The sequence below is a fragment of the Lissotriton helveticus genome, chromosome 1_2 (assembly GCF_964261635.1).
Source record: "Lissotriton helveticus chromosome 1_2, aLisHel1.1, whole genome shotgun sequence".
NCBI classification, from domain to species: Eukaryota; Metazoa; Chordata; class Amphibia; order Caudata; family Salamandridae; genus Lissotriton; species Lissotriton helveticus.
Window position 1 is genome coordinate 276,796,710 of NC_136058.1, and position 144,179 is coordinate 276,940,888.

Below are 144,179 nucleotides of genomic sequence, written 5' to 3' on the forward strand. Positions count from 1 at the left end.
TAGTAGTCCAGTAAATCTATTAGGTAGAGACATCCTATGTAAAATGAATTGCAGAATATATTGTTCTCCTGAAGGAGTTGAATTACAAACAATGGAAGAAGATGGTTTGTATAGAATGACAATGATGATGATGGAAGCAGAAGAAACAAAATTGTTTCCTGCATTTGAAGAAAAGGATTTACCTGAAGAGCTAAAGGAAACAGTGAAATCTGAAATATGGGATTTTACTGGGAATGAGATGGGTCTGATGAAAAACGTAGATCCTGTAAAAATTGCATTGAAACAGGGAATAGAATTTCCAAATACTCCACAGTATAAAATGAAAACAGAGACAATTGAAGGTATTACACCTATAATTGAAAAGTTAATCAAACAAGGTGTATTAAAAGAAATGAAGAGTAGCTCTTGTAATTCACCAATTATGGGAGTTAAAAAGGCTAACGGAACATTTAGGATCGTACAAGATTTGAGAAAGGTTAATCAAATTGTCATTCCATGTTGTCCTGTGGTTCCAAATCCAGCAGTAATTCTATTTCAGATTCCATATGATGCTGAATGGTATTCAGTCATTGACCTTTGCAATGCATTCTTTACTGTTCCTCTACACCCAGACAGTTATGAAATCTTTGCTTTCAGATTCCAAGGTAAGACCCTTGGATGGACAAGAATCCCTCAGGGCTATACAGAAAGTCCTTCAATCTTTAACGAACTGTTAAAAAGATCATTAGAAGATTTAGACTTACCAGGTAGGTCTACACTGGTGCAGTATATTGATGATTTGTTAATAGCTGCAAAGACAAGAGAAAATTGTGTAACAGACACAATAATTCTGTTAAATCGCCTTGCAGAAGAAGGACATAAAGTGTCCCCAGCAAAACTACAGTTTTGCAAACAGGAAGTGAAATATCTTGGTCACAGAATTGCAAAGGGAAAAAGACAAGTAACAATAGAGAGAATAAAAATGATTCAAGCAATGTTACCGCCAAGAACACAAAGACAGGTCAGAATGTTCCTGGGAATGGTAGGTTACTGTCGACAATGGATAAGTGGATTTTCAGTAATTGCGAAACCACTACAAAGACTGACCAAATCAGATGTAAAAGATCCAATTATTCTCAATGATGTTGAGATGGAATCTTTTGAAAACTTGAAAAAGAGCTTATGCCAAGCTCCTGCTTTGGGTATGCCAAATTATGAGAAAGATTTTGAACTGTATTGCAGTGAGAGAGAAGGATGTGCATTATCTGTGTTAATTCAGAGACATGGAAATTTAAAGAAACCTATTGCATACTTCTCTGCAGTTCTTGATCCAATTGCAAAAGCATTACCAGGTTGTTTGAAAGCAGTTGCAGCTACAAGTATCAGCCTCGAACAAAGTGAAGGAATCATTATGGGATTTCCTGTGAAAGTTTTTGTGCCTCATTCGGTTGAAATATTACTGACAAGAGGTAAGACTCAACATTTAACAAGTAGCAGATTGACAAAGTATGAGAAAATCATACTGGGAGCAGATAATGTTTCGATTTCAAGATGTTTGAATCTGAATCCTTCTACATTACTGCCTGATTCTGAAATTGTTGATGACATCGAGACAGAACATGAATGTTTAGATGTCATGGAATTCTGCACAAAACCAAGAAAAGACATCAAAGACAGACCTTTACCTGAATCGGATTTTGTCTACTTTGTAGATGGCTCATGCTTAAGATCCGAAGGTGGTGTCTTGAAAGCTTCATACTCAGTTTGTACAGTCGAAGATGTTGAAGAAGCATCATGTCTTGAAGGAGTTCGTTCAGCACAAGTGGCTGAATTGATTGCTTTAATTCGTGCATGTGAAATATCAAAGGATATTAGAGTTACCATCATTACTGATAGTCAGTATGGATACGGAGTTGTGCATGATTATGGACAACTCTGGTCACAGAGAGGATACATGACATCAACAGGATCACCAATTAAAAATGCAGTTTTCATTAGAAGATTAATTGAAGCAATACAATTGCCAAAAGAAATTGCCATAGTCAAGTGTGCAGCGCACACTAGAGGAACTGATTATATTTCCAAGGGAAATGCCTTCGCAGACGAAACAGCAAAGTACTGCGCAAGGAAAAATTATTCTTACAATCGGAATAGAAGTACAGAAACTGATTCAAATTCATTAATGCTAACAACTGTTGTAGAAACATGGAATGAGATTAGAGATTTACAAAACGAAGCAGAAGATGAAGAAAAAGACCTATGGTTAAGATCAGATTGTAGACCACGTGATGAAGATGGAGTGTGGGTTTACAAAGATGGCAGAATAGTTTTACCAAATTGTTTGATTTCTGACATGGCCAGATTATATCATGGTCCTGCACATTTAGGAAGAGATTCAATGGTCAGACTTTTTAGAGAAACATGGTTCAATACCAAATTTAGAACCATTGCAGAATCTTTTTGTCAAAGGTGTTTGTCATGCCAACAAATGAATCCAAACAGAAAATCAGTGGTGGGGACAGGAATAATTGGTCGAGAGGGTGGTCCCTTTACCAGGTTACAAATAGATTTCATTGAAATGCCCTTACACAACTGTTTGAAATATGTACTTGTAATTGTATGCTTATTCTCAAGGTGGGTAGAGGCTTTTCCTACACGACATTGTGATTCAATTACAGTAGCAAAACTAATGCTCAGAGAAATCATCCCAAGGTACGGTTTTCCAGTCACTATTGAGAGTGATGGAGGAAGCCATTTTGATAACAAACTATTGAAGTTAATTTGCGAAGCTATGAGCATTGAGCAGAAAATACACTGTGCATACAGACCAGAGGCATCAGGTGTAGTTGAACAAATAAATGGAACTATCAAAAACAGAATTGGAAAAATGTGTCTAGAGACAGGAGTTAAGTGGACTGATGCTCTTCCACTTGTTTTGATGTCATTAAGAAGTACACCAGATAAAAAGACAGGTCTGAGTCCTCATGAAATTTTAATGGGAAGAGTTATGAGGCAAGCTTTTGTACCTGTAGGTAAACTGTTGAGCATAAATGACAGTGCAATTTTGGATTACTGTAAAAGGTTATCTGATATGGTAACTTCTGTGTCTAATCAGGTGGGAACTGAAGCTCAATCAAATGACAAAGTTTTGACACATGATCTGAGACCTGGAGACTGGGTCAGAACGAAAGTACATCGGAGGAGGAATTGTCTATCTCCTAGATGGCAGAAACCTAGGCAGGTAATCTTGATCACTACTAATGCTGTAAAGTGCAGAGGATTGAAACGCTGGATTCATCCAAGTCATACTATTCCAATACCAACTCCTGAGAATTCTGATGTTGAAAGTGATACCACAGATGATTCTGATTCTGAAGCAGAAGACAGAACAGAAGGTGAAGTAATTCCAGATTTTGAAGATCGACAAGAAAGTCGACATCTGGAAACTGTGCCAGTGAATGGAAATCTGACAAGAAAAGACTTAGAAATAATTGAAATAGATTCTGAAGGTGAAGAGAATCTGTTAAAAGGAAAGATAACTGAGGATTCGGTTGTCTATATTGAAGACAAAGAAGCTGAACCAAAAGAAGTTTCAGACCAGGAGAGTATCGAAAGGCAGAGAACAAGCTCTGAAGTAAGGAACAAAAATCCGAAATCTGGGAAGCTAGAGGTAATTGAGGAAGAGGAGGAGAACGAATTACCGAGTACCAGTGATGGAAGAAAAAGTGAAGTTCCTGAAGGAGTGAAATTGCCGTATAGAGAAGTTCCTGAATCAATTGAAATTTCAGACTACGAAACTGAAGAAAGTGAGGAGGAAGGTGGAAGTGAAAACGGAAAGAAAAGGACTTGGAAGTCAGAATCGAATAATTCTGAACCAAAGAAAAAGTACGTGAGAAAAGCAGACTTCTGGCCTGGTGGAAGATTGAGAGTGAGATTAATCAAAAAGCCAATAGAACAAGTTGAAAAAATAAGTAGTCAAAAGAGTCCTGGAAAAGAAGTTGGAGTTGGAAGAAAAATAGAAGTGATATCGAGAAAAGGGAAGAGAATAATTAAACCAAACCAGAAATACAAGTCTCCTGAGTGGACTTACTTGGTAATTCCACCTGTTATTGACATATATGATAGTAGTGAAGAAGAAAACGAAATCCAAGAAATTAGTGACAATGATTAAAGTACAGAATTATTAATTTGGCAAAAGGCTGAAGAAATCCTGTTAGTTGACACAAGGTCGAAGAAAAACTGTTTAGTAGAAGAAAACTTATGTATGACATAAGGTCGAAGAAATCTTGTTTAGGGTTATAAAAGAAAAATATATTTTAAAAGGGGGGTGTATATAAATTTTAAAATTTATTTTTATTTTTGAGGCTAAAACTAACCTAAAAATGCCTTACATTAAGGAGAGCACTTCAAAATGCTCTGTTTTTAAAAGATGCTGTAAGATGACTCTGGTATGTCTGCTCATTTTAGTTCTGCTCTGGTTAGTACTAGCTGTGATTATACCTTTAGAAATGAATAGAGAATTACACAATGTTAACATAACAAACAAAGCTCTGGTTAGCCAAAATAAACATAGTGCATCTGCAAAAGTAATTGATCATCAGCCTAACGTTCATCAAGATAAATCAATAGGTGATTTTTCAAGCAATACATTCACAAAGCTTTTGAGTGAATATGTAAAGGTAATGGATGCAAAGGATTGTTATGTATGTGTTAAATTACCCGCTTCTGTTTCTGAGGGAGTAACATATAATATGCTTCCTCTCACTTATGCTGTTACATGTAGTGTATTAACTAGTTTATTTTATCAAACTGGTCGTTTAGAATATTACTATTCAAATTATGATGAAATTTTTGCTAATGTTAAGATTGATAATGCTTTAAATAAACATAAGAAAGCAAAACAAATGAGAGAATATTTCCTTGTTACTAACGAACTCACTTATGAGTATGCTTATAAGAATAATCTAACATGTAAATTAAGTGCTGAAGGAAAGAAATTTCTGAATATGGTTGAGGAGAGAAGAGCAATTTATAAGAGAAATGAATTAGTCAAGCAGACTAAGTCATCCTTCTGGCAAAAAGAGGATGAGAAATTAAATGGCAAAATGCTTGAGAATATTGCAATTCACATAGACAAACCTGTTAGTGGAAAGCTTTGCATTAGAAGAGATAACACACTTTTTGATAATTATTTTGTAGGTGCAAGCAACTGTGAAGATACTTATCTGATAATGGGAGGTTGGGGATTTAAAGGTGGAAAAGATCCTATCTTTCCTGGAATTTATTTTGTTTGTGGTGACAAAGCCTACTACAACCTTCCAGACCATTGGTATGGAACTTGTTATGTGGGAATTGTTTTTCCTAAAGTGTTTCATATTGACAGAGATTCAGAAGGATTATTTAAAATTCATAATTATGTAAATAGAGCTAAAAGAGAAACTTTTACCGAAGTTCTGGGAGATATTTTCCAAGCTGTAATACCTTTTGTTGGTATAACCCTAAATGCAGGGAGAATCAGAAAATTGTCCACCATAGTTGATAGATTATCAACTGACACTGCTGATGGATTTCAATTAGTGAATGTTGAAGTTATAGCAATTAGATCTATGGTAATTCAAGATCGTCTTGCTTTAGACATACTCCTAGCAAAAGAGGGAGGAGTCTGTGGCATTTTACATGTCCAACATTGCTGTACATATATACCGGATGAAAGTAAGAATATTGAAATGTATATTAAGAATATTACACAAATGCATTCAGAAATAATTCCTTTAGAAGAAGATGATTTTACTGGGAAACTTTCAAAAAGGTTTCAAGCAATTAAAAACTGGTTTCATAATATCGGAAGTTCAATTCTTGGCAAGATTCTGGCACCTTTGATTATAATAGTATTCATTTTTATTTTGACTAAAGTAGGTTGTTTGTTGCATAAAAGAAAGAAGCATTTGAGAGAAAAGAAAAGAATCTATAAACTCAGAAAAGAAGAGGAAAGGGAGATTGAGTTGCAGGAGTTACATAGAGAGCGTCATGTTAATTGCAAAGATTATGCTGAAACAGACTTTTAGGTTTACTAATACAAATGAATTTGAATCGATTTCTTAAAATTTAATTTACAAAAATTTTGAGTGCTGGTGTGGTGATTTGTTAATCACCAGATGAGGGAGTTGATGGAGCGAGATAGAAAACAAAATTTTGTTTAAACTCGCAAAGTCACATTTCCATAACATGAATAAAATTATTAATGATTTGTGATATGTCGTACTAATACAACCTAGATTAAACTTTACACGTGGGGGGACTAACATGTGTGCTCATAAACGTGCATAATTGTTGCATCTTTTTGTTCGTGCAAAATAATAAAATAATTTATTGTTTTCGTTTTTGTCATTACTAACTGCTGCAAACTTAAATAAGCATGTGCTTGTTTTGCTTTTCCTTGTCTGTGTAATGTCATTTCTACTATTCTAGGTGCATATGGGTCTCATAAATAAACGGAGACTGGTAAAAATAAATGCTGCTTAATTGTTTGCAATGGCTAGGTAACATTTTGATTAATCGGGTGGGTTAATTAATTAGTAAAACATGGGGTGGATACAGAAATTACTTTATTTCTTACATTAATACTTTTCTTGTGTTTGTTTTATACTAGAAATCATAAGTTGCCTACTTTTGAGGCCTAACTATTTGAGCCGCAAAATAAAAGCTGATCCATAATTCTGCAGAAAGTCACGAGACGCCCATTCTGAATCAAAACGTTTATTGAAGCTGCATTCACAAAGCAAAAGCTGATGAGCTGACATCATTCTGTCGGACATGGCCAAGGTCGAAAGTGAACTTTTGTCAGTCTTTAACTTGGCATCCGCGGAAGTCGCGCTGTAAGACTATGGAAGCTGCGAAGATGGCTTTATACAAAGTTGCAATCGCAGGAAGCCTCTGGCTTCACGTGGAAGAGACAATGGTCTTTGTAAGACATGATTTTGTGGAACTTTTTAAGAATCGGGTGACATGTCACTTGTCACTCTCAGCCAATGGGACGTCGAGTATTTCTGAAAACTTTCCTTTGCTAGTTTAGTTAGCGTAGAAAGGTATAAAAAGTCATGCCCTTAGGGTTGGGCTGGCTGCTGCTTTCTGACTTTCCGATGAGGGTGATGTGCTGCTGGACTTTGCGTGGAGCACGTAAGAATCCTCAAAGATCTTTACTTTAATTTCTGTCTATTTAGCTCAGTTAGGGAAATAGGTTTTAGAAATGCTAAACTTTATATAATTTCTTTTAAACTGATTCAATTGCTTAAATTGTAATTTTCCATATTTCATACCATCATGCTTGCTTTATTGCAAATAAATTTCATTTATAAAACTTACAACATATATACCATAATTTAGAAAATAAAATCTTACTTTTGACAAACAAGCTGGTCTTGGTTATTCAGAAGTGTAGGTTACTATTAGCTAGATCACGTCGCCTATGGTGGTCGTTTAAATGGTTGGGTTTTATTCTAATGACAATATTCTTTCTGCAAATGTATAAATGTGTATATATTGTGTAGATAATGTGTATATAGATTTATTCTGACCACCTGATTCAGTAGGCCCAAAATATATCAAGTTCATAAATGGGTCCATATTTAGTATAGAATTTTGTTTATAGGTTATGAAGTTGGGTAGCGTTGTTTATGATATATTTTCTATAGCCCGCTGGATCACCAGCAGGAGAACCAATCCAACCATGCGACACCAGGCGAGGAGCCACAGGCATGTTCAGGGCCCTTACATCTCCCCGCATTGTCCGGCCGGGAATTGCCTACCTTCGGTAGGCTAACAATGCGGGCAGTCCATCCATCTAAACCCTTGGAGGGGAACCAGTGTGGTCATATAGGCCAGGCAGCATCTTCAGCGGGCATTTGGAGCTCCACGGGTCATGGCTAGAAGCAGCTGACTGCAGCCCTCATCTTGGCTTTGCTGCCCTGTCGGCCTGGGCAGCCTCTGTCTCTCGAAGCCTCTAGGTATGGAGCCACTGCAACACTTCTCCAGCCTGGGGTCATCACAGCAGATCTGGCGGCAGGATGACAGAGTATGGGTGAGGAGGTCAGGAGCAGTCTCAGGCTGTGACCACCATCTCGGCTGGTGGTGCCACTCTCCCATACATTTTTACTTTATTTATTAAATATTACACACTAGAGACCATAAAAAATTAGACAGCACTTGTTCATTTAGCTATTGAGTGTAATGGAAATCTTTCTTATGTTATGTTTTGTTATGTTATGTTATGTTATGTTATGTTATAAAGAACTTTATAACGCGCTCTGTTACTAGCAAGTATCCTGGCGCGAAGGGAAAATGTGGCATGAGAAGCGAGGAGGGGAAGGCAATTTACACGTTCACATTAAACAGATAGGTTTTAAGCCCTGTCTTGAAGCTGGAGATGGTCTGGGCTGCCCTAAGGTGGGGGGGAGAGCGTTCCAGGCTCTAGCGGTCCTGACCGAAATAGACTGCCCCCCCCAGCCTGGTGTACTTAAATCCGGGCACAACCATTTTACACTGATTAGCAGAACAAAGGCAGCGGTTGGGGACATGCAAAGAGAACCGTTTCCACAGGTATACAGGCCCAAGCTGATGGATAGCTCGGAAAGAAAGAACCAGTCCTTTAAACATGATCCGTGTGCCACCGGAAGCCAGTGGAGGCTGCGCAGGTGAGGGCGCACGCTCGACCTCCTAGGCAGATTGAACAGGAGTCTTGCAGCCGCGTTTTGAATCACCTGAAGCCGTTGGATCAAGTAAGAAGGTAGACCGCTAAACAGGGCATTCGCATAATCAAGCCTGGAGAGATTAAGAGCGCTTGACACAGTCTCTTTGGCCTCTCGCGGGAGGAGGGGGAAAACCTGCGCAAGGCTTTAAGAGTGCCGATACACACGCCCGTAAGCCTTTTAATGTGGTCCTCAAACTTCAGGTCGCTCCCAAACCAGACCCCCAGGTTCTTAGCTGGGCCACCCATAGATTTGGGGCAAGGCATGTCTCGTGGCCGGTAAACAGTCATAATATCGATTCCAAAATATAGAATGGACATAATATCGAAGTAAAAATATAGAATGGGAGCAGCTCGTATATCCTGTTCTCAATCCTGAATTAGCACCAGTCTCCCGGGTTTGTGAAGTGTTCCTGCTTCTAAAGGTGTAATCCCGAGCTTTTTATCTTGTTGGATGCCAAAGATACGCCGTGTTCCCATTCTCGGCCTAACATCGTGTGGAAGCCGGAGCCTCGATTTCTAGCCTATCCGGGTTGGAGTTGATCAACAACGGCCGCTGGACCTGGACTGGGCCCGGTCCCCCGGAGTGCATCGTTAACTGTTCGTTTGATGCTGACTTTGTGAGCGGTCTACACCGTGGAGACAACAGCGTACCGCACCGGTTGCCGTGTTCGGAGGTCCGACGCCCGGAGACCCTGCCCCTTCCCGGGGTTGACGGGCCGGGGCCCTCGCTGCCGGGGAAGGTGTCGATCTGGCACGACGGAGAGCGCCCATTATTGTCATCGGATTTGCGTGGCCTGTTACCCCGGAGAAGCCGGCCTCCGGGATTCAAATCCTGCTCTGCCTCTTCGTGAGAGGAGATGGGGCGGACGGAAAGTACGCCATCGCTACAGGCCGCCATTGAGGCGCTCCATTCACAATCCACCGTTGTATTCCGGGCACTGATCGTGCAAGTGGACAGTATCTTGGGACCGGCACACAGCTCTCCGTTTAGTCCTAATGCATCTGTGGTACCAGCGGTGCAATGTACGTCTGAGATCGAGGTCCCCGGGCAGAACCTGGATTCAATGTGCTTTGTCGGCCCCCAATTCACACTCAGTGAGCCCGTGATTGTCGCTATCGTTCCCTGCTCGATCCTGCTGCCGCCCCGTACAGATATGGACAGTCTTCTGTGCTGTGACAAATTCCAAGGTGACTGTTGGGGGGATTTGCTATTTCTGGACACATTCCCTCAATCGTTTTGTGGCTATCGTGACTTTCTATCCTTTCGTCGATCCTGCAACACTGATGTGGACTTTAATGAACGTTCCGCCTTTTCCTTTGTGATGGTGGTTCGAGTGAAAGAGACTCTCCCGAAATACCGTACTGGTCAGGGTTGAACTTGAGGGCTTGGACTTGATAATATGGCTTGACTCAATGCCGGGATTGCCACATGTAATGTGCTGGGAGTTGGGTGGTGCTTTGTTGTACTCCCCCGATTGGTTTGTATATTTTGTTAAATGTTGGTTTGATTATATCTCGGGGTGGTCACTGCTGGCGGGGGGTACGGGAGACCGGGGGTGTGTTTGCTTTTACGACATTCCCTCCTCCATCTTTTCCCTTCCTTGGGGTTAGTTTAGTGGGCGACAGGCACGCTGCTAGTGGGTTAGGTCGTAGCCATCCGCAGGGGTGCAGGGTGGGGGGTTGAGGGGGGGTTTGTTATTTTTCCTTTCTTTTGTTCTATGACCTTTCTTTTTCCCTTTTCCCTTCTTCACAAGAGATGTGGCGTATTCTCCTGATTTTTATTCATCATATTTGGGCATCGAGTGTCTGGTCTTCATATCCTGTATTCTGGGTGGGCGGGACTCGCTGAGGTTTGCTTAGGTTAACTGTAACGTATTGTTTCACCTCTGCCCTACGCTGCTGTTGATGTCTTTCAGATGCCTATAATTGTTGTGTATTTTCTTAATTGATTTGCCCGTCCACCATTACGATATGTTCCTCCGAATGATGCCCGATATGTATATTTTTACTCTTGTGTTATAATTAATAAAAATATATATAAAAAAAAAATATAGAATGGACAAAATATCAAATGGACACAATATAGTGGTTAAAAATATCGAATTTAAGGTAAGTAATATCAATTTTCAAAATATAGAAGTCAAAATATCGAAGTATACAATATAGGCATTAAATATATCGATTTTTTAATAATATCAATTTTTTTAAAGTGTTTTGTATGTTAGTATATGTGTGAAAAGTGTATATTAATTTTTGTAATGTATGTTTAATGTATTTTAAGTAATGAATTTTATGTTATTTAATTTTTGCGTAATTTAATTCTGTAGCGGTTTGTGGGTTTATAGCGGAATAGGGTGGGAAGTAATTTAATTATATTAAATTAAAAAAATAATTTTTAGCAATTATTATAAATTTTTATTTAAATTTTGCTTTTTAGTTCTGTAGCGGGTTGTGGGTTTATAGGGGAATAGGGTGGGAAGTAATTTAATTGTAATTAATTAATATTTTTATTTATTTATTGGTATTCATTTTGAATTTATTGTTATTTTTTAATTGGTAATTAATTTTTAATAATTGCCAATTAATTTGTATTAATTGATTAATTTTTAATTATGTCAATTTTCTAAATTTATTTTCTGTAGCGGGTTGTGGGTTTATAGGGGAATAGGGTGGGAAGTAATTTAATTGTAATTAAGTAAATAATTTTTTTCATTTATTGGTATTAATTTTAAATTTATTGTTAATTAATTTTTAATTGGTAAATAATTTCTATTAATTGGCAATTACTTTTTATCAATTGGTAATTATTTTGTATTAATTAAATATTTGATAATTATGATAATTGTATTAATGTATTTTCTGTAGTGGGATGTGGGTTTATAGGGGAATAGGGTGGGAAGTAATGTAATTGTAATTAATTACATATTAAAAATACTTTTTGTGTATTGATAATTAATTTATTGTTCGTTTTTAATTGGTATTAATTTTTATTATTAATTAGTTTTTGTTATTGAAAATGTATTAGTTGTTAAATAATTATGAATATGTTATTAATTTTTAATAACTAATATGTAGTTGTATTTCTAATTAATCATTACATAATATTAAATTGGTTATTATTTCAATTATTATTTTATTGGTATTGATATTTAATTTATTTTTAATAATATATTAAATCATTACGTTCCCTACTGTTGCACTCTCTGGAGTGGGAATAGTATTTTTTACCCCTACGCTATCCAACGCTTTCTCTACTGTTGCACTCTCTGGAGTGGGAATAGTAATTTTTACCCCTACGCTATCCAAAGCTTTCCCTACTGTTGCACTATCTGGAGTGGGAATAGTAATTTTCACACTCCCGCTATCCAACGCTTTCCCTACTGTTGCACTCTCTGGAGTAGGAATAGTATTTTTTACCCCTACGCTATCCAACGCTTTCCCTACTGTTGCACTCTCTGGAGTTGGAATAGTAATTTTTACCCCTACACTATCCAATGCTTTCCCTACTGTTGTACTCTCTGGAGTGGAAATTGTAATTTTTACCCTTCCAATATCCAACGCTTTCCCTACTGTTGTACTCTCTGGAGTGGGAATAGTAATTTTTACCCCTACGCTATCCAACGCTTTCCCTACTGTTGCACGCTCTGGAGTTGGAATAGTAAGTTTTACCCTCCCACTATCCAACGCTTTCCCTACTGTTGCACTCTCTGGAGTGGGAATAGTAATTTTTACCCTTATTATATTCAACGCTTTCCCTACTGTTGCACTCACTAGAGTGGGAATAGTATTTTTTACCCCTACGCTATCCAACGCTTTCCCTACTGTTGCACTCTCTGGAGTGGGAATAGTAATGTTTACCCCTACGCTATCCAACGCTTCCCTACTGTTGCACTCTCTGGAGTGGGAATAGTATTTTTTACCCCTACGCTAGCCAACGCTTTCCGTACTGTTGCACTCACTGGAGTCGGAATAGTATTTTTTACCCTCCCGCTATCCAACGCTTTCCCTACTGTTGCACTCTCTGGAGTGGGAATAGTAATTGTTACCCTTACGCTATCCAACGCTTTCCCTACTGTTGCACTTACTGGAGTGTGAATAGTATTTTTTACCCCTACGCTATCCAACGCTTTCCCTACTGTTGCACTCTCTGGAGTGGGAATAGTAATTTTTGCCCCTACGCTATCCAACGCTTTCCCTACTGTTGCACTCTCTGGAGTGGGAATATTATTTTTTACCCCTACGCTATCCAACGCTTTCCCTACTGTTGCACTCACTGGAGTGGTAATATTAAATGTTACCCTCCTGCTATCCTACGGTAAAATATTGTAAATTTTTTATTAATAACTTAAATTAATTATATCTTAATTTTAAGGTTATTTGAGTATTTTTAAGTATGTTTTAGTTGATTATATTTATTATTTCATTATTTTTAAATTACTTTTAAGACATTAAAAAAATTCGATATTTTGACTGACTATATTTTTCACAGACTATATTTTGGATTCGATATTTTTGTACTTACCTGTTTGAAGATAGGAATTCGATATTTCGGCATTCTATATTTTGGTGACTATATTTTGGTAAGTCTATATTTTGTCATTCTATATTATGTCAGTGATCCCTCGTGGCCATAGAAGGTCTCTAAAGTTATCAGGAAAGGATCCATAAAAAAGGACCTGTGGTACTTGTACAGAAGCAAAATATGATGAATGGAAAAAAAACGGTGAAGGAGTAATGAAAGGGAGAATTTAAGAGGACCCTCTGCTTCCTTCTGCCCCTTTGCTTGTTTGTTACTTGTGTTTGCAGACAGTGAGCACCAGCACTCATTTTTGGGGAAAGGGTCTTATTGTTTCATCATTGAGACCTTGACCAAGAACAAGCGAGAGAAAGGCAGAAAGGAGACAGAAGGACAAGAAGGATAGGAAACTGGTGAGGGAGCAAGCAGAGATGACAAAGAACCTGCAAGAGTGAGGTAAAGAGACTGAGGGGTATATTCACAAGAATGTGTGCTAAAAATCACAAAAAAATGCCAACGCACTTTTATACATCGCGGCCTATCATGGGAAAATAACCCTGTTAACATGGAATTCACAAGATGGCTGCACCATGCGATAGTCTTCCCAAAATATGGCCAATGTCCACAATACAACCACCTCGTTGGAGATAAAAACACAAACCCCAACGCGAAAAAACATGCGGTGGGCCAAAGTGCGATGAGGAAATCAGCGATAAGCAGTGCAAGGCCTGTAATACACACATGGCAGGCAGTAAAAATCACTATAAAAGTAGAAAAAACACACAAACACAAACTGATGAACACCCAAGCACCATGGAGGCAGCCAGAGCAGGCGCAGAGGACGAGCGCAACCCCACAAGCACCCCGAATGGCCAGCCTGGGACCTTGGGGATAGGGAAGGCAAGAACATGAAGAAGAGGAAGACTAAGTTCAGTCCCCAGGAAAACAGGATCCTGATCACAGAGGTGATGGAACACTATCAACAACTGTTCCTCACCTCCATCATGTCATTGGGCACCAAAAATGGGATATGGTGGGACATCGTGGACAAGGTGAATGCCGTTGGGGAGCACAAGAGGTCAATGGATGAGGCCAAGAGGCGATGGATTGACAACAAGCAAAAGACCAAGGAAAAACTCGCAGCCAGCCAGAAGTCAGCAGTGCAGACTGGAGGTGGGAGCGCAGCGCCACAGCTCGTCCTGGATGACATGGAGAAGCTGGTGTCGACAGTCATCAGTGTGGAGACTGTGGACGGAGTCGGGGGAACGGACACTGCTCGACAGGACACAACACAACCGCAACAGGTTAAGTGACCACCAGGTACTGGGGGGACTGGTGGAGAGGCCCACAATGGCACACATGCACAATCAAGCAGAGCACAGTGCACACCCACAATGACCCTGGGTCATGGCCCTGATCTACACACTGTCACAATGTACAATGCCATGGTGTCTGTATGTCAACATGGTCCAAGCGGCTACATGTAAGAAACGGGCTCTATATATACTGCACCAAAGTGAGGTACAGTGTGTATAGAGTCCAAGGGTCTCCAGAGGTTTGGCAGAGGTTAAAGTTAGATAGCACCTTACTCTCTAAAGTGGTAGCTTGGTCCAGCAGTAAGGCAGTATCAGAGGACAGTGTTAAGCATTTGATGTACACACTGAGTCAGCAAATTAATTTACACACTCAAGAACTGAACTCTAGGTCAATCGTTGTTGTTTGAAAATATACTGTTGTCTTATTTCTAGAACCAAGCAAGCCTGGTACAGGTAAGCATAGAAGTACTTTGCAGTAGTAAATTACTTTGTGTGAACACAGTTCTAAATTGCAATATAACGTGTTTTGATTTTGTTTACAGTTCAAGTAAGCAGTTTGCAACACTTAGCAGGGATAGTACATTCGATTGAATGGTCTTTTTGAGTAAAATGCAGTTAATTACTTTTCGGATTACTTTTACTGACACAGTGCTGGATCCTAGATTCAGCACCGGGGCATTTCCTGAAAACAGTTAAGTAAATGCGTTTTAGTTAGATGTACGATTTTTAAAGAATATTATTGTAGTTCAAAAGTTGACACTTAGAAACTTTTTCACATAGAATCACCAATGTTATCCTATGGGACGAAATTCAATTTGCAGGTAAGTTACTTTAACGTCACTTTTGTTACTCAGTGCTGGATACCTAGATTCAGCACTGGGACATTTCTTGAAAACAGTTGAGAAAATGCATTTTGGTTATTCGAGTGTTTTTTAAGGAATATTCTTAATTTTCAAAAGTCGACACTTCGAAACTTTTTTTGGGGAGAAACAGTGTCAATGTTATTCTATGAGGAAAAAGAGGTTATCGGTTTCCAGGTAGGTAATTTGTCTTTAGAATTAGGGTGCTAGGGTTAGACTCAGGGGTCTCCCAGGGTCAGTGATGCGCTGTTGTTGCACCCTCAGCGGCACTCGGACGGCCGGGTGCAGAGTCTTGAGGCCCAATGTTATCCTATGGAGGATAGGGGGACTCCGGTTGGTGGCTGCTGGCAAGCAGGCCACGATGATGTGGGAGCCAAACTCCTAGAGTTAAACTCAGGGCAAGTTGGGGAGCAAGTTAGCACAAAAGGGGCACCCTCAGCGGCACTAGGCTGGCCAGGTGCAGGATGCTGGCTCTGGGACGAGGATCTTCCAGGAGTGACAACCACTTTAAGGGGTAAGTAGGGATGTTGAGGGTTGGTTAGGCACAGCTGGGTTGGGCACACAAGGCCGTGGGGTATCAGGTAAAGGGGTGCTTTGAGACATTTGATTTTCGTACCCGCTCTGGTCGCGGTTGGGGGGATCTGCTGGATTGAGGCTGCAGGCGTCGTCTGGAGGCTTGAGGCAGGTCCGGGGTTGGATCTTGGGTCAGGATCGCTGGGGGGACCTCCTGATTGTATTTTTCCACTCAAACTCGAGCCGGGTTTGGTGGGTGCAGAGTGAGCTGGATTTGCAGTTCCTGGCTGGCACCAGAAGCTGCAGTTCAAATACGTCCGGTGTTCACGGGAGAAACAGCTTGGAAAGTGAAGGTAGGTAGGTCCTCTGGGGTTTTTGAGGTTGCTGGCAACTGTACACGCTTTGGTTTTGCAGGCAAAGAACAACAATGGGTCTTGGCTCCAATCAGTAAGGCTGAGCCCTTAAACGACAAAACAATACAATTGCCACTACTGATCCTCTTTTATGAACAATCAACTGCAGTGCAAGAGAAAATCTATGGCAACCTGGAAAATGAATTTCACTTTTCTTTTTATTCTTAAACAGAGTTTCTTTTTTTTCTTTTTTTCAAGACAACATCTCTTTTTGATTTTTGGAGACAATATCAAAACATTCAAATACGAAAAATATATATAAGATTTACCACTCAATATTCATTCCATACATCATTGACCACAACCTCTCCCTAACCATTCCTCTTTCAATCAATATTCACCACTTACAAACCACACATCCTGGTATTATACTGTCCTTTATAATCTTTAAACCAAGGGGCACGGCCAAACATCTAACTTATTGAGCAATTCCTTAGTGCACCATTATCCACAAAATGCAACTATCTCCAGAATTCACTAGTCATCAATAGTGCACATTTCGGAAAAAACATTCAATGATTGTTTGGCAAAACAATGCAAGGTTGACGCGTTTCGAACACCCTATTTTTTGAAGGGGTTCTCCTCAGGACCACAATAGCTTTTCTTATTTAAAATACAACCAACCAATTTCTTGCTGACTGCATTCCAGGTTTGTAGGATTGTGGTGGCCAAATTGTGTTGTCTCCGCTGTATTTCAATTTTTCTCTGGATTTTTCTCTGGAGTGACTTTTGAGTCTACCCACTGGAGACCTCTCCCCCGATCGCTACTTTTTAATCCATCTTCATTTGCCGCATTACGTCTTTTCAGGTATGTAGAAAGATCAGGCGTTTGTGTTTTCTTTGCTTCCTTTTTTTTGGTTGTTCCGCAGCTTCTGAAAAACGTTTGAGTTTCTTCTTTTGAGCAGATCTCCGTGTCTATTTCATTTCTGCTTGTTCTCAATGGCCAAATCTCGAGTCAGGATCGCCGGGGGGACCTCTTGATGGTATTTTTTCACTCAAGCTCAGGTCGGGTTCGGCCGGTGCAGAGTGGGCTGGATTTGCGGTTCCTGACTGGCACGAGAAGCTGCAGTTAAAACACGTCCGGTGTTCACGGAAGAAACAGCTTGGAAAGTGAAGGCAGGCAGGTCCTCCGGGGTTTTTGAGGTTGCTGGCCGCTGGACACGCCGGGGTTTTGCAGGAGCAGGTTCGAGGGGAGACAGGCCTGTAGGGCTGGGGCCAAGTCAGTGGGCGTCGTCCTCATGTTAGCGCTGCACAGCTTCTCATCCTTCTTCTCTTCTTTTTTTTAAAGATTGCTGGATCTGAGGAAGGAAGGTTTAGGGTGCCCCTAAATACTAAATTTAGGGGCGTTACAGGTAGGTAAAGAAAAGGGACCAATGGGTCCCTTCCCTGGGGTGGGTACACCCCCTATTATGCCACTCTCCAGTGGGAGGGGGACAGGAGCCTGTCCTTGGTTGGCTGGGTCCCCCCATCCTCAAGATGGCAGGGACTCGAGGTTGTGCTTCACCTCACCTACCCCACCTTAGGGGTGGAGTTGACAGAGGTGGGCACACCTCACTTCCTCACTTGTTTTTCCCGCCAGTTCTCCCACCCAAGTGGGTGGTAGAACCAGTGGGGACCAGTTGCTGAAAGCAGCAAATGGTTTGGAGAGGCTCACAAAGGCAGCATGCCTTTGAAGCCTCTCCTTCGTGAACCCAGCCCATCCTGGGGGAGGAGGCTTGGCACCCCGTCCCAGGATGTGCATTGTTTACAGGCTCCTGAGAGCAGCAAGCTCTTGACACAGGGGTCCAGAAACATGTCTGGCGGTGGCAGCCTAGGCAGCCACTCAGTCAGGTCATTGGAGGTTGGTCGAGTTTCAAGGGGCATCTCTAAGATGCCCTCTGTGGTGAATTTTATATTACATCCCACACTGGCATCAGTGTGGGTTTAATGTGCTGAGAGGTTTGATACCAAACTTCCCAGTCTTCAGTGTAGCCATTATGGTGCTGTGGAGTTCGTAATGACAAACTCCCAGCACCATATACTCTTAATGGCAGCACTGCACTTATAGTGCCTAGGAATGGACCTAGGTACTGTAGGGGTAAAGGGCTCATGCACCTGTACCCTCACTACTGGCATAGGGCACCCAGCTAGAGGGGAGACTGGTGTATGCCAGGGCAGTGGTTTGTGGGCATGGCACACAGGGATGTGTGCCATGTCGACTCCTCACTTTGTTCTGCACCAAGACACGCAGCCTGCAAAGGCAATGTGTGAATGTCAGGGTACAGGGCCTCTAAGGGTGGCACAATAAGTGCTGCAGCCCTTAAGGGCCTTCTCTGGTCACAGTGCCCTGGGTACCTGTGGTACCATTTATCAGGGGCTAACATGTGGCCAGAGATGCCAATTCGGTTTAGGCTTCAATGCAGTTTTAGGGAAGGAACAGAGGCCCTGGGCACTTGATTAGCAGGACCCCAGGGCACACTCAGTCAAAGAACACCAGCAATTCAGCACAAAGTGGGGGCATACCATGCAAGAAAGAGGGCACTTTCTCACACTACACACATGTGGACACATTGTAATACGCCATCTCCCCTTCACATTGCAGAGGCACCGTCAACACCTCCTGCACAGCAGTCCCACCCACTCTTCACCGATGACAAGGAGGACAACCCCAGCATCGACACCCAAGCCCTCCAACACATCATGGACATCATGTGCAACTCACCTCCAGGATTTTTTTGAGAATGTTTCACCTCCTCAAAACACAGATCATGAAGATCAATTGAGAGGATTACGAACGAGAAGTACTTTTATGGCACCAATCAGTCATAAATCCTTTGACATTTTTGAGAACTTGGTTAAGAACGACATCAGTGGCATCAACTTTACCAGAAAGACAAAACATCAGAACTTAACTAAAAAGGAATACTCATTGCTCAACAATTTAGCCAACAGAATTGACATTACATATCAAACTGCTGACAAAGGGGGTGCGTTAGTCCTCATGGACACCACATTTTATGAGGATCAAGTTCGAGAGCATTTGTCAGATAAGAACACCTATGATCTCATCCATTGCAATCCTACCAGTCAGTACGGTGAAGTACTTATGAACATCCTCACTATGGCTATGGAAAATGGAACTATAATTGCCAAAACTAAGAATTTTCTCACTCCAGTTAACCCCAGCACACCAAGCATGTATATGCTGCCGAAGGTCCACAAGAGCATCACCCAACCTCCATTCAGACCCATAGTGTCCACACGTGGCAGCATTCATGAGAAGACTGGCAAATTCATTGATAGGTATCTTCAACCGTTGATCCAACAATCCCGTACATACATAAGGGACACTACACATTTTTTGCAAAAAATCAATGACATCAGATTTGAGGAAGATGAGACTATATGGCTATGCTCTATAGACGTCAAATCTCTATACACAAGCATCCCTCATGATCTTGGAATGGAAGCAATTGAGAATATTCTACTCAACTCTGACCTATCGCATGACATGCAGATATTTTTGATGCAACTGATGCATTTCACTTTTTATCAGAGTTATTTCTCTTGGGACGATTAATTCTATGCACAGTTGTCCGGGACTTCCATGGGCAATTGTGCTGCACCTGTCTATGCTAATGCATTTATGATATACTTTGAGGAAAACCACATCTTGAATCAGACACCTTGGACTACGCATGCCATGACATTCTTGCGATACATAGACGACATTTTCGTTTTATGGAGAGGAGACCATGACTCTCTGGACAAAGCTGTAGCAGAGTTGAATCACATCAATGACAGAATACAATTTACCTCAGAAATTAACCAGCAATCCATTACATTTTTGGATGTGAGAGTGACAAGATTCCAGGACCATTTAGAGACTGATCTGTTCAGGAAGAACACTGACAAAAATAACACTCTTCACTACAGTTCCTATCATCAAAGATCGCTAAAAAATCATTTACCGTTTTCACAACTACTCCGTGTCAAACGGATTGCATCTGACACTACCAGATATGAAGAACAAGCATCCAACATGTTGGCACGCTTTGTGAAAAGAGGATACCCTCAGACCATTTTGTCTCACGCCAAAGAACGTTGCGACAAAATTGAACGACAAGATGCATTGGTGATACAACCTCATGACAAGATGAAAAGACCTGTTGTCGTATCCAAATACTCTGAGGCCTCAAGGGCATACAAAACTGCAATTTTGAAACATTGGCCAATCATTAGTCGAGAACAAGATTTCAATGGGATCTTTTCTGAACAACCTTTGTTTGCTTATAAGAGAGGCAACAATCTCAAAGAACTCATCAAGAATCCGAAACCGACATCTACTGTCAAATATAAAGGGAATCAACCGTGCCTCAATTGTCAGAATTGCAACAATATGATTAAAGGTCCTGTGATCAAACATCCGATGAAGGGCACTGACGTCAAATTGAAATTGAATGCTACATGTGACACTGAAAATGTTGTGTACATTATCAAATGCCCGTGTGGGTTGATATATACTGGCAAAACCACACGCAAATTGAAAGTAAGAATAAATGAACATAAAAGCAATATAAGAACTGCTAATATGAAATCCAACTTGGCTCTACACTTCAGAGACTGCAGACATAACATCAGTCAGCTTAGGTTCGCTGCTGTGGAAGTGGTCAGAAAGCGAGACGACAGAGACAATAACAATTTTCTACTGCAGCGTGAAAATCGTTGGATTAAATTTCTTCAGTCTATGAAACCATCCGGTCTTAATGATCGGATGGAATTTCAATGTTACCTGTAGAGTTGCTATTTTGACCTGCACTGTTTCTATACATGTTTTGTTGCTGACCTTGATGTCTTATTGTATCTGTCTATCGTTTTACCTCATCTCTCATTTTCATTACTTTATACCTTATTTCTTGTTACATGTTACACTTTATTTTTGGTTCAATCATACTCTTTGATTTAATACCTCGTTCTGTTATAATTTTATGTGTTTTTGTTTGTGACACCGATTCATGTACATTGGCTTTTGTTTGCTAGTTTTTGTCATTACTCCAATATGGCCGCCATACCCGCAGTCCTCTTTCTATACGCACTGTCTTCTCCTAACCTACTTCCGTATGTATTGAACGCCGGGTTCACACTCTATGGCGAAGGGCGCATTCAGCAGGACACGCGATCTTGCTTCACTTTCTCCGTAAGTTTTCACTAACCGCGCTACGCGCTCCATGTGACTTTCCTATTAACGGCGTTATATGGGCAGATAATGGGTCTTTGACTAATAGTGCACGGAGATTAATCGCACTTTCGTATTACCTTGTTCCCGCAACTCTTGGTTGATCTTGGTCGGTTTATACTTCTGCAGTCACGTTAGCATGTTCGTTTCAGTTTCAATACACAACCGCTGATCTTTTGGGTAACACATATTTCGGGTGTTTTTAAATTTTTCACGTGAGGCTCACATTTTGTTATTTTTCATTAGAAATTTTTATAATCAAGGCAGTATATTTGTGTTTATTGTTACTCGGTGGATCACACTTAGATAGTATCATTACTGTTCTTTTAGGATTCCCCTGATGAAGGACCAGGTGTCCGAAATGCATTGGGAAAGGGAAATGAAATCGTCATACATACAATGAACGTGGATTGTCATGTGAAATGAATTTCATGATTATTGAAGAAAGACTCATGTGAATTAAACATGATGAAGATGAATACAAATTTGGTTTAATAAATTTTTTGCGATTGTTGAAGAACTTACCAAAGAAACTCGTTTGTTTCATTAAGGTTGTGCTCGAAGAGTTGACACCTATCCTAGGTGTCACTAACCATTAGTGATTTCCACACCTTCTTTGTCAGGGGGTGATATCTTTGAAGCACACCACAACCAGTTGACCTTATGCACAGAGAGGAGTGCGTGACCCATACCTTTGTACACAGGGATGTGTGCCATGTCGACTCCTCACTTTGTTCTGCACCAAGACACGCAGCCTGCAAAGGCAGTGTGTGAATGTCAGGGTACAGGGCCTCTAAGGGTGGCACAATAAGTGCTGCAGCCCTTAAGGGCCTTCTCTGGTCACAGTGCCCTGGGTACCTGTGGTACCATTTATCAGGGGCTAACATGTGGCCAGAGATGCCAATTCGGTTTAGGCTTCAATGCAGTTTTAGGGAAGGAACAGAGGCCCTGGGCACTTGATTAGCAGGACCCCAGGGCACACTCAGTCAAAGAACACCAGCAATTCAGCACAAAGTGGGGGCATACCATGCAAGAAAGAGGGCACTTTCTCACACTACACACATGTGGACACATTGTAATACGCCATCTCCCCTTCACATTGCAGAGGCACCGTCAACACCTCCTGCACAGCAGTCCCACCCACTCTTCACCGATGACAAGGAGGACAACCCCAGCATCGACACCCAAGCCCTCCAACACATCATGGACATCATGTGCAACTCACCTCCAGGATCAGGGCTGCCCAGCTGCATCGAGGAGACCCCACACACTACCCAAACCACCCAGCAGGAGGCACCCATAGCCCCTGCAGTCTCCCAAAGACCCCCAGGAACAGACCATGGCCTTCCAACGCCGTGTGCTGGAGGGCCTAGGGAGATGGCTGAGAGGTGTGGGTGGGGTTGGACCTCATGGCTACCAACCTGGATGCCATCCATGGGTGTCTAAGTCCCATCAGGGACCAGCTCCAGTCCCTAATGAACACCCACGGCCCGCTCCATGGTCTCCAATGAGCCCTGACTAATATCGCTGGAGTCACGATGCGGAGAGAAGAACATCTGTCCGCTCAGACAGGCTCCAGCAATTCCAGCCGTGAGGTGGCAGACATGCGGAGGCTCATGGAGGACATGGTGCGGATGGAGGCGGAAAGGATGGCAGCCACTGCTGCACATTAGTGAAATGTAGCTGGGATCTACCATGCCCTACAGATCCCCATCATGGCTAAGCATGAGCGTAAAATCCGTTCCGCTCGCGGATTTTTGGCAAATTCGCAATCCGCGAACTCTCGCGAACTTGCCGAAAATTAGTAAAATCCTTGCGAAGCGGATTTTTTGCTTGGTCGCACTTGCCAACTAGAATACTATACAATTTCGCGGGAGTAAACACTTGCGAACACGTAGATGCGGCGGGCAGTGACAATCTCGCAATTGCGAGATTGCAAAATTTGCAATTTGGCACAAGAAATCCACCAGCAGGCAGCATAAACCTTGAAAATTATGATTTTTATCAGAATAACTCCTCAGGTTGACATTTGCCTGCACTTTTTCTTTGCAAGGAGTCCATTTTGGGGGGGGGGGTTGGGAGGAAGGAAGTGCCCGACAGTCTCCAACTTCCTGTTCCTGTCCAGCAGGCTCCTCCCAGTGCTTTCTTCATGTGCTGGTCGCTTTGATTTGGATCTTGACCTGGAAGGATTACTTTTTGTGGATGCTGCTGGATATTTGGTTTTTTGCAAAACTGAAAGCACTCAGCAGGTGCAAAAATTCAATCTTATCATTAGTAACCATTCCCTGTAGTGCTTCCTGAGGGGCCCCTTCAGAGTTCATTTGCCTACTTGCAACTATTCTATCACCCTGCTCTGACCCTCACAGCAGGCTCAGAGAATAGCTACAAGTATACAACAAAGGTCCTGTTAAAAAAATTACACTGCAACAGAAAGCAATTACAGACAAAACTGAAAGCACTCAGCAGGTGCAAAAGTTCAATCTTATCATTAGTAACCATTCCCTGTTGTGCTTCCTGAGGGGCCCCTTCAGAGTTCAGTTGCCTACTTGCAACTATTCTATGACCCTGCTCTGACCCTCACAGCAGGCTCAGAGAATAGCTACAAGTAGGCCACAAAGGTCCTGTGAAAAAAAATTGCACTGCAACAGAAAGCAAATTACACATAAGGAAGCAGGTGCCAGCCAGACTGGAAGTTTAAATTCAGTGACACATTAATCAACCCCAAATTAATTCATGTCAGTTGAAGCAGGGCAGGTGTGCTTGCTTTTTTTCACCCCCATAATCTACAGTGATAAACCAACCAGAGGGTGGCAGTGATGTACCAGAGCGTGGCATGGGTGTACCAGAGGGTGGCAGTGGTGAAACAGAGGGTGCTGTGAACCTGTGATGATGAACCAGACGTAGAAACAACATAGTTGCGGCCGTTGCGAGCTGACAAGTAAGTTCGCAATTGCGAACTGGTACACAACCCTCGCGAACTGGCAGAAACCCTTGCAAACACAAAAAAAAATCTGCAAATTCGCAAAAGTTTGCGGATTTTGCGGATTGCGAATCCGTAAATACGCAAGTTCGCAGATTGCCAATGCGCAAAATCCGCCCATGCTTAATCATGGCATTGCTGCCACAAGGTGTTGCACTGATGAATGCTGCTGCCCCCACACCATCCACATCTCCACCCCCTAGTGTGTCAGTGCCTCACAGTGCAGCAGGCGTATCCACTCTGGTAACTGATGTGTCACTGCCACACAGTCCAGCAGACAAACCTCATCCTGCTCCTGATGTGTCAGTGGCACACAGTGCCGCAGCCGGTACTGCAACACCAACAGGTGGGGCAGAGCACACATCCGAGGACAGGACCCCCGATACACCCCGCTGCACTCACCTTGGACTGCGACATGGACTTCCATATCCTGTTTGATGAACAATGACACGGCGACCAGACTGCGGACTGTACCCTTCATCTCCGCGGGCCCATATTGTGTAGTGTGCTTGGCATGGCCCTGTACCGCTCTAGCTGCAAAGCTCCACTGGATGTGCAATAAACACCCAGTAGCGCACTGCTGTTCCTGTCTGTCATCATTCATGTATGAATGTGTGGATGAATGTAGGGACAGTGATTTCCCTTACGTCAATGATGCTCATCTAGTGGGATGCCAGTCACAGTGTGCTACATTGCCTATTGTGTTCCAGGTGCCCTGTACACTGCAACGGGGACACACGCATTAGTCACTTAGTTGTCCGGAAATGGACTGAACCACGCCCAGAGCCCCATAGTTGCAAGCCCTGTGCTGGTACGGCGTATGCCAGGCCAGACCACTCCGCTTATGCTCCGAGGTGGGGCCCACATAGCTACCTGTCACAGGCATACTCGCTGGTGCTGTGCAGGTCACTGGTCTAGTTGTTAGCATGTCACAGCCACTCCCTGAGGGCAGGTTTGCACACACACCACACCCATCCGGCACAGGCGTCACGGGCCATGTGACCCCGCACATATAAGGGGCTGACAGCGCCACATTCCCCTCTGCCGTTGGTGACTGGATGACAAAAGCTCCATGTTTCTCAATCATAAAGGGCCCATGAGTTATTGCGCACAGGGTTAGTGGCATCCAAAGCCTTGCAGCCGTCACGGGCCTACCACTACGTGGTGCTGATTTGTGTTGCACAGGGTTAGTGGCACCTGAAGCCTTGCGGCCATCACAGGCCTACCCCCATGTCGCGCTGACTTGTGTTGCACAGGGTTAGTGGCACCGAACTAGCTGAGTGGGTGTGCAGCCTACGATGATGATGTGTGCACTGATGTGGTCTCTGCCATTGATGACTCAGGACTCAGCGTCATGTGTGGGACCTGCTGGGCCGCGGGGCGGGCCCGCATGATGTGGACTATGACATGGTGGCAGGACCGGGGCCTGGAGCTTGCACCGGCACGTGGTGTGCCTACTAGTTGACATACCTGCGGAGGCAGGTGAACAGTGGGGCCTGTGTGCGCCGGGGCAGCAGTGTCTCTCTCTCTCTCTCCCTTCCTTTCCTTCTCTCTCTCTCACTCTCTCTCCCTTCCCTCACTCTCTCTCTCTCTCTCCCTCTTCCTTCCTTTCCTTCACTCGCTTTCTCTCTCTGGCTCACTTTCCTTCTCTGTTTCTCTGTGTCTTGCTCCTTTGATGTGTGCATGACACACGTCCTGATTTTGTGCTTTATTTTCCAGGCTGTGACTTCGAGGTTGTCCCTGATGGACCCGACAGGAGTCTTCCACATTGTTGTTTTGTATTGTGTTTCAATAAAGTTTTTGGTTATTACTTCAGTGCTGTGTGCTGTTTCTCGTTCTTCGGGTCACACATGTGTGTATTTATTTTGGCAATGTGCGTCATCATGCGATTTTTGTGGATCTCATGTCGTGCACGGTATGTGTATGTCCGCGGAGGGCTGGGGTTGGTGGCAGGGGATGTTGTGGCATTCATGGGTATCGGAGCTGCATGATCATTGACTTGTCTTCAGGTGTGGCTCTTGGCTGGGCTCCCTTTTATGCTGCAGGTAGTCGTATTGCTTAGCTCCAGCAAAAGGCAGGTGTTAATTCCCTGGTGCTATCGCTGCTTATCGCATGTTTTTGTTGTACTTCGCAGATCTGGCAGTTTGTTGTGAAAGTGATGTTGTGGTTTTTCGTGTGTTTTTGCACAGAAACGCCTACTCTGGATCTCATATGGTGGTGTCTACCGTGAAGATACATTTTGGGGCTGTTATTGCGGGAATACATGTGATGTCTGCAGTTTGAACCAGCTTGTGTTAAATCTATCTCCACTTTTGATGCATTAAGGTGTGGATAAGTCAGAGCTAAGTCCTTGTGAATATCCCCCTGAAAGTGTAGGGTGTTGGAAGAAAGAGGCATGAGCATCACTCCTCAGCACCAGCGGCAGGCTCCTAAGAAACGTTTGCAAGGGAAGCTCTGTGCCAAACCCTCTGTTTTCCGTACAAGAACAACAATTATATGTTTGGATGAAAAACATTAAGGAAGCAATAAAGTTCTCAGACAATATTTCCAGGATCAGAAAACAATGGCTGGTGGTGACATGCCTTCCAGAGTGCAGACAGAGTAACAATTACACTATAATTCAAAAGGGAGTGCCACAATAGAATGCGTGGCTGAGCAGCAAGGCTGAAAGAGGCAACCTTCCCCTGCCTGTGGTGCAGGTGAGACTTGGTGCATGTTACAGAGACACATCTCGAGCTCTACGTTCTGATGCATTGGAGTATGGGATTGATGTATGCATTGATGTATGGGATTGGAAAGTGTTTCCCAACTGTGCAACTTGTTGAAGTATAAGGCAGTGGCGGGTGACATCTATAGGGTGGGGGGGTTACACACGTTCAAATAATATAAAACAATTAAATAAAACTTACTGAACTCAGCAAAGTCCTCACTCCGGACCTTGTCTTTCGCTGACACAGGAACCGGATGCTGGAACTCCCTTAGCCAATCCTGGCGCTGCTCTCACCAGCATGAGAGCAGGGCTAGGATTGGTGGGAGCGGACTCATTCGGTGCTCCACAGCACTATGTAGCCTTTGGCTTGATCTAACCCAGCTGTCTTAAGACTGCCGGGCTAGAGATGTTGAAAGTGCACATGTGTGGATGGCCATCGCAAGACGCTCTGCCAAAAAGGCATGAATAATTTAAACAGTGCAATACCAGCCCACCCTTCCCCTGATGCTGTCACTCAGCAGTGGCCGCAAACCCATTCTGATGCTCGGCTCAGGGGTGAAAAATAAAATGGTAATTAACTACCAATATTTTTTCATCTCTGGGGTTTTAGGGGGATTTTTAAGTGGGTCGATGCTCCTCCGCTCAAATGGAGGAGCCTCTCCTGCGTAAGGTTAAAACGAACTCCTCAAGTTTCATTTCTGTTATTGGTTTAAAAAGCATTGCCTACTAAAACGATCGAGAAAGGTATAGGAACAAATTGAAATGTAGAGTTTTATGGGCTCACCCCCCCGCGCCAATAGTTCATTCGAACGAGGTATAAGAATTGGGAGTCTTCCATAGTGCATTTCAATGAGGTTTAAGATACTCAAGACTTTCCCACTAGTATATTCCACTGAGATGAAGGATCAAAGAACTTTCCTAGACGTGCATTTCAATGAGGTATAGAGTAAAAGTGTGTTCCCCACTGGTGCATTTCCATGAAAAGATGCATTTTCGTGAAATCCACAGTATAATAAAGACTGGTGAATTTCACTATTACTTTGTTTTTCACATAGTGTTTCACACCAGCAGTAAATGACTGGCCTTGCCAGACTCCAGTTTCTTGGCACTGAATTTTCATTGTCCATCGAAGGATTTGAGATTGAGGTAGCCGTGCACGGATGGACCTATTGGCCTTCACATAACAGGTCTCACAAGTGAACCACAGCTTCAGAAAACCCTCTCCATTCGTGCTAGTAGTGCATTTCACTAAAGTACAGAATCAAGAGCGCGTTGCACCTTAGTAAAATCCAACGAGGTATAGGATTAGAAGGCATTTGTCACTCTTACATTTAAGTGAGGTACTCTGAGCGCCTTCTCTAGTTTCATTTTGGTGAAGTAGAACATTATAGTCTTTCTCACCAGCTCTTTTCAGTGACATACAGTCTTCGAGAATTTTCAGTGTTCCACACTAGTGCATTTCAGTCCACTAAGGGATTCAAACGCGTTTCTCACTGATGCATTTGCGTGAGGTATGGGATCAGAAATCCTTCTGTACTAGTGCATTTCTGGGTTGTATAGGACCCCAGAGTCCCTAGAGCGCACTACAGTGAAAAATAGGATCAGAGATTAGAGTGTATTTCAGTGAAAATGGGAGTTTTCCCAGTATTTCAGTGAGCCATAGTATTAAAGAACCTTCTCAGTAGGGCACTTCATTGATTGTATGATGCCTTCACCACCAGTGCATTCTATCAATAAATAGTCTTTTATGTTATGTTTGATTGCACTTTTCCAACATTTCTATGTAACAAGTGTTAACAGAGCCTGAATTGAGGGTACTCAATTTACTGATTTTGCAAAGATGAAACGCTGAGTTTGTCATGCAGGACTTTGAATTCTTGATCCGCGAATCACGGATCCTGGCATTAAAGTAGAGAACTCGAGGGCCTTCCCTACTAGTGCATTTCTGTGAGGTATAGGAGTGGAAACCTTCTCCATTTGTGCTAACAAGTGCAGATTGCATCAGAGAGCCTTCCCCACTCGCTGTTTCACAGAGGTACAGCATTAGAGAGCCTTCACCACTCACTCATTTCAGTGAGGTACAGCATCAGAGAGCCTTCCCCACTCACTCATTTCAGCGAGGTACACCATCAGCGAGCCTTCACCATTCATTCATTTCAGTGAGGTACACCATCAGAGAGCCTTCCCCACTCACTCATTTCAGCGAGGTACACCATCAGAGAGCCTTCCCCACTCACTCATTTCAGAGAGGTACACCATCAGAGAGCCTTCGTTTCAGTGAGGTACAGCATCAGAGAGAGTTCTCCATTCATTCATTTCAGTGAGGTACAGCATCAGAGAGCCTTCCCCATTCATTCATTTCAGTGAGGTACAGCATCAAAGAGCCTTCCCAATGCATTCATTTCAGTGAGGTACAGCATCACAGAGCCTTCCCCACTCACTCATTTCAGTGAGGTACACCATCAGAGAGCCTTCCCCACTCACTCATTTCAGAACAGTACACCATCAGAGAGCCTTCCCCATTCATTCATTTCAGTGAGGTACACCATCAGAGAGCCTTCCCCATTCATTCATTTCAGTGAGGTACACTATCACAGAGCCTTCCCCACTCACTCATTTCAGTGAGGTACAGCATCAGAGAGCCTTCCCCACTCACTTATTTCAGAGAGGTACACCGTCAGTGAGCCTTTCCCATTCATTCATTTCAGTGAGGTACAGCATCAGGGAGCCTTCCCCATTCATTCATTTCAGCGAGGTACAGCATCAGAGAGCCTTCCCCATGCATTCATTTCAGTGAGGTACAGCATCAGAGAGTCTTCCCCATTCATTCATTTCAGCGAGGTACAGCATCAGAGAGCCTTCCCTATGCATTAATGTCAGTGAGGTACAGCATCACAGAGCCTTCCCCATTCATTCATTTCAGTGAGGTACAGCATCAGAGAGCCTTCTCCATTCATTCATTTCAGCGAGGTACACCATCAGAGAGCCTTCCACATTCATTCATTTCAGTGAGGTACAGCATCAGAGAGCCTTCCCATTCCTTAATTTCAGTGAGGTACAGCATCTGAGAGTCTTCCCCATTCATTCATTTCAGTGAGGTACAGCATCAGAGAGCCTTCCCCATGCATTCATGTCAGTGAGGTACAGCATCAGAGAGCCTTCCCCATTCATTCATTTCAGTGAGGTACACCATCAGAGAGACTTCCCCAGTCACTCCTTTCAGCGAGGTACAGCATCAGAGAGCCTTCCCCACTCACTTATTTCAGAGAGGTACACCATCAGAGAGCCTTCCCCATTCATTCATTTAAGTGAGGTACAGCATCAGAGAGCCTTCCCCATTCATTCATTTCAGTGAGGTACACCATCAGAGAGCCTTCCCCATTCGTTCATTTCAGTGAGGTACAGCATCGGAGAGCCTTCACCATTCATTCATTTCGGCGAGGTACACCATCAGAGAGCCTTCCCCATTCATTCATTTCAGTGAGGTACAGCATCAGAGAGCCTTCCCCATTCATTCATTTAGGCGAGGTACACCATCAGAGAGCCTTCCCCATTCATTCATTTCAGCGAGGTACAGCATCAGAGAGCCTTCACCATTCATTCATTTCAGTGAGGTGCAGCATCAGAGCGCCTTCACCACTCACTCATTTCAGTGAGGTACAGCATCAGAGAGCCTTCCCCATTCATTCATTTCAGTGAGGTACATCATCAGAGAGCCTTCCACATGCATTCATTTCAGTGAGGTACAGCATCAGAGAGCCTTCCCCATGCATTCATTTCAGTGAGGTACAGCATCAGAGAGCCTTCCCCGTTCATTCATTTCAGTGAGGTACACCATCAGAGAGCCTTCCCCATTCATTCATTTCAGTGAGGTACAGCATCAGAGAGCCTTCACCATTCATTCATTTCAGCGAGGTACACCATCAGAGAGCCTTTCCCATTCATTCATTTCAGCGAGGTACACCATCAGAGAACCTTCCCCATTCATTTCAGCGAGCTACAGCATCAGAGAGCCTTCGCCATTCATTCATTTCAGCGAGGTACAGCATCAGAGAGCCTTCCCCATTCATTCATTTCAGCGAGGTACAGCATCAGAGAGCCTTCACCACTCACTCATTTCAGCGAGGTACACCATCAGAGAGCCTTCACCACTCACTCATTTCAGCGAGGTACAGCATCAGAGATCCTTCCCCATTCATTAATTTCAGTGAGGTACATCATCAGAGAGCCTTCCCCATGCATTCATTTCAGTGAGGTACAGCATCAGAGAGCCTTCCCCATGCATTCATTTCAGAGTGGTACAACATCAGAGAGCCTTCCCCATGCATTCATTTCAGTGAGGTACACCATCAGAGAGCCTTCCCCATTCATTCATTTCAGTGAGGTACAGCATCAGAGAGCCTTCCCCATTCCTTCATTTCAGCGAGGCACAGCATCAGAGAGCCTTCCCCATGCATTCAATTCAGTGAGGTACAACATCAGAGAGTCTTCCCCATTCATTCATTTCAGCAAGGTACAGCATCAGAGAGCCTTCCCCATGCATTCATGTGAGTGAGGTACAGCATCACAGAGCCTTCCCCATTTATTCATTTCAGTGAGGTACAGCATCAGGGAGTCTTCTCCATTCATTCATTTCAGCGAGGTACACCATCAGAGAGCCTTCCCCATTCATTCATTTCAGTGAGGTACATCATCAGAGAGCCTTCCCCATTCATTCATTTCAGTGAGGTACAGCATCAGAGAGTCTTCCCCATTCATTCATTTCAGTGAGGTACAGCATCAGAGAGCCTTCCCCATGCATTCATGTCAGTGAGGTACAGCATCACGGAGCCTTCCCCATTCATTCATTTCAGCGAGGTACAGCATCAGAGAGCCTTCCCCATGCATTCATGTCAGTGAGGTACAGCATCACAGAGCCTTCCCCATGCATTCATGTCAGTGAGTTACAGCATCAGAGAGCCTTCCCCATGCATTCATTTTAGTGAGGTACAGCATCAGAGAGCCTTCCCCATTCATTCATTTCAGTGAGGTACAGCATCAGAGAGCCTTCCCCATTCATTCATTTCAGTGAAGTACAGCATCAGAGAGTCATCCCCATTCATTAATTTCGGTGAGGTACAGCATCAGAGAGTCTTTCCCATTCATTCATTTCAGCGAGGTATACCATCAGAGAGCCTTCCCCACTCACTCATTTCAGTGAGGTACAGCATCCCAGAGCCTTCCCCACTCACTTATTTCAGAGAAGTACACCATCAGAGAGCCTTCCCCATTCATTCATTTCAGTGAGGTACACCATCAGAGAGCCTTCCCCATTCATTCATTTCAGTGAGGTACAGCATCAGAGAGCCTTCACCATTCATTCATTTCGGCGAGGTACACCATCAGAGAGCCTTCCCCATTCATTCATTTCAGTGCGGTACAGCTTCAGAGAGCCTTCCCCATGAATTCATTTTGGCGAGGTACACCATCAGAGAGCCTTCCCCATGCATTCATTTCAGTGAGGTACAGCATCAGAGAGCCTTCCCCATGCATTCATTTCAGTGAGGTACAGCATCAGAGAGCCTTCCCCATTCATTCATTTCAGTGAGGTACACCATCAGAGAGACTTCCCCAGTCACTCCTTTCAGCGAGGTACAGCATCGGAGAGCCTTCACCATTCATTCATTTCAGTGAGGTACAGCATCAGAGAGCCTTCCCCATTCATTCATTTCAGTGAGGTACACCATCAGAGAGACTTCCCCAGTCACTCCTTTCAGCGAGGTACAGCATCGGAGAGCCTTCACCATTCATTCATTTCAGTGAGGTACAGCATCAGAGAGCCTGCCCCATGCATTCATTTCAGTGAGGTACAGCATCAGAGAGCCTGCCCCATGCATTCATTTCAGTGAGGTACAGCATCAGAGAGACTTCCCCCCTCACTCATTTCAGTGGGGTACAGCTTCAGAGTCACTTCCTCACTCACTCATTACAGCGAGGTAAAGCATTATGGAGACTTCCACATTAGGTAAATGTAGTGTGAAATGGTATTAGGAAGTTCCACACTCGTGTATTTAGGTGGGATATTCGATGACAGCATATAGGTGAGAGGTATAACTCTGAAGAGTCTTCCCCACGAGCTAATATCGGTAATAAATAAACAAAGAAAACTTTCCCACTGTTGCATTTTGGTACGGTGAAAGAAGGGTCACTGGAATAATGCAACTCTGCATCTTTTTTCGAATCATTATAGATTTGCTGCATTTGCCACATAATCCATCATCTGCTGCATAATCTGCAGATTTTAAAAACAAAAGCGATTCTAGCTCAAATCGGTGAAAAGTTACTACATTTGTGGTGACATGCTGACGCGCTTTGTAAGGCCCAACTAGGGGAGAGGTGTGGCGCCGCGGCCAGGGCGACTGACGCTGGAATCTGGGGATCAGGGTTCGATCCCCGGCTCCGGCGGCAGGTTAGGCGGCAGGTTAGCCCAGCACCATGTGACTCTGGGCAATAGCTCGCTTAATCTTCCCGACGGCCCCCAGCGCCTAGAGACCCTTACGGGTGATTGTGCGCTTTACAAATGTGGATTATTATTATTATTATTATTAACGCAAAGATTACCAGGTCATCGTTCAGTTGCTTATTTCTGTATTTGGTTGTGAAACTGGTACTAGAGGTAAAATCTTTGCACAGACAGTATTACTATGTGTACAAATGACAAAATAATCCAGTAATTTAATGACAAAATGTGCTGCATTATGCCACTTGATTTGCTTTCTTGCTGCATTGTTTAGTCAACGCTGCAGCATTATTTGATGCTCCCCTTCCAGTGGTCATTGGTCAAGGACAAAAGGGTGTCCCCAATTAGTGCATTTCTGTGACTTGTCCGATTGCAGATTGCTTCTCCTAGTTTATATAAGTGAGATTGTAGAACTTCCTCACTGATACATTTAAATGAGTTGCAGGGAAACAGATTGTACCACTCTTGACATTTCAATCAGGTATGGTTAAGAGAGCATTCATCCACTGATGCATTGCACTGGGATATATGATCGGAAAGTCTCACAAGTGCTTATCAGTGAGGTACTGGATCAGAAAGATTTGCCTCCTAAAGCACTTCAGTGAAGCTCAAGATACAAAACCTTTTCACTAGTAAATTTCAGTGGAGATATAGCATTAGAGAATTTTCCCCACTAGTGCATAGTTAGTATATCATAAAATTAGAGATTTGTTTGTCACTAGCTCGTTTTAGTGATATATATATAGAGCAGGAAGGACCTTTCATAGGGAACATTTCAGTGGGGTATGGGATTGGAAAGCCGTCACCACTAGTACATTTCAGTAGGAATTTGTTTTTTATATATAGTGCTTCGTAGCAAACTTGTATCATTCATACGTATTACCAGAACCAAATGTAATGGCCGTCAGTTTAACGACTTTGGAAGGATTGAAGGATGAGTTGGCCATGATGGGATTTCAACTCTTGGCCAGCACATCACAGATCTCACGGGCATGTAATGCAGTTAGTGAGGTGCAGAATTAGAGTACTTTCCCATTTGTGCATCATTGAAGTATAAAGTTAGACTTTCATATTAGTAACATCCATAAAGCTATACTTTTAGAAAGACTTGGGTTTGGTCACGGTGTAAGAGCCCATTTAGCCGTTCAGAGACAGGGACTGCAACTGCTAAATGGTTTTTACAAATGTACTAAACCCATCTTGCGATTCGGTAACAGATTAAAGAATCAGTAAAGGGTGAAGACTGAGGGCCCGATTCACAGAACTAACTTAAGACAAAATCCTAAACTTACTACTTTTGGTATTCACAGAAGTTAGGATTTTGTCTTAAGACAGACTTAAGACCGACTTAAGACAAACTTAAGTTAGGATTCTGTCTTAAGTCTGTCTTAAGTCTGTCTTAAGTCTGTTTTAAGACAAAATCCAAACTTCTGTGAATACTAAAAGTAGTAAGTTTAGGATTTTGTCTTAAATTAGTTCTGTGAATCAGGCCCATACTCTCTAGCAATTTGGAAGAGGCATATCTAGTGTGTCCCTTCCAAATTACAAATGAGAATGCTGTGTATCGATGATTTGCAACCTCATTTTCAGTTGCAAACATTGATAGGTTACAGACTCCTCCAAGGAGAGGGTAACCGGTTAACAAAGGGAAATGGGTCCACATGGTACCCCTCAAGCTTTGTAAATGAAAAAGAAATGTGTCCAGAGGAGCAATGCAAACACTTAAACTTGTATTTTATTTTTTAAATGGGCTGCATTGAAAAAATATATACTGTATTAAAATGTGATCCCTTTGATCGCATCCAATCGTTATGAGTCGCAGTTTGCGACCTCTTTATGAATATTGATGAGATAGGTCAGAATACGACTCACTAAAAAGTTGGCATTTTGTGAACAAACCTATTAGTAGATAAGTCCATTCTCAAATTTCATCACTGGTCGAAAAAATACTAGTCACAATTTGTGACCAGTAGGGTTTGGTACATGGCTCAATATCAGTCGTGGAGTCAGAGAGGCACGTGATGGAAGGCTTTAGAAACTGGAATCATTTAATGAGGTATGGACCTGGGCGTCTTTACCGACTGCAGATCAGTGAGACATTGGATTGGAGAATCTTCATTATTATTATGCCCTCAAAATTTCCAAAGTAGAGAAATGAGGTACATTGGCGAAGCTGCATAGTGTTAACTTCTAGAAATTAAAGACGTGGGGCATATTAGCAAGGGCGGTATTGCAGCTTTAGCGGCACATTTTGCCGATAAAGCGACAATTTTTTTATCGCCCAATCACCAAGCTGCCGCTAACAGCAGTTAGCGACAGCTTCCAGGCGATAGCGACTGGTTTGGGGCCCGCTTTGCATGTCAGCAGCATGCGACTGAAAGCAGTCGCTAACACAGCTATCGCCTATTAGCGATACCCGTGACGCGATAAAAAAACACGCGCTAACCGCAATTAGCGCCAGGATTTTACACCTGGTAAAAACCTGACTTAGCCATAATAGTCAATGGGAGGTGGATTCTATGGCTAAGTCCCCACCTGCCTATTAGCGAGATTTTCCTTAGCAATAGGATTTTTATCGCTGGAAATCTCAGTGTGGAGATAAACGTAGGTAATACTGCGTTATCTCTGCGATAAAATCCAGCGATAGGAGGAGATAAAAAAATCGCGCTTAGCGTGGTTTGCGATAATTTTCGCAAGTTGTTGCTAATATGCCCCATACTCCTTTAGGGAATAGTGAGCATAATTTAAAAGTTTTTGGACAATAAAAATGACGAGGAAGGGAGGACTGCTCTGAAAATATTTCTCCGACAATACCATTCAGAGACAGAAAGTAAACCTCACCTTATCTTTTTGGAAGAACATTTGCAAAAAAGTAATTGTGTTTTTTCCAGCTCTTCCTCTAGGTCACCAATGGACGAGCCCACAGATGCTCAAATTCGTCGATCTTGAGTTTTCTACCAATGCTATGGTACTACCCATGACATTACATGTGACCTCCACAAATTCCCCCTTTGATGACTTTTTGCTACACTCTAATGTGAAGTAGTATCATTATAGTGTTTCTCTTATATGACTCTAAATGTAATATTTATTTTATTTATTTAGCATTTGTATCATGCTCTTTCATACTCTTTAGATTCAGAGTATGAATACTAATAATAGGAATTATGAGAATTACAATAATTGTAGTTCTACTTTTATAAATGATTTATTAATAATTTAAGTAAGCAGCTAAAAGCCACCTAAACAATGGAGACAGAGGGGCTGACTCATGCTCAGTTACAAGAGCTGCTGAAAGGATGAAGCAGTTACTCATCTTCATCCTGAGTCACTTCAGTAAATCACTTACTGAAGAACTGGGCGCGTGTATGATCACCTCCCCCTACACTGACGTGTCACAGCACTGGGTGCCACCGCACCGCTGATAGACGCAACCATCAGTTCACCCACCAGGCAGAGAAGGGATGCCATAGACTATGTATGATGAGTTCAACCTGTTTATTGATGATGTCACTGGTGATGTCATATGTGATGCAATAGTATAGATGATTCTACTGGTAATGTAAATTGTGGGGCAACAATGGTGTAATCAATTACGTTGTTTGCATTATATTTAACATGAAATGTCATGTTTGTTCGCTGCCTCCAAAAGCTGGCTCACACTTACGAGCCAGGAACTTGGGGTCAGCTTCCTCTCTGATAATCCAACAGTGCTCCCTAAAGGGGCTGTTAGATGGTGAAAGGCTCTTAAGAGTCCAGGCAGTGGCGGCTGTTCCAATTTTAGGGTGGTGAGGCAAAGCGGGGGGCAGGGGTGAAGGGAAGAAAATATTTTTTTTTATAGATTACCTGCTCCTGCACCCGCCGACTCAGTGCTCCTCTTCCGAGGCTGGTTACGCTGCACAGTCTCCCAAGAAGCTGAGTTGGAGAAACATTAGTGCGCATGTCTTCTTGGCCAGCCTGAGATATCCGGCCAAACAAACATTTGCACTTACAAGTGCCCCACACTTCTGTAGCGTGACACTTGGCAGGATAGCCCCGCCCCAGCCCTAACCTCAGCTGGGAGTGATCAAATATAAAATTATAATGAAGTGGTTTTATTATCATTTTATTTTTCAGTGGGGCAACATTCCTCCGCCATAACTGAGGAGACGTCGCTGAGTCCAGGGGCAGAAACTCGGGAAACACCCTGGGTCAACCTTCCTGAACATTCAATTCAGGAAGCTCCTGGAGCTGTGAATATTTACATAGAGCAGTCTGCTAAAACCATCCATGAATGTCAATTCACCAAAGTGCCTGGCGTAGAGGAAGTGACATCACATGTCCTTTGACCTTCAATGTCACTCACATACACACACTGCCTCGCATAAACACACACCCACAAAACACCCACACAACATACATTTGAAAGCATCTTTTTTTACTTACTTCAGCTGCCAGGCAAGGTAATTCTCCAGCTAACTGTACTCCATTTGTATTACTCTAATAGTGAATAATGAAACATTGTTTACTATTAGTGTAATAGAAACACTGAGAGAAAACAAAGAGAGTAGAGCCCCAACCAACATCCATAAGGACGAGCTGCCACTGTGTTCCTGGCACTGATTGTGCCACCTCTGAGGCCAGGAGTCACAAAGGCAGTGGCAGGTGTCGCACGGGGCAAGCCAGGGGTCACAGCTGCGATCGCTGGCAACCCCTAAATTACGTCCATGGAACCATCTACACCAGCTACATAGACATGTTTAACTTGTACCACCTTCACATGTAGGAGCGAATGACAAATACGGAAGTAGGTCCTTCTCGTACACCTGGCCCGACTCTAACCCCCTGAATACAGATTGTTGTCTCAGAGCAGTGCAGTGATTTGTGTCTGTGCTAATAAAGTCTGTAAGAATAAATATTAAGCTGTTATATGGTGTGGACATAATCTGCAAATCTACTTCGATAGGTAACATAAGCACGCAAAAAATAGAAAACATTTAATCCACGAGCATTGAAAAAGGCACCAGAAGCCTCTGCGGAGCTGTGTCACAATTGTCACAAAGTTTGTCAAACAAATGACTGACGAAGCTAATGTGCTGTGGATCATAGGCTTGCCTTGAGCATACTCTACACTGAGAAAATATTGGAAATATTGGTCACCCCATAACATTTTGCACACCTTGGAAAAAATGTAGTACTCAGTGGCTACTTGTCACATTTCAGACCTTTCAGGTTTCAGGTAAATAGAGGTTTGCTATCCTTAACTACACATGTATGTAGATTGAGAATACAAAATATGTGTATGTTCAAGGTACATACATGTAGAATTAGGAAGGGCAAGTGTTTTGTTACATAAGTAAACTAGCCAATATTTTGGTACAATAGATTTCATGATTTTGCTTAGAAATATGTCAAAACCAGACTTTGCCTACATATATTAGTATATACAGAAAGTGCAAAAACGAGTATTAATAAATTTGGGGCCAAATGTACGACCAAGAATTTGCGCATCGCAAATTGCGACTCTTTTGCGAGTCACATTTTGCAAGGCGCAATTTCCAATGTACAACATTGTATTTCACACTGTTTGCGATTCCCAATGGGGTTGCAAGTTGCGAGGCTCATTAATATTAATGAGCCTCTAGCAATTTGCGAGCCCATTGGGAATGACAGCCCTCCCAGGGATGGTGGGACTGCTTTTTAATAAAGCAGCTTTTTTTTTTAATGCAGCCCGTTTTCCTTAAAGGAAAACCGAATGCATTTCAAAAAGAAAAATGAAATCTTTCAGTTTAATTTTTTTTTAAGGGCAGGCAGTGGTCTCGGGGACCCCTTTCCCTTTGGGAGTGGTTTACCACCTACTTGCAGTAGGTGGTAAACTGCAAGTGTTTTGCGGCCGCAAATGCGGTTGCAAAACACTAGTACATAGCATGCTGACTCGCTACTAGGAAGGGACGTCCTTGACTAATAGCGAGAATTACAAATGCTATTTTGTAAGTCAGGGACTCGCAAAATAGCATTTGTACATGCTATTGCCCTTTTGTTGCGGTTCTCCCGTTTGCAGCCACAAAAAAGGGTCATACATCTGGCCCATAAAGCATTATAAATGGGTAGGTTCAATTAAAATCCAGCAAGTACAATAGGTATTACAATGATTCCATCGTGCGCAAGCTCTGGTTGCTTGGAAACTGACAATCACTGAGGTGGTATGAAGAAAGTCATGACAGCACATGGCTGAGTTTGTTGCAGGAGTGTCTATGGAGGTTTGCAACTGTCTTGCAAGGACTCTTACAGGCAGATGTTCAACCGTTTTTTGTGGTCGCAAATGGGAAGTAGCCCCGTTTACGACCGCAAAAACCTATTAGTGACTCACAAAATATGGTTTGCGACTCGCAATTAGGAAGGGGCGTGACAAGGGCATCCCTTCCTAATAGCGAGTGCAAATGGTCTGTACGATTGTTTTGCGACCGCATTTGCGGATGCACAACACTCGCAGTTTATCACCCTTTTTAAAAGGGTGGTAAAACATTTGCAAACGGGAATGGGTCCCCAGGTGACCACTTCCTGCCTTTAAAAAATGAAACTGAAAAGTTTCATTTTTCTTTTTGAAATGCATCCCTTTTTCCTTTAAGGAAAACGGGATGCATTTTTTTAAAAACTGCTTTGTTGAAAAAGCAGTCACAGACATGGTGCTCTGCAGACCCCAGCAGGTCACCATCTCTGTGAGTGCAGTCTATTACCATTGGGGTCGCAAATTGCACTTGCCTCATGAATATTGATGAGGCATATAATTTGTAACCCCATTGGGAATTGCAAACAGTTGCAAATTGCGAGTCGCAAAATGCATGCTTCGTACATCTGGCCCTTACAACTTTATTCCATACATTGATACGCCATCTTTGACCACTTCTGTGGTCAGTGCCGTGTTCAATTTTGTGAAAGGAAGAGTTCCTGCAATCATCAGCATGCTGCCTCGGGGGCAGAGAAAAACTCAGAAAATTCCTCAATTGAATGTGACTAATTTTCTAAATCATTGAAACTATTTTCTGCGAGTTTTTTACTATTGTTCTGATGATGACCATCTACTAACTTCGGGCCGAAACTCTATCGATGTTAAGAGACCATCGGACTCACTTGGAATTATTTTCCCCACTGTGTTATAACTAAGGACACTGAATGTACGAACAGCTCTGTCTGAACTTGATTAATTGTCCATTGCCATAATCCTGTATTATACACACCTATATGTTCTTCCTGATGGTACTCACTGTGTGATCAATTTTGATCAGTGAGAACGATTATTTTTTTTGCATTCTTGCGTTTTTGTAGTTACAACAACATGCACAGTTATATGAATATCATCTGATTATACTTATTTCTGAATCTCCGAATTCATTTTTTGTTGAATGAAGTGCATATTTCCGTCTAATTTAGAATGTCCACCAGAAACCTTTGTTTCCAGATGTTAGCTTTAGTGACATCTTTGCTTCTATGAATAATCAATGCTTTGCATCTCAAATACTCTTTCTCATTCCTTATGTACGTTGTTTCAGAATCTCTTCTTCACTTGCAGTTTTCCCTATGCCCCTAGTTTCCATTGGTGGTAAAGGCTGGAACTATCCCAATCAGCAGAGTGTTTAGCCAGAGCTTCTTCGGACAGGGTTTATGTCTAGCACAAGATTCTGTATATAGTTTGGTTTTGTCTTCTGGAAATAAGCTTGAATAGCTGCAGGTCTGGTCTGCTTGGACAAGCTTTCTTATCGGGAGTGGATTGTGAGGTAGCAGTGTGTCTAGTTGATAAGGGCAGGTGCCCTCATCAGCAAGCTGTTGTGTCATAGGGAGTGATAACTCCTCTCTTATGCCTTCTTTCTTCAACCTCTTTGAGGCACCACACAAACTCCTTGTCCTCAAATAAGTGGGATGGAATACTGTGGTTTCTCAGAGGTTATGCCCAAATGCTCCTCCTTTTCTACTTCTACCCTTCTCTTCCCCTTGCACTTCTCTCTAAAACAGATTTCATGGTTCAGCTAACTTTAGTCTGCCTGGTGATGAGCTCAAATCTAAGCATTTGCCATCTACTGTGTGTGTCACTTCTGTTGGAGCATTCAGAGAAACCTTAGGCAGTGTTTGGACCAAACTAGATACATTCTGACTATTGTAAATCTTTATTTAGGTTATGTCATTTTGTATGAGTTGGGTAAAAATATTTTTCTGAGTACCGTTGTCTTTACTGTCATTAAGAACATTACCTCTGTACCCTCATGTAACCCCATAACTGCTGGTAGTTCCCCATTACCCATTCCCCTCACCACACCCCTTCGGTTGAGCTCTAATTTGGCTATTTGTTGTAATAGGGGTTTAGGGCTCCATTACCATTTTTTCGACATAAGGTATCCGTTACAAACTTGTGCACTTTTTTCGAACATCCCTGGGAGTCTAAAAGTACCCAGGGTTTGTGAATTCTCCTGGAGGGGTTGGTGAAAACAGGCAAAATATAGCTAAAATTTGAGTTTTGTGCGGAAATAGATAAAACGTTAGATAGAAAGAGGGGCCCCTTCTGAACCAAAGGGGATTAGGGCACTAGTACAGTGAAAAACAGTAGGAAATCCCTTGGATAACACTACGATCATATAAACTTTACTTCAGCAGACTCATCATTCACCTATATCACCCCACTCACTCGATGTATCCGCTCATTGCAAGATTAAGCCACATATATAAAGGAAAAAATACCCCACTACTGGATAAAAAGCATATTATATAAATGTATTTTGCCTAATACAAAATCTTCTCAAGATAAAAACACAACGAAATCCTATCCGTTATTGCACAATATTAAAAATTACAATTCATAAAAAAACATCAAACAGTATGCATGAAAAGATAGAGAGAATGAAAAAACAAAAGTTAGACCAGACAATTTTGTCTTAACTAGCTACACATCCGTTTTGGTATTCTCACAAGGACATGGGCTAAAGCATTCTTTATGGGTCGTCCATCTTTTTCAAGACTGTATAAATATACACTCTGTTTGATAATTTGTTTTTCATGCGATAACCTCTAATGTAAAGAGTGTATGTTGTAGATATTAGTATGTCAGGAATAGAACAATAATGATTTTTATCTCATTGTAGGTTATCGCATGAACAACAAATGATCAAACAGAGTGTATATTTATACAGTCTTGAAAAAGATGGACCCATAAAGTTTTCTCCATCGAAACGGGTCGACGCCACACCTGTGTACACAATCTGAATTGGGAACAGTGGTGTCTAATTAGCAAAGTACAGAATGCTTTCGTTGTGTTTTTATCTTGAGAAGATTTTTTATTAGGCAAAATAAATTGATATCATATGCTTTTTATCCAGTGGTGCAGTATTTTTTCCTTTATATAGGTGGCTTAATCTTGCAATGAGCGGATACATCGAGTGAGTCGGGTGATATAGGTGAATGATGAGTCTGCTGAAGTAAAGTTTATATGATCGTATTGTTATCCAGGGATTTCCTACTTTTTTTCACTGAAATAGATAAAAAACATTCTCTGGGTAAAAGTGTATGTTTTCCCCCCGAAAAATGGCATCAACAAACAGTATACGGTGATAAAGTCACCAGCTTACCAGCGTTTAGTAAACTATTTTTTTACCAGAGTTTTGGCATTTTTCAAAGAGGTAGCCCATTTTTCCAGTTTTTTCCAGTTTGTGGTGAAAACCAGTTTTAAACACATGGGTGATCCATAAACACTCTAGGTTTCCAAAAAGAAGCTCAAACTTCACATTTATCAAATGGTCATATGTTTAAATCCCTCAAAGGTTTTCCCAAAGGAATTAACTGTTGAAATAAAGAAATACTGAAAACGAGTAGGAAAACCCAGCCATTTGTGACAAAGTATTTTGTTGCAAAGTCATCCTATGCCCTGGGCACCTCTATTTGTTTGCTGACTAGTAATGGTGGTAACTGACTCTGACTGTCCCTGTGATCTGCCTAACCAGGCCCAGGGCCAGTCCTATGCTGAAAACACAATTAGAATATAGTGAAAACAACTACATACACTAGGGTACACTATGGATTATTTATTTATTTATTTATTTTGAATATTTGTATAGCGCAACTGATACCTTGCAGGCTTCCTGGCGCTGAAGAATACTCTGTTGACGGTTGACCGGGAAAGCAGTCAGACGGGCATTTATTGGGGGAAGAGCCAGGTCTTAATACGTCTCCTGAATGGCAGAAGCTGAGAAATCTGACGTATGTCGGTGGGCAGGCTGTTCCACAGCTTGGCCGCTGCAACCCTGAAGGATCTGCCCCCTGTTCTGGTTTTATTGAATCTGGGTACCTTTACCAGACAGGCCGAGGATGAGCGTAAATCTCTGGCAGGAGTGTACCACCGAAACAGGGCTTGCAGAGGTTTGGGTCCAAGTCCATGCAGAGCCTTAAAGACAATGCAGAGGGACTTGAAGGCCACACGTTGTTTTAAGGGAAGCCAATGTAGCTCAGCCAGAGCTGCTGTGGCCGAAGCCCTCCTCGTCCAGCCAAGAGCAAGCTTGGCGGCGGCAGATTGAATTCGCTGTAGTCGATCCATCAATGTGACTGGAGACTCCAGGAGCAGGGCGTTACAATAGTCGAGGCGACTAAGTATCGTACCCCTGACTATTGACGCCCGAGCTTGTGCCGGGAGAAGTGGCATGATTTTTCGGAATGAGCGGAGCAGGGCTGTGCAGGTCCCCACGATTTTCGTCACCTGTGTTTCCAAACTTAATTTATTGTCAAGCATGGCTCCCAGGTTGCGTACCGAGGCAACCGGCAGAGGTTTGTCTCTGATCTCTGGGGGCCAGAATTCATTCGGAAACTGGCGGGGTATCTTGGTGCCTGAACAGAACAGGACCTCCGTTTTAGAGGAATTGAACTGGAGGGAGTTTCTGTGTAGCCATCCAGCCGTCTCTCTTAGGCAGTCATGGAAGGTGGACAAAGGGATGGCATCCTCACCTTCCCAGGAGAGGATGAGCTGCGTATCATCAGCGTAATTTATTGTTTTGATCCCAAAGGATTTGATTAGCTTGACTAGCGGGATGAGGTACACATTGAAAAGGATGGGGCTGATGGAGGAGCCCTGAGGGACTCCCTGGGGTACTGGTGCAAAGGTAGATTGAAATGGGGGAAGGGAGACAGCCTGTCTTCTGTCCCGAAGGTAGGAATGAAGCCAGAGCAATGCAGTGCCCTCCACTCCCACTTCACCAAGTCTCTGCAGCAGCGTGCCGTGGTTAACCGTATCGAATGCGGCAGACAGGTCCAGCAGTATCAGCGCCACTGGCTGGCCCCTGTCTGCACGCATGCGAAGATCCTCCATAGCTGTCAAGACTGCTGTTTCGGTGCCGTGGGCAGGACGGAACCCGAACTGGTGGTCGTCAAGAAGTGTGTTCTGTTCTAGGTGGGCGGACAGGCACGAACTGACCCATCGTTCGGCGACCTTCGCTGGGAAAGGCAGCAGGGAGATGGGTCGGTAGTTTGAAAGGCCGTCTGGGCTTAGGGAGGGTTTCTTCAAGAGAGGAGTGATTAGAGCCTGCTTCCACGGTGTTGGAACAAAGCCACTGTGCAAAGACTGGTTGCATATAAGGCGCATGGTGCCAAAAAGTTCATTTCCAAAATTTTTCCAAACTTTTGGAGGCAGGGGATCGAGTGGAGAACCCGAGGTGATACCGAGCGCCAGTCTGTCAAACTCGGAGGCCGGGATTGGGGGAAATTCCCGTAGTCTAGACAAAAGGACCAAGCCCGAAGACGACAAGTTTTGAGAGCTGGTGACCAGTCCCTGCGTGTTGGAAGTTCCCGAAGAGGGAGGTGTTTTCAGGTTATGAATAATGGTGTTTATTTTGTTAATGAAAAACACTGCCAGATTGTCGCAGAGAGCTTGGGTGGGAGGTTGTGTAGAGATGACACACACAGGATTAGTTAAGTTTTTGAGTATCTGAAAGATACTTTTTGAGCTGTTGGTGGCATTGGTGATAATGGAGCAGTAGTGTTTAGCCTTGTTTTGGGCAATGGCAGTTTTGTACTCCCGGAGATTTACTTTCCAGAGAGTTTTGTGGGTTTCAGAATAACCCTGCCTCCATTTTCTCTCTGCTTGTCTGCATGCTAGTTTGAGAGCTCTTAAAGAGTCGTCGAACCATGGGGCCGCTACTCGTCTCTGTGGTTTACCCTTTTTTTGAGGGACGAGGCGTTCCGAAATATCGGAAATCCTTGTGCAGAGGGATTGATAGTTAGCCTCTACTGGTTGAGTAGTGGAAAAACTGTCTTCCACTTCAAATACTGGGCCGATCAGTCTAAGTTTGTCCAGAGCCTTCCAGTCTCTGTACGGGGGTACAGGGCCGTGGCAGGGTGCCGGTCTGCAAGACCTGCTGCCTGCTATGTAAAATTTGATGAGTGCATGGTCGGTCCAGCACATTGGCAAAATGTCGCTCAGAAGTGCTAACTGGGGGGAGGCAAAGATTAAATCGAGCTGATGCCCCGCTGCGTGTGTGGGTTTGTTCACTAGCTGGGCGAGTCCCATTCCTTCACAGGAAAGTAGGAGATTGTTGAGGGCAGAATCTAAGCTGCCGTTGGGCCAAAGGTTGAAATCGCCCAAGACAATCAGGTTGTTATGAGAGGTAGCCATATTGGTAAGGGTGGTGAGGAGCGACTGCTGCTGAGTGGAATTGAAAGCTCCCGGCGGGCGGTAGCAAATCACCGCCGTAAAGGTCGTTCCAAGATGGCAGTCGATAGAGAGGCCAAGTATTTCGGTCCCGACCACTGGGTCCATAACAATGGTCTTTACTGACCAAGAAGCTCGATAGATTAAACCGACACCACCGCCCCGACCCTTAGGTCGAGGAAGATGCAGGATTTTAAAGTCTTGTGGGCAGGCCCAATCCAGTACGATATTACAGTCAGAGTGGGTACCCCCTATAATTGGCATGACCTCCCCAATAGGGCCTAGCACTTAATAGGGCAGGGGATTACAACTGCTTTTAAGTAGCCCTTTCTGCACATGCATGTGTGCACTGGTGAAGCCTGAGGTCAGTTTAAAAGGAGCCCTCTGTTGCAGGGCTGCTTTTAACATGTAAATTGTGCCCAAACTCTACTTTGGTGTTTGGGGCACTTAAAAGTTGATAAATTACAATAATGTGGCATATTAGGTACCCCCAGAATCTCCACTAGGTGTCCCAGGTGTGGAGGGTCAGGTACCTATAAGGAGAACCCTTATAAAATAATTTTTGAATGCACTGTGGATAGAGAAATCGCACATTTCACTTCCCACATTGTAGTAAAGTGCTTCCCCAAAATTGACTTTTGTGCTAGGAGCACTGTGGAGTAAGGATCTACATTTTTTTGTATATTCAGAACTCCTAAAGTCTCTCCTAGGTGTCCTAGGGCTGTGGGGGGTCCTGCAGATATAGGCAGGGTCCTTACAAAATATGTTTTATAAGCCCTTGTATTGGAGAAAGAACCCAGTTCATTTTCCCAATTGTAGATCCCCATCCAAATAGGTTAACATAGCACTCACTTATTATTTAATAACTAACGCTAGGCTTTACAGGAAAATATCATCCAAGGGCTTAGGAGAATGGTATTGATAAATCCATCAATATGCTGTTGTTGAATTCATCTTGAAATATACAGAAAAGTAGTCATAAGACTTTCTTGTCTGTAAGCCAAAATTCAGCCTTCCAGTGATCTGTCCTGATTGGCCAGAGTTAAGTGGATTAGCCAGGCTGCTTTGATGAAGTGATAAGTAGCACCTGGAGTGAATAGCTATTCTCAGGGGAGCAGGTTCTGCTGCATATGGATTCCAGAACAAGGGAGAGGGGGGATAAACCATGAGCTTCCCAGATGGACAAGCAGAGAAAGCCAGGTCCATCTATGCCCACCCCCTCCGAACGCAGCCAGATGACAGGCATAAGGAAGGAATGAGAAGCTGCCAGGGGAGAGAGACTATGGAAATGAGCCATCCTGGAGGTTGATTTAGCTAGCACTTTCCTCTCTGCTGAGACGTCAGCCATATTGAATGTTGTAGAAATAGTGCTTTCTAAGAGACCATTGTGCCACAGTTTGAAGGTAATGGTCATGCTCTGGGGTGTTGCTCTGCACATCATTGGATTTTACCCCAGAGAACACTGAGTAAGTATCTGAGAGGGGCAGAGCCTCTCAGATCTGCTGCTTGAAACCAAAGAAGAAGAATGGTCCATGCTGGAAGTTGGATTCACACCAACCAGGCCCTGCATTCTGACTGACTGCACCTACTGCATTATCTGGAACTGCAGCCCTGTGGGTCTTACTTGCTTCAAAAGAACTAGAGAGTGGACTCCCTGAAAGCTACAGGTTAACAGAGCTCAGTTGGATCATCACCACCAAGAATCCCCAAACTGGAGTGACGCCAGTGGATTTGTAAGGGTTTTGTTCAAGTGGATTGTGAGAATTAAAGTCTCAAACTTTCAAGGACCATCTTGAAACTTTCAGACCCTTGGAGAAAGGTTTGGACACTTTGGGTCCCTCAAAGGAAGGAGTTTCAGATGTTTGGAAAACTTTCAAACAACTTTGAAAAAAAAGCTCCATCAGTGGACCGACTCGACCTAGCCAGCCAATCAGGCGACCCTCAACCGTGAGCTGGCCTGCCCTCCAGGTTCGTCCTGTCCAAAAGCTCCAGAGGTCATACTTTCAGGGGCAGATTTATGATGACTGGCGCATCCTCAGGGATGCGCCAGTCATCCTGCGCCGCTGCTCCGCCACCAATGGTGCGCCGCATTTATAATGCGGCGCACCATGGGGCAAAAACGGCACAGATGCGTGACGCATCTGTGCCGTAAAGGTGGCGCATTGCTGGAGCTGCGTCGCAAGCGCGACGCAGCTCCAGCAAGGCTCGGGGGTGCCCCATCTTAACAAGGCTGCGTCAAGACCTACGCCTGCTTCAAGCAGGCGCAGGCTTTTGACGCAGCATTGGCCTGAAAGTGACTGAGTGAAATCTTATAGATTTCACTCAGCCACTTTTGCGAGGCGCACCTGCCCCGGAATGCCCACCCTGCGCCGGAACGCCCACAAGCGGCGCAGGGCTTTACAACGTGACGCATCTGCCTAGATGCGTCTCGTTGTAAATCGTTCGTAGGGATGCGCCACGTTTACGCCGCCTTGCGTGACGCAACAGCGGCGTAAACGTGGCGCAAGGGCCTCATAAATCTGCCCCTCAGAGTTTAACCGGGAGCTGGTTGAAATCCAAGCCAGTGAACCCTCACTGAATGCAGCTTGGTGAAGAGCATCAAGGGACCCCTGACGAAAAAGCTCCGTAAAAGTTTCTAAGTTTAAAGGTAGAAGAGGTGACTGGGACCAAATGCGAGAGTGAAGCCGCCCAACTTCAACCGCAAGCTGGTCTGGATCTCTGGTTCGTCCTGCTGGAAAGCTCTGGAGGTCTGACTTCATAGGTTTGACCGGGAGTTAATCGCCAGACATGCCGGCCAACCCTCACAGAATCCGGACAGGTGGAGAGCTGCGAGGGATCCTGGCAGAAAAAGCTCCAAAAAAGTTTGTAAATCAGAAGTTAAAAACTTTGACCGAGGCCTACCACGAGGGATAGACTTGCAGGGCTCCATCAAGGTCAGCCTGAAACTTTTACTTTGTCCCAGTCTAGGGCACCAGATGTCCAAATAGGCGCTATAAGTTTATATGTGCTATATAATACTAAACCTTTAGAAAGTCATATCTTCGGTTGCCTACATTATAATTTTTTTGTTTTGGTGTCATTTTAGAGATAAGAATATTTCCTATTTGTATAAATTGGTGCTGGATTTTTATTGTCTGTTGTGTCTTCATTATTTACTAAATTAGTTTTTTAAAATGCTTTACATACCTGTCCCTGAAGTTAAGCCTGCCTGCTCACAGCCAAGCTACCAGCGGTTAAGCATGGGAATACTTATCTGAGACCTACTCTGAGCTCTAATAGCCATATTGCCAGAGGTAGATGTATATTTACCGGTTCAGTGACTAAATATCGAGGGACAGAATATCGACTGTCCAGAATATCGATTCAAATATATCAAGGGACAGAATATAGAATCCCTATCTACAAACAGGTAAGTACTAAAATATCGAGTACAAAATATCAATTGTTAAAATATAGTTAACTAAAATATCGATTTTTTTTATGTATTAAAAACAATATAAAAGTAATTAAATAATAAACACAATTAAATAAAACATAGTTAAAATAATGTAAAAAAGCTTAAAATGTAAACATAATAAATGTAATGTAAAAAAACATACTTTTTTAAAACATATATATTTACTTAATAATATTATAAAATAATTATTAATCTTAATTATAAAATATTTAAAACATTATTAAAAATACATTTACATATATATATATATATATATATATATATATATATATATATATATATATATATATATATATATGTATGAGTCACAAAGGTGCTCGAAGGCTGGGTAATGGCGGCGCACTTACTGGCGGTGCGTAGCTCTGCGGCAGGACCAAGCCGCTACACATTACAACACTTTCTCCCACTTCAAGGAAACGATGAGCCGCACACGCAACACGGTGCTTTCAAAGCATTTATTCGAGCAATTTTGGGCGATCCTGACACGTTTTATTCCATCTTGGAACTTCTTCTGAGGTGAGCCCTGGCAAAAAGAAACTGATTGTGAGTCCCCACAGGTGCAGATCTTTAACCATTCTCGGCCCTCTAGTGGGCATCAACATGATACTATTTCACAGTGCATGATGGTATATGTGGTTTTCACAATTCAGTCCAAACATTACGAACCCTCCAGTGGGCTGCCTTTTTCAATTTTAATGTCTCGATGGAGATAGTCTCCAATTCCGTGTTGCTGCGCACTGCAGACCCACTTTCAAGGCTGCTGCAGAACCATGCCAAATTTCAGTATCTGGCAGCGTCCGTTACCCAAGGTCCGATATTCACGAGTCACAAAGGTGGTCCAAGGCTGGGTAATGGCGGCGCACTTACTGGCGGTGCGTAGCTCTGCGGCAGGACCAAGCCGCTACACATTACAACACTTTATCCCACTTCAAGGAAACGATGAGCCGCACACGCAACACGGTGCTTTCAAAGCATTTATTCGAGCAATTTTGGGCGATCCTGACACGTTTTATTCCATCTTGGAACTTCTTCGGAGGTGAGCCCTGGCAAAAAGAAACTGATTGTGAGTCCCCACAGGTGCAGATCTTTAACCATTCTCGGCCCTCTAGTGGGCATCAACATGATAATATTTCACAGTGCATGATGGTATATGTGGTTTTCACAATTCAGTCCAAACATTACGAACCCTCCAGTGGGCTGCCTTTTTCAATTTTAATGTCTCGATGGAGATAGTCTCCAATTCCGTGTTGCTGCGCACTGCAGACCCACTTTCAAGGCTGCTGCAGAACCATGCCAAATTTCAGTATCTGGCAGCGTCCGTTACCCAAGGTTCGATATTCACGAGTCACAAAGGTGGTCCAAGGCTGGGTAATGGCGGCACACTTACTGGCGGTGCGTAGCTCTGAGGCAGGACCAAGCCGCTACACATTACAACACTTTCTCCCACTTCAAGGAAACGATGAGCCGCACACACAACACGGTGCTTTCAAAGCATTTATTCAAGCAATTTTGGGTGATCCTGACACGTTTCATTCCATCTTGGAACTTCTTCTGAGGTGAGCCCTGGCAAAAAGAAACTGATTGTGAGTCCCCACAGGTGCAGATCTTTAACCATTCTCGGCCCTCTAGTGGGCATCAACATGATAATATTTCACAGTGCATGATGGTATATGTGGTTTTCACAATTCAGTCCAAACATTACGAACCCTCCAGTGGGCTGCCTTTTTCAATTTTAATGTCTCGATGGAGATAGTCTCCAATTCCGTGTTGCTGCGCACTGCAGACCCACTTTCAAGGCTGCTGCAGAACCATGCCAAATTTCAGTATCTGGCAGCGTCCGTTACCCAAGGTTCGATATTCACGAGTCACAAAGGTGGTCCAAGGCTGGGTAATGGCTGTGCACTTACTGGCGGTGCGTAGCTCTGCGGCAGGACCAAGCCGCTACACATTACAACACTTTATCCCACTTCAAGGAAACGATGAGCCGCACACGCAACACGGTGCTTTCAAAGCATTTATTCGAGCAATTTTGGGTGATGCTGACACGTTTCATTTCCTCTTGGAACTTCTTCTGAGGTGAGCCCTGGCAAAAAGAAACTGATTGTGAGTCCCCACAGGTGCAGATCTTTAACCATTCTCGGCCCTCTAGTGGGCATCAACATGATAATATTTCACAGTGCATGATGGTATATGTGGTTTTCACAATTCAGTCCAAACATTACGAACCCTCCAGTGGGCTGCCTTTTACAATTTTAATGTCTCGATGGAGATACAGCCTGATTCATGATTCTCCCGTTTTGCGAGCCCCTAATAGCGAATCATAAGGGATCGCTATTAAGGACTTGCAAAACGGGATTCATGTAGGAATTGCAAAAAATATTGCGATTCCTACATGTTCCTTATTTGCGATTAGCAAATTGCTAATCGCAAAGAAGGAATAACTCCCCATGCATTCCTATGGGCCTACAGGCCCATAGGAATGCATGGGGAGTTATACCTTATTTGCGATTAGCAATTAGCTAATCGCAAATAAGGATGCGAATTCAAGGGTGCAGGGGTGTCCAAAGGACACCCTGTAGCACCCCTGAAATGTAATCTACATTGGTGTTGCGCACACACATGTCCAAAGGACATGTGTGTGTGTAACATGCAACTTAGAAAAATGCATTTAAATGCATTTTTCTAAGTTTTTGCTTTTTACCGAGAGGTCTGACCTCTTGGTAAATAGCGGCCCAAAATTGAAATTTCGCAATTTTAAAATGATTCATGAATTGCATTTAAGGTATCTCAAATAGAGATTCCTTAAATGCAATTCTTCGCAAATGTGCGAATTCTTTAATAGCGAATTTTGCATTTGGGATGATGAATCCCAAATGCAAAAATTGCACTCGCAAAAGGCAAGATTCTGAGAATCTTGCCCTTTGCGAGTGCAATTTAGCTTGATGAATCAGGCTGATAGTCTCCAATTCCGTGTTGCTGCGCACTGCAGACCCACTTTCAAGGCTGCTGAGGAACCATGCCAAATTTCAGTATCTGGCAGCGTCTGTTACCCAAGGTTCGATATTTACGAGTCACGAAGGTGGTCCAAGGCTGGGTAATGGCGGCACACATACTGGCGGTGCGTACCTCTGCGGCAGGACCAAGCCACTACACATTACAACACTTTCTCCCACTTCAAGGAAACGATGAGCCGCACACACAACACGGTGCTTTCAAAGCATTTATTCGAGCAATTTTGGGAGATCCTGACACGTTTCATTCCATCTTGGAACTTCTTCTGAGGTGAGCCATTACCTTTGTGACTCGTGAGACACTGATACAGATATTTACATATTTAAACATTACTCGCTAATACATGTATTCACTAAGATACACTTAATAAGTCAGTTATGCAATCATTTTTACGAAAAAAACATCCATTGGGACATTTATTTATCTATTTATTCTTCCATCGACCTTGTGATACACATATAGAAAACATATTTAAATTTCTGAAAAAAAACATTCACTGGATGATGTCATCAGTGATGTCATCAGGGATGTCATTTGAGATGTAATGAGTGATGTCATGAGTGATGTCACTGACCATGTCATGAGTGATCTTATATGTGACGTCATCAGCAGTGCATTGTGGGCACGCGAGTTATAGTTAGCTGAACTAACTATAACGGGAGAATTTCAAAGGTTTTGTATGAGTGAAATGTCCAGCTAACTATAACATGTATGAAACCTATGGTTATTTCAGTGAATTTCCAAGGTTTTTTAAATGCTAATTCCTAAGTATAACGTGTGTCAAACCTATGGTTTTTTCAGTGAATTTGCAAGGTTTTTTAAATGCTAATTCCTAACTATAACATGGCTGAAACCTATGTTTTTTTCAGTGAATTTATATATGCACTGGAAAACTAAACAAACACTTCCTTTACAGAGAAATGGAAAGTTTGCATCTCTGCAACCTCTCTAATTTTTCACCTTAGTCATCTTCCACTCAATCAACACAACAACCACAAATACACAGACCTACTTGCTACCATTCTTCGCTGAGCTTATCAATTATTCTTCTTTAATTCAAATTCAAAGTGCAGGCCATTTATTCAGCCTTCTTGGTAACTACTACCCATGAATAGCAGTGGTTAATTTGCACACTTCCGTCCTTTCTTGCGTCTTTTCTACCCCACACTGGGGCAGGTTTACAAGCCCCTTGCGCCACTTTTCCATCATTTTTCCCACGAGCTTGTAAATCTGCCGAACTGTGTGTACTTTATGCACTAGCTTTCTTCCTTAGATGTAGTATTAGTTTCTCTTGCTCCCACTGCTGAATCAAACACCCTATCTGTGTAATGACCTGGAAATTCAAAGATCCACTTCACTGACAATGCAGTGGGTAGTTTGCGTCTCTCCAGCCTTTCTTATTTTTCACGTTTTTCATCTTCCACTCAATCTACACATCATCCACACATACACACATCTAATTACTGCATTCCTTAGCTGTGACTATAAACTATTCTTCTATTTTATATTCATATTCAAAGTGCAAGCCCTTTATCGAGCCTTTTTGTTGTAACTACTGTTCCAGGAATTCTGCTCCTACACAGAACTAGGCATCAAGACTTAGGACCTCAGTGAATTACGGTGTACCAAAACCCACCTTACTACACACACCCCCTACCAGATTAGCAATCAGTCACTCATTGGTTCCTCGCCCTAGACCAAAAACACCAATAACTAGTCAACCCAGAACATGCGAATTAAATTACATGAAGTAAACTGGATAACAAGAGCACTCTTTCATTATAGTCTTACACCAGTCGAAAACAAGATGTAAATAAAGACATGTGCAACCTTGAAATGTTTATTTCTAACGCCATAATCTCATGCACAGTACCTTAGATAATACAACCAAACATATTATCAGAAACAAGGTTGTCAGCATTGTTACTATTCTATCAAATACAAACGGAAAAATCATCCTATAATGTTAAAGGTAAACACATTTAAAATATACCTACATTTCACCCTCCCTACCTAACAGAAGTGTGGCTCACTGGTTAGAGAAGGCAGACCTGGAAGCAGAGGTCAGCCCGGGACCAGGGTTCAATTCCCGGCTCGGCGGGGTCTTGAGTCCTAAAATGTCCATGGACTCGACAATTCTCGCTCCGGTGCATACTCGATTCACGGGTTCACACTCTGCGACTCTGGGCAATAGCTTGCTTAATCTCCACAACGGCCCCTCGCGGCGGGATGCCTGGCTTTCACCTTGCGGATACCCTGCCGGGGTTATCTCACAGGGGAATACCAGGACGGGTTCCCTAAGCAATCGCTTAGAAACCGCTTGGTGATTTGCGCTATATAAATTCTTGTACATACATACATACATACAGATTAGTTTATAACTACAGAAAGTCTCATAGGATTACATGGGCAGACCCATACCTCTGGTAGTCAGCAGTAGTGCATCACATTCAGTGCTTCAGAAACTGTCAAGATACGAATGTTCTCCAACTGTGTGTAACTTTGCCTCCACAATGCATTATGAAACGCGCAAGTATCAGAGGTGGCCACAGCTGCATATGTGTTATGGCTCGAACTTGCGAGGATCATTCTGAATAAAAGACACAGTATCCATGCTCACACTATACACACTATACACACAATATCACAAGTACGTGTCGTGTGCAAAGCAGAGCAGGAAAGCAAAAATAGCGTGTAAGCTTCTAATAAACCCATGCTAACTTAACAGGGTGTGAGTGCAAGGCTCATCACCACGGCACCCTTCCTTGATCGAAGCACGTGATATAAACGTGGGCGAATTAGAAAAGCAGAGTCCAACCCTAAAAAGCAGAGTCAAGTTCACATTTCCAAAAAAAAGTTATTCGCTCTTTGATAGAAAGCAGTAGCTAAATAATAAAGAATACGTAGAGTCTTAATCCAACAGCGTGTAAGCACAGTGGGCCCGATTCACAGAATGAACTTAAGACTCAATCCTAAATTTACTACTATTTTGGTATTCACAGAATGAACTTACTACTTTTGGTATTCACAGAAGTTAGGATTTTGTCTTAAATTTGTCTTAAATGTGTCTTAAGACAGACTTAAGACAGATTTAAGACAGAGTTAAGACAAAATCCTAACTTCTGTGAATACCAAAAGTAGTAAATTCATCCTGTGAATACCAAAATAGTAGTAAGTTTAGGATTGAGTTTAAGTTCATTCTGTGAATCGGGCCCTAAATGTAGCAACAGCCTCCAAGAGGAAGTCTCATCTGAAAACATTTCAGCCATCCAATTCAATAGTGGGAATGAACATACATGTTCCTCAACAACCGGAGCCTCTATCACCATCAGAGGAAAACTCGGGTCATCTTCACTGTAACTCCATGCCAAAAAGTCAGGCGCCGCTGCAAAAACATTCCAACGTCCCATTATTCCATTTATCGCTGCTAAGGCCATAATCCCGCCGCCAGAACAGAGCAATTCATGAGCAACTAATCCGCGGTGGGAGACACCGTACTGCAGAGACACAAATCCAGGGCCCAGTCGAAATCGCAGCTCAGGCAATAGAAGACAGGTTGAACGCATGTGAAAAAGGAAAATCGAAACGATAATCCATAAACTGCACTCAATGTAGCCAGAGGCAGCGCTCCGTAATAACTAAGCATACGGTTGCGGACCAGCAACATCAGGGACATATTCTCGTCTGCTGCAAGATGTGCATCTATATTTAAGTAAACAAATTAATACAAGCACACCGGCAACTAATGTGAGCATTAAGGAGAATCCACCAAAGATGCTGGAAAAAATCGAATGAAAAAACACCGACAAGACACCAAATATACTTTCTACAGAAGTCACAAGGCCACTGCTTCTAACTTTAAAAAAGTAAGGTAACCCCGTAGTCAAGGACACATTAAAGATACTCTAAATTAACTCCCCAGAATTCAAGAGCACGTCTGTATTTAATAAATCATGCACTTCTGTGCGGGTGTTTGCTACATGAAGGACAAATGTTTCTGTAGCAGATATAACAGCGACCTCTTTTTGAGACAATAGCGCTCTTATACGACTCATTTGGTTGACTCTGCTTTCAAGGTCGAAATCGACAGCCAGATGGAAACATGCAGAGGAGTTAACACAACTTTTTTTTAATCAAACCACACGCTCAGTTACCGTAATCATGTAAGCCATGCCTGCTAACATTGCACAACAATCTCCATTATTCCAAAGTAAATAACTCCCGTTTCCAGTAAACTGAACGTTGTTATGATAGCAGGTGTCGGGCTACCTTTCCAAACCCAGTCCAAATTAGGCGCATCTTGTTTACAAGAGCCATGCAATTGTATGTGTCTACAAATTAAGGAGTGATCTGCTGCTATTGTGCAATCCTCGCCATTCAGATAGACTTCTTTTCCCTCCCTCAGGCACCTATATGTCAATGGTAATAACCAAGCTTCATGGACATAAGAGCTGCCTAAACATCCATATCTGCCTATAGCATAGTATTTCGTGTAAACCTCAAACTTAAACAGGTTAAAAAATAAAGTTATGATACTGTGGATAAGCCACACACCTGAATTGGATCTCCAATGAGTGACCACTTCTAACCATTCTCATAGTGCGCCCTGTGCTCTGATTTGACAGTGAGAGAGTGATCGCACCATAGTTTATACTGCTAATCATTCTCAGCATACGCTACGAATACTCTTTGACATTACGCGTCGCATCAAAGCTTCCGTGTGACGTCATGTAAGGTGCCCCGTACGCGAAACAAGCAAATGTTTTTAATTGTTTAAAAACATATATTCATGTATTTAATGAACATACTAACAAAATACTTGATCTAGGATAATTATGAAATAATTTATTTTTTTACTTTTAAAAATCTATATTACTTATTGAGTGGAGCTGAGTGGCCCTCCGCCTGCTGCCCTAGACTCCACAACGCCCAGACCCAGTTCATAAGCACGCGTGATCATCACCACAAAACCATTAGCACACATATCGCTTTACCACACATGCTTTTACAACTAGTATGCATTTACCACGCATAATAAACGCATAATCTTAATAAAGTTTTTTTGTTGACGAACACGCGTTGAAATGGCTGTGGCTTACATCCTTCAAATTAGTATCTAGATATACGTGTGACCAAGTCTGATAAGATCGGAGGCCAAGGACAAACACCGTGGTGTCTGTGGCAGGAAATCTCATCGATAACAGAGAAAATATGCGCAGGGTAAAATGAAAGTAACAGGTATAATAAAAATAATGAAGGAAAACTACTAAAATGGCGGTTGAACAGAGTATGTAATCAACGTTTGGCGCCTCGACACTTATTATTATTATTATTATTAGGGAGTTTTGTAAAGCGCCTGGTTTACGCCCAAGGCGTGTCCCCGCGCTGTGGTGGGTAGGGTGACCGTATAGCAGCCCAACAGTAGTTAGCGTCTGAAGAGATGAGTCTTAAGTTTTCGCCTAAACAGGGTTTCCGAAAACTCCATGCGTAGTTCCATCGGCAGATCATTCCACCGCTTAGCGGCCAGGACACTACATTTCAAATAAATATACATACAATATGTTTATTAATATATTACAAAAGTATAGCACCGGATGACACACACGACCCGGGAAAAGAAAGCGGCAAATTTAATACCTAAAATCGGGAGAGGTTTGCTTGGCGAACTTGAAGAAAAAGAAAAAAAAGTGCACTTGCAAACAAGGCTGCGCATGCGTAGAGAGGACAACTGATGCAGGGAAAAAAACCTGAAAGTTTTACATACTGTCATAGAAATATAGCTCTAAACATTTCCCCCAGCATTTGCCCCCCGAGACCTAATGAATAAAACTGACTTCTAGTTTTTTTTCCCTTTTCCACTGCGTACAAGTACCATACGCCGCTTTTTTGTTTTAAAAAAAATAAAAATTGACCCTAAAAATCCATGTACGACCCCCTGAGCCAGCCTAAAAGGTCAGAATATTTCTACCCTGCCCCCTTTCCTTATTTCTCAACTTTGTTTTACTGTTTTCTTGTGACTCGGTTCTACCGAGGCACAAGATGGCCACCAACACTTCCTGGTTTCAAGTGTTGACAGACAGTTAACAGCCAATCAGCATGCAGCTCGCGCTCGTAATTGAACTGATCTCCGTCCACGTGTAGAACTCTGTCTCTAGATATCGCTATGATTTTACTTGTAATTTTCTCAAAAACTACGAAACAGATATACACCATTTAACAAACAGCACAATCTGCGAACTGAACTCTACCTCTCTGCCAAATTTGGTGTAATTCCGTTCAGCCGTTCGGGCTGTAGCCCTGGCTAAAGGTCCCTATGGAAAATTGCATGTGGAAAGCACATTTTGGGACCCCCCTTTTTTCTCGACCCCCACTTGACGAATCACCCCAAAACTTTCAGGGAAGTAGCGGAACCGAGCAGGCCATTTTCTTGGAGAAATTCGCAAAGATTCGTCCACCGGCGCTAAAGTTATTCCAAATAGAATGTTGTGGATTTCCTATGGAAAGTAGGTCCTAACTATAACTACCTACTGGCCACCGCCAGTAGGTAATATATATATATATATATATAGGCATTTTGAACTTAAATTTCACAAAAACTACTGAACGGATATACTCCAAATCACAAAAAGCAAGCTTTCTGAACTAAGATCAGGCTTTCTGCCAAATTTTGGGTTATTCCATTCAGCGGTTTTGCCTGTAGCTGTATCTAATTTTTCTATGGAAAACTGCATGCCAAAAATGCATTTTGAGGCCCATCCCCTTTTTTCTTGGTTCCCGCTTGATGGGTCACACCAAAACTTCCCTGGAAGAAGCTGAAGTAAATAAGACTTTTTTTTGGAAAGTTTCATGAAGATTCGTCAAATGGTACCAAAGCTATTAGTAAACCAAAAAATCTTTTTCCTATGGAAATGTGGTCCTAACTATGATTACCCGCTGGCACAGTAAACAACAACACAGTTTCACTTTGAGTAGTCATCCCCTACAGTAGGAAATCCCACCCTAGAGGGACAGGGCATTAGGCATCAGTGAATGTTTTACCTTATGTCACTTAAGTGGCAGGAGGTAAACTCCGTAGATGCCAACATTGTACAGTGTCAGCACATTTCCCTGCTGCTGAAAGCCTCAACTTGGGGCTTTCGGCTGCAGGTAATAGAGAGGAGCGCGTCACTGCTAAGGCAACTCTAAGCAGTAGCCGAGGGGCACACTGGCGGGCTCAGGTGGCAGCAGGGAATTTCCAGCCATTACAAACTGGCATTTAAAAAATGTGCAGGGCTTTATAATTCACTTAACTTTTAACTACCATTTATTTTATTCAGGAGGTCATTCCATCCTATACCATGAGGAAGGTAACAAACAGGGAAGGCACTCTTTACAGTGGAGAAGAATTGTAATGAAAGTGGAGCGCACTCAGTTCCATTTAAGGCTTCATTGAGACTATGCCCCTCACCTACTGGCCTCGCACTGGTGCAGGCTTGTTGTAGAATTTACCAGTTTCCAAATGAACATGTCGCTTTCGCCTATAGCATTGTTCTTTTTCCCATTATTTGGACAGGCTCCTTTGGCAGCGGGCGTCTACTGTTACAACATGTGTTTTGAGGTCGGATAATAATTATCTACCAGAACTTGGCGTCATCCTCTTAATGTCTGGCAAGAATGCTGGCCAGACCAATATGAGCTGGCTTCTCACACCAGAGGTGACGCCATGTGTACTAACACTTCCTATTGTACTTGTTGAGTTTGTTGCCACAGGAAGCTTGCAAAGCTCTTCCACGCCCCTGTCGTGCCCCTGACCCCATCCCATGGGCCCAACCAGCATCTTGAAACATCAAAGGCCTTCACAGGTAGCCTTGAAATCCCAGGGAGAGATCCTTCCGTCCTAACCTAGTATGTGTCATAACTGCTTGACTCAGTTTCATTGGTGCTCGAAGCAGGCAAGTCTCCTCGCGTGACTTTCATTGGCTAGAAGGAAGCCAAAGGCCGTGGGCTGCACGTGCCTCGGCAGCCAGAGGTAAAACACCCTGGCGCCATCGCAGGGACGACCACGTTAGTAGTTTGGCAGCACCTAAAACCTGCGTAATCAGCCGGTGGTGTGAGTCAGCCCATTCAAGGGCCAAGCCCCTCAGGAACCAGGACAAAGGACCAGGCAGGAGGGTTTTTAGAGAGCAACGCCCTTGAAGACATTAAAACATATTATTGCTCAGCCGTGTGGCACCGTGGCGTCTTTATGAGTTTTGGTTCTTCTCAACAAAACGCACAAAATGGACGGACTTGTGGATGAATCACACGCCCTGAGCTCCTTTCGCGAGCAGGGTGTGGCGTGGTGCCCGCGCAGGTGGATATGCAGCTTACTCTGGCAAACACCTCACGTGCCCTCGAGCAGCAGCGGCACGGCTGGTTTCGTTCGACACGAGCCTGACAGTCTGCCTTCTCAGCCAATCACAGCTAGCTTTGCAAGGCTCCACTCGCCCCTCAGCAAGGCCGCACATGTGAACATTTGCGTGAGAATATGCATTTTGCAAGTGGGGAAAGGCATTATGGGATTCTTAAGTATGGATATGTGTTCGTTTTAAAGATTTCATGTTGGAAATTCGGAAGTGCTGCTTATATTTTATTTGTACGCCAGATTCTGACTTGTTTTCTGGAATATAATTTGTCTGTAACCCACTCTCTGTTGTAGTGCATCATTCATGCAGGAGTGTAGAGGAAAGAGTGAGTGTGTGCCCTATTCGTGAAACCACTAGGGTTTGTGTCTAACAATAATTTGGAGGTTTTGTCCACCTCACTGGTCACATAAATGCTGCAAGAAAACTGCTTAGCATACGCATTGTCCCACTTCGACCTGCCAGCGCTGTCAGGCAGCTATAGGGCTGGGTAAAGTTACCAACAAGTGCATTGTCATACTATAAGTTAGAACTAACGTTTTATTACCAAAGACTACCAGAACAAATTGCAGTGCATACAGTCAGAACTTTACTGTCAGCACACAGCAAAAATCACATTCTGGCTTCACCCCACAACAGATACTGCTGGAATGCCCAGCATATGCACATTTGAGAAGATTCAATTGTCTCCACGTACTAAGATTTACCACCTACATGCTCTTTTATATCCAGACCAGAAACTCTGATGCACTGGGGTACAGACCATTTAAATATCTCCCCTTTAGAAAGCTATTCACAGGAATGAACATTCTGGCCAAAACGTTACCCACAACACCCCTCTGCAAACAGAAAGTCATATTAGTGGCATATGTTTCATCCCTGGAACTGCAACAGAACACAGTATATAACTTTAAAAAGGCACAAACCATCTATCTATCTATACTAATATAATAAAGAGAGAGCCCAGACCTTTGAGGCGGGTAATCTCAGGAACCACAGCACCAATCACAACACCCAATGCAGCGTTGGAAAGGGCAGTTGCAGCAGATGGACATAGGCTATACAAGTGGCCACCATATACATTACAAAGGTAAAACAACCTTAGGGATAAAGTAGTCCCTTGGGGGCGTGGGCATTGTGCTGTCAGCGATAGGGCGCGGCAAACAAACCTTCACAGGACTCCCTTGTGGGCGTGGGCGCTGTGAGAGGGGCATGGACAAACAGCAAACACCAATAGGCGCGTCATTCACAGGGCGCGGGCGCGCCATTCCCCGTCATTACTGGTAAAAGCGAAAACGGCATTGTAAACAAAAACCTTCACATTACTCCGTTGTGGGCCTGGCCGTTGTCAGAGGTGCGTGGCAAAACCTGAATGGGCGCCGCATTCACGGGGCGCGCCTCCTGGATATTGTCAGAGGGGCGTGGCCAATCACCAATGGGCAAGGCTTCACGGCCCGCGGCATTGCTACGGTGCTCACGCGGGGGCTCAAGCCACTCAGCCTAACAGCGGGGATCACAAAGCTTTGCATACTGCTCCGGTGCTCAGACGGGGGCTGAAGCACCAACTTCAATAAACAGGTACATAAAGACGTGTAATCTCAATGATAAATAACGCTCCGAAATAATCTTACATTTTGTGATACTTACCTAATGTTGCTAACCTCATGGTTTACTTTTTTCCAATGACTACAATGAAAAGGCTTTCAGAGGCACAGTTGCTCACACTTTCATTATAAATCACGTATGTCACAGGGAGCGGATTGTAAGTGATGTGCCACACATTCTATTTCTGCCCCGGACAACGTCAGGACGGGCTGCTAGTTCAGTAATATTGTGGGTAAATTCATCAAAGCACGAAAAATCACTAACCCACAAATGTGCTGTTCTCTGCTATTGACATGTTAGAGTTAATCTGCTTTAAAAACACACCAATATAATATTCAGAAATAGCTATTAAACGTTCACAGCATATATGTTAATGAACAGTGCTACACTGTTTGCAACTTTGGTGACACCCTTATCATTTTCTTTATTTATTTGCCGCACTCATTCACTACAAACAACCATGACTGAAGGTCAGGTAATACAACCTATACTTTTAGTCTGACTTTGTATGACTCCACTGCTGGACAGAGGCTGGGTTGTTACTTGCACTGTACCTTACGATAAACATTGGTGCATGACACTTTTAATCTTTTCATTTGGCTCTAGGATTCCATGCAAAGTCAGGCCCTGCTACATTGTGTGCCTTTGGTTGGTGTGGCTTTTTCATTTAATCTTATGGATATTTATACCGTTCCGACCCAATTACAGACAATTTGCATAAGTAGTTTGATCCTATGAGATGCAAATGCATTTAACACTATGCATCAACTTTTAGAACAAAAAAATGTTTGTGCACAAAAGTTGGTCAGCAATCTTTGGTGACTCTGTGTCTCAGACTCCAAAATGGGGGCCCCCTTTCTAATGTCTTTGATAGGCCTAGTCAAGCAAAGAGAAAAGTAAAATAAAAATAAAATGATTTTCACATACTGGGTCTTCCAGTTCTTGACTGGCAATCGCGAGGAAGCCTTCACCGGTCTATGGATTGACTACTGTAACAGTCTTTCAGTGTATTTTTCGAAGACAGCTTGTCAAAAATTGCAGCAGGATCAGAATTCTGCAGTGTCAGATGGTGATGTGCAAAAATGTTATACTGCTTCACACCTGTGCACATTTCTCAAAAAGCTCCCTGTGCCAGTTTAAAGATTCCTTCTGCAGCTTAGCGGCTCTTAACCTTTTGGCATTTGTGGACCTGCACTGAATCACTACTAGGATCCAGGGATCCTGTCCTGAGCAATTTCTACGATTTGAACCTCAAAACAATACGCAATTAAAGAATCAAGTATACAACAAATACACAAATAATACAATTTGTAATTTATTTTAAGAAAAATATCCCAAAATTTTATTGGAAAGGTTGAAGCTTTTCAGCAGAGCTTTTCAGACTTTAGCATATCACTTGGTCTTTTTAGCCCAGAATACATGCTCTCTTTTCGTCGACACAAAACAATGTTTTAATTGAGGCCGGCAAACATCCATTCTAGATATTGTTTGTTGTGGTGCCGCTGCTCGCACTAATCAATCAACGCATTCTAACTTAATTTTTAGCCTCCAGTTTCAAATTCCTTCAAATTTACAGAACTTTTTAAATTAAAAAGTTTACATTTTGCATTTTTCTGAATATGTACTTTATTAGTCTGCTAGTATTATTTAATTTTCTGGATAGCCACAGACCTCTGAGTAGGTGTTGCATACTCCCAGGTAAGAAGCACTGCTTAGATATTTTTCAGACATCTAGCATCCATATGTCTGTTCCAAGATGATAATGATAATGGAATACTGCAAACAGACTTCTTGGCACTATTTTCAAGGTCACCAGGAAACCTGTGCAGTACAAGTTGGGCATCAACTCCAAGCAGTTGTTATTTCATAAATAGGTCCCAGGTACTCTCAATGTGTGTACCACTTGCTGGGCTTTCTTAAATCTAGCCATAGACCTTATGAGTTGGCAGGAGGGCAACACAATCCTAGTTTGAATGCAATCTGAAGAGTTTTGAAGACAAAATGGTCCAGAAACGTGAATGGCTCAATGGACAATCCAGAGAATTCTAAACCAGATCCTTTATCGGACAGGTAACGAGTGAAGGAAGTGGTGGGCCTCTCTAACTTGTATGTATTGACTAATTGGTTGACCCAAAAAAATGTATAACATTTTGAACTTGTTAGCTATTTAAATTATAAAAAGGTAGAGGAAAATACATACTCTTTCTGTAGTATAAGTTTGTCAACCAGGGAGTTTATTGATTTAGGAAGAAAAAGAAGCATTTTACAGATTGTTCTAAAATGAAAAAATCAAGATGGAGTTTCCCCCTGAATTTCATATCCAAACAAAAAATATGTTTCTGCACTGTACGGACAGGAGGAGAGTCAGGGGTCATCAGGCTACAAGAGACCATATTGATTACACAATTCTAAAGATCGATACTTAGTTTTTTCCACATTTACCTTCAGAAAAGTTTTCCATCATATAGAGTTATATGTGTATTTGTAAAGCACACTTTCACCAGCAAGGTTTTCCTGTTGCAAAGGCGCACTGCTTGTTGCCACTCTTTCAGTCAATTAAAGGTAATATTATATTTGTAAGTACATTTTAAGATCAACCAAGCATCATTAGCAAAAATAAGCTAGGAGAAGACAAAATATCTTAGCAGGGATCCACCGAGTACTAAGTGGCATTAAATAATATAGTGAACAATTCGGACCCATGAGAGACTCCAGAGCCAAATTAGTGAAAGGGTGGAGAGTAGAGTGTGGGTTCTTTCAAACCAAAAACTTAATCCACGTAATGGTACACCCTATTGACACCTCTGCGATACTGTCAGCATATAACTTATGGTAGACCCTGTCCAAGGCATAAAAGGGCCCATGATCAACCAAAACTTACTTCCTGTAGTTTTGTACAGTCTTCGAGGTTGGTTCATAACTTTGGAGTAGCATGAGGAATCAGAAAAAAACAGCCAAAGTGTTGAGAGGAGAACAAGCGGTGGATCTCAACAGTTATTTATTTATTTATTTATTTATTTATAAAGAGATCCAAGTAGAACTTCTTGCTTGAAAAAAGAGAAGTTGGAGGAGCGAGGGGGTGAGATCCCCAGGTGGTCTGCATTTATCTCTTTATGTGCATGGAAGGGACGTGGTCAAGCCTGAGCGTGGATCGATCGATGTAAGTATTGCTAAGCTTCTTGGCATGATAGTGACTGTGGCCTGCTGCAGGTGTTTACACTAGAAACAATACTATTAAATATTCAGGGCCTCATTTATGAGGCTGTGCGTCACTTTTACGCCGCCGGTGCGTCACTTTTTGTGACGCACCAGAGGCGTAAAAAATGCGCCTTGTTGCGCCATATTTACAAAGTGACGCATCTAGGTAGATGCGTCACTTTGTAAATCCCAGCGCCACATTATACCTGCGCCAGGTATAATATAGGCAGGGGGGGCGTTCCCCCGCAAAAAGCCTCGTAGTAGTGACGCAGTGAAATCTATGAGATTTCACTGCGTCACTTCTAGGATGCCGTTGCGTAAAAATCTTGCACCTGCCTCACAGCAAGCGTAAGACTGATGCAGGTCCTTTCACATGGAGCTTGCCCCATGTGAAAGGACACATTGCTGGAGTTGCGTCACTTTTGTGACACACTCCTGCAATGCGTCACTTTTGCGCCATACAAATACGTCAGAAATACTGACGTATCTGTAACTCCTTGCGCCATGATGCGTCATACTGTAAATATGATGCATCATTGGTCTCGCAAGGAGGGCGCAGTAAAAAGTGATACATCGCTGTTTTCACGCAGCGATGCGTCACTTTTCATAAATGAGGCCCTAAATATTTTTTGCGACCCAGTTTGTCAACCTTGGAATGATGAATGGATGAGTTGGCTCACCTCAGATTTGAGCCTTGACCAGCAGGTGACACATAGATATTGGGAAAGAGCATTTCATTTGCTGTAAGTTCATGCCTGAGAGACAACGATCAATAAAGCAATTAAAATATAACATGTCAAAAGTCAGGCAAAGGCGCCATGCTTAAGGCAGGAAGGGGCAGATTTATGAGGCCCTTGCGCCACGTTTACGCCGCCGTTGCGTCACGCAAGGTGGCGTAAACATGGCGCATCCCTACGAACGATTTACAACGTGACGCATCTAGGCAGATGCGTAAAGCCCTGCGCCGCTTGTGGGCGTTCCGGCGCAGGGTGGGCGTTCCGGGGCAGGTGCGCCTCGCAAAAGTGGCTGAGTGAAATCTATGAGATTTCACTCAGTCACTTTCAGGCCAATGCTGCGTCAAAAGCCTGCGCCTGCTTGAAGCAGGCGTAGGTCTTGACGCAGCATTGTTAAGATGGGGCACCCCCGAGCCTTGCTGGAGCTGCGTCTCGCTTGCCACGCAACTCCAGCAATGCGCCACCTTAACGGCACAGATGCGTCACGCATCTGTGCCGTTTTTGCCCCATGGTGCGCCGCATTATAAATGCGGCGCACCATGGGTGGCGGAGCTGTGGCGCACTGTGGCGCACATTAACTGGCGCATCCCTGGGGATGCGCCAGTTAACATAAATCTGCCCCGAAATGTTTCAATTACCCGCCGATGTAGAACAAGATGGCTTCCTATTGGAGCAGTAGCTTTGTCCAACCAAACCAGCTGCACGCCTGCCTATTAACTTGTGAGGGACCCTATGGCCAAATCCACTGGAATTATGCGACTGTGCGGCCGTGGCTATTTCCCATAACTATGGTTCTGCCGCATTTCCCACATAATCCATCACCTGATACATAATTCGTAGATTTTAACAAAAAATTTATGTTTATTGCGCAAACGGCTCAAAAGTTACTAAACATGCGGTAACACATGTTGCTGCACAGTGAAAGTCCCTCTGCAAAGGTTAACTGGTAAACTTTCTGTTGCTTATTTATATGTTACTGGTACTAATGAGGTGCAACTGGTGCCCAGACAGTATTAACAAGTGTTAGCATGACAAAATATTGAAACAATACTATCATTATGCCGCATAATTTGCCTTTTCTTGCCACATAATTTTGTCAACTCTGCCCTCAGGGGAGGGCCATAATTTGGCCCTCCCCTGCCGCATATTTCCAGTGTCCCTGCCTTTGACCCTGCGCGTCATTTGTGAATATTTCTACGGCATGTTTTACGTCTTTTGCACGGTGCAGAGGCCGCGGTGCTCACCACCACTGTTCTCTTTGTCACAAAGCGTTGTTGGGTATCACTTTTGACATGTTGAAGTACAATGATCGTTTAAAAGACTGCCCAATGCAACAGTTCACCGAACACAAATGCTGCAGAGTCGTCATGTTTCAGCTTAACACACGCTAATAGGAGTGAACATGTCTGGTATCTTCATCAAAAGCCTTGGGCGCTTTGTTCTCAGGCGTCATCAAGCAAATAATAAAATACTAATAATAAAAATAAAAGAAGAAAAATGACTTAGTACAGGGGCCAGAAATCCTCAGCAGTTGCCAGGTGCTGCTCAGAGGATGCGCCTCTTAATCTAACCAGAGGGGCTGCTCCTTTGTCTCCTCGGTAGACGGCAGATGAAGGTCAGAGTCTGAAGTGTCTAGGAGGCAGCAGGAACAGAGCGCAAAAACAATGGAAGGAGAATGAAAGGTATTGCCGAGTCCCTGGAACACTCCACGATGAGCCAGACGTGCAGCGCTTGGGTCCAACTCACCACGGGGCATATTACCAAGGGCAGGCAATACAATTAGCGCCGCTTTAGCGTCCGTTTTTCGGGCGCAAAGCGGCGATAATTATATCGCATTATTTATAAGGACACGCTAGCGTGTGTTTCCTTGGCTTAGCTCCCGTTTTTCACACGCCTCGCATAGATAATGAGATGCAAAGTAGGCGTGGCTGTGAAAACAACATCGGAAAATGTTGTGAAGGCAGCTTAGCAATATTAACAACGAGGCTTAGCAATAATTTAAATCGTGCTAACTCTGCCTTAACTCAGGAATTTAACATCTGTTAAATTCCTGACTAAGGTTTACCTAACATGGGAGGTCGATTGTGGGGCTAAGGCCACAGGGCCTATCAACAAGCTTATCTCCGATGTTCCATGGAAAACTCCCTATCGCTGGAATATTTATTTCCATAGCGCTAAGCGTTGATAATACAGTGCTAGCTTGGCGATATATTCCAGCGATAGCTGGCGATAATTAAAAGCGCGCTAAGCGCGCTCAGCGATAATTATCGCTGGGGCTTGATAATATGCCCCTAAGGCATTTATCCGTAGGTGAAGAAATAGTACAGGAGTACTACTCACATACTCATAAATGCTTGTATACTTTTAATTCCCTGTTAGAATAAATGCAAAGCAGGTGCAGTGGTTTTTAGCTCTACTAATTGTACATGGATCTCCCCAGTTTTCCAATTTTAAATGTCTTGGAGCTAATTTACCTGGATATTCAAGAGCATGAGAATTAGTACTACCGGAGTACTGCTTCAAATACTGCTCACGCCTCTGTGAATTGACCCCTGTGTGATCTTGGCATCTTCTTTATGTTGCTTTAACTATAACATTTTGCCAGGTTATGTTTTTTTGATTCTTTACTTTGGTTCTCATAGAAAGCTATGTTTCCCCCTAGCTTTGATGCAGAAATGATGGCTATTACGGAAGTTTCTGGATGTAAACTCTAAAAAGCCCTGAGCACGTGGTGCTGTTTCTTAGTGCCACACACCTGGCTTCAAGCTGCATCAAAGCCTAGCCCACACTGTGTGCAGGTTTCCCAGATCCTGGCTCCAACAATGCACCAAGTGATTCATGCAGGGCTGGGCCACTATCTCTAAAGGTGGAGCACGCCTGCCTTACCACAGTGCCCGTGTACTCGTGTGCATAATTACCTGTCACACTTTCTACCTCACCTGGGAGCCCATTTAAACTTCCTGCACAAAGCGCAAATAGGTCTTGCACACGTGTGTTCTAAAAAGACTGAATGACTCAGAAAAACAAAATGGCCGCTGCATCTCCACTGTAAGTCACAGGTACAGGAACCCATATTGTTTTTCAACAACAGATATACATTTAAAGCCATGCTATTTGCAGACAGCTTATTATAGTTTACAGTGCACTACTTCTGCTAAAAACATCATCCCAATTATATTACCATACAATATTTTATCAGCCGCGGCCGTCAGTGGGACTACCTGCAGTTAAAAGCAGACAGTGAAACTTGTGTGCGTGCAAGGTCGAGTTGTTAATGTGTTTCCAGTTGCAGGTGCAAGGACACATGTCTCGTTAGGCAGAATAACCCTTTTGTTTTAGGAGTGAGGATGGTAGGAATTCAGATAGTATGTTTTAAGCGAAGATGGTGTCTGGAACTCAAGGTCGACCCAACGGTTCTTGGGTGAAGTCAGAGTTTCAGTGGAAAAATCCAGAAGGAGGACCTGCCTGAAGGGGTGTGTGTAGGGCGTGCCCTACTGTTTTGGGATTTGGTATTAGGGACAGTGCCCAGAGGGAAGAGATTCAGAGTAGGAGCAGAAGGGAGCTAGGAGGGAAGCAAGAAAGAGCATCTTAGAATGAGCTCTGTAACTTTGGCTACTTACCTTTGCAAAGTGAGTGTACTTCAGAGGAAGTCTTCACTACTGACAACTTTTACTCTTTCCTGGGAATGATGCTATGTAGTAATGCCACTTTAGTGTTAGTGTAGGGACAGATTAATAATTTTTCTTTCTTTAGGTCAATGTAGTCATCTCATCAAGTAGGTACTGTCATTGTCTGTCTTATGCTTTTGGAGATCACTTTGATCCTTATATTGAGTCGTCAGAGGCTCTTGCGTAGGATTATGTTTGTATTAGTGCCTGTTTTCCTTCTTAACCCCTTGCTGTTTGTATATCCAAGTGTTTTTGGCTTTGTAATAAATCTTTAAACTCATTTCGGTAGTCAGTAGTTTTTTGAAGTAAATTGATTAGGTCGATGTTAAATTATCTTTAGAAAGAGTTTCTCCCCTCTAATCTTCTTAGCAGACAAGATTGAAAATTCAGATAAGAGTCCGGCGTCATCACTCTTTAACCAGTTTAAAAGTCTTCACAGTGTCACAACATGAAAGGTTTCACTGAAGTCTCCATAGTCCACATTGATCTGTTCACCTCATCACAGGCATCAATTTGATTCTTGCGACATGGCTTTCTGAAGAGAAGAGTCGTGGTCCAGGAGCTGGTATAAGGTGAGTTTATTTAGAAAGCTCAGCAGTACAAGTACCAACCATCCTGCCTCAGCAACCGCCAGGATCAGAATGGAGAACATGGAACCATTCAGGTAAGAGAACAAAGAATACATGCTGGCATAACATTCTAAGCTTGGAAAACAGTAATAACATTAAGATGAGAGGCACAACATATCTCCTCCCTTTAAAGAGAAAAAAAAACACCCAAAAAAAAAAAAAAACAAGTGAGGAAGGAAAGAGAAAGAACAACAAAAAACGGGGGAGAAGAGAAATTTAGAAGAACAAACAATAAAATTAATATCTGACAAATTCATCAAATTTTTTAGGAACTCGAAGAGTTCTTCCATAGTAAGTGCGACCCAAACTAGAGGGCGCTCCATGTGAAGATCCAGGAACAGAAGGAAACTTCTTAGTACAAGTGGGTGTAACAGGGAAAGAGTCTGGCAACTGACAAGTTCCTTGAGAAGAACCTGAAGCAACATGAGAACTCCCGAGAAGAGAGTCACTCTTCAAAGACATTTCATTGGATGATTTCTCAACCTTTTTCCCATCAGAAACTTTTTTCTTGGCGTACAAGGCAATTCTGCGGAAATTCCAATTTTGTCCGTTTTCTAGCATAACGTGCCATTTGTGTACTTCCTTAACCCTCATAGGATCGGAAAACTTATTCATGCCAAACTCCCTACGTCCCAACTTGATTTTGACCAAATCGCCCACTTCAACTCTATCCACCTTTCCAGGAACTACCTTAGAAGCAACATTACCTTCCCACAGCCATTGTGGGACTAACTTAGTTCTGGGAGTTCTCCCACGCATGCATTCAAACGGGACCAAATCAGTCACTCCATGGGCTGTGGTATTGTAAGACCACACCATATCTTCTACTGCCCTACGCACATCTTTCTGTCCTTGCACCGACAACTGTATTGTACCCTTAATCAAACGATTCATCCGTTCCACCAAACCGTTACCCTGGGGGTTGTAAAGAGAAGTGCAAATGTGTAGAATTCCATGATTGGCTAAGAAAGAATGCATAGAGGACGACGTGAGTTGGGTGCCATTATCTGTAACAAGGATTTTCTGAAAACTTTCTTTAAGAAATAGAGACCTTAGCTGCTTAATAACAGCATCAGTGGTGATATTCCTCATAAACTCTACACACAACCACCTAGAGGCTACATCGACAAGAACTAAAGCAAACCTACAATCAGCAGGTAAGGAATCCATGGGACCAATAAAATCTAAACATAACTTATCCCAAGGCAAAACGCAAGAGCTGACTATGGAGCCCTGTGGAGGAGAGAAGATCTTCAACCTCTTTTCACTCTCTTTACATAGAAGACAAGACTCAACCCACCTACGCACATCATCGTCAACTCCCGGCCACCAAAAGTTTTTTTTAATTCTCTTAAGGGTCATGTTTTGCCCAAGATGTCCCTCATGAGCTAAACAAAAAACTTTCCTCCTTAGAGAAGATGGTGGTACAAATCTCTCACCGCGCAACACCAAATCATCGGAACCACCCAAACTCAATTCTTCTTGTAATTTGACAAAGGGATGCAGAGAAGGTTTAACATTCCCTTCCCTTCTCCACCCCAAACGAATAGCATCCACTAACTCACCAAAATCAGCATCCTCTAAGACGGCTTGATGCCATTCTTCTTTAGAAATAGAGTGAAACTCAGAAGAACAAACATCCTCAAAGGCAGCAATTAAACAGACACTCTCATCCTCCAAATCCTCACCAACATACTCTGAAAAAACAGGAAGACGTGACAAGCAGTCCGCTTGTGTATTCCTCCAACCTGAAATGTGCTCTAATTTATAAGTATAGTCTTGTAATTTGGCAGCAAACTTCATCAGGCGGGGAGAACCATTATTGGCCCCGCCCGGTGACAGAATTTTGAGAAGGGGCTTATGGTCAGTTCTCAGACAAAACACCATACCCCACAGGTAGGTACGAAAGTGCGAAACGCCCCATACAGCAGCTAGAGCCTCACGCTCGATGACAGCGTAGTTACGCTCAGAAGAATTGAGGCAGCGAGAAGCAAACGCTACAGTTTTCTCACTTCCTCCACACCTCTGAGACAACACAGCGCCAATACCGTATGCACTTGCATCAACTGTAACATAAGTATCCCTACCAGGTTCAAAAGTTGTCAAAATGCCAGCATTAATAATATCACTTTTAACCAGTTCAAAAGCTTGAGACTGTAATGTTCCCCACTCGAAGTGCACACCTTTCCTAAGTAATGTTCGTAACGGTTCAGTCTTATGTGAGAAGTTAGGAACAAATTTGGAGTAGTACTCTACTAAACCTAGAAACGACTTGAGTTGGTCTTTGTCAGTGGGTATAGGAGCACACTTGATAGCTTTTAGAAGATCTTCCTTTGGCTTAATACCATTCTGAGAAATAGTGTACCCCAAATAGTCGATTTCGGTTAACAAAAACTGACATTTGTCTTTTCTCAAAGTAAGACCAGCAGTTGTTAGAATTTGTAAAACTTTTGACAAATTAGAATTGTGCTCAAGCTCATCTATACCTGTAATCAAGATGTCATCTTGGAAGAAGTGGACATGCTTTAAGTCTTTGAAAAGGGAATGCATCATGCGTTGAAAAACGCATGCCGCAGAGGCAAGGCCAAAAGGTAACCTTTTAAATTGGAACACCCCTTCAATGGTAACAAAAGCGGTAAACTTTTTTGAGTCAGGGTGTAATACAACTTGATGATAAGCGGACCTTAGGTCCAGTTTACTAAAGAATTTAACCTTGTCCATTAACAAAACCATTTCAGAAATGTTGGGCAAAGGAAATTTGTCCACAATAATGTTCTGGTTAAGAGAACGAAGGTCAACACAAAAACGGAGTTTACCGTCCTTTTTCTGTGTGACTACAACTGGCGAAAGCCATTCCGAAGCTTCCACCGGTTCAATTATGTCCTGCTTTTGCATGTCATCAAGCATTCCCTTTACCTCCTCCCTAACTGCAATGGGGATTCTTCTTAAAGCATGTCTAACTGGGGAAGCATTTTCCTTAACCTTAATTTCATGTAAGTAACCTTTCAATTTACCCAAAGTAGGACGGAAAACATCAGAGAATTTTGAAAGGACATTTTCAACATTGTAAAAATCATTGACTGCAAGTACCACATCATCAGATCTTGGGTCAAGAACAATATGTAAGTCATACTGTTGTAACCATCCAAGAATTGCTGGGCCTTCTTCGGAAACGAAAACTTTGCCCAAAGCAGATCTGCCTTTAAATTGAAAAGAAGTATCCATGACTCCCTTCAATTTAATTAGTTTTCCTGTATAACCTTTCGGCATGAAATCACTGTGTAATAGTGGTACAGATGGCCAATGCTCCTTATACATGCTATAAGGTATAATGGAAAACATTGAGCCTGGATCAACCATGAGGGTAACGGGAATATCATTGAGAATAAAAGAAGCTTTTGGCTTTTGCAAGACAAAATGAGTATTGTCATCATCAGCATCACCGTCCACACATAAGAACATTTCTTGAGAGGAGGCATCATCTTCAACAAAATTAACTCTATTAAATGCAGGAGATTTGCATACTTTGCTAATGTGACCACGCTTACCACATTTACGGCAGTTTTTGTCTCTGGCAAAACAACCTTGAAAATCAGCAGCATGAGACATATCTCCACAATGAAAACATCCCACAAATTTCACTTTCCCACCAGGATTATTATAAACAGACCTAGACTTGGAAAGAAAAGTTTTAGGTTTAGTGTTCAATTTATCAATATTGGAAGGTAGTTCTTTATCAGATTTGGAGACTTGGACAATGTTGACAGTTTCTTCTTTCTTTATCTCAAGAAGACGCATCTCGTCCATGCATTTGTCAGATTCCTCGACGACTTTAGCAATTGTGATGGCTTCTAACAATGTAGGGTTTTTAGCTGCCCATAGTTTTTTTTTTACATTGTACTATCAGTTGGTCTCGAATCATTTGGTCTGCCATAGCTCCAAAGTCACATTTCAGAGATAATTCCCTTAATCGAGCAACCATTTGATCAACTGTTTCTTTGCCTTTTTGGGGAGCAGTATAAAATTTGTGCCTTTGCATGACGATATTAATTTGTTTTCCAAAGTATTTTTCTAATCTCATTTTTGCTTCATTGTAGGGGTTATCAATAGGCTCCCCGTCATCATTTAAGAGTTCTGGCAGAAATTTGAAGACATGTTGTCCTGCTTTTCCTAAGGAATTCAATAAGATGGCTTTCTTTCTGGTCGCAGGAAATCTAAGGCCATCTATGGCCTCAAGATAATTTTCGAAAAACCCTAGCCATTCTTCCCATTCTGTGGTGGGAATCTCTCCTTCAATGAGAAAGGCCGGTGGAGGAGAAATCGTATGGTTGGCAGTGGTAGCCATGTAAGTTGTATCTGTGTAAATTTATTATTTTTAATTTCGCGGATTAAAGCTGAGGCAGGTGAACAGGAACGTAATGTATAATACTTGTTTTGGTAAACTGTGGTAAAGAAATATTTGGTACTATAAAGTTGTTTTGCCGGTTGAAAATAAACGTGGTTGGCAAAACGGCAATGATAACGATGTAGTTTTCATGCGTGGTTGGCAAAAAGTAAAATTTGTTCTCAAAATGGCCGCCAGACGTATTGCGTGATGACGTCAGCGCGCATACAGCGTCTCTTAGTAATGGAGAGACGCGCAGAAGAGTTCTCGCGCTGGTACGAAGGAATGACGCTTGAGAATGTTCTTATCGCTCGCGCTGTCTTGCGCTGTGTGCTCGAGCGCACAGTGACGCCAAAACCTCCAAACCAACCCAAAATTAAGAAAACAGTACCTTGGGTTGCCGGTTTCAGGAAACACTGGAGCGGTAAGCGCTGTGAGGGGAAAGCGCTTAGCGAGAGTCTACAGGAAGCGCCAACCAGCAGAAGTAATGAAGCGTATGGAAACAGCTCTTCGGGAACAGCAGAGACTCCTCGAAGACGTGGAAGACCGAATCGTCGCCAAAATGAAGAGAAGAGTCGTGGTCCAGGAGCTGGTATAAGGTGAGTTTATTTAGAAAGCTCAGCAGTACAAGTACCAACCATCCTGCCTCAGCAACCGCCAGGATCAGAATGGAGAACATGGAACCATTCAGGTAAGAGAACAAAGAATACATGCTGGCATAACATTCTAAGCTTGGAAAACAGTAATAACATTAAGATGAGAGGCACAACACTTTCCCATTGTGACAGAATGCTGCATCTCTTTGCCTCTCCTTCGGAAGTACTCGCCTGTACCTGCCTACTTCCTCCTACATTTCTGGTGTGGAATGGGATCCATGGGCTTTGGTCAACACCTTCTTCTGGGTGGCTGGTGGTGTGGTGGGAGTCCATTGTTGGTAGTGCCTGCATCCGACGCTGATGGTGGCAGAAAGATGACTTATGCTATTGCTGGTGTGATGTGGTGGTGTCCCGCTTGTGAGGTATCACTGTCTCCTCAGGCATATTAGTGCGGGTGACATTCTATTCTTCACATGCCCGAAGATTAAACACGTTTGGGCGGTGTAGGTACTTCACATGTGTCTGGTTTGTAAACATCATAAGGCCAAAACACTTTCTATTTTAAGTTTGTTTTTCATGTTGTATACTACACATCTCAAACGCACACTTGTGTGTTGACACAGTAATTGAATTGGTTTGGTGTCCTGCAGACGTGACACATCTTTGTGTGCATTTGCATAGGGCAATGACATAGCTCATAAGTTGACACAGGTCCGACAAGAGTTTACATTTTGGAAGAAATGTTTTTCTTTTTTTCTGAGGATATTCAAGAAATGTTTATTTATTTCACATAACAGTTTTTTATGTGAATGTGCAAAATGAATGCTGTATTCCTAGCTACAGTTAAATGGATGTGCACTCCAATATTTAAGAATAAGCAAAGAAAGATTTGTATTAATTGGGTAGGTTGCAAATTGCGACTCACTCTGATTGGAGGTTATTACCGGGAGGGTAGCTTGTTGGAGTCAGCAGACCACCATGCCTGTGAGTGCTTTTAAATGAGGTAAAACGTTATTTTTTTTAAAAATTGGATTAACAGTTGAAGGTGGTTCCATGGGCCACTGCTTACTCTTCAACAAACTTTGGAAACAATGTTTAGTCGCATGGTTGGCGGGGAGCCAGGTACACATGGGCAACATGCAAAGGCTGACTCTGTCTGGACCACATGCTTGGAGCACTGACAAGCTGACTAGTTAATGGAGGACTGTGCACTCCCTCCGGGGTCTGAACGATCCTCTCTGTGGTTCAGAGCTGATAGGTCCTCCCCGCACGGTCTCCGCGGTGAGCGTGGGCTCCACGGTGTCTGCGTCAGGGTGACGGTGCTGTTCTTGGCTGGGTTCTGCTCTTGTGTCACTAGCATCCCTTCTAATACTTGATATTGTCTCCTCTCAGGGACGAAAACCACTTTAGCATCTAAGCTTTGGTGTGGCAGTCAATGCAAATGTATTCTTCAAGCCTCCATTTTGATTCATACAATAGGCATTCATGGCAGCCTTCACACAAATGTGATCTTTTATGACATTCTCCATCAGTACAGGTTCCTGTTCAAGGGACCTTTTGGTTTTTTTTCCTTTCTGCACATAAAATTATTATTTTTTTAAATTCAGTTTTTTTGCAACTTCTATGTGTGCTGCATTAAGCAGCACAAAAAGAAGTTACAAAATGGCATTTCAAGTATATTTATGTGCAGGAAGGAGGACCTTCCTGCACATCAATAATCTTCCCCTCAACACAGGCACCCTTGCGCTACGATGCAATGGTGCCTGCGTTGGTGCTAGGCAGATAAATATATTGCCAGCGCAGGGGGAAATGCAGTGCTTCACCATATTCTTGTAAATATGATGCAGCCCTATGTTTCTAAAGTGACAGAGCGTTCCGTTAGCCTTCTAGGCTAAACGCCACGCTCTGCCACTTTCTTTGTAAATATGCCCCTTAGTGTGCATGAATCTAACGAGGAACCTGCACTGTTCAGTCTGTACAGCTTTAGATCAAAGGCTAAATTAAAGTCAGATCCCACTATTGGGTCTCTTTTCATAGGCAGGGCAAGGGTCGACAAAAAGACAAAGGAAAAGTAATCTGTCCCTGGTTGGAGCAGTAACGTAGACCAGTTGGTACACATTTTTGAATGGCTTTTGACCTAGCTTAGCAGCTGTTAGTAACTAGGGGCCAGATGTACGCGGATGTACAAAGCTTTTTTCAGCTCACAAATGGCCCGATTCGCAGAATCGGGCCATTTGCGACCGGAAAGAAGTACTTTTAAATGTACAAAGCCCTATTTGTGATAACCTATAACCAAATTGCAAATTGCTTTGTGATTCAGCATTAGGAAGGGGCGTGTTAAGGGCGTCCATCTCTAATACCGAATCGTAAGGGTATGTATGAATGGTTTGTGACCGGAATGCAGACGCCAAAATCTGCATTTTACCACCAACATCAAGTTGGTGGTAATCCAGTTGCAAATGGGAAGTGGTCCTCAGGGGACCCCTTTGTGAATGCAGGCGAAAACATTTTTTAAGAGCTGGCACTGGTCCCACGGATTGCATTTCCCAAAAAAGTTGCTTTATTTAAAAGCATATTCAAAGAAGGTGGGTGACCCAATAAACCCTTGCGAGCTTGGGCTTATTTAAAAGCAAACACATACATGGTGGTCTGCAGACCCTAGCAGGCCTCCTTCCCTGAGTGTTTTGCGATTCACAATGGATCATAAACTGCAAACTACCTCATGAATATTAATGAGATAGGTAAATTGCGACCCACTGGGAATCGCTAACAGTGTTAAGCACACTGTTGTACATCACTGTTTGCAATTTCCTACTAGCGATTCGCTATTAATTAATCACAAACCATAGATTTCGTACATCTGGCCCTAGATTTCTTGATGGTTTTAATGTTATTCAGCGATTTTGACTGGGTCTATTTGTGTAGAAAGCTGTCATTGATCTTTCAGGGGCTGCCGCATGGTGTGGCAAGGTTCACAGTCCTCTGTTGCCGAAAATCATTCCTGAAGACGCCTACATCACCAGAAGAAGCTTTTAACCCTAAAAGAGCTGTGCTCTTTGCTTTCCTGGAGGAAAATTCACTTTTCATTGGATACACCTTTCCTTTTCTGCAGCAGAACCATTCAATCATCATCCATGGCACCAAGGAAGTAATACAGGGGCATATTATCAAGAATGTCGATAATGTGCTTGATAATATGTCCTTGTGAATTCCCATAGCAGCCCAGGTTCTGGTGTTAACCTGGGCTGCTATGGGAATGCACAAGGGCATATTATCAAGCCAATTATCGCCGTTTTAGCGGCAGTTTCCTGCCGCTAAAGCGGCGATAAATTTATCGCAGTTCTTGATAATATGACCCTCAGTTTTAGTTAAAAAGTATTTTTCAGTGGAACTTTCCATTACCTTAGCCCATGTGTTTGACTCTTTTTCAAAAGTTCCCATGTCTCTAGCCAGGCCAAGCCTTGCTCAGTATATGGCTACTTTAGAATGAGCTTTGGTACCTTTGAATTTGCATGAGTAACTGAGGGGCATATTACCAACAACTAGCGAAATTTATCACTAAATGCGCTTAGCGACTTTTTTTTATCGCTGCCTATCGCTGGATATTTTAGCGGAGAAAACATGTTATTAGCAACGTTTTTCTCCATTGCGCTAAAATATCCAGAGATAGCTGCGTAATGCGAGAATATCACTGAGAATATAGCGATATTCTCGCATTAGCGACGAAATGCTCTTAGCCATGTTATCCACCTCCCATTGGATAACATGGCTAAGAACTGGTCAGAGCAGGCGTTAGTTTTTGGCGATAGCGGGAATATTTCCATCGCTACGCCAGCCTTGTGAATAGGCGATAGCGACGTTTTCGACTGCTTTCAGTCGCTAACGGTTTGGGTACGCCCACTTTGCATGTCATTAGCGATAAATATTGCTGACATGCAAAGCGGGCCCCAAACCGCTCGCTATGCCTTCAAGCTGTCGCTAACTGCTGTTAGCGACAGCTTGATAATGGGGTGATAGAATTTTCGCTGCTTAGCGGCCGAAAACGGACGCAAAACCGGCAAAAAGTGCCTATCACCCCCCTTGATAATAAGCCCCTGAGTTCCTGGGGTACTGTATATAGTTCTCTCTCACTCCTTTACCTGAACAGGACGCCAAAAACACAAGAGAGGGAGCTTTGATACGTGTAAGGATGTCCTAAGAGTTCGCAAGTGAAATTCAACACATGACATAAAATGTACACACACACGCACGAGAACAACATGCAAAGCACATTTGTTTGCATGCATGCTGTGTAAGCCTTTCTTTGTATTTTTGGTTAGCAATGAAAAGGTAAAAAATTACAATTTTCAGTTCTTGTGTGGTCCACTGGACCTAACCATGGCTTTTCTCATAGTCTCGCCATTTAGGAAAGTTGAACCAAACACTGCTCAGAGAAGGATCTCCTTGTTGGGAACTCTGAAAATTTCAGGGCAAACATTTGCTAATAGCGATCAACCAGTCTGTGTAGAGTCACTTTCACTTTCAGACCAGTCCCCCAGAAAAATGGTGACTGCATTGCGGCCCTTGTCTCTGGCAGGCATGTTGATCGTAAGGTAGAGCCCATCGCTTGTCGCACTGTGAACTTCTTGACCTGGAGGTACTTGTGTTCTGTGCATTCTTCATGCACTACAACCTCTGAGTTGCAAAGAGGCATTAAGAAGACTTTGGTGGGAAGGCATCAGTAAATGGAAATTTTGAAATAATCAGCAATTTCACTTGCCCCGCCCGCGTGCAAGGACTCTGGCCAAGAATTTTGAGCTGAAAGCGAAATGGAGGTTCCCAAGCAGCAGGTGTTGCAGCCACACTGCCAGGTAAACTGGATGGACTGATTCACAGTGACAGATCCATTTCCCTTCATAGGAGCCACATTCCCCAGGGCTGTTGGTGTGGAAGGAGGTGTTTCAATGCACGCTCTACTTCATGCAGCTAAAGGTCAAAGGGGAATATTACCAACAAATAGCGATATTTATCGCTAAGTAGGGTTAGCAGCAATTTTGTTATCCCCGTGCATCCCAGGATTTTATCGCTGAGATAACGTGCTATTAGCAACGTTTATCTCAAAAGCGTTAAAATCCCCGGCGATAGCGGCAAAATCCGTGAATATCGCTGAGAATACAGCGATATTCATGCATTATCCCAAACAGGGTCTTAGCCATTATATCCACCTCCCATTGGATATAATGGCTAAGAAACCGGTCCTAGGATGCTTGATTCCGGTCCAGGAAAGACATGGCTTGGCAGTTCGGTCTGGACTGTTCCCATGAGGCACAGAGTCAAGACTGATTTGCATATGGCCATGTCTGAACTGGGGTGGCTTGGTGAGCAAAATAACGATGGATTAACCCCAGATCTGTGACTGGGGGTGAATGCTTTGCCATTGTGCAACATTCCGTCCATCATCTTGTGTATTTTGGTGTTCACCCTATGTGGGAAGGGTATACCCAAACGTGGGTCCCGTGCTCACTAAGCCACGGGAGTCAAGCTATCCTGGCTGAAGACGGCTGACAGCCAGAAACCGGTCCTAGGATGCTTGATTCCGGTCCAGGAAAGGCATGGCTTGGCAGTTCGGTCTGGACTGTTCCCATGAGGCACAGGGTCAAGACTGATTTGCATATGGCCATGTCTGAACTAGGGTGGTTTGGTGAGCAAAATAACGAAGGATTAAACCCAGATCTGTGACTGGGGGTGAATGTTTTGCCATTGCGTAACATTCCGTCCATCATCTTGTGTATTTTAAGAACTAGTCTGTGCAGGTTTTAGTTTTTGGAGATATTCGCGCTTAGAGCGTATATTTCCATCGCTACGCCTGTGTTGGTAATAGGTGATAGCGATGTTAGCAACTGCCTTCAATCGCTAACAGGTTGGGTACGCCCACTTTGCATGTCATTAGCGATAAATATCGCTGACATGCAAAGCGGGCCCCAAACCGCTCGCTATCGCCTACAAGCTGTCGCTAACTGCTGTTAGCGACAGCTTGCTAATAGGGCGATAGTATTATCGCCGCTAAAGCGGCAAAAATTGCCTATCGCCCCCCTTGATAATATGCCCCAAAGTCCCCAGGGCAGGAGATAGACAATCCCTGCCAAGAACCTTCACCATGCTGGGCCTTAAGCAAAATCTGAAAGGGAAAGCCAGGGTAAGCAGAGGATTTATTGGGTAAAGAGATGGGAGTTCTTAGATGAGGCGCTAACGTTGGTACAAAGAAACAAGGCTGCTAGCCCTGACTCGCACTCAGCCAACATTGTGGGATTTTTTCTTGCAAAGCAATTAACCCAAGAGGATGTATGAGTTAATAGCTTCTGGTCAGAAAAAAATACTTTTTAAGAATTACTTAGCAGTGAAATTTGGTAATATAGTGCCACCTTAAAAAATGTGCGTTTACACAATATCCAAGTGCACTGAAATAGTGCCCCCAAAGACCAGTGAACAAACTGCCCTAGTATGCATATAATGGGCTTAATATTCCAAGCTGTCAAGTCTGAATGGTGTGAAGGTCTCCCTAGTTTCCTTCTTGATTGCAAGAAGAAAGGACAGGTCCTCCTAGCAGCCACTGTGATATTCTAAACAGCATTGCAATATACATCTGAAAGGTGCCAAGACTCTCCTGAGGAGGGTCTCGGGTTGACAATGATGGATAATACAGGAGTTAAAAAGGCACCAAAAAGCATCAGGAATCAGGGTTGAAAAAACCCAGCATACACCTTCTAGAAACAAACAGATCCTAAACGGAATCCTGCAGCAGAGAAAGAAAAATACCAGGGATCAAAAAGTTGCTTAGTGGGCAATGAATGCATTGTAATACATCTATCTGAAGGCAATGTCTCCTAATATAACATCCAAGCAGGAAATGACATCACAGGAAAAGAGAATAGCACTATTGTGGATTGTGAACCTCAGGCAACAACCACTAGAACAGCAACCACCTTGGATCGGCTTATATTTACGGCTGTATACTCGGGAAACAATCCTTTGACCAAGCGTTGATCATTCTTTTATTGCAACCATTGTTGCGCATGGATATGATTCCAGTGGATAATTATAACGACGTATCCCTTATTCCATTGCAGCTGTATCATACGTGTCCTAATGCCGACCATGAACATGGCCGTATATCAAACTGCACGGCTATTAAAATATTTTTATTAGAATTTAGGTGCATTCTACATACCTCCAACATGTGAATTTAAGTGATATTTGTTAAACAACTGGTTTAAAAATATCCAAGTGTTGATATTTATGATCATTTTGAACAAGTTCACAAGGATGTTATTCAGTCCAAGCACTATATATTTGTTCCCAATATCTAATAATCGTCAATGTTCGAATGAGAAGTGAGACATACGTTACATAAGCAGGAAAGAGACATCCACTAAAGTTGACTTTGGAGTGTCTCCTAAGACAGCAGGGCACCACTGATCAGTTGGAAGTGTACTTATGATGCTAAGGAGATGTCTGGTCTAGAAGGAGGCTATTTGTGGCCCATCACAGATGGGGTTTGGGGGATGGGTCTGCATGCATATGAAGTCACTATGTACCCTTGAAGCACATCTTTATTATAAGGCCCTTTGTCAACCCGCGGTCAATACCAGGAAGGGTCAAAATATGGATGTCCAAGTGCCCCACCTCTCAAGGTGTGGAGAAGGTGGTACAAAGAGATGGCCCATAAAAGGATGTGGGTAGTGTGAGTTATGAAACAATATATACACTAACCTGGAAAGAGGCACAATGACAGACTTTTTGGAAATTGTCATTAAAACCTGTTGCCAAATATTTTGAGAAGCATGAAGAGTTGACAGCTCAGTGCCAGGATCTGGAGTTTGCCAAGAACTGGTAGATTTTGGGATCGACCCAAATTTAGGCTGCGAAAAGGACGAGCGGGGAAGATGAGTTCCAGTGCACACCGAACAACGAGATGTTCTGTTTTGCTGATGAAGGGCAGGCTTTGGACTGGTCGTGGACAATTTGAGTCTAGAGGGAAGAAGGTGGGCTTCATGGCTGCTGGGACTGTAGGCAATATCTATCCAAACTTTTGTAAAAATGCGATTCCTCTTTTCTGAAACACAAGCCATAAACCATATACCAACAGCTGTGTGTACGAAAATGCTCAGGTCTGCAGAGAGGATACAGGACAGGGCCTGGGCATGAGATTCTGTGGAAAGTATTTAATTGTCCAGCTCCTATTTACCACTTCATTCAAAGTGTCTGTATACTTCTAAGCTATCCCAAATTTTGCATATTTCCTGACATTGTGTGGTAATTCAAAGCCCCTCTGATCCCCTAACACGGGTTAGGCAGGAGGTCGTGAGACATGAGTCCCTCACCAACCTCCTTTGAGCCACAGCTTTTGGAAAGCCCACCACCAGCAGACAACAGTCTGCAAACTGTGGGCCTTATTCCCAAAAGTATACTTAAACTTTTCTGTAAGTTGACGATTGTTTGCTATTCATAAATGAATTTTGTAGTAGTACCTTTACAAGTGCTCATAAAAAATCTCTCTTTTTGGGTGCAGACACTCTGCACTTTTAAATATTCCACTTGTAAATCTCTTTGCGAATATCAAACAATCGTAAACTTACACAAAAGTATACGTTTATCTTTGTAAATCAGGCTCAAAGTATCCCAATAGCACCAAGTGTTCCAGAAATGAGAAATGCTGCCTTATACAATGGTAAACCCTGTGCAATATATTACCTTGTTCTTTAGTCCACCTGAGATGACAGTGTGAGGGATGAGAGCGTCTGGATATTCCATTGGTCTATACTGTTCTTAGTGGCTCTTGGTCATTTTGCCAGTGTCTGAGTTTGAAATCCCTCAGTTTTCTTCTCAATGATCTCCAATGCCCACATCTGCAGGAAAACCACACGTTCTTACTAGATATTCTGTAGCTGGTACAAATGCTTCAAGTTTATTGGAGTTTACAGCATGGTGTGATTAGTTCTTCGGAAAACTTTGATGGGTAATAAGGTCAATCAATGTAGCAAATCAGCACTCCTTTTATAGTTGTGACCTAAAAGTTGATTTAGGTCATGCACTTAAGTAAAATGTGTGCTGTCGAGTGTGTATGTTGTTAGGAATTATAGTTAACATTTACGGATTCTTCAAATCAGAAGTCACCTTTTAAATTCTGAATGTTTGTGTGGCTGCTCTCTCCCACCAAGAAGCTGTGTGACAAAGGGCAGCTGATCCAGGTATACAGAAGCCATGCAGCGAGTTGTTATGGTTTCATGGTCTTCTGGTAGCAGATCAATATGGCAGCTGTGACTCCAGTGACAGGTAGAGGATAGGTACATCCAATTGCTGCTACAGTTTATAAAATCCCCATAATTATTGATGGGAAAGTATTTGCATGGGACATCTTTGCCAACGGATCTTGCATCAGTAAAAACAGTATACACTATCGGGAACTGGGCAAAAGTCCAGGATCCAAGGGCGTGGGTCTAAGTTCTTCCAGGCTCTAAGATTAGAAACTAACTAGGCCAAGCTGGAAGGAAACTCTTTGAATTTTGTTTTGGTCCCAGGAGTCTGAGTCAGAAAGGCGAGCGCATACTGCCTGGATCTTGAATTTCAATCAGTGCGGGGGCTGACCCACGTGAGCAGGCCTCAAAGACCAGTTCACCTTGATGGCCTTCACGTCTTGACTTGTCCATGGCAGGTTTCCCATAACCTACTCCAAAACAACAAGGCTGTTGAAATTGTGTCAGTGAAAGATTTTATGTTTTTCCAGTTATGCAGCAGGGAAGGAAAAATAAAAAAGAAGTTGAATCCTTAGAACGGAAGCCGCATGGGAACAAATCTCCCTAGTGCTTGTTTCATAAAACACGCCATGTTTACAATGGCTGCTGATGCTTCCGGATATATCTCCTTCACAACTTTCACACCCATATTATCATCTACTAAAACCTAAGAATTTAGACTCAGACTTGAATTCATCAAATATCAAGAACTTGTGTCAAGTTTAATGCATGCTATAGAGGTTTGGATCCATAGTATCCCGTCCCCTTCCCATACGTCCAGTGTCAATGAGTTGTCCCCTAAGAAGGACTGTTTTCACAGTGCTTTCTCTGTAGTCACTCAGTAGTTTGTACTCAGTGGTTGAGAGGTGAGCCCTATGATCAATGATCCTCTCATAGAGCAGAACATCCTTCTATGGGTCTTCGTCTAAAGGTGAGCGCCGACACAATAGTATCCATCAGAAGCTTCTGGAGTTGGCGGTGATCTCCTACAAGAAAAAATTGGGCACTCTCCCTCCTGCAGTTAATGGTGACTTTCTACTTATCACCGACCCTGTTTAACATTTACGTGACTCCGCTGGCAAGACTGATCAAAGCACATGGTTTTGCTTTGATCTTGTATGCTGATGATAGGCAGATAGTGATATCTATATCTTCAAATGTAGAAACAGTGGCGAAAAGGTTTCACAACTGTACGATACACATCATTGAATGGATGCATTTAAATTTTCTTAAACTGAATACCGAAAAAACAGATGTGGTGAAATTCGAAAAAGGTCCATCCACTTGGAATCAGTCATGGTGGCCAGCGGATGCTGGGCGATGCCCTGAAGCCACCGGGAAGACAAGAAACCTAGGAATTCTGTTTGATGATCAGTTGAACTTTTCTGGCCAGTGTAATTCCCTGACCTCATAACGTTTTTTCCTCCTAAATTTTGGGCGTAAAGTTTTACCCTTCATTCCTCAAGACCTTCGCAAAACAGTGGTAGTAGCACTGATTCTTTCAAGAATCGACTATTGCAACGTGCTATTTTTAGGCATTGACTAAGGTCAGATGCTAAAATTCCAAGCCCTGCAAAATGCCGCAGCTCTGGTGCTATAAACATCCCAAAATACCATACCGTCTCTAACAGTCTCAGGGAGCATCACTGGCTCCCGGTTCAGAAGCGCGTCGAATTCAAAGCGCTATGCTTTGTGCACAAGGCACTTTACGGAGGGGGTTCTCTGGACCTTCAGGAACACTTTTGCTGGCCTATCCAGTGTTAAGAACTTAGGTCAGCGAATAAAGGACTAGTCCAGGTCCCACAAATCCATAGAGTTAGATGGGGGGGGGAAGAACCCTTTCTTATGAGGCAGCCAAACTTTGGAACGCAATGCCGGTCGCAATTAGGCTACAACCTAACAGAGCTCTGTTTAGGAGAATGCTTAAAACCTGGCTGGTTCCAATTAAACCCACTTAATCATGCTCTCTCCATACCAGTTACCACAACTCATTACAGCTCAGCGCCAAGACACCTCGGCAGTAGTTGCGCTCTATAAATGTCTCACTTACTTACTTACTTACCAGTAATAATTGAATAAATGATGATGTTGTTACAGCAATAGGTGGTGATCTCTTTCAGGCTCAAGTGGCAATTTTCATCCATCAAGGTACGGTGATGCAACAAAAAGCAGGATTCTCCTTCCAGCAATATGCAGTTGTTTTTTTTCCAGATTAATGTTTGAGAGTTTATTCCGGCTGTGATGATGTAGGACCTTCCGAGTGTTATCAATGGTCGAAATGCATGGGTTCCAGTTACCAGGATACTGAGCACTTAGGCCCTGATTGTGGTTGGCCTAGAAAATGGGGAAATATTTATTGCACCCAATAAATTCCAACATCTCAAGGATCAGAATTGATTGATTGTGATAAATGGCACCCATTTACATACGATTAATGCCTGATAAATGGGCCGTGACGTGAATTTTGGTGCTAAATGGGCATTTTACTCCATGCTAATTTCGGCAGGTTGGGCTGCTAAAATTTACTTACGGTTAATTTCGGCTGCCTCTGATGTCCTCATTGCACAACCTATCATTAAGAAGATCTAAAAGAAAATGACTGTGTATCTCTAAATCTATGACTAATAACTACAGACACACTCATGGAATCATGGAGAGAATCCTTTAAAAAGGGGGTTAACATTGGCTCAGGCAGCAAACTATAAACTATATCCAATGTCAGATGGGTAAAATGTCACCAAATCAACTTTGCAAACCAAGACAGCTCTTGTTCCCGAGTGCAGGGCCCATGCTAATCTCACAAACCTTTGCACTGCCCTGTGCCCAGTGAGACCTAGAGGGTAACTTAATGGCTCTCTTCTGAAAGCCAGCCCACCACTGATTTGTGCCTTTACCCATGCTTTTACCCATACAAATGATAAAGGGTATTGTGGGCTGACAAATAGGGAATCCTTGCATCAATAGGGGGCCACTCAGTCTACAGGGGAGGGTGCTCACCAAAAGGCACCACAAACTCTAGGGTCACCTCCACTGTCTCTGGGGAGGCGTGTAGAGAGGATGGCAAGAAGGTCTGGGCAGTTCCTTTGACCTCAGTGGCGAGTTCCTCATCTCAGGAAGTACTTACAAACATCCATTTCAGTAAAGCACTTTGACTTACTGGATTGGAACAGCATTCCACCATCAATAATGTCAGCTGCGGGGTTGCTGGCTTACCCTGGAACCTGGAGGGTGAGATGTGCATTGCAGAATCCACAGCCCAGATTTTCCAGTTGGGTCATGTTGCTGTAGTGCAGATAGGCCACAGAAATTTGAGAAGCTTCCTCAGGTGCAGTTTATAGACATATTTCCATGTCTACTTCCTGTACTTTTCTGAGGGAAGCTCCTAGGTAGAATTGTTTGTGTATTCCCCTAGACACCGAAGCAGATTGAATGAAGGTGAATAGGTGGGCAGGGTGAGTTTTAGTCACACAGCATCAAATGGTTCCTGGCACTCAGCACTGTGTTTTGAGGTGCACATCCCTACAACATTCAGCATCTCACATGCTGGGTCCACATTATATGTGGTCACAGGACCTTACATATGTCCTTGAAATACTTTGCCCCATGGATATAGTCTTTTTGTACTCCTAAAACCTTTAAGTATACTTCCACCAACTAGTGACCTCCTTGCAAGGTGGAGGGTAGGCTGCCCCCAAATATTTTCAGGGGGTTCATTTTTGGCTTCTCCCGCATCAGGACAGTAGTTTTAGTATCTGCTAAGGAGAACTGGAGTTGGGCCTGAGTGCTCCTTTATATTGAGGGGCACTGAAACACAGGACAACATAATTAAAATTGAAGAAATAAACAAATATCAGGATGGGACAGCTGATTCAAACAGATGGGAACCACCACTTTTCTATGAGTTCTTCTTTACGCCCTCACTTGGGCACTCTGCAGTTAAGCCATGGAGCTTATTTTGAAGATAATTGTTGTACAAGATGAAAAGTAAGGGGACCTCAACACATCCACGCCTCACTCCTTTCTGATGGCAAATGGTTAAGTTATCACTCCCTGGCACACATACCACACTCTGTCCTGTGAGTCTTCATGAACTCTTACCATTATCTCAAAAGTTGGTTTTCCACTCCCACTTCCGCTAAGGTAGGCAACAGTTTCATGCGGTTAACAAAATGGAGCACAGGTGTAAAGTCCATACAGGACAGACAAAATCTACCCCTCTTATTCTATACATATTTTGCAGCTATCAAATACAGATTTAGGCATTTTTGGATGGTTGCCAACCCTTCTATAAGTCCACACTGAACATTTACTAATAGGTCAGGGGTTTTTCAAGTTATGAGCCTACCCTACAGGATCTTCCCAAAGAGATGATTGTTACCAATCAATTAGTGCCCAAATTTATCAAAGGCTTGCATTGCCCTTGTGTCATGCAGAGTAACACAAAGGAAATCAAATTCTCAAGTCAGATTTAGCAAGCCACACAAGGCCACCTTGTGTGGCCCTGTGTGCCTTGCTAAATTCAGAGTAACACAAGGCAGAGAATGTCACTGCCTTGCATTACTCTACTCCGGGAAGTCATTACATGGATTGAAGAGTCGTGTTCGCAGGCATCCACCCATGGCTTTTAGTACATTCTCCGATTTATCATGAAAAGTAAACCTAGGACTGCTTAACAATTGTACGCCTTCCAGATAGAAGAGCAAGGAGGAGTAATATCTTTGTTTCTCCTTGTTACTTCCTCCTTCTACACATGCTGCATTCTATAGCATTCGTAGAAAGAGGAATACTCTTCTAAGGATTGTTTTTGTGCAGGAAGACGTCCCTCCTTGAGCAAAAACAATCATACCTGCAATGCAGGCACTCTGGAACAATAGTGCAGGGATGCCTGCATTGGCACTAGGCAAAAGAGTGAGAGAGCAGGGAACATTATAGGATCCAATATCAAAACATTCCTCAAGGGGCAGGCTCTCCTGGCTCAGCTGAGAGCTAATTCTATAGTATTCACTGCACTCTAGAATTTCACCCCATAATGCTTTGCTGGGCCTTTGGTTGGCATTGTATTTTTGGAGCCATGGTGGTGGAACCACCCCTGAGAATGCAATCATTTTGGATCAATACCAACAGGAGGCTTTGGCGTCAGATATTCTTTATGGACCATTTCGCTAGCAGCCCAGTTACACTAAGATGTTATAAGATGGCTGCAAGTGGAGAACAGCTGGTTAATAAAAGTGCCAGGACCATTGAATACAGTCCAAAATCGATTTCTGTGCCAAATGTGGGAGGGACTACATCTGAAAGCCTTCCTTTAACCAACTACTTGTCCCTTGAAGAGGCAACCATCTCATCCTAGTCCAAAATGGTCCACCCAAAAGACTACGAAACCCTCCCTACTAATCTTTGAAAGAACCCTCGGTGTTCAGGTAAAATGGTGGACAAGCATAAGGAAGGCCTTCTGACTGGGCCCAAATCCCCTGGCCTTGATTCCCTGCTTCCAGGGTAATATTTGAGAAACAAGGGGCCTCATTTCTGAGAAATGACGCATCGCTGTGTGAAAGCAGCGATGCGTCACTTCTCAGTGCGCCCTCCTTGCGACATACCTGATGCTTCATATTTATTGTATGACGCATCATGTCGCAAGGAGTTACAGATACGTCAGTATTTCTGACGTATCTGTAAGCGCAAAAGTGACGCATTGCTGGAGTGTGTCACAAAAGTGACGCAACTCCAGAAATGCGGCCTTTCACATGGGGCAAGCCCCATGTGAAAGGGCCTGCGTCAGTCTTACGCCTGCTGTGAGGCAGGCGCAAGATTTTGACGCAACAGCGTCCTAGAAGTGACGCAGTGAAATCTCATAGATTTCACTGCGTCACTTCTACGAGGCTTTTTGCGGTAGAACGTCCCCCCTGCATACATTATACCTGACGCAGGGATAATGTAGCGCAGGGGTTTACAAAGTGACGCATCTGCTTAGATGCGTCACTTTGTAAATAGTGCGCAACAGGAGGCATGTTTTACGCTGCTGATGCGTCACAAAAAGTGACGCATCGGAAGCGCAAAACTGACGCAAGGCCTCATAAATGAGGCCCACGGTATTTTTTGCTTGCCACATATAGCATGCCACGTGGAACCCTTTTGTAGATCATCTGAAACAGTAAAGGAAAATAGAAGCTATGTGTAGAGATGCTGCTCAGCCTGTCACTGACTTGTTTACTCCTCAGAAGGTGAAGAGCAGAGGGGTAGTGCAGGGTGCATATTGTCCAACATCCTAACTCATTTGTCAGGTTAGGTGGCAAATTGTCCCACATTTTTCAGGATTCTTCTCACTTATATCAGTCTATGTCAGAGCTTGGTGTCCCAGGATATTTCTCTAACATGAGCAGATTGATAATAATAGCAAATTAAGGATTAGAAGTTTGTTTTTATGTTATTGTTCAAAGGAGAGGGCAGAACAATCTCAATACCTGCCGAGCGTAGCCTCGTATAGTTCCTCATCACTTCCTTTAGTATAGAACCATAAATGGTTCACTAGTGAACTTAAAATTCAAAAATTCTTGCTTTGTCAGTTAGAGAGGCAATGGAGGAATTGTTATGCCAATGAAGATAGACAGCTTTACTTGTCAGCCCGCAGGGACTATGAGAAAGCATTATTGACTGCTAAGGCCTCATATTTCTCTACTAGGATCCTTACCGCTCCTAACAAATCTAGAGAAATGTTTAGGATTGTAAATGACCTTAACAGCGATGACAGAATCTCTTCCTGTCAATCCCCCACTCAAACGCTGTGCAACTCACTGAACAATTTCTTTGTGGAAAAAATTGAAATCATCAGGGCCAGCATTCCCATCACTGCTCATGTGAAGTCTCTAGATAACAATCCTAATAACGCATCCACTATGAATCACTTCATAGCTATATGTCCTGACATCTTATCTGAGTTAATGTCCCGAGTCAAGTCGGGCTCTCCCAAGGACTGCTGCCCTCCCTCCGTCCTGAGGGATATTTTCTCGGTCCTACCTCACAGTATTCTTCCTTACCTTAATGAATCCCTTAGCAAGGGGGTAGTACCTAGAGCCTTCCAAAATGCTACATTAGTCCCTCTTCTAAAGAAACCAGGAGCAGATCCTTCAAATTCCTCAAATTACCGCCCTATTTCCCTCCTTCCCTTTCTTGCAAAAATCCTGGAGGCCCACGTGGCTAGGTGCCTCTCCAATTTCATTGAAAAATCTGACTATGTTGAGCCTAATCAAGCCGGATTCCGGCCTGCTCACGCTACGGAGTCTGTTATTCTAGCAGTGATGGACACTTTGAGGGCCAATGCTGACATGGGGACCCCGCAGGCACTTGTTCTTCTGGACTTGTCGGCCACGTTCGACATGGTCGACCATAACATCTTCCTGTACCGTGTCGAACAAGCTGATATTCGGGGCGCCGCCTTTCAGTGGATTAAGTCCTTTCTCACTGGCAGAACCCAAGCGGTGCGTCTTGGGAACTACACAGCCTCTAATTTGTCCACCTCCTGTGGGGTTCCACAGGGTTCATTCCTGTCCCCACTATTGTTCAATCTCTATATTAGGCCTCTGATTCACTCACTTAAAGCCATGAGAACCACTCTTTTCAATTATGCTGACCATCTCCAGCTTGTTTTTCCTCTGGATTCTCCCAATGCAGCTGCCGAATTCCAATCCACAATGCTTCATATTCAGCACTGGAAGGATCTGAATCAATTGAAGCTCAACCCAGGCAAGATGGAACTGGTGCTGCCTGGGAAGAGCTCCATTTATTGGGGATCTCACTTCTGGCCAGGCGATTTAGGCCTACCTCCGTCCCTTCTCTATCAGTGAAAAGTCTTTGGGTAATCATAGACTCCGATCTATCATTTAGAGGGCACGTGGGCGCTGTGGTCTCCACAAGTCTTTTTCAGTTACGTAAAATAGGGAAAATCGCGCACCTGCTGTCCCACTCAGCTCTGGTCCAGGTGGTAATAGCCCTGGTGCTCTCACGCCTTGATTTTTCTAATTCTCTTTACACTGGCCTCTCTCAGGGCTTGCTTAACCGCCTCCAAATGATCCAGAATCAGGCGGCGAGATTGATTTACAAACAGCCGAGATAGCAATCGGCCAGGCCCTAGGGGCCCAACTCACAGAACTAACTTAAGACAAAATCCTAAACTTACTACTTTTGGTATTCACAGAAGTTAGGATTTTGTCTTAAGTTTGTCTTAAGACAGACTTAAGACAGACTGAAGTTAGGATTTTGTCTTAAGTCTGTCTTAAGTCTGTCTTAAGACAAACTTAAGACAAAATCCTAACTTCTGTGAATACCAAAAGTAGTAAGTTTAGGATTTTGTCTTAAGTTAGTTCTGTGAATCAGGCCCCTTCTGTCTAAACTACATTGGCTGCCCATTGCACAACGCACCGCTTTTAAGACAGGTTGTATAGTTTTCAAAACATTGCACTGTAATAGCACTAAATTTCTTAATAGCCTGATCACCAAACATGTCCCTATACGCAACCTTCGATCTGCTCACCGTCATCTCCTTACTATTCCCACCATCAAACTAAAAAGGCTCTCCTATTTGGCACCTAGGCTCTGGAACTCATTTCCTCTCCCAATCAGGAACTGTGACAACTTACTGGGGTTTAGAAGGACCTTGAAAACATGGCTCTTCGGCCAACTCTGCTAATCTGGATCCTCGCATTAACACTCATACGATTAGCGCCATGAAACCTCTGGTGACCGTGCGCTTGATAAATTCTTATTAACATAACATACTTGGCTACCTCAAGTAATTCACAACATAACTTTTATTTGACTTGCTTTCACCTTAGCACTTAGCAGTTTCTGGTAGCCTTCCCCTATTAGGAAGGCTGGTTTGCAAGCCTGCCAAAATGTGCCCTTGACAAATCATCTCAGCAATGTACTATTCATCTTACAGTATTTTGCACTTTATATTGTACTTTACGAGAAGGTATTTTATTCCCAATCATGCGGGCATCCACCATTAGATGTTACAAGCAAGGCATGATATATTTACAACATCTTGAGATACAAGAAATAAGATGCGCAGTATTAAACTTCATACGCACAGTTTTAGCAGTGAGGAAAAGTTATGCATTAGTACCATATTAATATTTGCATGTCTTATTTTACTCTTTTTAATATCATTGACCTAATTTTAAATATTTTTTCTGTGCTATTAATAGTGGACGAATTGGTTTTTTATGGATAAGTTGAATGTATTCTGATCTGAAATTTTGTGTTTTTAATGTAACTTTTGTGGGATTTTTCCAAATAAAGTTGATTGACTGACTGACAAACACCTCTCACTCTTTCAACCCTCTATGAGCTGTAAAAGAGGCACCTGTCGGTGGCTGTAAGGGAGAAGCTGCAGCACAAGAGCATTCCTGCACATTGCAGCTTCAGGAGCACTTTCAGCAAGAGATGCAGATACAGCCACCAGCCCATAGACAGTGCTAAAGGAGTGAAGGAAAACTGGAGGTGGGTGAACCGACAATTACCAGGCAGAGCCCAGGGCTTGCTGAGACAAGTGTCTGGCCCAGCCTCTAAGAGCCCTGCATAAGCAGAACCACAGAGAGATTTGGAATATAAATCACGCAGCACGCATTATGTAAAAATATGATAACGTCTCTTCAATATTCAAGAAAGTGTAATTCTCTAGCATTTCAAAGTTCATTAGATAGTGCCTCTGCATTGAGAGTTATTTATTAAAGGTTCTTAAGCCTGCACTTTGACATATTTCCGACCAACTCCACCCACCTTGAGGATAGTGCCATTAGTCAACCAAGAGGTAAGTCAGTTGTGGTGTGTCCTATGCGTGAACACTTATACGAAGAGCAACAATATAGCCCGATAAATCAAATACTTGGGGGTAGATTTATGTCGGACTTGCGCCACGTTTACGCCGCCGTTGCGTCACGCAACGGCGCGGAAATGTGGCGCATCCCTGCGACCTATGTACAACGTGACGCATCTAGGCAGATGCGTCACGTTGTAAAGCCCTGCGCCACATGAAACCTGCGTCAGGTTTCATGTGGGCGTTCTGTCGCAGGGTGGGCGTTCCCTCGTAGGAAAGCCCCGTAAAACTGACGCAGTGAAATCTACAAGATTTCACGGAGTCAGTTTTACGACGCTGCTGGGTCAAATCCTTACGCTTGAAACAGGCGTAAGGAGTGACGCACCACGTTATGTGTGGGTGGCCTCTGTACATTGCAGGAATTGCGTCGCACTTGCGACGCTACTCCAGCAATGCGCCACCCGTACACCACAAGATGCGTCACGCATCTGCCCTTCCTTGCACCATGGTGCGCCGCATTGTAAATGCGGCGCATCTGTGGTGCCGCAAGGAGGGAATTGCGTGACGCATCAGTTCTGGCGCATCCCTGCTGATTTGCAGAGATGCGCCAGAACTCATAAATAAGCCCCATGTTGTTTTGGTGTAACGTATATCATCAACTCAGGTATTTGAAGGTTCTCTCACATGCAAGGATGAAGAAAAAGCAGGCTCATTGAAATAAATATTTGCCTAGGATCACACAGTTTGATCACATGGGTTACTGGCGATTGATCCAAGTTTACTTGTTTCACATTGTGCAGTTCAGACACTAGATCAGTATTTCTTTCTCTCTCCTTTTTGTACGACAATGGTTGATTCTTTGTCTTTAATTATTGATGTGTGTGGCAAGATCATGGGGGGCAGACAGAAGCCATATTAAATCTTTGCTCATTTTGGGCTCAGGGTGAGCCAGAGCTGGACATCTGGCCTGAGCTTTCATTGGCACTCACAGCTCTAATTAAACTATGCCAGGGGCCTGTCCTGAGAGTACACCCTTGGTGTTCATTTCTTCCATTGAGTGCCATTTAAAGTGCTGACACAGTGACAGATCAGTGGACAGAGGCAGAAGGAGAGTATGATTTGCACAGAATAAAACAAGTGGCTGAAGTAGAAGACCTGAGACTGCAGCAGACTGCCACTTGAGCAATTGCTGTACATTTACCACAATACTGGATTTTGGTGCATACACCATGAGACTTGACACTTCTCAGCCTCTCGCCTCCAGGAAATTGCCAGTCCATTTTTTTGACCACATGTTTACTAGCAGATTGATTCTAAATAACCCCAGCCTTGTAAAAAATAATAATCCACATTTGTAAAGCGCACAATCACCCGCAAGGGTCTCTAGGCGCTGGGGGCCGTCGGGAAGATTAAGCAAGCTATTGCCCAGAGTCACATGGTGCTGGGCTAATCTGCCACCGGATCCGGGGATCGAACCCTGATCCCCAGATTCCAGCGTCACTCGCCCTGGCTGCGGCGCAACACCTCTCCCTAATAGGGCAGTGGGGTCAAAAAGTGGCTGCTCAAAGGCACATAATTTAGGCAAATGGGAGGCTGAGATAAAAAACCATGGAGCATATTTACTAGAAACTTGTGGAGCATGGTGTTACACCAAAATTGGAACCACCACACTCTGTCAGTTTCAAAATGCAGGGTTGCGCTGTATTTACAAGAATGTGGTGCACCGCTGCATTTCCCATAGCACTGGCACCAAAAAAGCTGCCTAGCGCACGCGTAGGCACCCATGCACCATGTTGCAAGGGTGCCTGCGCTGCAGGGGCAGTTGTTTATGTGCAGGAAGGCACACCACAACTGGGGTAGCAGTGATTCTGGTGGCAGGGCCAAGGGGCTACCCTTCCCAGGGTAATGCCACTGGGCCCGATTCACAGAATGATCTTAAGACTCAATCCTAAACTTACTACTATTTTAGTATTCACAGAATGCACTACTTTTGGTATTCACAGAAGGAATTTACTACTTTTAGTATTCACAGAAGTTAGGATTTTGTCTTAAGTCTGTTTTAAGACAAAATCCTAAACTTCTGTGAATACCAAAAGTAGTAATTTCATTCTGTGAATACCATAACTAGTAAGTTCATTCTGTGAATACCAAAATAGTAGTAAGTTTAGGATTGAGTCTTAAGTTCATTCTGTGAATCGAGCCCACTGTGTATAAGCCCTGCTGAGCCACGTAATACAATGTTATTTCAAATACATTTAGCGGGAAAGATGACTTGAGATGTCAAATATACTATTTTTGTGGGTAAGACATACCCTCTGATCCAGGTCCTATGGCTGTAGCTGGGTACTGAGCATTATGCATGTGGTAGATACCGATATTTCCCATTCTTTCCCTACTCATGGAAGTGTCTGATCAAATAGCAAGGCACAGGGGAAGGTGAAGAAATGTATCAGGGATACACAGGTTGTGTTAGACAAAACATCCATCTTCTGTGGGTGAGTCAGCAGTCATAAAAGTAAAGTACGCAAAACAACATCAAGCCAAGTGTATTGGTTCACTTCAAACAATTAAGACATAATGTTAGCCAACTAAAATTCCAGGTGCTGGAAATAGTGAATCAATTGGTAGGTACAGACACCAGAAAAATTATTGCTGCAAAGAGAAATCATCTGTCTGAACCTGCTTGAAACTATTCAACTAAATCGCATCAGACAAACTACAATATTGGTTGTTAATCTTGTATTTTACTTTTGTATTTGCTCCCCTTATGTCATTAAGTTTCATCGCCTAGCCCATTCTTCGCTTACCCCAGGTTTATAAATGGTCTTTTGTGTGTGCACTATTAGATTCAATGCATTTGTATATTCCCCTTTTGACTCATGTACTGATCAGTTACCTTCCTTTACCTCAAACTGTAAAGCGCTCTGATATCCTTCGGGATCAAGTTTGCGCTATATAAAACTTTATAAATAAATAAATTGGTCTTTCAATGCTTAAGACAATATCATTCGATTTGGATTCCGTAGTCATTCTTTTTCTAAGCTAGTCGCTCAAACAATGGAATAGTGAGGGTCAGGAGGTGGAAATGGGCTAGAGCTCAAATACAGTATGAATAGAAACCGCACCCCATAACCACCATCTCCAGCCAAGTTATTTATTTTAAGATGGCCTGATGTAGAGGAGAGGGATTCAGACTGAAACATCAAAAATGAGCTGCACCACTCATGGTCCCCCAGGCCCCAAACAAATGTCTTCTGATGTTTCTGCACAAGTTGTCTGTTACTCAGTGTCTTGTGAAGCGATAAAAGGAAAGTGGGCCTCCTATTATCAGAGGGGGGTAGACATACATGTTTCATGTATGTCACATGGCAAGCCCTCCTTGCCTTCATCCAGTTCATCCAGCCTTCAATGAAGCAATTGTGCACCTGGGCCTGCTGTCAGAAACATACAACTGAGAAAGAACATTGTAATGGCTTCAAACCCATGACCTGTTGGAGGCCACGTTGCGTCACCTTGAGACCATTTTCTGAGAGTACTCGGGGCAACAGAGTTGCCCCTGCTCTGGCTGACTGACTTCCATATCCACGATTTGAGTAGGGAAGGGGAACATTTCTTTGGAGGGATGGTCCTGTGTCAGCTATCACTATATATGAGGGCAGACCCCCAGATTCATCAAGAACACATTTTGCTTTTCATTATTAGCGAAAAATACCGATTCGCTATTAAGGAATAGCAAAATGCTATTCATCAAGAAATCACTTCAAAAATAGCGATTTCTAATAATTCCTTAATTGCGACTCGCAAATTGCGAGTCGCAATTAAGGAATATCTCCCCATTCATTCCTAGGGGCCTAGAGGCCCATAGGAATGAATGGGAAGACAATCTCAATTTGCTAATCGCAATTCGCGATTCGCAAATTGAGATTGCGATTTCAAGGGTGCAGGGGTGTCCAAAGGACACCCTGTTGCACCCCTGAAATTGATGTGTTCACATATGTTGCGCACACACATGCCCTTAGGGCATATGTGTGCGCAACATGAAACTTTGAAAAATGCAAATACCAAAATAGTAGTAAGTTTAGGATTGATTCTTAAGTTCATTCTGTGAATCGGGCCCTTTATCATTATCCGATTTTTCAAGGTAATGGCCCGCTTTTCCTTAAAATGGAGGCTGCCACAAATTTTCTTGGTGCTTTCCAACATTAGCCCGTAAATTACAGTTGCATCATCAACCAACTGATGGAGGTTTCCATGACCACAGGTGGCAAGGTTCATAGGCATCCATCTACAAACAAAGATATCAATTCATCACTTTATTGACTGCTGAACCCCTAATGCCTTGTCACCACTACATTAAAACTACCATCGATGGATTACATTATTATATCATCATTGGTGTTGAGATACTGTCTCTCAAATATTCCATCTCGGCACCCTCCAGCAAGCACATTTTCCTTGTATAGTAGCGAAATTTCACACTGACAGAGAAACATGAGGAAAACTGGTTAAGACATGCACCAAATTATTTACATTAGAAACACACAGACCCACGCGTCACTGTATCATCCTGCTGATATGGTTGGTCTTCGGGTGTGCACTGTACTAGTATAACTCAACATTACTTAACTCAGTTTCTTGGTGGTTGTATCTCAGAATAATGTTTCTGAAATATCATCTAACATAAATACCATCTGCTAAAAATCATTTGCAAAAGTATACTCTTGTTATGTACAGATTTTCCATGATCAACTCTATATTTGTGTAGACCATATTTATTGTAGGATATTTATGGCAGGCGATATTCTGACTGTGATATTCTGGTAACTCACCTTTCTTGTTTTTCTGTTCCAGATCATGGATTCATCCACGCCTTGATAGGCAGTTCTGCCGGCTGCTCCCACTCACAATGCAGAACATTGTCCCGCTGGAGACTTAGGGCCCAATTCACAGAATGAGCTTAAGACTCAATCCTAAACTTACTATTATTTTGGTATTCACAGAATGCACTTACTACTTTTGGTATTCACAGAAGTTAGGATTTTGTCTTAAGTCTGTCTTAAGTCTGTCTTAAGTCTGACTTAAGACAAACTTAAGACAAAATCCTAACTTCTGTGAATACCAAAAGTAGTAAATTCATTCTGTTAATACCAAAATAGTAGTAAGTTTAGGATTGAGTCTTAAGTTCATTCTGTGAATCGGGCCCTTACTTGCTTCCTGGTGGACCGCTCCCAAGTCCTGCTTTTGATATGTTATGCTATGTTAATGTAATTTTTACAGCGCACAAATACCCTCGGGTGCCTTGGCGCTTCCCGAATAACATACTGTACTGGGTACTACTGTTGCTGAAAGAGCCAAGTCTTCAACTGTTTCCTAAATTCCAAATGGGGAGTGAATTTTCTAAGATGTAACTCTTGTTTCTAAATTTGGTTAGAAACAGCTAACATCCCAGCCCTGGAGCCACTACAATAGAGTCCAAGAGGGGGTAAGATCTGACCTCTTAATGAGTGCCTTAATCAGCTCTGATGGGATTTGACAATTCTTGAATGGTTAGACAAGGCATTGTCCAATGCTAAACAGTGACAAACAAAACAGGAAGTGGGCTAATCTTCTCCATGAGTCCAGAGGGATGTTCCAAAAAGGGAAACACATCTACATTTCTTTCTCAGAGGAATGTGATGAGAAAGGGGGATGAGATGTATGTACTCATACAATCTATATTGTGCACACCTTGCAAACAAAAACAATGTGGTGTTTGTATGTAGAAGATCTATTTTTGTGCAATCTGACAAGAAATTGGGAGTCAATGTAGGTATGCATGTATGTGGAAGATCTATATCATACAAATCAGATGACACAGAGGGATGCAATAAATGTTTTAGATCTACAAAGTGGAAAGCTGATGAGAAAGAAAGGGATGAGGATGAATGTGTGTATGTTATGTATGTAGTGCAATCCTGACAAGAAAGAGGGATGCTATGTATTCATAAGATCTATATAGTGCAAAGCTGATGAGAAAGAGGGACGCTATGCTATGTATATGAAAATTATAGTGCAAACCGAGCTAGAAAAAGGGATGAGTATGTATGTATGCATAATATCTATATAGTGCAGACCTGGTGCGAAAGTTCAAAGCAATACATGGACGTATTCAAAAGGTCTATAGTGTAAATCTGCTGAGAAAGAGGGACGATATATATACATATTCAACTTAAAAAAACAAGGTTAATTCTTAGTTATAAGCAGGAAAACCTAATTTCCCTATACAGACCAAGTTTAAACTACACAAACTTTAAAAATGCTAAAGTTGTAGTTATAACTTTCTTTTACAATTCATCCTTCACCTTCAAATTATTATAAGTAGCGGACATCATTACACACTCTTTTCAGCTCGCTAACCAAACAACACTAACTATAACTCACCAATCTACCATGCGCCGTGGTAGTGGCATACATTGCAGTGGGGTCCAATCAAATCGAATAGAATGAAGTGGTTTAGAGTGTGGAGTGCCATACACTAAAGTGGCGTGGAATGCAGTATGTTACGGTACAGTGAATGGAATTGCATAGAGTGGAGTAGCATACAGTGGAATAGCTTAGAGTGGAATAGCATATACTGGAGTAGGATTTAGCAAAGTGACATACACTGGAGTGGTGTACACTGAAGATGCATAGTTTGGAGTTGCATACAGTGTAATAGCGTAGAATGGACTGATGGAGAGTGGAGTTGTGTACAGTATATTAGCGTAGAGTGGTGTGGCTTAGAGCAGAGTGTTGTACAGTGGAGTGGCGTAGAGTGTAATAGTGTATAATGGAGTGGCGTACAGTAGAGTGGCGTATAAAGGAGAGGTGTAGACTAGAGTGGCGTCCAGTAGCTTAGGGCTGAGTGTAATAGTACACTGGCATGGGGTCCAATCGAATAGCGTAGAATGAAGTGTAGTAGAGTGGGGTGCCATACACTGGAGTGGCATAGAGTGGAGTGGAGTGGCGTGCAGTGAAGTGGCCTACAGTGAAATAGAATACAGTGAAGTGCTGTAGAGGTGAGTAGCATACACATGGAATCAAGTAGAGTGGAGTGGCGCACAGTAGCATGATGTAGAGTGGAATATCGTATGGCGGAGTAGCATCCAGTGGAGTGGCACACAGTGGAATGATGTAGACTGGAGTGGCGTACAGTGGTGTTGTTCACAATGTGTAGTGGAGAGGCATAGAGTGGAGTGGCATAGAATAGAATAGCGTATAGTGGAGTGGCTTCAGTGGCATGGCATATGGATGCACATGAAATTTAGTAGCAATGTAGATTACGGTGTGCACAATAAGGCAAAATATCAAATTGTGCTGACTTGCATTTCTCCAGATTTGTCATTCAAACAGGCCACACATGGTGGCCTTTCATTTCTTTTCAAATCTAACTTAAGTATTGCATTGCCCATGTGACACCATGGTGATACAAGGGTACTGCAATCCAATAATACAGCTAGGACTTAGTCATAGTTTGGACCATAGCATACCGTTATAACTAGCAGTATACCATGGTACATGGCGTTGACAAGCCAGTTTATGCATGAATGAATGAAATAACATTTATATTGCGCATGGCTACCCAGAAGCATCCCAGCGCTGAAACTGTAACTAAAGCAGACGAGTACCTAAGGGAATAGCCAGGATTTTACCTGTTTCCGGAACGTGAGATGATTTGATTGGGTAATGACTGTTGCCAATCCGACACCGGTGGACATATTTTAGCAGTTTAATCATTGATAAAGGCATCACGCAGAAACATGTGTGAGATGACTGCGTTTAATAAATATGGGTTTAAACCCCGTGAGTGCATCATATCCTTTTGGATGGAGCTGAGATGTTAGAAGGGAGAACCCACCCCTATCATGATGCACCCATCCTAGGAGTTCAAAAAGCGGTTATGGTGGGACTTGGAGCTGTAGATTTAACAAACTGCATGAACCTTCGCTGATGTGACGGCCCTGCTGACGACAAAGGGAACGAGCTATACAAGACAGAGGACGCCGAGCCATATGACTGACGCCTGCAGGCAAGTCACCTGTTACATTCAGGGGCTGGCAAGGGGCCCAACTGGTGTTATGAGAACTTTGGCCTCCAATGTGGGGACTGCATTAAGGAAACAGCCAGCGGAGTGTCTAAGTCCTTCGCAGTGTTACAGTAATCAGCCCATCGGGGCTTAATAACATTTGCCATCACTGAGGAATTTTGATTTATGGGATCGCCGGTACAAGGCGGAGGCGAGGACACAACACAGCTGAGGAATAGCAGCAATAAGAACTACAGCCATCCTATTGGCTGTGAGCCCGGTAATGATAGGTGATGACACGGCTCATAAGCCAATCCAACACCGGAGGACATATTTTAGCAGTTTAATAATTGAAAAAGGCATCACGCCAAAACATGTCTGAGATGACTGCGTTTAATAAATATTGGTTTAAACCCAGTGAGTGCATCATATCCTTTTGGATGGAGCTGACATATATATCACACCATTTTAGCTAGGTGTGCACTATATACATATTATACATACATCCACATCCCTCTCTCTTGTCAGGTTATATATACACACATATACACACACACACACTCACACACATACATAAATATACATCTATATATATATATATATATATATATATATATATATATATATATATATATATATATATATATATCAATCCACACGTTTCCAGGTTCCTTTTGGAAAACATCCCATGTCGGTTGGTACAAAAAAAACGGCTAGAACCACTTGCCGATTTAATATTATTCGGGTTCCTTTCCTCAAAAAATGCACACTCAGAGGTTAGGTAAAGTTTGTCAAAACTTTAATACCGCAACACTGCTACGCGTTTCGACACCGTGGTGTCTTGATCACGCCATGTTCTGCAGTACAAACCACCGTGTATACATAGAATTGACATAAACACAGACATGGATAAGGGGTTGTATTCCCCTTCACTTTTTTGGCCGCCATTTTACAGTGGTTAGGTATTCATATGTATATCATGCTGACAGTGTTTAAATAAACATTTGTAAGACCCATTTGCACGGAACATTTATAAGCAACATTTTTGTTTATGTTTAAATGCCTCTGTAAACGTAATTCCGTATATTACATTTCCTTGCGATTGTCTAGACCGTATGTATCTGATTTTCTACGAGGCCGCCATTTTGGAATGGTTAAATATACATATTCATACCATGTTGACAGTGTTTAAGCAAACCTTTGTTAGACTATTATTGCATGGAACATTTGAAACAACATTTTTGTTTATGTTTTAAATGCCATTGTTACCATAATTCCGTGTATTACACATCCTTGCAATAGTCTAGACGGTAGGTTTCTCCGAGGGCGTACGGATGTCATAAACTCTTATTGATAAAGCATCACAATACTATCCTCCCATCGATAACATTACTAGGCCCACAAACATGAATTCAGCTGTGGTCTATCCACCAACACCGCATATCTTATCATCTGCTTAATCATCCATCAAGCATTTCTGCATACTATATGCTCATATATTCTGCTCTCGGACTAGTGCCGAATTAACTAGATTCACCTATCAGCTTGGTCTATTAGCTAATTAGCTGACATTAAATTAAAAGGGAATCAATTTCATCCAAGGTGGATTCATCTATCCCCCACCACACAGTTCATAACAGTCAATTATAAAGTTGAATAATGAAAAAACAAAACTAAAGAGAAAAGTGCAAAAATGTGCTCAAGTTCATTTAACCAGTGAATGTGATTCCAATTGAAGCACAGGAAGAACGTGAACCACTCTCTGTTGCTTAAAATTGATAATGTGGAAAGTCCTCCTGTCTGTCTGTAAAATTAATCATAAGAAAAAAATATTACCATTTTGTTAAAAAACCTTATACTTCTATAGCTGTATTCAATACATCTTACTTTTTTATATACAATTCAACTTGCACGTTTACATATCTTCAACATCTACTCTACTATCTTAGATTTCATGATAGGATTGATGCAGATTGTAATGGATGCTCAATTTAATCAGGGTGTAAATGTGTTGCTAGCTCCTCATCAAGGTTGTGTCCCCCTGGGAATATTGTCTCCAGTTCTATTATCCATTTGGATTCCCTCTTTCTAAGCAATAACTCTCTATTGCCTCCTCTCTTGTTGGCCATTATGTGTTCTATTGCATAGAAACTTAGTAAAGAGTTATTTGACCCGTGTCTTTCTTGGAAATGTCTCGCAATGGGATACTGATAGTCTAGATTTGTGATGGCCCTTAGGTGTTCCTGTACGCGTTTTTTCACCATACATGTTGTACTCCCTACGTATCTTAACTTGCAGGGGCATTCAAGGATGTAAATGGCGTAGGTGGTACTGCAGGTTAAGAATTGGCCAATACTTTTGTTCTTGTTAGTCCCTGGTACTGCAAACTCTCTCACCATTTTGCTCGTGGTACAGGCTCTACAGTGGCCACATGGATAAAATCCTTTCAAATTGTGAGTGGTCCCTGCCCTGTTCTCCGAGATGTCACTTCTCACCAACATATCGCGTAAGCTTCTACCCCTGCGATATGTTATCGATGGTTTCTCTCCTACCATCTTGCCTATGACAGTATCAGTTTGTAGTATTTTCCAATTTCTTCTCGAAATTTGTTGTACTCGCCCTGATTTGTTGTTATATGTGGTGATCAATCCGGTTGCCATTGTTTTCTCATTATCCTTCTTCTTGGCCTCTAGAGTGGTACTTCTAAGTGTCTCAGCTACCTTTGTACTGGCTTTCGTTAGTACCCATTCAGGGTACCCTCTTTCCCTGAATCTTTCTACCATTCGAATCTGTTCCAACTCATAGAGTTCCTGTGTGCTACAATTCCTTCTTGCCCTCAGTAGCTCCCCATACGGAATGCTCCATTTGAGCACTTGAGGGGGAGCACTGAGGGAATGTAGGAGGCTATTTCCGGCAGTTTCTTTTCTATGGAAGCTAGTTACCAATCCCCCATCTTGTACGATCACAGTGGTATCTAAAAACTCCACACTTGTTTTACTTATTGTTGAGGTAAGTTAGATATTATAGCAGTTTATCCATGAATTTCTTAGCTTCTTGCTCTGAGCCATTCTATGTACCTAAGCCAGACCCTGACATGGTCAAAGTCTGCGCTAAGGTTACAGTTGTCCTTCAGTTCCTCCTCCCACTTCCCGAGGAATAGGTTTGCAAAACTAGGTGCAAATGAGGAACCCATTGCGGTCCACATACTCCTTGGTTGTGGTCAATTATAGTGTACAATGCACTCACATCTGCTGTAATAAGAATACAATTGTCTGTCCAATCTATGGATTCTACTTTATTCAAAAAATCTTTTGTATCCCTAATATGTGATGGTAGGGAAGTAACATAGTCTTTTAAGAAATGATCTATGTACTTCAGCATGTTTTCGTTCACACTCCCAATTGAGGACACTATAGGTCTACCTGGTGGGTTCGTGGGGTCTTTATGTATCTTGGGGAGGAGATAAAAGATAGCCAATTTCGGGTAATCTTTTTTGAGGAAGCAGAATTCCGGCCAAGTCAGGAGACCTTCCTCCTGCCATTCTGAAAGTTTTTCCCATGTGTTCGTAATACTCCTGTTGTATTCACGTGTGTTACTCTTACAATAAAAATCATTATTGTTAACTTGAAATAAGGCCTCCTGTATGTATAGGCTCCTCCCGCACAGGACAATATTACCTCCTTTATCAGAAGGTCTGATATATACGTTCTTATCCTCTGCAAGTGAGATGATAAAATCTCTCTCTCCTTTTGTGAGATTAAAGTTAGTCTTTTCTCTAGTATTTCTTTGGTATTTGTATTGTCTGAGTTGTTTCACTACAACATCATGAAAAGTGTCTAGTGAGTCATGTGGCATCACTGGGCAAAAGATGGATTGTGGTTTGAAATGTGTACATGCCGCCTGACTAATGTTGGGGTCTTCCTGAGTACCTATTTCCATCATTTCTGATAAGTTGGGGGGGGGTAATCTCCTGTCTCTTCCAACCCTTGTGATAACACTTCTCCCCCATATAACTCACTATTAGTTGCTTGTATATTCCCATGTGCAGGATCTATTTAAGTCCTATTCCTATTATGTAAGGAATGCCACTTTTTTTATTTTAATTTACGAATAAATTTAAAAATGTCTATTTGTGTGTTGGTAAAATTAAACAGTTCTGTAGGACAAAAAGTTAGGCCCAGGCATAATGTTCTTTTTTCGTTGTCTGTTAAAGTTCTAGAGGACAGCTTAATGACTGTTCTGTTTACCATTGCTGGATTCATTATTGCTTTCTCCTGTTGAAGCCTCCACGTTTGGTTCCCACTGGCTTGCTTTTTATTGCGCCTCTGTCTGAACTTGAGTCGTCTGCGTTTCGACCGGCCCTGCCTCTTGTTCTGCCTCCGGCCCGATGTTCTCCGCGTGCCCTCCTCGGTGTTGTTTGTGCTGCTTGGGCTTGGTCTTTGATTCTTCTTTACCTCAGCACCCGAAACTCATCTAAAAAATTAGCCTGTTTCGTTATCATTTCCACACTTGAGGACATACTAGTTGTCGATACCGATGCTTCGGTTTCCGCATCACTCACTTCCACAGTGTTTTCCTGCTGGTTTTGTTTCCCCAGATCGTCTCTTTGGGGTGTTAACATTGGTGTATTCCCTTGATTGTACATGTAATCGTATTTGGGGCTATAAGTTAGAATTCTCCCACATTCATAGTCTCCACAGTCTCTCTGGAGTTTACGCTGTTTGCGAAATTTGATGTCATCCTCAAATCATTTCAACCGTGCTTTCAAATCCTCTTTGAATCTATTAATTTCATCCAGTTCCGTGGATTTTTGTAAATCATCCTCCATCTCTTTAATTTCTTTTAAGATTTGCTCGCGGTCTTCCCAAGCGTATTCTATTAGGATATTTAACATTGTTCTGGAACTATTGGCCGAATTCGTGGCCCAATCCTCCAACATCTGTGGGTTCAATGATTCATGGGACGGTGTTATATAGATTCGTAGTCCCCTTGGGATCATGCCCTTGTCCACATAGTCCTGGAGGGATGTGGCTTCCCACCATTTGGAACATTCCTGTTTTCGCATTTTTTCATATTCTCTCAATTTGGCGTGTAAAGCATTTCCTACTGGTTTCGATGGTACTGGTTTTGTGTTCGTTCCCTTGCCCTGGGGCACGAGCAAACAACATTTGAGCCTCCTTTCGTCTGTCATCTTCACTTTCCATTTTAATCGTGTTCGTGCAACAAGTCTATTTTTTTCCTTTTTAGGTCTCGTCTAGACGAAAGCAAAGCTAAGCTTTGCTGTCTGGCGAGACAACTTATGTAGTTACTTTTCGGGGAATGTGGACAGCAGAGTTCCACGCGCTTTCCCTTGCCGAGATTGAACCTCGGGAGCGCGCACGTCGCCGTGCCTCATAAAGCCTCACTCACGCATGCGCACATACACAGCCATACACACACTGCATACACACACGCACCCCCCCTTAAACAGACACACGCGCACACAGACAGACACACGCTCGCACACACACACTCAGACACACACCTCTCCTCTCCCTCAACACACTCACCTGTTCTGGCGGTGCTCGGCGGGGGTTCTGGCTCACGGGCGGCGGTAGCGCTTTGCGGGGCTCTCTCACCACATGAGAGCCCTGCCTTCCCCATGCGCCCGGCCGCTCTTCACCCGGTCCCCCATCTCGGGACCGGGACTCAATCAGGAGCCTTCGTGGCTCCTCGGGCAGCTCTCTCTCGCTCTCGCCGCGATGGGGCGGGACTTCCGGTTGGGGCCGCGATGTGATTGGCCGGGTGCCGAACCGCTTCCGGGTCGTCGCAGGCAGCGCGGCGGCCCGGCGGGGATTTTTTCAAAATGTAGTCTTCTCACAGGAATGTCCGGGGGTGGGGGCGGACTGTGGGCTTGCTATGCCATTACTGGGTGTGACAGTGCAAACATCAAGAAGCGAAACCTGAATAGATCTGTTAGTGTTCACCCAGAGGCGCTCAGATATATGGAAAATATGTGACGGTTCATGTTTTCTCTACCTACTGAACCATCAAGATGTACTTCTTAGGCTCAGAACATGTTTTGACTTAAACTCGAGTTTGCATTCAAAAGAAGATCACAGTTAGGGTGCAAACCGCGGGTATTTGCTCCTGCGATTCGGAGCAGATGGTATCAGTCGAAGAGCGCATTTGCACACCTTGTAATGGAGTATAACATACGGTGTGAAACTAGGAATCGGGAGCAAATTGCACAACTCTTTTATGCCTGCCACGCGAACACGAAGTGGATGCACAATTGGCACACAGATTTTGCCTCTCCATCCTGGTCAAGCCCTATAGCTGTAGATTACATTAGCTTTTTGCGCACAAACATTGCTCACTTGTAGCACAATTCCGATCGGATTTCCTAGAGATGAATTGCCTTATTTACAGTTTGTCAGACACGGTACTCAGGGTATACAAATGTGGTAGCGCACTCTGTCCACTAAACTGTTGGTCCGCTCACTCTATTATGAGTCCAGCAAACTGGCATGTTTATGCTGGTAGAACCTCCGCTGGCTCCGATGCTGGAAACCAGGTGCAGTGACATAATATCGAGAACATAAATATCGTACAACACTATCCTCTAAAGCTGGATATGGGCAGGAAATCTATTGCTGACAAGGCAAAGTTACGCCCACTGCTATTTTGCAGGCGGATAATGTCTACATCAGAAGTGCCTTCTTATGCCAATGCCCTAATGGGAGTTAGCATTCTGGACAGGTCCAATAAGATAGCTTGGATAAGTATTGTGAATAGACTGCTGTCTGATATTGGGCTGTGGGAAATCTGGGATTACACGGTTTCTGCTTCTTTCCCCTCTAAAGATCTTGTGAAAATATGGCACTGGGTGTCACGGTTTTCCCCGGCCGCTGGTAGACACTGCCTGTCTATCCAGGATCGGCGGTACGGGGAAGCCGCTTGCCTAGAACTACATCCCCCAGCAATCCTTGCGGATCGCACAGTGCGTGACAATGCGTGACCCACGAACAGCACAAGACGCGGCAGCAATGGAGCCGCGGTGCAGATTATTCTTGTTTCTTGACCGGCAGGCTCCGTAGGTGTTTCAAGGCTCTTATTTGGTGTCCGGTAAGAGTGCACATGCACTACCTTTTGTGCAATTACTGAGTACAAGCGGGACGTGCTACCTAACGATTCCGATTGGTACTCTCTTGGGTGTTTTAACTGCAAGCCAGGCTATCCTCCACTGTTCCACGGAGGACTTTGTGGTGGCCTGGGGATTTTGTTATTTATTACTCTCTGTTGGTTGACACCCAATTCCGGTTTCTTGCAGAGTAAAGCGTGTCTGTTGATAATACTTGGCAAAGGTACCTAAGGAGTGTGATCACAACTTTTCGTACTGTTGCTTCATCACATTGCCATTGGGGTCCGAGCTCCTTTGTTGGCGAGGTCTGTTTTCTAAGGCCTCTTGCAGAGGAGTTTCTTTTCTTCATTACTGGATAAGTCTATGTGTGTATAAGGACACATTTGCGGTCCTTATTCGGATGACAAACTGTGGAGTCACATTGGGCTGCTATTATGGAGCAATAATACCGTTTTCTTTTGGATATTGTCTATTCTGCTGTTTTCTAAACGAACAAAGAACAAGAGGTTATTTTTCTTGACTATTCACAATTAGAAACCACCTTTTTGTTGTTTTATGCCTATAGGAGAGAGGTTAAAGAGGGCACGCTGCCGAGCAGGTCTAGGCACCAGACTCTCCTTCCCTTCGCTTCGGTATGTGCCATTGAGATAAGGAAAACAAATGTATATGTTTGAACTACCTGTAACTAAGTAACATGCTATCTTCCTTTCGTTTGTTTACCAGAGCATATGGATGTGAGCGTGCCACTGCCCTCTACCCTCTTCTCTGATTTAGGCTCCACTTATTTTCATTTTCAGGTGAGGGACAAGAAATAGGTATTTCAAAGGGGGGGGTACTTACGACAATGGGTTATGTATAGTTATTGATCTGTTGTGCTTAGACTCTGTTTGTTTCTCTTCCTTAGATCTCCCTCCCTGCTGTCCCCTACCTTTCCTTTCCCCCGCTTGATTACCCCAAAAGTCTGTGTGTTGTCCTAAGCCAGACTTGGGGTTATCTAGAGGTGGGCCCCTTTATAGCATCAATACAACTCTGGGGAAACTGCGGAGGAGCATGACAGAATAATCGGCCCACGATTCTATTCCTCCTGGTTGTATTGACATTAAGGATGGCCTCCTTAGATGACGTAATGGCTGCATTGGTCTTAGTGCAGTCAGAATGTAAATGACAATGCCATTTATTTATCTGTTTTCCAAACCAACACATAAATAAAAATGTTGTCATTCATAATGCCAATAGCTCTAACTTTTGCAAAGGCGAGACCGTTGCATTGTAAATGCTTGTTTCTATATGTTACCCATTTTTATAATGTTCTTGTTTTTTTCGTATTGAATGTACTTTTCCTGTTTCACTTGTTTTTCAAAATGTATTGCGGTTATACATAGGACGTCTCTTCAATGGCCTTTACTTGTCGCCGTGTCCTATTCCAGTTCAAATGTGAGTTTTGTGCTGCTTTCCTTCACCTCCCCGCCCGTAATGGGCAGTTCCCGATGCCGTTCACTTTGTGTTTTCAGAAATCGAGAGAAAAAGCTTTATAGTCATACGGGTCATATCTCGTAGGTAATCCCCCACTTCCACGTGAGTACATCAGACTCTTTTCCCACAACAGCTTACACTTCTGCCCCCCGCATAGGAATCACGTTCAACCCGCAATCACTGCGTGTTGGGAAAAATCGAACGAGCTGGAATTGTATTGTAATACACGGAATTATGGTAACAATGGCATTTAAAACATAAACAAAAATTTTGTTTCAAATGTTCCATGCAATAATAGTCTAACAAAGGTTTGCTTACACACTGTCAGCATGGTATGAATATGTATATTTAACCATTCCAAAATGGCGGCCTCGTAGAAAATCAGATACATACGGTCTAGACAATTGCAGGGAAATGTAATATACGGAATTACGTTTACAGAGGCATTTAAACATAAAAAAAAATGTTGCTTATAAATGTTCCGTGCAAATGGGTCTTACAAATGTTTATTTAAACACTGTCAGCATGATATACATATGAATACCTAACCACTGTAAAATGGCGGCCAAAAAAGTGAAGGGGAATACAACCCCTTTTCCATGTCTGTGTTTATGTCAATTCTATGTATACACGGTGGTTTGTACTGCAGAACATGGTGTGATCAAGACACCACGGTGTCAAAACGCGTAGCAGTGTTGCGGTATTAAAGTTTTGGCAAACTTTACCTAACCTCTGAGTGTGCATTTTTTGAGGAAAGGAAACCGAATAATATATATATATATATAGATAGATAGATATAGATATATATCTATATATGTATATGTGTATATATATATGACAACCCCATGGAGCGTAATATATATATATATATATATATATATGTGTGTGTGTGTGTGTGTATGTATGTGTGTATATATAACCTGAGAAGAGAGAGGGATGTGGATGTATCTATAATATGTATATAGTGTACACCTAGCTAAAATGAACCATGCTGCTGTTTTTTGGTGCTGTAGAGTGTACCCGGACGGAGGCTAGGGGACAGGCTGTCAGATAAGGGGACAGGGAAGAGGACATAGTTCAGAAGGGGTTACCCTGAGGTGTTGAGGTTACTTTGAAAAGCATGGGATCTGGAGGGATTGGTAAATGCTAATGAGTGCAACCTTCTCAAGGCGAATATTTACATCTTAGTTGGTCCGAGTTCCCAGTCTGTAATATAATGTGATCTTTTTTATTAATTTCATCAATGACACCAAGAAGTGAAAACCTTAATGAGCATGTATAATCCTCCAAGTACTGCTGAAATGCATTGCCTCGCTTCCCTCAGCTGGCACCAGCTTCTTCAATACTTAACAGTATCAGTTCCAGTGCTTGCAACATGATCACCCACACGCATTCACTATACTCACCAAGAGGCTCTCTGACCAAATAATGGTGACATGAATTTACACAACTCTGTTTTGTTCTGTTGCTCATGGATGTCTGCTGGTGCCTGTATCATGCCTAAGCCACACCAATCAGGTACTTCACTTAGCACACGAAACAATTTGCACCTGCCTCACGCCACCATTATTTATGTATGGACAGGGTGTGGTGTAGTGATTCAGATACTGGGCCTGATTCACAAACTGCATTTTATTGTACACCACTACTACTCTTGCACTACTAAATGCTAATCACCAATCTGCAGCCAAAGACCTCCACGTATGCCTCTCCTAACTTTTCCATGCTGTGGTCTCCACTATGGTGGCAGAAATCTCTGCACACATAGGTATACCTTTGGTCGGTATTGTGGGAGAGAGAAGGGGCACTAGCTGGAAAATGGGGAATACTTACTACTAAATAGAAGCGGGCTTAGGGAAATTTAAGGAGAGGGTATAGGAAGGGGCATGCTAATAGAAACACACACCAACAAACAGTAAGACCATTACAATTCACAAACTACACTCCGGAAGTTACTACAGATCTGAAAGTGTTGCAACAGGCTCAAATGTACCTTAGCCCAGACATAGTGTAAGTCAGGCACCCAAATGGCCATGCACAGGTACTGCAACATACTCCCACAGAAAACAGTGGAAGCAGGGTAAGAAAATAACACCCCATAGCAACTAACATATGATGTATGACGTTACAACGCATGCTTTTACCACGCATGCTGTTACAACGCTGTTTTTACAACGCAAACCTTTACAACGCATAGCGCTTTGGGGTGCTGGATAGTGAATAGTTTAATTTACTATTCCAACTCCAGTCCCCGTGGACACTAGGGAAGGTGTTGGATAGTAAATTAAATCTATTCCCTATCCTAGAGCGCCCCCCAGCGCAATGCGTTGTAATGGTTTTTGTTGTAAAACCTGCGTTGCAAAAGCACTGCGTTGTAAAAGTTTCGTTGTAAAGGATGTTTCCCCTAACATATATGTATATATGTTTATGTTGGGGTCTGTTAAATAGTCTATATACTTAATTATTTATTGGATTCCATTAATACGCTGGATAATAAAAATAAATGTAACTTCTACACTTTTATTAAAAATGTAAAATAATGTAAGCCGATTTAACACATACATTTAGCAACATTTACTGCATATTAAATATAAATAAATGTTAGTGAGAATGTTTTTTTAAATATTGTTTAAAAATTATAAATTATTTTATATAAGTTAATTATTCAATGCCCATTTAATTTGGTGAGTTAATATCGAGTAACAGTTTGTTGATTACATGAATTTGCATTTATATTGCACTTTAAAATAATTCTTTTACTTTTTGGAAAGAATAATTCATTTTCATCATGTTTCATTATTCTTTCCCATATGGAGATCTCTGTTACTGTGACGGAAATCTCCACCTACATGAGCAAAGCTTCTTGAGGTAACTTTACACTCCTAGATCATGTTCAGGAGGCTCCACTACACGCTATTAGAGCATGGAAATATGTAACTCTACACTTAGATGTAATTCTACACTTTGAAATGGTAAATAGCAAAAATATGTCGAGTTACACCTAGGTATAGTAAAAAATACATGTGAGTAAATATGGAAGTGTATGAATACCTTTGTGTATCAGGTCCAAAGTTTTTTATTGAGGAGCTTCAGAACTTAGTGCAGGCTTCTAATTCCTTTTGACACATAGTCTGATTTTTTGATTTTTAGAAACATTTCTGATTCATACTTAATGAATTTTTGAAGGTCTTTAATAAAAGTCAACATCTTCTTAATAGATTGTTTATTCTGGCCGCAGGTGCCACATGGACTAGGAAACAAATTGTGTGAGCTCCTGCAGAACCTTGATTTTGGACATGACCCCTTTCAGGGGATTTCCCTAAAACATTTTGCTTTTTGCTGATTCTCTTTTTGTAGCCTTAAGACTCTGGGCACTCTACCATTATAAGGCAATGTGAAAGTGCAAATGCCCTTCCTACTCATGCTAGGAAGTGGTGCTTACTAATCCTGGGCAGGTAACTCCGCTCCGCCAGCGGAGTTTGCGGAGATTTGCCTACTCTACGCTCCGTGGCAAATGCAGAACTCTGCCTCTGTGGCAAAGCGGAGTTAGCCGCTCCCTCCCCCCTTCCAAATACTTTAAAAATAATAAAAAGAAGGCACTTACCTGTGTTTCTGCCACCTCCCCTGCCCAGCCGTTCTCCTTCCTGCTCCTCTCGCGTCCTTTTTCATTAAAAAAACACTATGTTGTACATCTTGCGAGTGCGCATGCCTTTAAGTTTGACTCTAGTCCACACTGAAGGCTGGGGGAGCCATCTCTGTATTCCCCAGAGACAGCTATAAACATTGGGCAGGCAACTGTAATGACGGACATCTGCCATTTGAGGGCCTGTCTGGATAGATTGGAGGAAGAGGTTTTGACACTTGTCTCTGGGAGCCAGATCACGGCCCCACTAAAGATTAAGGGGCATATTATCAAGCAATAGTGATAATTATCGCTATTGCTTGGTTAGAGATAATATTTTACCGCTAAGCTGTGGCGATTTTGTATCGCAGATAAACCTTGGTATTACCAAGGTTTATCGCAAATGCGATAAAAAACGGCCGCAATGCATGTTATATCGTTGAAAAGTCAGGGATATTCATGCATTACCGAGCTAATGCTCTTAGCCATGTTATCCACCTCCCATTGGATAACATGGCTAAGAACTGCTCAGGGCAGGTGTTCGCTTTTGGAGATATTCGCGCTTAGCGCGAATATCTCCAAAAGTTGGTAATAGGAGATAGCGATGTTAGCGACTGTTTCCAGTGGCTAACATCTTGGCACGCCCACTTTGCATATCATTAGTGATAAATATCACTGACATGCAAAGTGGGGCCCAAGATGGTCGCTATCTCCTACTAGCTGTCGCTAACTGGTGTTAGCGACAGCTAGGTAATACAGAGATAATTTTATCTCCGCTTTCTTGGCTTTTAAAGCCAAAAAAGCGGAGATAAACCCCCTTGATAATATGCCCCTAAGTTCTGCATTCCATGGCCCCAAGGCAGACAGGACTGAAATTTAGGGGAGACATCTATGATTCAAAGGGAAACTCTCTGAACCACCCCAACTTTAGAGGCACAATACAATATAACTACTGGTGCCATACTTCAGTAGGGCAGAGATATACTTGTGGGGAAGTGTGACTGGAGATCCTGGAACTGTGTGCTGCGCACTGCCAGAGGAATCTGTTGTGCATAAGGAGGATTACAACCATTGGAAGGGGCCATGCACCCTTCCTAAATAGTGGCTGGCCTGGGCTGATTACCTGTTGCTGTGTGGCATCCTGAAGTGTGCTCTCTAGGGGCTTATTAGCTTACCACCTGCTTTCTTGTGGAGGTCTCAGGGACATCAAAGACTTCCTGCAAGGGTACCACACCAGCTACCTGTGACACCTGGAGGGCAGTGCCCTCTTAAGTGCCTACATTGTCTGCAGCATCCCAACTGGTAGCATGGTGTGAGCATTGAACTAAGTATTGTGCCTGGAGACCAGATTGCCTGGTACAGAGCCCCAAAAACACTGCTTACATCTAAGGAGTTTGCCCCCTGCATCCTGGGGTCTCGACTTGCATAAGCGTCTTGTTGGTGGTCATCGGATTCACTGGTTGTGGGACCCACGCCACCTGCTTCGTCAATCATGCTGCATCTCTCCAGTGCGACACACTGACTGCATGCTCATTGTGTGCAGTGTCTGATTCACAGGTTGCAACCCTCGGAGGTGAGAGCGTACCTGTAGTAGTGCCTCATTCTCCCTAGTGTGACACTGCTGCACTTGCGTACGTGTGTGCAACCGCAATTTTCTGGTTTGACGCAGATGAACGTGCACCAGACATTGTGCCTCATTTGAAGGGAGATACAGAATGTTCAACTCTTCGTTGTGTGTGACCGGAACTGTCTGGTGCGACTCGAATAAATGCACACTAGACATTGTGCCTCATTTCAAGGGAAGTGCAGAATTTGTGTGTGGTTGTGCCCAGATTGCCTTGGTGCTACTTTGATCGACGAGTCTGGTAGGGTGCCTCCTTCTTCCGAGAGGCTCCCCTGCTTCATCCCCCAGGCATCGTTTGTTCTTTTTGTGCCATCAGTACAGAGGACCAACTGCCCTCTCCTCACCCAGCCTGACGACTTTGTGTTGCCAGGTAGTAGTGCACGGATCCAGCCTGGGTGGTGAGAGTCATTGACTGGGCTAAGTAATGCTTACAACTGCGATCGGAAGCAGGTTAAGGTCCTGCATGACCTCCCCTCCGTGCTTTGGAGAATTGGGCTGGTGCCAGAAGGCAGTGTAAAATCCTTTGATTGAATGACCATTGCCGTTAGCCTTCATCTGCTCCACATACTGTGGGTGAACTTACTGAGTAGTGGCCAAACCCCTTTTTGTCTACTGCCGCCTAATTAGCCTACTATCTACCCGTACCTTCTTCCTTGGAACCCTGACTAAGTGTGATTTCAGCCTCGATCGGAATCGGGGGCAGGGGGAGGGAAGGTTTTTTTAATCTCCAGCCCATGAGTGTAGGGTAGTTGGGGTTAGCTGAATAGTGGAGGAGGTCTTGGGCCATGTGCATTAACAACTGAACTGCCGGAAATCAGTTGCACCACATTACGATGCTGTGTACGTGTGTGTATGTGTGTGTGAGAGCGCTTCGTACGGACCTGCCTGATATCTGTGGCACCACGTATCGGTGCTAAGTGAGTGTGTAGGAGTGACTGCCTGTTATTAATTACACTGCATGGTGGTGTTGCTTTACGCATTGATTATGTGCCAGAAGAATACTATGTTTGACATTGGTTTTTCCTGGTGCAACCATGGCCCATGGAGCTATATAAAAGTGTTGTAATAATCTGTGTGTACACATTTCTGATATCGTTGTGATTTCGGCTGCATCCTATCACTGCGTGGTATTAAATTATAATAATTTCCAGGGTGGGCCTAGTTCTGACAACGTTTTGCACCACAGAAAGGTGCGGGGGAGTAAAGTAGGATATTTCCCAGGTATGCATATTTCTGATGTCATGTTAATGCGGTTGGGCCTGCTGCCGCTAGTGATATTGTCAAATGAGATTTAAGCCCAGAAATACATTATGTTCATATTGTGTTTATTAGTGTGTGTGTTGAATACTAACTTTATTTACATACACCACGTGTGAAGTCTCGTTTGTGATGCTCAGTGTATTTTTTGTGTGAGAGTGTAGTGCCAATGCTTTTCACATTGCATCTGTGATAAGCCTGATTGCTCAGTGCCAAGCTACCCAAGGGTGAGTAGAGGTTGTACAGTGAGTGTAATCCCCCACCCCTGACCGGAGTTGTAGGTTCTCCCTGGCTAGGGCCTCGCCTCAGCCAACCAGAACATGCCAGTTCCAACATTTGGCCACTTGAATTTTGCACATGGTAATATATGTGTGTTTGTGTGCATGTTTCCTTGTTTATGCACATGCATGGGTGTGTTTATCCATGTTTGTGTGTGTGTGCACATTACACCTCACATCAGAGGCATTCTCAATGCAGCAGCGAGACTTCATTGACACTAAGAAAGATAATAAAGATTGGATCAGGAGAGACTAACCTGCACAACGTAACCAAAGCACAAGAACCCATGATCAAATGTAAACAGGTTTGATCAGCCTCGGCTGCGCCACTATGGCGGAGGAGAGTCCCTCCCTCTCCTGCCAGTTGGCTCAAATTGTCAGGAAAGGAGAAATAAAATGACAATAAATATGTTTCATTATTGTTTTATATTTCCTATCCTGTTGAGTCTTTGGGGGCGGGGCCAGGGCAGACGACAGGCACAGGAGGTGTGGTAGTGCACTGTGATCACTGCACATGACGGTTTGACCAGCCGTCTCAGGCCAGCCGAACCGCCAACCGCGCTGAAGCTGTCTCAAACCCAAGCTGCGTTGCCGTGTTGGGGAGAGTAGACACAGACTCCCATTCTCACTGGGTGCGCAAATCTAGAGTGCTCAGGCCAATCCTGATGCTGCTCTCATGACGACATGAGAGTAGCGTCAGGAATGGCAGCAGTGGAGTCTGTGCCTGCGAGAAGAGGAGCAGAAGAGTGCGACGTGGCCAGCTGCAGGTAAGTTTTTGTTTATATTATTGTTTCCCCAACCCGACACCTTTCCACCCCCACACCCCCGCCTCACCACTCTTCCACAGGACCAGCCGCTACTGGGTTGGATTAAGGGGAGCAGACCCCAAACCTCTTGGGAGTTGCAGCTAATGGGAAAGTCAACAGCAGGCAAACCTTACTCTGCATACTGAGCTTCTGTTCTGTGGCCTCTAAATCATCCCTGTCACTAAGCAAGCCCTAGCTGTCCTTAGACTGTGTATAAGGCTACGCTGACAAGGTTCCTCTAAACTAGAGAACTCTTTTACATGGACTATGCCTTGTAGCTTATTTTTTATTTCAATCAGAGGTATGCAAATTGCATTTCTTCACTTATTGTTTTTTATGCCAATTAAGTTGTCAATTTTCACGTTTTTTCCAATACGTTACTGTGTATTTGAAGACCACTGTCCTTTATAACACTTGTGCTCCCACGCTAGCCTTGTTCTGCTCCATTGGGCGATGTTGTTCTGTGGAGCACCATCCTTTCTGGCTTTATCACCTTATTCGCTGGAACCTGCGATGATAGGACACTTGCATCTTTCATCATAGCATCTCCCATTTTTACTTTCTGTCTGTCAATATCAATTTTATATATGTTTTTCCACCTCCATGTTTTCCTCCCCTAAACTCATCATTTCATTTTTTATCTCCTGATTGGTGCACATGCTACTCCCAATTACAGAGTGTAGATAGGTCATAATGCCATTTATTTTGGTGTCTATTCTAGGTACAGATTACGAGCAAAATCTATCCAGCCAACTCAGCCGCTCTTGCCCTTCCATCTTCCTGTTGCTGTAACCAGAAGTAGAGTATTGTATCATAATGGTATTTATGTAGCGCTTTCTGCTTTGACAAGGGTCTGAGTGCTATCCAGATGGGTAGCATGCTTTTTGAAGGTTAGACTGGGACGTCTGTCAATTTTGGCAGCTGCTGGCGTGAGTATAGGATTTATTCACTTCAATCATCTGTACCAGAACTAAACTATACATAAACTTTGTAATTCTCTATCTACCAATGCAATATGCCTGGTCTCCATAAATGTACTATTAATCACATTTGTTTCTCCTAACTCAGTAAAGTCAGGATTATTCTTTCAGTCCACATTGCAAAGTTTATCAGGGACTGATTTAACAAAAGCCACACACCTTGCTGTGCCTTCTGCCTTGTATTTTTGCTCTCTGGTGCCTAAGATGCATCACAAGGATTGTATCAATGGAAATCTTAAGAGGTATTCACATTCTATATGTTGCATCCAATGAGCCCATTTAAAGTCGTGGTAATCCTAAAAATCTGGCATGGATCTGCCCTCATGGACAATGTAGCTACTAAGCTTCATCAGACTGCCCTACAATTTTTTCCAGTAACGTCCATCTCTCCACGGACGCCTTTTTTCTTTAAATATAATTTTTCATCAATTTTTGTGGCCATTCCCATGTGTCAGTTCTTTCTACAATCATTTCAGGTGCAACTCTTCCAATTGTGCTTTCATTTTATTATCCATTTTTAAGTTCCAGTTGAAGGATCCCATGGCAGAGGACTGCAACAAAAGCGCTAACAACAGAGAAGCAGGGCCGATTCACAGAACTAACTTAAGACAAAATCCTAAACATACTACCATTTTGGTATTCACAGAAGGCACTTACTCATTTTGGGCCCGATTCACAGAACTAACTTAAGACAAAATCCTAAACTTACTACTTTTGGTATTCACAGAAGTTAGGATTTTGTCTTAAGTTTGTCTTAAAACAGACTTAAGACAGACTTAAGTTAGGATTTTGTCTTAAGTCTGTCTTAAGACAAACTTAAGACAAAATCCTAACTTCTGTGAATACCAAAAGTAGCAAGTTTAGGATTTTGTCTTAAGTTAGTTCTGTGAATCGGCCCCAACTTTAGGACTTCTAAATGCCTTCTGTGAATATCGAAAGTCTTAAAGTTAGGATGTTTGTCAGTTTAGGAGTCCTAAAGTTAGGACTCCTAACTTCAGGATCCTAAATGGCTTCTGTGAATACCGAATGTCTTAAAATTTGGATTTTTCTCAGTTAAGGAGTAGTAAAGTTAGGACTCCTAACTTTAGGACTCCTAAACTGAGAAAAATCGGTATTCACAGAAGGCATTTAGGAGTCCTAAAGTTAGGACTCCTTACTTCTGTGAATACTGAAATGAGTAAGTGCCTGTCTGTCTTAAGTTATTTCTGTGAATCGGGCCAGCACTGAGCAATAAAGGGGCTCACAATTAGGGTGTATGAAATCTGTGAAATTGTCTTCCACAAAACGATTTTCATGAAATTGTGCGCATTTTGCTAAATACATTTTGCAGTATTGCGAGTAACTTTTCTTCATTAGGATGTATCTCACTCATGAAAGTCATGTGGACTACGAGCAGGACACTGCTTAGAGGGGAAAATATATCGTTCGAGGAGGAAATTTTCCTTGGTGATACATAACCTACTGGAACCAGTCTACTGCAGGAAAAAACAACGCAAAACTACACATTGTGCGAAACAGCAAACATTTGTATTTAGTGCAACCCCGAGTTTCTTAATTACACAAAAATGTGTCAACGTAGCAAACAATTTGCACAGGTCTACCTGCAATATCACATATGCTACTCACACCGACCACCTGGTTAGATCCCTTTTTATCTGGAAAGGCTTTATCAAAACATATTAAACTGAAATAAAAACAGGTTGTTCCACTTGTGCAAGAGGATTTCAGCAAATGACAATTGTAGTTGCAGTGACAACCTCGTGGGCTTGTGCCAAATTCCGAGTGAAACTTAATGCATCTCCAGGCACACCCATTTTTGCATAACCTTTGATGTTCTTCAATTAAATTAAAATACACCTGCAATTCACATGTGCGCAATGTGTTCACCTCAAGAACAGATTCTAGAACATGCAAAAGGCTGTCGGTAGGAAACCAGTCTTTCAAGAACCTTCACAAATAATCCTTTCTGTTCCTACTCAAAGTGTGCCCATTGGTCTAACCAATCCCATGTGCTAATTCATCGTCCGTCCCTACAGGTCTGGAAGCATCTCTCAAATCTACCTTCTGTTATCTATTTCCACAGCAAAGACGTGTGGTGCACTGTCTTTCACAATTTTTGGAGTTCAAACTATGGTGCCATTTCTTCACATTAATAGGTGTTGGGAAAGGTCATCCCCAGCATCAAAATCCGTTTTAATCGGCTTATAAAAAAAATTAACCATACAGGTTACTTTAGATACACATCACACTCAACAATAAATTTCATTAATAACATAACATAGCATAACATAACATAACATGCGTATTTGTAAAGCGCACGTTCACCCATAGGTATACAGATGTTCATTGTTACCCAACTCAATGGTACTCATTTTATCGACCTCGGATGGAGAAAGGCTGAGTGAACCCGCCTCATAGCTTTTAACCACATTAATTAAAGTCGCTCAGTCAAAGAGCAGTCTACATTGTGAGTAACACTTAGGGTCCGATTTAGATTTCGACGGAGGGGTTACTCCATCACAACAGTGATGGATATCCCATTCGCTAAAAGATAAGTCCCATAGGATATTATGGGATTTATATTTCAGCGGACGAGATATCAGTCCCCATTGTGGCGGAATAACCCCTCCGTCAAAGTCTAAATCAGGTCCTTTCTTTGGAGAAAAGGTTCCTAGATATGGTCTGGGATTCTCCTCAGCAATTAAATTTAAAAAATACGCGTGAACAATCATTTTTCAAGTAGCGTACTCAAGAGCCGTGCAACTCTGCATCAGAAACCCCCCTTCCATGCCTATAAGAAAGCATTGTCAAAGCTAATTGGTCTGGCGTTGCTGCGAGCCTTTTCACTTTGTCAATGCATGCTTTGTTTTTAACCCCTTACCTGCGCTGAACGTTCCGCGCTAGTCCCGAACGTTCTATTGCGTGGGCGGGGCCGCGACGTTCAACGGACATGCGCAGCACTACCGAGGTAGTGCACGCGACGTCCGCTGAACGTCGGCAGCAGCGGTGGGGTTAAAGGGATTTGTAAAACGTTCTTGTTAAGGGAGCTGCCTGGCCCTCACCAATATAAAAAAAAAAAAATGTAAATATTTTTGGGGTTTTAAGAAACACTTATTTCCACAGTGAAAGGAACTACTTTGTGTGAGGATTTGCTCCATGTGAAAGAGCAGAATGCGGTCATTCACAGTGAAGTCAGCCAATTGCTGAAGTGGGCTGACCCATGTATCTGTGCTGTAGTGGGTGGAAGAAAATGTGAGCGACTCAAAGCAGACCATTGGTGAAGAGAGCTGGCCGAAAGGCCCTTTTATAAGTACATTATGCAAATAATTTTAATAAAACAAAAAGATCTTGACTAACACCAGTTCTAAAAATTAGCTTTTTGAAAAGTCCTGTAAACATCTTGACAGTACAGTACACAATGTAAATTGTTCGCAGAGCGTAATACACTTTATCTTACTATCCTTTTAATACAGTATGTAAAATACTTTGGGCCTCCTTTATGAAAAGTGACGCATTGCTGCGTGAAAACAGCGAAGCGTCACTTTTTATTGCGCCCTCCTTGCGACATGCTGGATGCGTCATATTTACATTATGACGCATCATGTCACAAGAAGTCAAAGATATGTCAGTATTTCTGATGTATCTGTAGGCGCTAAAATGACGCATTGCTGGAGTGTGTCACAAAAGTGACGCAACTATAGCAATGGGTCATTTCAAATGTGCCTGTGCCAGTCTTATGCCTGCTGTGAAGCAGGTGTAAGAAATAGACGCATTTGCGTCCTAGAGGTGGCGCAGTGAAATCTCATAGATTTCACTGCATCACTTCTACGAGGTTTACTTGAGTCAGAACGCCCCCCTGCATACATTATATATGGCGCAGGTATAATGTGGTGCCCAGGTGTACAAAGTGCCGCATCTACCTAGATGCTTCACTTTGAAAATATGACGCAACATGGGCCATTTTTTACGCCACTGATGCGACACAAGTGCTCATAAATAAGCCCCTGTATTCCTTTCCCAAATCTCTTTAAAAGAATCTCTGATATTTGGGACAAAATGTTCTAGAATAAACTGTCTCAAATATTTTGTGTGTGAAATTAATTTCCTGCGAAAAGACTCCTGTAGAATTTGACGCACCAAAGAAATATTAGAGAGGGACTAAGGGCTCATCAACATCTCTCTGTTCCATTCTCCTCTGGAATACCATAAACATGTGCAGTTTGCCACCACAAACACGCCAAAGAATCATACTGGTAAACCGAAACACTGTGACGGCTCCTTCAGCCTGCAAAGATTTGGGTTACAGCAGCTCTTCGTGTGCAGAGCCAGTAGGAGGGAGTCCAGCACACAGAGGCACCAGTCCCCTGATCTTTTCAGGGTTTACAGTAGCCTGGACTACCCTGCAAACCAGTAGTCTGACTTTGTAGGAGGTTGGCTCTGTACATATTATACCAAAGTAAGGTTCAGTGTACACAGGGTGCAGGGAGTCCCCAGAGGTATAGCAGAAGCTAAATTAGGAAAGTACTAACAGCTCGCTGTGTGGTAGTGTGGGCGAGCAGTTGGGCTTATCCAGAGGATGTGTTAGGCATTTATTGAATTCACTTAATCAAGACTGATGGCACACACTCAGAGAAAGAATCCAGACCAATTGGGTACGTATAAAAAAGGTATACTTGAATTTTATTTCTAGAACCAATCAGGACTTGGTACAGGTAGGTAAAATATACTTCCAATTGTAAACCTTTACACAGAAATGCAATTGAGGATGGATTTGCAGTTGTTACAGTCTGTATCACTTTAAAATGCAGTTGAATTACACAGTAATTAATTTCAGAATAATTTCTAGTAACTTTTTGGATTACTTTAAGTACTTGGAGTGGTATGCCTAGATACCAGCCTTAATGATCTTACAAGACACAGTAAGTAAGACTTTGTAGACTTTGCAGTTTAGTTATCTTTTCTTCATGCAAACATCAGTTCAACACTTAAAAAATTTTTAGGCCCAAAATCTCATTACCTGGGTTTCTATCGGAGAAAATGGTTATCGGTTTTACAGGTAAGTAAACGTCTTGCAAGTGGGAGTTTTGGGGGTTAGGACCAAGGTTCTCCAAGGTCCAGGTAGGCACTTGAATTGCACCACCAGTGCACTAGGGTTGCCCGGTGCAGAGTGCAGGATACCAATGATAGCCAATAGAGCTAGGGGCACCTTGGATTGGGAGCTGCTCAGGGGCAGGCCACTCGGTCTCAGGGGCCAAGCTCCTAGGGTTAAAGTCAGGAAAAAGGGGGTCCCAGGTCAGCACCAAGTCTACACCACCAGCGGCGAAGGGGGTGCAGAGTGCAAGGTGCTTAGGAGGTGTCGGGAGCCCAAGGAAATACTATAGGGGTTGCTGGTTTTGCATTGTGGCTGCAGGCCCGGTCCACGAAGTCTTCTGGGAGGAACCAACAGCTGGGTAGGCAAGTGGGAGGGCTTGTGGACATAGGAGCACCTCAATTCCTCTTCTCCAAGGCACAGGGAGGCCTGATGCCGGGGTGCCTTTTGAGGGTGGAATTCACCTTACCAGACCACTTGCGGTTGGGGGAGTCTCCGTGCAGAGGCTGCTGGCGACATCGAGGAGTCCTGGAGTGTTCAACCCATAGTGGACTCGAACTCTGAAGTACTGGGGGGCCTTGCTGGGACCAGTGGGCCACCGGGTCTCGGGCTGTAAGCGACGGGTGCAGTGATCTTACCAGGCATCGAGTTTCTTCATCCTCAGCAGGCTGTCTCTGGAGTTTCTTTTGAACACAGCTGCTGTTCGCAGGAGATCTGGTCTTTGTTGAAGGCAATCAGTCCTCCCAGGGGTTTTGGAGGTCGCTGGCTGCAGGACAAGTTAGTATTTGGCGCAGGATCTCCGGAGACTGCAGAGGGGATGGTAGGTCTGGGACCAAGTCAGTTCTTCTCTGTAGTCTCCTCTGTTGTGCGACATCTTCCGTCTTTCTTAGTCATAGGTTGAAGGAATCTGCCTTCTGGATTAAAGGCTGCCCCCTAAATACTGTGTTTAGAGGCATTTTAGGGGTCACAGGGTAGTTGCTAATGGGCTACTGACCTTCGGTTGACTACATCCTCGGTTTGCTCACCCCACATGGGGGTGAGTGGACAAAATCCCTAATCCTGATTGGGGAGTGCCTGCTATTTGCAAGATGGCGGACACTGAGGTGTAGAGTTTTCAGGGTTGGCAGAGGTGGGCACACCTTCTGGGCTATTCTTTTTTTTCCCGCCTGTCTTTCACTGAAAATAGGGTGAGACATGAAGAGGGCCTGCTCTTGATAGCAGGAGAGGCTCGGGTCGTGTTGCAAATGCAGCAAGGCCTTTGAAGCTCCCTTCCCACAGAGGGCTCTTCTTGACCTGAGGGAGGTTTAAACACCACAGCACAGGAAAGGCTTTGTTTCTGGGCCCAGGCAGGGACGGTCCCCCCCGCAGGGGTCCAGAAACTTGTCTCGTGTTGGCTGGCTGGTGTTTTCCAGTCAGGGAACCCACCAGAGGCTGGTTGTTTTTCAGGTGGCATCTCTAAGATGCCCTTTGAGTGCATTGTATAATAAATCCCACTCTGGCACCAGTGTGGGTTTATTATGCTGAGAAGTTTGCTAAACAATTTCCCAGGATTCAGTAAAGCCATTATATTGCTGTGGAGTTCATAATAACAACCTCCCAGAACATATACTCTTTGTGGCTTTACTGCACTTATAATGTCTCAGAATTTACATAGACACTCTAGGGGTACAGTGCTCATGCAACTGTACCCTCGCCAGTGGTATAGTGCACCCAGCTAGAGGGGTGACTTATCTATACCATAGGCAGTGGGTTGCAGGCATGGCACACAAGTATGTGTGCCATGTTGACTCGTCACTTTTCGCTGCAACAAAACACACAGCCTGAAATGGCAGTGTGTGTGTTTTAAGGTACAGGGCCTCCAAGGGTGGCACAATATGTGCTGCAGCCCTCAGAGGCCTTCCCTGGCAACAGTGCCCTTGGTACCCATGGTACCTTTTACAAGAGACTTACATGTGGCCAGAGAGGTGCGAATTGTGGGTACAAAGGTACAGTTTTGGGAAAGAACACAGGCCCTGGGAACCTGATTGGTAGGGACCCAGATCCCATCAAGTCAAAGTGCATCAGAAATCTGGCAAAAAGTGTGTGGGGGGGGGTTACTGCAACAAAAACCCACTTTCCTACAGATGTTGGGAGATGTGTCTACTGGCTGCTGTTGAAGTAAGGCCACAGAATCCGGGGAAGATTAAACCAGCATGTTTTTCTTTTCACTTATTCCATTAGAATAAGCTGCCTGGCATTTGCAATGGTGTTTTCCCCACCAGCCTTTGCCCCGGTGTTTATAGGATCCTGAGTCAAATTTGGTTGAGGGTAGAGCTGCCTGTGTAGTGTCTTGAAGTATGCATGTACACTAGTGACATGGATCTTTTGTTGAGACCACTAGTTCGTTTGACCTTGTATTTTATTCCTTACAGTTCAGTTTCTCTATCATGATGTATCAACTCAATGGTTTGAGTACTCTGCACCCAATAGGCACTCTGTAGTGCCAGTCAGGCATACCCCCTTTAGTCCTCATCTAGCATGTGGTTCTGAAAATAGGGTGGCTAATTTACAAGCCCATTGGGCCGCAGGTGAGTCACTTTTTATGATGCATCGGCGGCACAGTGTACCTGCCCATATTTACATGACCACGTAAAGCCACCCTGTGTGGCTTTTCATGGACTTGGAAATTCGGCCTCCTTTCACCCATTAGTCTGCGTGAAAGGGGTGTTCCTTGCGAGTTGCTGTGGGTGTTCCCACGCAACATCCATGGAGCCCGATGCATTCCCAGATTTACAAGGTTTCGTAAACCTGGGAAACCGTCAGATTCCTACGCCTCCCCAGGGAGGCATAAGGGAGGCGCAACAAGGAGAAATACCTTTATTTCTCCTCGTTTTTCTTTTTCTATATGTGCTTTTTTGTGCAGCACACATAAAAAGAGCAAAACGTTTTGTGATTGTTTTCTTGCACAAAAACAATCACCCCTCCAACCCTGACACCCTTGCACCATGGTGAAAGGGTGCCTGCGTTGGCACATTCATGGCAGTCCATTCTGCACCAGCCAAGTGGAAAAGGACAGGTATATGCCATATCTTGTGGATACGGCACATTCATTCCCTTTTCTGTTGATGCAAGGCAGTGCAGCAGGAAGGCTTGCTGCACTGCCATGTGTCAAAATATTGTAAATGAGACCCAGGAGGTCTAGATCACACTCTTACTAAAAGAAACCTGGGAGTAAAAAAGGTCTGGGGTCAACTGGATGTGAATAACAATGGAAGACAGCCAATTGGATGGATCTGCTCCATCCCTCAAACGCACGTGCTCCTTGTCTTCAGTTTGAGGCCAGCAGACCCAACCACTAAAACACGGGAGAAAAGATGTGTTGTCAGTTTCGAGGAGTGGTGATGCAGTTTGATAGGGAAGTCAAAGCCTTGCCTTTGCTGTCACTTACACTGTAGCACATCTGTTTCTAACAGATATCAACCCTTTTGCATGGGGCAGGAAACTCCAAATCTCCAAATGGCAAAATGGCTGATGTAGGGAGGTCACAAAATAACACCAGATGACAGAGTGCCTTCCCCAAAAGACTACTACCCGACCTCCACCCTTGTGCCATTCACAGTCCCTTGGAGGAGGTGAGTGGACTCTTGAAGAAGAAAACTCTCTTATAGTGCATATAGAGGGTTAACAACATGAGTATATAGGGTGTGAGTCTTAGACTGGTAAATCTCAGACCACTCAGTTTAAAAAACGTAGTCGATCGTGGGTCAGAGACTGCATACATGGATTCAGGAAAAGATTTCCAGTGACCTTTCTAAACGATTTGAAAGTCCAATTTGAACTTGTCCTGTCATGATTTTCTAGTTAGAAGCGAGTATCGCGAAATATTTTCACAGATCAGCTGTAGTAATGGGGGCACATGCTCTTGTTTTTCTTTTTTTATTTTACTTCTATTGTGCTAATAAAAAAAATCTCTCCACAAACAATTTAATTGGAACCAAGGGGCATATTACCAAGGGTGGTGATAGGCAATTATCGCCGGTTTAGCGGCCGTTTTCGGCCGCTAAGCGGCGATAATTCTATTGCTCTATTAGCAAGCTGTTGCTAACTGATGTTAGCGACAGCTTTTAGGCAATAGCGAGCGGTTTGGGGCCCGCTTTGCATGTCAGCGATATTTATCGCTAATGACATGCAAAGTGGGCGTACCCAACCTGTTAGCGACTGAAAGCAGTCGCTAACGTCGCTATCGCCTATTAGCAAGGCAGGCGTAGCGATGGAAATATTCCTGCTATCGCCAAAAACCAACGCCTGCTCAGACCAGTTCTTAACCATGTTATCCAATGGGAGGTGGATAACATGGCTAAGAGCATTTCGTCGCTAATGCGTAAATATCGCTGTATTCTCAGCGACATTCACGCATTTCGTCGCTAATGCGTAAATATCGCTGTATTCTCAGCGATATTCACGCATTTCGCCTGATTTTTATTGCTTTTGAGATAAACCTTGCTAATAGCAAGTTATCTCAGCAATAAAAACCGGTGATGCTCGGCGATAAAAATATTGCCGCTATCCCTACTTAGCTATAAATATCGCTATTTGTTGGTAATATGCCCCCTAATATTTTAAAATTCTGCATGGCTGCTGCCATTTTACCACCGTTATGCCCACTCATGTGTGTGTAAGTGAGAAATCAAGATAGAAACTTGATAAACTGTGCTTGCAGTTCACTAACATACAAGTAATTCCGTGCTCTGGATTGTTGAGAGGTTGTGTTGATTGCCTTGCCTACCCCAGATCTTCACAGAACTACGGGCCCGATTCACAGACCTAACTTAAGACAAAATCCTAAACTTACTACCATTTTCGTATTCACAGAAGGCACTTACTCATTTCGGTATGCACAGAAGTTAGGACTCCTAACTTTAGGACTCCTAAATGCCTTCTGTGAATACCGAAAGTCTTAAAATTAGGATTTTTCTCAGTTTAGTAGTAGTAAAGTTGAGAAAAGACTTTCAGTATTCACAGAAGGCATTTAGGAGTCCTAAAGTTAGGAGTCCTAACTTTACTACTACTAAATTCAGAAAAATCCTAATTTTAAGATTTTCGGTCTTCACGGAGGGCATTTAGGAGTCCTAAAGTTAGGAGTACTATCTTTACTACTACTAAACTGAAAAAAATCCTAATTTTAAGACTTTCGGTATTCACAGAAGGCATTTAGGAGTCCTAAAGTTAGGAGTCCTAACTGTACTACTACTAAATTGAGAAAAATCCTAATTTTAAGACTTTTGGTATTCACAGAAGGCATTTAGGAGTCCTAAAGGTAGGAGTAAGTCCTTCCGATTGCTGGCTGCTGGTTGGGTAGGGTAGGATGAAGGCCACGCCAAAGGCACACCCTGAAAAATAAAGGTTAAGACAAGATAAATACGGTAAAATGAGAGGAAATAAAGTTGACTTATCTGCTTGGAGCCGCATTTAAAAGAGGCTGATTGTTACTGTCTCATGGCATTAATGTGTTGCCTTTATTCTATTTGGAACCTTTTCTATAGTGATGTATGCGGCTGCTTGGGTCGGCATTAAAGGAAAATGTAAAATGTAGCCTTCGGTCTTGTAATGAAATCTACACTTGACTAGATGGTATTTCGTAAAAAGGTATTATGAACATGATTTACTCGTATGTTGCATGGTGCACCATTCCATCCGGTTGCTGGCTGCTGGTTGAAGTTGCATCAGAATATGATGGTCGAATTATCAGCTTACAGATATATAGAAACAATGCTTGAATTTTTATGTCTAAAATATCACCATAGAAGTAAATCTACACTTGCCTAGATGGTATTTCAGAAAAAGGCATTATGAACACAATATACTCTTATGTCAATATCAATATTTCAGAGGTCCATATTGTGACATTGTATCGTCTCGTCTAGGACATACTTTGTGACCACCTCTTAAAGCGGTGTAACATTGTTTACTGACTTGTTTAATTGTTCTGTGGACTTTGACCTGATGAATAGAAGAAGGTTCTGGGAAAAAACAGTAAGAGCCTAAATTAATGACGGCTCATCAGGTTAACAAAAGAAGATCTTAAGGAGTAACAAGTATTGGCAAAGCCAATAGGTCTCACCTATGTGAGTGCTGTTGGATTTGGCAATGTATTTTAGCAATGTTGTACACCAGTGCGGCTGCTGTTCAGCATGGCTAAATATTAGTCAATCAATCAACCAGAGTACTTGTAAAGCACGCAACTTACCCGCGAGGGTCTCAAGGCGCTGAGGGGAGTGGGGGGTGCTGCTACTGTTCGAAGAGCCAGGTCTTGAGGAGTCTTCTGAAGATGAGTAGGTCTTGGGTCTGCCGTATGTGGGTATGGAGGGTGTTCCAGGTCTTGGCTGCGAGGTAGGAGAAGGATCTGCCGCCGGAGGTCGTACGTTGGATGCGGGGCGCAGCAGCAAGGGCGATGCTGGAGGAGCGGAGCTGGCGGGTGGGGGCGTGGAAGCTGAGCCTGCTGTTCAGATAGGCTGGTCCGGTGTTGTGCAGTGCCTTGTGTACGTGGGTGAGGAGCTTGAAGGTGATCCTCTTGTTGACGGTGAGCCAGTGTAGGTCTCCCAGGTGGGGGGTGATGTGGTTGCGGCGGGGGACGTTGACGATCAGTCGGGCGGAGGCGTTTTGGATGCGTTGTAGTCGTCGTAGGTGTTTGGCAGGGATTCCTGCGTAGAGTGCGTTGCCATAGTCCAGTCTGCTGCTGACGAGGGCATGTGTCACCATTCTTCTTGTTTCGGTCGGGATCCACTTGTAGATCCTGCGGAGCATGCGGAGGGTGTTGTAGCAGGAGGAGGAGACGGCGTTGACCTGTTTAGACATGGAGAGGGAGGAGTCGAGGATGAATCCTAGGTTGCTTGCATGGTCGGTGGGTGGTGGTACTGTTCCCATAGAGGTCGGCCACCAGGAGTCGTCCCAGGCTGAGGGGGTGGGTCCGAGGATGAGGACCTCCGTCTTGTCCGAGTTCAGCTGCAGATGGCTGCTCCTCATCTAGTCGGCGACGGCCTTCATTCCCTCGTGGAGGTTGGTTTTGGCGGTGTGTGGGTCGTTGGTGAGGAAGAGGATGAGCTGGGTGTCGTCGGCGTAGGAGATGATGTTGAGGTGGTGATGGCGGGCCACTCGTGCGAGGGGGGCCATGTAGACATTGAACAGCGTCGGGCTGCGGTATGATCCCTGGGGGATGCCGCAGATGATGTCGGTGGCTTCGGATCGGAAGGGTGGGAGGCGGACTCTCTGGGTTCTGCCTGAGAGGCAGGATGTGGCCCAGTCAAGGGCCTTCTCTTGGATTCCGGCTTCTAGGAGGCGTGTCTTTAGAGTGCAATGGCATACAATGTAGAAGGCAGCAAACAGGTCCAGGAGGATGAGGGCTGATGTTTTGCCATTGTCTAGTTGGCGCCTGATGTTGTCTGTGGTGGCGATGAGGACTGTCTCGGTGCTGTGGTTGCGTCTGAATCCGGACTGGGACGGGTCTAAGATGTTGTTGTCTTCCAGGTATCAGGCCAATTGCATGTTGACGATTTTCTCGATGACCTTTGCCAGGAACGGGAGCAGGGAGATGGTCCGAAAGTTCGTGAGGTTCTAAGGGTCCGCTTTGGGCTTCTTGAGGAGGGCGTTGATTTCGGCGTTCTTCCAGCCTTCTGGGAATGTCGCTGTTTCGAAGGAGATGTTGATGACCTTCCGTAGTTGGGGTGCAATGGCTGCGCCTGCTCTGTTGAATATGTGGTGTGGGCACGGGTCTGATGGAGATCCTGAGTGGATGGCGTTCATGACCTTGCGTGTCTCGTCGTCGTTGATGTTGGACCAGGAGTCAGGCGGTTGGCGCTGGTGGTGTACACAGGGGAGATGGCGTCTGGCGTAGTGGGGGCGGTCGTGGTGTTGAAGCTGTCGTGGATGTCAGTGTTTTTGCGGTGGAAGAAGATGGCTAGTGATTCGCACAGTTCTTGTGAGGGCGGGATGTCGTTGATGTTGGCGCTGGGGTTGGAGAGTTCCTTTACAATGCTGAAGAGCTCTTTGCTGTCGTGTGCGTTGTTCTCCAAGCGGTTTTTGAAGGAGGATCTCTTGGCTAGTCTGATGAGGTGGAGATGTCTGCGGGTGGCGTCCTTGTGGGCTTCGTGGTTGTCCGGTGTGCGTTTGTGGAGCCATGTCTTCTCCAGTATGTCACTCTTGTTTTAAGCTTCGTTTCACACTGGGGACACTAAGCACTACTGTTTTTCTTTTTTGTATATGATTGTATAACTATTTGAAATATATAAAACAATTCTTGTAAATAGAAACAGAGGTGTATATGGTCTTTTCTTCTTTATCATCATCCTAACCCTTCCCCACTGCGATTGTGCCTATGTTTACCAATATAGATCATTGTACTATTCTGCAGGAACCAGTTTTTTTAAACCAGCATAGATGCTGATCGACTTTGACCAATGTGGGTACCAGAAATCTAGTTTTTGGATAACATAATACGGTTTCAAGTTCATTCTCAACTGTAATGTATGAGCCCCAATCCTTAAGAATTGATAATAGCAGTTGGTGGGTCTGTTGAAGTGGGTGATGACTGGATCCTAACAGACACCCTGTGAAATATCATGAATAAGTAATTGATAAAATAATGGGCAATGATGACGGCCAGTGGATGCATGCAGTGTTGTGGCTGCATCATTCACTTCATAATAATAGATTATAGATTTACCAGATTTGTCACATATTTTTTGGATTTTAACAACGATGTTTCTGATTCAGATGGTTGAAAATGTTACTACAAGAAAATGAGCTGCATACTTTGCGTTATTTCCACATAATTTAGAACAGCCTTGTTACATAATTATGACCTCCATGTTGCATAATACTAGTCGCCCTGAGATGACATTGCTCAGCAGCGTGGTTTGTGGCTGCCATCATGAAGATGAAATCCATATTTCACAGAGAAGCGTGAAATATTTTCAATCTTACCTGTGAAATATGTGTTTTTAAACCACTGCATGCTGTGCAATAAAAGAGACCGAATTAAAATGTGTAAGTCATCACCCACTTACAGTGGTGGCTGCCGCAGTACTAAAGTGTGGGGGGGGGGGTGGGGGATTAGGAGGAATAGTACATTAATTTTTTATTTACTTGACGGCTCACCTGTCTTGGTCCTCTTCTTCTCCGGCTCTCCTCCTAGCATGCACTGGGGCACAGGCTCCCCACCCAAACCTGGCGCTGCTCTCATGCAATACATAGCATGAGAGCAGCACCATGATTGGTCTGAGAGGCTTGGTTTGCCGCTCAGACAGTGCCTAGGAGCTTGTGACTTTTCTCCAACCCGGCTGTGCAAAATAGCAGGTTTGGAGAAACCTAAATGTGCACATTTACAGTGCACCTATCACTCCTCCATACACTGCTGGCATTAGTTCAATCAGTTAGTGGTCATTACTCATTTGAGACAATATCGACAAGAGCAGTGTAGCTTACAAATAAATTGTGACAGAAATAGCATCTACAAAAATATAAAGTTGGCATATTAGGTATGTAGACTACAAACACATTTGGTCCTATTACGACCTTAGGTCGGAGGCTTTACGACGGAATTCGTTGGTTTCAATTCCACAATTGAAATGAGTCAGTCAATCCGGCTGGCTCCTGAAGGGCTCAAGGAGCCTACGGCCATTCGGCACCGGCCCGTAAATCCATATGGACGGCGTTTTACGCCATCCAGATTACGATGCATGGTTTCCAGCAGACTTTAAATGCTGGGCTTTCTGCCGTGGAAAGCCTGTCGGAAATCATGCTTGGGGACCCCTAGCAGGGTCCCTTCTGTCTTTGACCTCTGGTTGGGGCTGTTGCCCCCTTGTTGATCCCTGCTCCTTGTGGCAGGCACCTTGAGAAGTTGCACTATTGCTTTGTTTATGGCTGTAACACATGCTACCATAGGGAGTGGGAATGCGACCACACCATGTGCAATTGCATCCTAATTAGGCATTCAGGACTGCCATCGGAAGGTCGGTCAGTCTCGAGTCTGCCACGGTGTCAGTCGGAGGAAACTCCAACCGACATTGTAATAAGCTCCATTGTGTCAAAAAAAGTGGAACAGAATAATGTACCCTAATTTAAATATTAAAATTCAGATAAAAACAATAGTTTTAATTAAGACTACAAATTAAATAAATATAAATATTTAAATACAAAAAGTTTTAACTGTTTTCAAAAATATTAACAATAACATAAAAATGAAAAGGAACAAGCATATATTAGGAGTAACATATATCACAATTATAAAAAAATAAAATGTATATAAAAAGTCAAATTAAGCTAAAAATACATTTGTTCAATATTATAAAAAATGTAAGAGAATATGCAAAATATAAAAAAACAATAAAAAAATTAACAACACTAGGAAAAGTGTCGTAGTGTTTGAAGTTAAATTACTTAATCTGAATCGAATTTAAGCAACTGTAGGAAATGTGTGGGACTTCTGAGGGGTTAGATTTACTCTTCATACTCCAAGAAAATCAAAATCAGGAAATATGTTGGACTCCAGATGCGTTAGATTACGATTCCCATTCCAAGCTAGACAACAGTAGAGAAAGTGTTGGACTTTGGAGAAGATATAGTTAATATATATTTAATATTCACAACCCAACATAAGTGAATACTTGGAACATGCTGGACTTATTAAAGGTTATGTGTACCATTTCAACTCCTAATTGTTTTTAAACAAACATTTAAATACCTAGCAAAATAAAATTATTCAAACATATTCAAAAGTTGAAAAAATGCTGTATAAATAAATACATTTAAAAGTACACAAAAAATGATAGAAAAATAATTTAGCAAATAAAAAACAAAATAGAAACATTTAAAATTAATATCGCTTCATTTCCACTACACAAAAAAACAAAACCCCACAAAAACATTAAAATACATTATAAACAAAACAAGAACAACACTATGTAAAAATTTTAAATACAAGTCATAAAAATACAACCAATAATACATGTAAAATACATTTTACAAAATGTACTAAATGCACTTACTAATGCATTAGCAATTAATTAAAAAACAAACCATTTTTTACTCAACAAATATTCAAATAAATGGTAAAAACAAACATATAATTTAATTAGCTTTCCACTCTATTACAATACAAATCAAACAACCCACTACTAAAATATAATTTTAATAATTGAATGTAAAAAAAAAGTACTTATACAATAAAAATGACTAATTATATTTCAATTTTTTAAAGAATTGCACTGACAGTGCTAACACCTAAAATGAATATAACGAATTTATATATATATAATTTTTTTTTTCTTTTTTTTCCAAAAACCTTTATTGCACCTTCAAGTTCACACAGCTGTTGGCCTACAACCCATGGGGCCGGCCGCCATCACATTCCTGTGACCAAAATGCAGTAAAAGCAGACTGGAATCGGCTAGTCGGTTCAGAAAGTAGATGCCATTGCCACAATCAAAAGGTTCAGTACCGTTAATGAGTCATCCGTTAGTACCGGTTCTTGGTTTTCTATTGGTAAAACAGCAAACAACAGAAACAATTCGAGGAATAACATCATGGTCAAGCAAATCTTTTAAAAGGTCGCAACTACTACATGTATATAGGCACCTCCCCTTAGTCTCCGCCCTTGGTCTCATCAGCCCCCCCTTGAACTGTCTATGTGTGATTAATCGGGTGTGCTCGGACGCTGTTCACCAGGTCCCTTATCCACTAATCCCCAGACATCTCTCCTTAGGCCTTGGCGTATCTAATGTCCATGGCCCCCCATCACTGTGTCTAGGAAATGCTCTACTCCTCTTCCCCTTCTTCATCCGATAAGTCTTGGTCGTCTATCGGCAGGGGATCACAAATTTCACCCCTGTACTCGTTCCACTTAGTCCAGATTTTGTTCCACTTCCCCGGACACGCTCTACCAGAGTACACCGCTCTTTCTGTCACCATGACTCTGTCCATGTTAAGGCACCACTGTGATTTCGTAGGTGTGTCTGCCGCGCCCCACTTCTGCGCTATGTCTCGCTTCGCTACAATCAGGCCCACCCTGACCCAAAGACGATCATGTCTGGATAAGTCTGTAGGCTCCCATACGTTCAATAGGCATCTACGTGGTTCGGGCAGCAGTGAGATCTCCAACGCCTGTGACATCGTGCGCATTATTTGCCTCCAAAACTCTAGGATATGAGGGCAGTCCCATATAGTGTGGAAAAATGTACCCTCCTCCCCGCACCCACGTAGGCAGTAAGGGTGTTGTGCTCTAGCAATACGGTGTAACATTGTCCGAGTGTAGTATGTCCTATGTAACACTTTCAGCTGCACTAGCCTCAGCGGCGCGGAGATCCCCACCTCCTTGGGCGACGCCAGCGCTTCGTTCCATTCCTGTTCGTCCATGTCATAAGTGTCACCCTCCCATTTCTCTTTCAATAGGGCCAGGGGGTCTGGTAGGTTGTTAAGTAGTTTACGGTATACGAGGGAAGTCGCGCGGTCTGTCATAAATTCCGTGAGAAGGCGGTCCTCGAGCGGGGAGGATTCCGGCAGCTCGGTGCCAGGGGGTAGGACTGCGAGTAATGCATGCTGTATCTGTATGTACCTGTACAATTCTCTCTCTCCCATATCGTATAGGTCCCTCAATCTATCAAAAGGCATCACTGCTCCCCTGTCCCATAGATCCCCAACCGTGGAAATTCCTATAGTATCCCAGTGGGAGAATCCCTTGCTGTTTCTCATGTTACCTAGGGCTCGAGAGTCCCACAGTGGGGTCAGTTTGGTCAGCTTCCCCTTCCATCCGAGCGCAGCCGTTGCCAGATGCCATAGCGTCGCTGACAGTTTAGTGGGTCCCATCAATTTGCGCAATTTATTCCTGTCGTATAACGGAGCCAATAGACTAACCGTGCCCAATTGCGCCCTGTCTGCTCGGTACGCCGGTTCAGTTTGTGGAGTGTGTAGCCATTGGTTGATGGGTTTTAGTTGTGCCGCCCAATAATACAATTTCAAATTAGGCAGTGCAATTCCGCCCTCATACCAGCCCCTATGGAGCTTGGTCTGTGCAATGCGCGCCGGAAGGTTACCCCATAGCAGGGTCGAAACCAATGCTGCGATCTTTTGAAAGAGTCTCGGAGTCACCGGGTAAGGGGTATTTTCAAGTATATATAGAAATCTGGGGAGGGACTTCATTTTATACAGTGCGGCCCTTCCCAGTATCGTTAGGGGCAGTCCCGCCCAGAACTGGACATCTTGTTTGAGTCGCGCCAGAGGAGGTCCCAAATTTTTATCCATAAATTCTGCCGGGTCCCTCGTGACATGTATACCTAAATATTTGAAGGAGGATCCAGCCGTTTTTAGGGGGCAGTTCAATGATAGCGTTGGACTCGGACCCTTCAGGACATACATCTCAAACTTGTTCCAATTTACCGTGTAACCCGACACTGCGCTGTGTTCATCACAGAGTTGTAAGAGCGCTGGTATACCCTGTTCGGGGTTAGTTAGGTAGACCAGCATGTCATCGGCATATAGGGAGAGCCGGTCTTCCCAGCCCTCCTCCCAACGTATCCCCCTCAGCAGCGGGGATGTCCGTATTAAGGTTGCCAAGGGTTCCAGGGAAATCGCAAAGAGTAATGGTGAGAGGGGGCAACCCTGACGAGTACCTCTCCCTAGAGGGAAGGAGCTGGAGATATGGCCATTTGCCGCCACCTGCGCTACCGGGTCAGCATAGAGCAGCTTAATCCAGGCGATGAATTTGGGGCCGAATCCCAAACGAGACAGAACTTCGAATAAGTAGTTCCACTCCACGAGGTCAAAGGCCATCTTGGCGTCTAGGCTCAAGATAACCGCTTGCGTTGATAACATGTCCGCCCTGGCTAGAGCCCCATGTAGTCTGCGCAGATTCAGCGCTGTGTTTCTGCGTGGCATAAAGCCGGATTGATCCGGATGTATGATGTCTGGCAGATGAGGCAGGATCCTGTTCGCTAAAAGCTTGGCAAGGATTTTGGTTTCTGCATTAAGCAGCGAAATGGGTCGATATGAGGAGCATTCCTCGGGGGGTTTCCCTGGTTTGGGGATAGCAACGATCGTGGCCAATCTCTGATCTGGTGGAAGTGCCCCTTTCACCAAACATTCCGTGAACATTGCTAGCAAATGTGTACTTAAGCTCTCCGATGCCGATTGATACCATTCTATGGGTAAGCCGTTCGGTCCGAGCGCTTTGCCCGGATTCAAGTCATGTATAGCCCTTTGGATCTCATCCACAGTAATGTCTGTGTCTAAGTCTGTAGCTGCCTCTGAGGAGAGGGTCTGGACCTCGATACGTTCTAAAGCTGTTCTGGCAGTCTCCGGAGTTATCACGCGTTCAGGGGTGTAGACTCCCTTATAATGGGTCGCAAGCGCTTCAACAATGCGTTCCGGGTTCGTGTGTAGCACTCCCCCGCTATCCCTCAATTGTTGGATCCCTCTAGAGCTGCCCCCTTTCTTATCAAGCCATGCCAGTAGCTTGCCCGCCTTGTCCCCAACCTCGTATATCCTATTCTGGGTGTCGGTTATGTGTCCCTGGACCTGGGTCCGCAAGTGGTCTGTGTAGAGCTGTTGTTGGAGGTGTAGTGTGTGTAACGAGGTCAGAGAGGGGTTCGATTCGTGTGCCGTCGTCAGGTCACGTAGTTTTAATTCCAAGGTAGTCAGTTCTTGGGTTTGTGCCCGTTTGTAGCCCGTGATCGAGTTCACGGCTTGGCCCCTTAATACTGTCTTGTAAGCCTCCCATAGAATTTCTGAGGAGCCCACTGAACCCGTGTTTTCAGTGAAGTATAGTGTCGTCGTGTGTTTGAGCGCCTTACGGACTTGGGGAATTTTGAGGTAGGAAGCGTGTATGGGGTAGACCCGTTTACGTGCCTTTTCTCGTGTGGATATTGTCAGCGTGATTGGCGAGTGGTCTGAGATGCCCCGTGGGTGAATGTCTACGGTGTCTACATATTGGATGCCATTTCCCAACGCCAGGAGGTAGTCAATTCTGGTCATGCTACCGTGCACTGCAGAGTGAAAGGTGTATTGTTTAGTCTGCGGGTGGGTGTGTCTCCATATATCGATCAGGCCAATAGCCGTCAGAAAGCGCTGGAAGCGGGATGGCCCCCCTGCAGGAGGTGTAGCCGGGAACCTATCTAATTGAGTGTCTATGGTGGCATTAAAATCTCCCCCTAGAATAACATCCCCTTCGGGAAGGGTCAGTAAAAAGTCCGCTAGTTTTGGCAGCTGTACGGAGTGGAGCGCAGGGGGGATATATACTGAAACCAAGTTGAGGAGCCGACCCTCCCATTGTCCCTGCAACGCTGCGAAACACCCCAGATCATCTGTCTTGGTTTGCAAGGGAATGAATTTGGAGGACTTGTGAATAAGTATACCCGTTCCCCTGGATCCTGACGTGAATTCGGAGTGTACTGCCATGCTGTACCCTTTCCTATCCAGTGCTTTGGAAGCCCCCCCAGTTAAGTGTGTTTCCTGCAGTAGTGCTATTGCAGGTTTCAGTCTTTTTAGCTCGTTGAGCACCAGCCCCCTCTTTACCTTATCGCCCAACCCCCGCACATTCCACGTCAGAATTTTTAGGTATAGGTCGCGCTGGCTCAGGTCAGAGAGTGAAACGTCTTCCGCCATTCATAGGTATGACAATGATAGCACGACCGTCCAGGTACCTAGCCCCACAGCTATCTGTAAAGTTATAGGACATAGTGCTTGGGGTCCCCGCAGCGGAGTAAGAACCATTGCATGAATGTCCAAGCATATGTAAGTCGCTCTCGTACATGACGATTGTCCTCAACTCAGCCTGTGCAATGGGTTCCATGGCATATCGGAGGCCAAGTGCGATATGAGTGCTGCTTGTGTGGTCATGTAGGAAGTTGCTGAGGGACCGCATGGAGGCTGCCGATCCTCGCTCTCTCACCCCTCTCGGGATTGATTCATGTGTAAGCCTAGGCTGTGTAGTTGACCATATATGTGTATTCCTAACTGCAAAAGAACATCCCCGTCCCCAATCCCCCCTCCCTGCACCCCTGCCTAACGGACCTTCAACTGCCTGCTCCCCCAACTGAGCAGAGTGCTTAACCCCTCCCACAACCAGTGTACTTGCGTGTAGAGGGGAGAGCGTCTCCCCGAGCAGGCGGCATCCCTGCGTGGTCCCGGAGTGTCCATTCCAGAGTCCATCTGCAGCATCTGAAATTGTGTGTCAACGGTCAGCGATTGCCATTAATCCAAGTCCTGGAGTGTGGGTCATTCCTCTCCGTCGGCTCCTGCGAATCCATGGGAGGGAGAGCCCTCCGCTCCTTCTTCTTGACCCGACGTTTGTGAGCCATTCCTGCGGTCTCCTCTGCGATCGTGATTTGACCTGTGGGATCTGCGCTGCCGGTCAACAGTGTGCCATCCCTCAAGCCAGTCCCGGGCAGCGTCCGGGGAATCGAAGAACCACACCTTTTTGTCTGCTACCACTCGCAGTCGGGCCGGAAACAGCATAGAATATGGCAGTTCCTTCTCCCTCAACGTTTTTTTTAACCTCCAGAAACGTCCTCCTCCTCCTGGATACCTCAGCCGTACAGTCCGGGAAAAAGGCTATCTTCGAGTTCTGGATCTGAATGGGTGGCGCCACTCTCGCGGCTTGTAGGATGGCGTCGCGGTCTCTGAAGTTGAACAGCCTTGCCAGTATTGGCTGAGGCGGGCCCCCAGTTTTAGGCTTCCCCCCGGTACTCTGTGGGCTCTTTCCACTGAAAAGAAGGTTGAGAGTCCCTTAGGCTGGAGTCTGGTTTTGATCATGTGTTCTACATAGAGGTCCATCGCCCCCGTGTCTTCTGATTCTGGCACACCTAAAATTCGGACGTGGTTACGCCGGGAGCGTCCTTCTTGATCATCCAGTTTGTCTCTGAGCAATTTATTGTCCGTTTTTAGACGCTCCATCGCCATTTGTAGGTCGGACACGTCTTCGACCAAGGATTTGGTGACCACCTCAACCTGTTTGACCCTTTCATTAATTTTCTGGAGGTCCGCCCGTATCAATGTGACCTCCGTGGCTGTCGCACCCACCGTCGCTTGCACCTGAGCCAGGGCTGCCAGTACATCCTCGATTGTGGCCTTTTTCGCTCCCTCGGCCTCCGTTGTTTTCCCCGCGTTTTTCCGCTATTCCTGGGGAGGAGTCTGCTTCTCATAGGCGAATTTTTCTAGCCTGGCCTGGGTAGTGCCGTGTTTAGGGCCTCTGTTAGACATGGCGTAGTGTCTACCGGCGTCGCAACTTGCCTCTGGGTGTCGGTACTCGGGTCAAGGAGGGCTCGTTCCTCAGTGGTCGTCCTTGGGATGGCAATGCAGTGACAGCTATCGTAAGGGAGAGCCTCGTCCCCTCGTAGGCCTTTCGTCAGCCGAATTTCTCCCCTACACAAACGTGAGTCCGGGCAGGATGTTAGTCGTTTCAGGGAAGGTCAATGCGGCACCCCTCTCACTAATGCCGCAGCACCGTCGGTTCGGCGAGCCAATGTGTTTGTAATGTGGTCATTAGTAGGCCTGCTGACGTGTAGTGGGGTTGTTGCCAGCAGTGGGTCGTGACTTTGTGTTCCACTGAGCCTTATTGCCCCCCAGTAGGCTTGCTGCCAGTGTCTCAGAACCTCTTCCCAGTATCTTGCTAGGAGGGGGGGGGGTCCAACTCACCGTCCCCAAGGCAGGCGATTGCCGAGCGACCGCCGATGACCATAAAAGCGGATCCGCAGTGACGGCGGACCTCTGCGCTCGTACCCTGGAGGCTGCGCGAGGTTCCGCTCAGTAAGGGTGGCAGCCGCTGGGACTCAGGGTGAGACGCGCGTCAGGCGTGAAAGATGGCGGCTACGTGTCGTTGGTCCGAGGTGTTCTCCTCACCCCTCCCAAGGCTGTGGCAGCGTCCGCTGGAGTTTTCGGGGCTCCGCTTGCGGTGTTGGGTGGCCGGAGGACGCTCCGTGGATTTTCGGGCGTCACGTCCAGGGGGCCGGCACTTCCTGACGCTCACCGCCGGTATGAGGCTACTTCCGGCCGGCCTCAGTCTGCACGCCACTCCGCTGCTGCCAGGCATACGACAGGCCCCTTTTCTCCCCGGACACCGCTCGGCTTCTCGGAGTGCAGGCAGGCTGCCGCCGCCTCCAAAGTTGCTGCGCTGGATGCCACAAGGACTCCGGGTCCGGTCCACCCCTCGGACCACCAATGAATAAAGGATAAATGTTACGGATTGCAGTGGGAAGCCGCCTCGTCCCGGGAGCCTCCCTAAGCTGCGGCCGCCATCGTTGGCTGCTAGCCACGCCCCCCACAAATTTATATTTAATCATGTAGAAACAATACTCTTTGTATTATTCAACAATATTATATACAATATTTTCAAAAACTATATTATAAACATTAACAAATAATATTCTTACCTTCTTTATTCCGTTCCTTGATCTTTTTGTAGTGACAATATTTTTGGCACAATATCTATGTAAATAATATTTTTGATTTAATATTGAAGTCATTAAGCCTATACATTGAGCATGTGCTTAAGACACTTGTGTGTAACATACATGTCACAAGTGTTGACACTTGCAGGAAGGGTTCAGCATTTCATGCTGTTTTCTTTTTATTCAGTTACACCTGACAGGCCAGGAGGTTTTGGATTAATCTTTCACCAGATATGAATGATTTGAAACTTCCTCATTGCCCTCACTGTGGTTGAGCTGTGAGGGGACCACGTGAAAGTTTGGCTTCACGTATTC